Genomic DNA, 144,179 nt, shown 5'->3' on the forward strand with positions numbered 1-144,179 from the left:
CAATTCTTTGGCGATCAGCTTTCTTCTCAGTCCAACTCTCACATCCATACATGACCATGGGAAAGACCATAGCCTTGACTAGACGGACTTTGCTGGCAAAGTAATGTCTCTGCTTTTCAATATATTATCAAGGTTGGTCATAACTTTCCTTCCAAGGAGTAAACGTCTTTTAATTTGATGGCTGCAATCAGCATCTGCAGTGATTTTGAAGCTGGGATATAGAGACCTGAAAATTTTCATTGAGACTTATAAATGAGACAAGCTGTAACTAAGTAGCCTTTTATACCACTGAAGCTGATACAACCCTCAAGGTCTCAGATAAATATTCTAGGTCATGTAGGTGGCCACCTCATTCCTATTAGCTTCATATGTCACTGGAATATGGCCCATTAAGATGGTGAAATTGTTATCTAGAGATTAAATAGTTTATTAAAATTAATAATATTTCAAAGAAATTCAAGCTTTTAAAATAAGGTTCAAATAGTTAAGAAAGATAATGTGTTCCCAGTTAATGGCTGTTTAATTCTATCTTTCCTGTATAAAAAATGTGTAAAATTACATTTTCATTTCCAATGCTACATTAAGGTCAAATGGCACACTCTATGAAAAAAACATTAAGCTACCCTAGAATTGCTATCCCCTGGTAAGGATTTATTTGACTGCAAAAGGCATATTCTAAGACTCAAGATTTACGAATTTAACTAGGACTTTATTCCTAGATCTTTCTTCATTTTTCCATCTACAATCTCCCCAAACACAAGGATGAAAGGTGATGATTTTACCAAATTAACCACCAACATCTTCATCATCCTCCTTTTTATTTGTTGTTATACATGTGTTAGCATGATGGACTCATAAGTAAGAGCACTCAAGTTTTATAGCCTTCAAGAAATCTTCTGGAACCTCCTGGCTCTCACGTTCTTTTTCTTATATAATTTATGAAAACACTTATTCATGGATCTCCTATTGCGGATGGTTTCAATGGACAGATTTCTGGTGTTGTTGCTGCTGCCTTCTTCCTCCTCTTCTCAGTTCTTCTCTAACGCTCATTCTTCTCTTGGAAGCAGCACCCCAAGTTACTTTTTGTAATCCACCTTCTGTGCATGCTCAACCATGTGGAAATGGGAATGACTCCACTTCTAGTCCAGGATGGAGACTAGAATGGATTAAGCCATTCAGGATATATCATCCCCTGGTCATAGCGATAGGTTGATGACTTGGGCACATGACCAATCACAGTGAAACTTAAGACTGTTTTGGGGGTCATCTGGGATAAGAGAGTCTGACGCACACTACATTTTGAGAACCACTGTTATGTGACAATAAAGGAAAATGTATGAAGCTTGGGTGGTAACAGGAAAGTCACCATGGTGAGTAAGATGTTTAATTTTCAAATTTTTATATTTCATAACAAAATATTTCTCAAATTCACAAATAAAGTGGAAGTCTCTTTTGATCTTATCATCAGGTGGAAAAACAGTGGAAACAGTGTCAGACTTTGTTTTTTTGGGCTCCAAAATCACTGCAGATGCTGACTGCAGCCATGAAATTAAAAGACGCTTGCTCCTTGGAAGGAAAGTTATGACCAACCTTGATAGTATATTAAAAAGCAGAGACATTACTTTGCCAACCAAGGTCCGTCTAGTCAAGGCAATGGTTTTTCCCGTGGTCATGTATGGATGTGAGAGTTGGACTGTGAAGAAGGCTGACTGCCGAAGAATCGATGCTTTTGAACTGTGGTGTTGGAGAAGACTCTTGAGAGTCCCTTATACTGCAAGGAGATCCAACCAGTCCATTCTAGAGGAGATCAATCCTGGATGTTCATTGGAGGGACTGATGCTGAAGCTGAAACTCCAATACTTTGGCCACCTCATGTGACGAGTTGACTCACTGGAAAAGACTCTGATGCTGGGAAAGGTTGGGGGCGGGAGGAGAAGGGGACGACGGAGAATGAGATGGCTGGATGGCATCACCGACTCTGTGGACATGAGTTTGAGTGTACTCCGGGAGTTGGTGATGGACAGGGAGGCCTGGCGTGCTGTGATTCATGGTGTCGCGGAGAGTCGGACACGACTGAGCGACTGAACTGAACTGAACTGAACTGATGTTCTTATTCCTGTCTCTTCTGTCAGAGCCAAGCACTCTTATGAACTTAATGTGCATTCTTCCTGTCCATGACTTTATACTTTTACTATATATGCGTGTGTGTGCCCAGTTGCTCAGTCGTGTTCAACTCTTTGGGACTATAGCCCACCAGGCTCCTCTGTTCATGGGTTTTCCAGGCAAGAATACTAGAGTGGGCTGCAATTTCCATGATCATAAATAATACATTGTATTGCTTTGTACTTTAACAGTCTTTAAACATTGTAGCTTAGTTATAATCTTTAGTTACAATCTTAGTTTTAATCTTTCATATGTTTCAGTCATTTTAATTTCTGCATAATATTTCATTATACAAATATATCCAAATTATTTATGTGTTTCTCTATTGATAAACATTTTTCAAACTTGTTTGGGAGAGAAGCTATTGATGTCTTTAGAACTTCCTCAGTACTGTGAGACTGACTGATCTGTCTTTACCAAAGAAAAAATCTAAATCAAAATAATTCTGCTGGTCTCATAGTCCCTTTCTGTCAGCCAAAAGAGTTCCTTCCATGTTTCCAGGTAACTTTTGCGTTGTAACTTGCTACATTTGAAAATCCAAATAATTAAGCCCATCTACTTATTGCCTCTCTGTCCTTATTCATCTCATCAAGATCTGGCCTCACTAAAACTGCTTCTTTGGAAATGGTCTATAAAGAGAATCCTCTGAATCTCAGCAGGCATTCCTCAGTTCCCTTTATCCCAGTTAGAATAAGTTTCCATCGTGTGGTTCTCAGGGAGTCTGGGAGCTGAACCAATCAGACACTAGTTTGAAAATCTGAAACTTGCTATTTCAATCTCTATCTGGAAGAAGCTGAAACAAGACTAACCTGGGGGCTGAGTAATATTTCCTTGTATATATGTACCACCTTTTTTAAAATCCCATACTGCATAGCACAGTGGAGAAGGCAATGGCAACCCTCTCCAGTACTCTTGCCTGGAGAATCCCATGGACGGAGGAGCCTGGTAAGCTGCAGTCCATGGGGTCGCTAAGAGTTGGACATGACCAAGCGACTTCACTTTCACTTTTCACTTTCATGCATTGGAGAAGGAAATGGCAACCCACTCCAGTGTTCTTGCCTGGAGAATCCCAGGGACGGCGGAACCTGGTAGCCTGCCACCTATGGGGTCGCACAGAGTCAGACACGACTGAAGCGACTTAGCAGCAGCAGCAGCATAGCACAGGGAACTCTACTTAAGGCACTGTGGTGACCTGAATGGAAAGGAATTTCAAAAAAGAGGTATGGCTGATTCATTTTGCTGTACAGTAGAAACTAACACAACATTGTAAAGCATCTATACTCCAATAAAATTAATTTTTAAAATATCCAAAAAAATAAAAGAAAGACAATCAGGGGAAAAAAAAAAAAGACTAACCTGGGGGTTAACTGGCAAAGGCTTTATCTGCCTCTGTGGATCAAATCACAAAGGAAATCAGTTGTTCACTGGGGCCAGGCCGGGGGCCATTGTGGCCTAAAGCTGTTTAACCTGTTATAAGCCTCTTTAGGAATCGGGTAAATTTGTTTCTGGTGAATTTCATTACTGTAACAGTTCTGTCCAGTTCCTCCACTCAGAGGTTCACCAAAACCCTTCTGATCCAGGCCTGAGCAACATATGGTTGGACCTAAGAGAAAGAATCGTAGTATTTCCTGGCTCTGCGCTAACCCATGGCTCAGGGCTTGAACCTGGCCTGGAGACTGTGTTCTAATCCCTCATTCGACTCCTGTACTTGTCTACCATATCATTATCTGTCAAGCAGACTTAAATGTCTCTAGTGGTGGAGGACTCATTCCCTCCTGAGGTACTTTGCAGCTAGACAAAGTTTAATCACTCCCTAAGGGGAAGTCCTCCAAATATTTGAAGAGAGCACCCATGCTTTGGCCCCAGACTGCCCCTACATGTTCTCCTCTTCCTCCTGCTGCTGCTAAGTCACTTCAGTCGTGTCCGACTCTGTGTGACCCCATGGACGGCAGCCCACCAGGCTCCCCCATCCCTGGGATTCTCCAGGCAAGAACACTGGAGTGGGTTGCCATTCCTCTTCCTCCTAGCCATCCCCAATTCTGTTATTTTGCAAATGACACATATTTCAATTCTTTCACCCATTTCTGCACACCTTTGAGTATGTGTTCTATCTTTTGTTTTTGTCTCCTGCGAATTAAAAAAAGAAAAGATATTCTAAAGTTTCAAGAAAGAAATATTTCTAAGAAAAGGGTTATACCTACCAACTTTTCTTTTTTGGTGGACTCTGCCTCACGGTACCTTGGCTATATTAATTATGTGTTAGTTGAAAGCTAATTTGTGCTGGCTTTTTTATTTCATTACTGTCACCAAACCATGGGAAAATATTTTCTCAAATATTGAGAACTCCTTTTTTAAATAGATGACAAAGGTGAAGATTAGGTAGGAAAAGTATTATATTCAATGTTACATTTAGGGTAAAACTTAGCTCTCATGATTTTCTTACCAGTGCCTCCTACATCATCTTCCCCAAGACACTTATAGGTATCAACTGGACATAAGTTGCTGTTGTTGCGACTCCATGGACTGCAGCACGCCAGGCTCCTGTCCTCCACTCTCTCCTGGAGTTGGTTCAAATTCATGTCCATTGAGTTGGTAGTGCTATCTAACCATCACATAAGTTAATGGTAGAATTTAAGACAATTTGGTGCTTGGGGAGGTAGAGTTAGGAAGTGGTGCTTAGAAAGGTTGTGTGGTCAACTTCTGCTAACCTAAGACCCAATGAGTAGAACTGGGTAACTGAATTTCCCAATTCTAGCTGGGCTTAGTTTTAAAACCAGTGCAGTGTCATGCAGTCTTCAAGAAGGACTGGTGAATAACATTATCTTTCTATTTAGTTACACAAAATACTGTTGAGTGCTGAGGCACCAACCAGATGCTATGGGCATTCAGAGACTCAGACCTTGACCTTGAGGAGCTCAGTACAGAGTGGAAGGTTGACAAGCTGAAGGGTGTGAAGCAGTTGTTGCCTGAGAGCAGCCAACAGAAAAAATGTTCCCTTGCAGGAAAACTAGAAGAGCTGAGCTGTTACAGTTGGTGGAGAGCTGATGCGTGTGACTGTTACTCCATACTGAGGGGCCAAAGCAAAAATACAGAGTGGGAAAATGCAGGGAGCATTTCAAGAATGACGAATCAGTTTTCCTTTAGACATTAGATAATTATTTACTTATCTGGCCGAGCGGGTCTTAGTTGTGGCACATGGGATCCTTCACTGTGGCAGAGACTGGACTCTCTGGTTGCAGTGTGAGGGCTTAGCTGCTCTGCTCTGAGGCATGTGGGATCTTAGCTCTCCAACCAGGAATTGAATGTGCATCCCCCATATTGTAAGGCAGATTCTTAACTACTGGACCACCAGAGAAGTCCCAAGAATGATGGATCAGCTTTAAGGTGTATTACTCTGATCTGGATTTTCCCTGGCCTTCAAACAACAGTTTGAGCTGTTGCTTGTTCATAGTTGATGCAGAGGGTCAAGTCTTTCCCTGAGACAGATGGGGGAAGAATGAATCTCTTTTGAGATGGGGTGTGAACATTTTTCATTGTCTTTCAGAACCTAAAATGTATTTGCAGGAGTCAAAACAAAGAGGTTTTGCTTTGCTCTGCAGCCCCAGAACAAAAACAAAATGTTAAAATACTTGGTCAAAATGTTTTTTGACAATTCAACCTTAAAGTGACTTTAAATAAAATATGGAGAGCCATTTGGAAGGTCGACCCATTATCATATAGCCTTCTGTTTCTCTAAATTGGTAGCAACTTCAGTATCTGGTTTTCCTCTTGTGTTTGTCTTAATTTTTATGGAAAGCTTATAACTTGATAATATCGACAATACGTTTATATTCAGGACAAAGCATTAATCAGAATTTTAGGACAGAGGGAATCATCTAGTGATTAGAGAATAAGACATTTGTTTTATACATGAAGATCATTGCTTTCTTTAAAGAATTGCATCTAATGGTGCATTGCCCTTAATAGTTTTCTGAGCACTTCTATAAGTATCAATTCATTCACTCAAGATAAATGTACTGAGTGTCTCCTATGTGTGAAGCTCTCCTCTAGTGCTGGAATAGTAATTATGGCCTCATCTCTGCCCTGAAGGAGCTCAAAGTCTTCTGGGAAAATCTGTCTTGTAAATGAAGTCATGATTAAGTATGATAGCAAATGCAGTTGCAGTTCATAGGCAGGAGTAAGTGAATGTGTCTTCAGAGGAGGTCATGCTTGAGCTAGGTCCTGAGGATAACCAGAAGATGAAAAGAGGCGGAAGATAATTCAGTCAGAGGAAAAGCAGATACTAAGCACGTTGATTTGTGACTCAGACTCATTTGTAGGCAAGTATAAGAAACCTATTTCATACTTGCTTGAAAATGAATAGGAATGCATGATTGGGAACCATGGGCATGCCATAGACCCCAAGGGCAAGGTAATATCAGGCCACATAATGGGGCTGAACAAGAACAGAAAAGGAATTCCCAGAACCATAGGTGTCTAGTTTATAGCTCTCAGTCTACATTTTTGGTACTTGACTCAGCTTGGGTCCAAAATCTACTCCAGCCCTACCAATAAAACAAGATTGGGAAGATCATGTAGTACAAACACGGTGTTCAAAGCTCTCCACTATGGGTGAAAGCTTCACAGAAGGGAGCTTGAAAGCTGAAAGGATCATCCAAAGGTTATCTGCTATAAGTAGACTGGATGTTTTAATATGAATTGGGAATTGTGGTAGTGCCAAAGGGTGAAGCGGTCGTGGTGGTAGTGATGGGGGGTGTGTGTGTGCGCTTCCGCATGCATGTTAATGGAAGTAAGGTAATAGATGAAATTGGACGGTTAGATGAAGGACCTCGTGAAAGAGTTTTACTTTTGTTTTTCAGATAATTAGGGACTTTTAAATACACTGAGAGTAAAATGATCAGAACTGTGTTTTGGATAGTTAACTAAGATGGTGATGTGGAAAATAAATTGGAAAGGAATAAACCAGAAAAAAAGAAGGTAGGTTAGGGGTAGTTGAAATAGTCTAGGTAAGAAACAAACAGAGCCTTAACTAGACAATGAGGGTAGGTAAAATGAGGTGAAATGGAAAAAAAGACTTCAGGAGAAAGACATAATCGAATATTATAGCATATACACTGCGGCTGGGCATTTAGGTGGAAACTCTTGGTTTCCACTTTTTTTTAAATTGAAGTATAGTTGATTTACAATGTTTCAGGTGTACAGCAAAATGATTCATAATATATGTGTGTGTGTATATATATATATTCTTTATCCAGATTCTTTTCCCTTATAGGTTATTACAAGATATATAGTTTTCTGTGCTATACAGTAGGTCCTGTCATTTAGTTTCCACTTTCTAAATGTAAGCGACAGAGTAGCATGGATGGCCATTCACAAAGCTAATAGAGGAAGAGAAGGCTTAGGTGTATGGCTAGTATGTTGACTCTAGGTACTGAGGATGACCAAAGGGGAATGGTGAAGAGAGATGTTACAGGAGTGAGGTCTGGGCTGAAGATGAGATTTGGGAATCATAATTCATGGTGGTAATTGAAGCTGAGGGGTGAAATTTTCCAGGAGTAGTATGCAGAGTCAATGGAGAAATGGAGGGAAGATGGAAACCTGAGGGGAGCCCCTAGTGGGAGGCAGCAGAAGAGAATAACATCGGAGAGGAGGTTGAATGGACTAGACCAGAAAAGAAAGGTGTGCTGGAAGCAAAGGATGCAGAAACTTTAAAAACAGGAAAGTTATTAATCATCGTCCTGTGCTGTAGGCTGGGTAGATATTATTTCCATTCATGGGGAGAAAATGGTAATTTGGAGACTTAAATGACTCATTCAATCATATAGGGTTGATTAGCGTCAAAGGTGACTAGAACTGGGGTGTTTTGACTTTCAGCCCTAGGATCTTTCAACTCCAGAACATGGCCACAGTGCCTGGGAAAAGAAATGCTGGAGCACCACCCAGCTCTCCTGGGGAGAAGGGATGGGAGCTGGGGAAGTGATGGAACTGAAGAACAGGTCCTGTAATTGCTTCCTTGTTGCATCCTTCAGAGACCAGTTCAGAGCAGGTGGGTGGCCTGGTGCAAGCACCAGCCTGGAGGCCAGCTTGGTCTTTAACTGAGGCAGTAATTTCAGCCAGGCTGGACCTCAGTTTCCTTCCCTATAGAATTAGAGAAACATTAAAATGTACAGTCTCCCACCTCGAATTCTATGAGTCATTTTTTATGATACAGCTTATTGGGTTTTTCTTCATTACAGAGGGAACATATCCTCATAAACTTTCAATTCTGTTTCTAAGCATGAGGGTGAGAGGGCTATGAGAGGTCTGAGAAAGAACCACAGACATTTATCTCTATAGACAGAGATAATTCAGAATTTTACCAGTTTCTATAAAACCCTGGGTGAATATGATGGGGGATACAGAAGAGTTAGGTGAAGAGGAAGAGACTGATGGAGTGTGAAGATTGAAAACAAATCAACTAGAGTGATAACAGTAAAAAAAAAAGAAAAAAAGAAAAAACAAAACCTTAAAACCACACTAATTAAAAATAGCTGAAGCCCCAGAGATGCATTTAAAGACAATCATACTGGATTGTTCATATTAAGAACAATAAAGAAATGGCTATGCCAATTCACTTCATATTTGGAGTGCCTTTTAAAAAAATAGTAATAATCTGGTATTAGAAAAAAGTTCCTCTTGCAAATTCTCCCCCGTTTCAGAAAGGAAAAGAAAAAAAAGAAAATTCTCACATCATTTTCCTCTAGTCTTTGCATGCTGAAAGGAAAGTAGAATGAAATTAAATTCTCTTTAAATGTTTTCCTTCCAGGCTGTAAAGCTGCTGGCATCATTTATCCCAGCCCTGGCACTTATATAATCTGGGTGCCACGGGAGCTCTTGCAAGTCATTAAATAAAAAGAAGACATCAAATAATAGGAAAAGAAGGCAATTAAAATGCTGGACCCAATAAGATAGTCAGAAGACTTGATTTAAATACAAGTCCAAGACCCAGAATATTGGACATTCAGGAGGGAGGGGATTCAACTGAGAAGGATAAAGGGAGTTAAAAGAGTGCCTTTAGAAGTAGAAAGGGGGCCATGACTCGTTGATGTCCAGGTCATCTTTCTTTGTATAGAGTAAGAATGGACAAGTCAACCCATGAACTCTGGTATTTCTAAGGCTGCCTGAAGCTTGGAAGGGAACTGGGTATTGGGCAGGGTGAATACAAAGGGTATAGATCTCTAATGTGCAGATTCATTGGGATGGGATCTGTTACATAAGAGGAAGCCATCTTGGCCTGGGACCTAAGGCTTAGAGGTTTGCCTTCCTTTGTTTCTGTTCTGTCTGTCTCTGGGAATGAGCCCTGGGGTCTTGTGACTAAGGCTTTCTACTGGAAGGTGCACTAGTTCAGACAAATGGCTCTGCAGGCTCCAAGATCCCAGATTGAGGCCTTTTCAGCCCAGATAGGGTCTGAAGTTACCCTGGGAAGCACAGGATTCCCAGACACACTTTCCAGGGGGTCATCTTCATGGCCCCAGCACTGAGATAGTCCCCACTTATTTCAGAATCTCATGAAGCCTCTGGAACTGCTTGTCACTCTGGTATCTGCCCTTGGTTGTTCCTGAGACATTGGCTTAAAACTGGGTGCAAGAGTGGAGGGTCCAGCACGTGTTACAACAAGCTTGTTCTTTCCCACTTTTTCCAGGGCAGGAACTGAAATTGTCAATGGGCTTAGGATGGGTTGAAAATCTAGCCAGAGTCTTCCAGGAAGGTCATAACCCTTATAAAACGAAGGTGAGAGGTTCTAGTGCACAGACCTTCCGGGTATCACAGAGAGGATAACAGGGAGGAAGGCAGAGGTCCCCTAGTGCCAGGAGGAAATAATCTGCAAGTGCCAGGCTTTTTGTGTGTGTTTTCTCCCTTCTCTGTTGATGAAACCAGTTCTGCCTAAGACTAACCTTTTTTTCTTTTCTCAAACCTTGGGCTGATAATGGTTCAGCAAACCAGTATTCATGTCAATTGTTTTATGGCCAGGGATGACACACCTTGTGCCATCCTATCTCAGAAATGCATAGTGTGGGAGTGGGGCCTGGTGAAACTCCCTCAGCCTTGAGTTGTTTCTCTTATCTGATTAGAAGCTCACCAACAGACAATGCCTTGCTAAAAACTAGCAAGGGACACTTTTTCTGTTCCCTTCTGATGTCTATGTCAGAAGCTTTCCCTCTATCTGTTATACTTTAATAGAATTTTGCTACTTTACAAAAGGCTCCAAGTAGCCAAGCCTCGTCTCTGACCTCAGATCAAAATCCTATCTTCTGGAGGTCACCAATCCCAGAGTAACACACGGCTCACAGCAGCAACCTTTTACCACCACCGGCTTGAGGTCATGGCTCAAGGAATGTGTCTGTCTGCCAACAGGCCATGCTGGGTCTCCATCTGAGTCTTACTCCTACTGGAATAACCTTTGGAGATGTTACAAGAGATTGTGTCTGCAAACGTCCTGACCTTGAGTCACACTGCTGAGCCCTCAGGTTAATTTTACTTTGGGAGGTGACAGATTCATCACTTTTTCTTGCTTCCTTGAATCCTCCACCCACTTCCACATCTGACAAAGTCAAGGGCACTTGTTGTAGGTTGAATGAGGCCTCCTAAAGAGACCCACATCCTAACCCTTGGAATCTGTGAATGTTACCTCATATGGCAAAAGGGACTTTGCAGACATGATTAAGGATCTTGAGATTGAAAGGTTATCCTGAATAGTCTGGGTGGACCCTAAATGTATTCACAAGCATCCTTATATAAGAGAAAGGCAGAGAACGATTTGAGACAGAATAAGGTAAGGAGCTAAGTAAGACATGAAGATGCTGGAGGAAGGAGGTTTAGCCAAGGAATGCAGCTCTAGAAACTGGAAAAAGCCAGGACCCGGATTCTCCCCTAGACCTTCTGAAAGGAGCACTCACTTTCTGAGGTCTGGGCTCTGATCCAGTGAAATTGATCTTGGACTTCTCACCTCCAGAACTGTAAGAGAATAAATGCATGTTGTTTTAAAATTCTGAGTTTTGATAATTTGGAACAGCAGACCTAGGAACAGGATAGACAGAAAAAATTCTTTTTAGCCCTGGGAGTTAGGCATGCAGCTTTTATTGTCTCAGTCTTTGTTCTATGCTTTTGAACTGTGGTGCTGGAGAAGACTCTTGAGAGTCCCTTGGACTGCAAGGAGATCCAACCAGTCCATTCTAAAGGAGATCAATCCTGGTGTTCATTGGAAGGACTGATGCTAAAGCTGAAACTCCAATACTTTGGCCACCTCATGCGAAGAGTTGACTCACTGGAAAAGACTCTGATGCTAGGAGGGATTGGGGGCAGGAGGAGATGGGGACGAGAGAGAATGAGATGGCTGGATGGCATCACCAACTCGATGGACATGAGTTTGAGTGAACTCCGGGAGTTGGTGATGGACAGGGAGGCCTGGCGTGCTGTGGTTCATGGTGTTGCAAAGAGTCGGACATGACTGAGTGACTGAACTGAACTGAACTGAACTTATGGCAGGCAGACAGTTCCTCTTTGCTTAACACAGGCCAACATATTCCCCGACATCCATACCAGCTTGATTCAGGATGAATTTCATTGTAATAATGTCCTGGTGCTTTTCATTAGCCTCAATGATAGCATTAAAGAGGAAGGCCTATCATGAACTCTTCTCTTCTTCCTGCCCATGGCTCCCATTCTCTGAGCTCACATGGGCTGTCAGTTCCTTTGGCTGTCTGTATCTTCTCCTGGGAGGACCAGAGTTCTGGAGGTCAGGAAGGCGAGATTCTACCTTAAACTTTAAAAAATGGGTTCCAAGGATTCTTATGTCATCAAGCACATCTGTCAACAAGGGAAGAAAGTGGACAGTGAAGGGAAGAACGCTGTCGGACAGGATGAAAACCTTCAACCTGAGCACTTCCTATAATTCGGTAGGAATTCTAGCCTCTGGGCGTTCTGGGAGGCTTTGGCTTATTGCCTCTCATTTCAAGTAGGCAGACTGGCCCAAAGTTGGAGTGAGCCAGGATGCCTGCCTGAAACTTGATGTCTTGGCATTTGAAAGACATCCTAGAGCTTGGAACTTTCCAAAGCTAGTCCTTTTTATGAGGCAACCCTGAGCGCAGAGTTTCTGAATTCGATGAGGCTGGTGGTCATGAAAGATAGACATCATGGTTGGTAATGTTGACTTAGAACAGCTCTAAGATAACCAGGTAGACTTAGAGCAGCTCTAAGAAAAGTCAGTTATAATCTTCATTATCCTTACTAATAAGATTTACTCTTCAATTTTTTGAAGGTTTCAACTCTAAGCTAAACTCTCTTTCTCCCTTTCCATTTCTCCTTACTTCCCTTGTTCCTTTTCTTTTTCTCTCTTATAGTTCTTGCAGCATTGCGAACCTGGAGAAGACAAAATAGAAGAACGTGTTGGGTGGAGGGTCTTAGGTCCTATTTCTATGCACAGATCTTGAAACTGAGGTCAAAGCCCAGTTAGTTACACAATCAACTGCTTAGACTTTAGTATAAAATAATCTTTCTTTTGTACTATGTGGTGACCCACTGCAGAGATTACCACTGAAGAGACTTGTATTTTGTCATCAAAATGACCCTTTTGTGCTCCAAGAGTTTGCTGGTATGGAAATCACTGGCTGGTCTAGTTTGCTCTCATTCAGCTCACAGAATAACCAGCCATCCTTTGGTTCTGTTTACTCTAGCACCGCATGGGTGGCAGAACAAGATATCTCATTGGCTCTAGGGTGGACTGCTGTTCATAGGGTTGCACAGAGTCGGACACAACTGAAGCGACTTAGCATGCATGCATGCTAGGGTAATCAGTAAGGAATTAATGTTTCCTGAGTCTGAAAGGCCCTTTGCCTCAGTTGCTTGGGTAAATCTGAGAGTCCTGAGAGGTTTCGTTGCTGCTTATTTTTCTGTTTGAGAACCCAAACGACTGAATTAAAAGAGCACTGGACTTCACACAATGGCAATAGCACTCACATTTAACCCTTCCAACCCAGGGAAATAAGTGTTACTGTTGTCCCTACTTTACAGGGAGGCTTAGGGAGGAGGTGACAGAGCCAGCCTGGAACCTTGCTGTGGTTCTCACATTAGGTAAGAGTCATAACCCCTGGGCATCTCCTCCTGTTAGACCTGGGTGGGTCTAGGAGTGAGATCCAATCCAGGCAACTTTTTGGAAGGTCTTGTTGGATAGGATCTGTCGGCATAATTATTAAATAAGTAGTGAAAAGTAAAATGTTTTAGGTGGAGAACAGATTGCAAGCCAGTTGGATACACTGGACTTGGCATAGAAATTTGTGTCAGCTCTTCAAGGGTCATAGATAGAGGTGTAAGTGCCTAGGTCTGAGGCCAGGAAAAGGTCAATAGACAGACAGGCCACTTCTGAAGTCCATCCTGGCATTCACTGGTTGAATTCAATATTACTTGGTGGCAGGGAGATCCAATATGATTATCAGATGGTGTGGGAGTTGGAGGGCTGACCCAGTGAGGGAATAAACCCAGAGACATTTTGGAAGAAAAAAACATGACAGAATTTGATGACCAATTAGACTCAAGACCTTAAAGATAGTAATGAGTCAAGAGTGACTCTGCAATTTCTCACTGAAAAAAGTGAATACACACAGATTTCTTTTACATCTCAAAACTGTACTAAGGCAAGGAGTCTGCAGGAACCAAGTAGGGCATAGCTCAAGGTTTTGAGGAGAATGTCAGAAAATATTGTTCTCAGGAATGGAATTTAAGAGAAATGTATGACATCCATCAAGTATGGAATGCTTCCAGGAAATAACTCACTTGGAGATGACTTCTGAATGCTGTTAGTGAAACTATAGCTTAAAGCTGAAACTCCAATACTTTGGCCACCTCATGCGAAGAGTTGACTCACTGGAAAAGACTCTGATGCTGGGAAAGGTTGGGGGCGGGAGGAGAAGGGGACGACAGAGAATGAGATGGTTGGATGGCATCACCGACTCTATGGACATGAGTTTGAGTGAACTCCGGGAGTTGGTGATGGACAGGGAGGCCTGGCGTGCTGTGATTCATGGGGTCGCAAAGAGTCGGTCATGACTGAGCAACTGAACTGAACTGAAGATATTCAAAGATATCAATTTCAGATTAATTAATACAAGATGTGTGCTAATTCTGAGACTTCCAATTGATCTTGTCTATTAGGAAAATGTGTTTAGGTGTGCCCTGACTGATAAAAGATGAGAGGTGTTTTTATGACTTGTTAGAACAAATAATAAGGGAGAACCAGAGCAAGAAAACTACCTAATGATTATAGACCTTCCTGTGAGAGAGAATCTGTACTTCCGATTGAGCAGCAGGAGCATATAGTAACAGGCCAGGGATAATTTATATTTAATAAAAATATGTGAAAAGAGAGTATAATTTCTTCCACTCTGATTTTTATACTACTAAGCAAATATCATTTTCACTCTTAGGTATCCTGATCCTAGAAATGGGGTATTCTGGATAAAATAACGTTAATAATTATTAAAATTACTGTCAGTTTGGGTTCTTAGATTTTGTGAATTTGGGTAGCTTGAGTCAGTCCCTACCCCTAGGTGAACTCACCCAATTCAATTCAGGCTTAAATTTATTCTATTATTACTAGTGACTCAGCTTCTTTGAGTGAAGAAAGTGACTCTTCTTTGCTGCTATGGTAACAAATTAGCACAATGCATTGGCTAAAAGGTAATGTTAGTGGTAAAGAACCCACCTGCCAATGCAGGAGATGCAGGTTTAATCCCTGAGCTGGGAAGAGCCCTGGAGGAGGAAGTGGCAGCCCACTTCAGTGTTCTTGCCTGGATAGAGGAGCCTGGCAAGCTACAGTCCACTGGGTCACAAAAGAGCAGGACAAGACTGAGCACACATGGGCCTTTTATTCTATTGGCTAAAAGTAATACAAATTTATTGTCTTATAGTTCTGAAAGTCAGAAGCCTGAAGTCAGTCTCATGGTGTCAATAGGGCTGTGTTCCCTCTAGAAGCTTTAGGGGAGAATCCATTTCCTTGACTTTTTTCAGCTTTTAGAGACTTGCTTGGGGTCTTGGTTCATGACCCCTTGTCACTTCAACTTCCTCTTCCATTGTCACATCTCCTTGTCCTTCATGCCTTTCTCTTACGAGGACCCTTATCTTCGGGTCCGTCTGGATAATCTCCTCAATACAAGATCCTTAACACAATCGCATCAGGAAAACCCCCTTTGCCACATCAGGTAACACATTCATAGGTTCAGTAATTAGGATATAAATTTATTTGAGGAGAGCTGTTATTCTGCCAACCATGACTACTATTTCACATTTTACACAAAAGACTAAGGGCCAATCCTCAGCTGTATAATGAATGTTCTTAACCAAGTTACATTCCATGGTCTGGCTCTCTGAGATGGAAATTGACAGAGCAGATGGAGGATGATCTTAAGATGGGCCACTGGAAATTCATTGTTCATGGCTAAATAGGAACCATGAATGTAAATAAGACTGCACCCAAAGAAGGGTAAGCAGAATGGTGACATGTTTTGGATGTTTGTCACATGATGAGCACTTGAAAGATGTTGACTTCCAGCCTTTGGCTCCATTCAAGCCAAGGCTGAACTACTCCTTGATAAGGACATTAAAAGGAGGTTTAAATGATGGCAGGACTCAATGACCTCTGTGATTCTTCTAACCTTGAACATCTATTGGTTTATTAAATTAATTGGATGGGGAAGTTTCATTTTGTTCAGGAACCACTGTTCCTTAGTAGTCATTACCCAATGTATATTTATAATGAATCAAATAAAGCTCCAAAATTCACCAAACAAGAAGCAAAAGTCCCAGAGGACAAAATGGACTTCAGGCCCACAGCTTCCATTAAAGTTAATGAAAAGTTAATCATGTCAGTTGAAGTGACATGGAAGAATCTTAAGAAACTTGGGCCACAGAAGGGCTCCAAACGGTATTGGCTGAATGCTAATTCAGATAATTCAACTCTACATGGAGTGCGGAGGATGAAGGACAGTGAGAGACTGTGTTAATGCTTTGCAAAACACTTCAATTCTAGCTGCAGCAACAGTGCCTCTTAGCTTGAAGTGTTTGTCCCGATAAACCACTTCATTAGAAAGGAGTGGTTTGAGCTACTTAATAACTTCACCATCAAGTCATGAAGGCCCTGAAAAAGGTGGCCTTGCCATTAAATAGTTCTCATCCTGTCTGCAGAAATGCCTGGCCTCTGACCTCAATCTCTTCCTTCGCTTTTTGTACTTTTAACCCTTTCCTAATATTTTCACTTTGGGGTGAGTTCTTGTCATTTTGTTGTTTGAGTAATTTCTGCTTGTGTCTAAAAGAAGGAGTACCAGGGGTTGGAAATGTGTGTGAGCAGGCAGTTGGTGGAGGGAGGGTTGGTTCAGAGAGGGGAGTACCCTGGCTTTTGGCAAAGTCTTAGACTCCGAGAATGCCAAAGCTGGAAGGGTTTTTGGAGATTACCTACCCCCATTCTCTTATTTCATAGCTGAGGCAAATGCGCCCAGAGAAGGACGGGGAATCACCCACAGTCTCACTCGGACTAGTGAAAGACGAATGGGGAGAGACCTCATCCCCTTTCACTCTGTTTGGCTTGTTCGTTCTGCTGATGACGTATTCCATCTTCTGGCGGTGGTCCATGGCTTCCCACCCCTTTGGTTTTGGGGAGCATTTCCTGGCACCATTCCTCATTGTAAACTGAAGAAGAGCCATTCTTACACCCACTGCATGTATGTGCTCAGTCACTCGGGGATGAACCAAGAAACGTGACTTCTCGAAAAGCTGAAAAAAATCAAGGAAATGGATTTTCCCTGAGAGCTTCTAGAAGAAACACAGCCCTGTGGATGCCATGAGACTGACTTCAGGCTTTTAACTTTGAGAACTTAAGATAATAAATTTGTGTTACTTTTAGCCAATAGAATAGAAAGGTCCATGTGTGCTCAGTCGTGTCTGGCGCTTTGCGACCGCATGCACTGTAACCTACCAGGCTCCTCTGTTCATGGGATTCTTTAAGCAAGAATACTGGAATGGGTTGCCGTTTCCTACTCCAGGGCCTCCTCCCAATCGGGGATCAAACCTGAGTCTCTTGCATTGGCAGGTGGATTCTCTACCACTGAGCTACCTGGGAAGCCCACTCACCCACTTTCACCCCTCAAATTGACTTCTCTCTCCCTACTTGATGCTGAAAATTAATTGACTAGCACTTTGCGTTGCTTCTCCTGGTGGGAACCATTAATTCTTTCCTTCTGTGCACATGCTTTCCTCCACGTAGCGTGGCCTCTCACTCTGGGAAACATCCCTTGTTTTCCCTGTTGGAAAGTGTTCTCATTCCCTCTGAATCTTTACAGCTTTTATTTTGTTTCTCTGCAAGGTCCTTACTGTTTATGAAATTGTATTTGCTATTTGTGCAAAAGTCTTAATGCACATAGTTGATGAATTTCCCAAGGACAAGGCCTGAATCTGAGTCACCTTTATATTCCCCATAATGAGATTTGGCACACAGAGGAAATAATGATTACAGTAACAAGCAAATACCAACAAAACACTTATGCCAGAAGCTGTTTAAGCCATTTTACATTTATTCAATCATTTATCCTCACAACAACTACACTGAGGCCATTTTTTAAAATCTTTATGGATGAGGAAACTGAGGTATAGGAGGCTTAGGTATATTGTTTAAGGTTTCCCAGTAGTAAGTAATCTACTTACTAGTGAATCCCAGAATCAGAAGCAGGGAATCTAATTCCAGAGGCCAATCCTTAACTGCTACACAAAATAGCCTGCATGTGTTTGCTGAGATATCTATTCACCTGTATCTACATCTGTGCTGACACCTGTGTCTGTCTATCTACTTACAGTTGTACCTGCTTATACATCTATAACTATAAAGCTGTTGGAGATTGGGACTGATATATATATATATACTGCTATATATAAAATAGATAACTAATAAGAACCTACTGTATATATGTGTATGTGTGTATATATGGACTTCTCTCTTGGCTCAGACGGTAAAGTGTCTGCCTATAATGCGGAAGACTGGGGTTCAATCCCTGGGTCGGGAAGATCCTCTGGAGAAGGAAATGGCAACCCACTCCAGTTCTCTTGCCTGGAAAATCCCATGGATGGAGGAGTGTGGTAGGCTACAGTCCATGGGGTCGCAAAGAGTTGGACATGACTGATTGATGTCACTCACTCATGTATGTATATGTGTGTGTGTGTGCATATGTACGTATATGTATGCATGTCTATAGCACTTTATCTAGTACTCTGTAACGACCTACACAGGAGAAGAATCCAAAAAAATTAGTGGATATATGTATGTGTATAATTGATTCACTTTGCTATGCACCTGAAACTAACCCAGCATTGTAAATCAATTATACTCCAATAAAAATGTTAAAAAATATGTAACTGTAAAGGTGTTAATAAATGGCATTCACTCAGATGACCACCCATTTAGTCATTTAAAGCTTGTGTTTTTATTATGAACCAAAGCAGTGAGTATTGTGGTTGTTAAGGCATCAGAGCAGGCTGAGAAAGAATAGTACAGGGCCAAAAGCAGAGTCTTTCTCTTCAAATCATCTCAACTAAGATATTAATATATCTAGGATATACATCTCGGGAGTGAAAGTGAGAATAGTACTGTGTTTTTAATTATCTTTAGGTACTCCTGGATTTTCTATTTACCTTGGGAGAATCAAGAACAAATACTAAAAGGTGCAGGTACATGTAGGCTATAAGCAAGCTGTGTTTTCAGATGAATAAATATTAACATTATCTTGTTTTCCTGTCACCCCATCAAGATAGGTTCTGGGAGCTTTAATAATTAATCAAATTAAGACCTAAAAAATCATTCCCCTTTTAGGAAGTTTGTTTCTGTTAGCTATCAATTAACACTGATGACTTCAGCTCTCCTCTCAGCATGCTTCACAAAATGGGAAATGGAAAAGCGCCACAGTATGTTAATGGAGACGTAATACACATCGCCTAATGAAGCATGAAGGCCTTGTTTATTCTGAACGCCGTAATAATTTAAGAGCTTTTAAAGTCCATTGTCAAACCTTGACTTTCGCCTACCTCTTTATCACAACTGGAGTGATGCACTTAAGGTTTTATCTCAACTGGGTGCAGGTAATCTGAAAATAGACAGCTAATTAAACATTTCTATTTACCTAATTCTTTCACTACCATGAAAAGCTTTTAAACCAGTCTGAGCTCTGTCACTGAGAGATGCTTCTCAGCAACATTCAGAGCTGTGATTTACTGAGGGCCTACTATGTACAGGGCCTCGCAGGACGTGTCTTGCATCTTTTACCCTGTGCATTCTCCCCATCATCCCATGAATCACAGATGCATCCTAGCTGTGTCTGAGGACTCATGTGTGTGTGCGTGTGTGCTTAGTCACTTCACTTGTGTCCAACTCTGCAACCCCATGGACTGCAGCTAGCCAGGCTCCTCTGTCCATGGGATTCTCTACGCAACACTGGAGTGGGTTGCCATACCTTCCTCCAGGGATCTTCCCAATCCAAAGATCAAAGCCACATCTTCTGTGTCTCCCACACTGCAGGTGGGTTCTTTACCACTGAGTCACCAGGGAAGCCCCTGAGGACACATGTTGCTGCTGCTAAGTCGCTTCAGTCGTGTCCGACTCTGTGTGACCCCATAGACGGCAGCCGACGAGGCTCCGCCATCCCTGGGATTCTCCAGGCAAGAACACTGGAGCGGGTTGCCGTTTCCTTCTCCAATGTGTGAAAGTGAAAAGTGAAAGTGAAGTCGCTCAGTCGTGTCCGACTAGTAGCGACCCCATGGACTGCAGCCCACCAGGCTCCTCTGTCCATGCAATTTTCTAGGCAAGAGTACTGGAGTGGCTTGCCATTGCCTTCTCTGCTGAGGACACACAGGAATCAGCAATAAGACCTATTGCCTTTTGAGCCAGCAAAGCAGAGTGTCTATGTGTGTGGGTCTGAGTTGGACTCTCTGGATTCAAATCCTGGCTGTGTGACCTTGGGCAAGTTACTGAGCCTCTCTGTGACTCGTTTATCATGTATAAAATGAAGGTGATGACAAACATGAACCTCACCCACAGGCTTATTGCTTGGACCAAATGATATGCCTGAGCCAGGCACTGTGCCAGGCACGTTCAGAACTATGCCAGCCATGCAATAAGGGTTCCAGAAATGTTAGCTATTGTTATGACTTACCTCTTTGTACTGCAGTATGTGGTCTCTGAAAAATGTTAACACTCACTGCGTTTGTGGAAGAAGTTGAGGCCAAACACTGATGGAGAAGAAAGATCAGGGAGCTAGGAATGGGGATTTTGTCATCTGTCTTGTGTCTGCACTTACCTTGCTGGCTGGTGTCTGTATGTATGTGCTCAGTTGCTAAGATATGCCTGACTTTTTGTGACCCCATGGACTGTAGTCTGCTAGGGTACTCTGTCTGTGGGATTCCATGGACTGCAGCCCACCCGTCTCCTCTATCTTCAGGATTTCCCAGGCAAGAATACTGGAGTGGGTTGCCATTTACTTCTCCAAGGGATCTTCCCGACCCAGGGATTGAACCCATGTTTTCTGCCTTGGCAGGCAGGTTCTTTACCACTGAACCATCAGGGAATCCCATTCCCTGGCTGGCTGTGAGCATATGTGTTCTCTCTGTGGACTTTAGAGCCCTCATCTGTACAAGGAGGTGGGTCGGCTATTGCTCCAGCTTGGAAGATTACAAGCCATGTCACCCTGAGAGAGGGAGTTGAAAGCTGCTGGTGCCTGGTATCCTGGTGGCAGGGAGTGAGTGAAGGATGTGCTCGTGTGTGTTCTAGGAGGTGACAGTCAAATAAGACTTGTCCCTGTCCTCAAAGAACTTGTGACCTAGTGGAGGATCCAGGCACATAGAATACCTCCTAGACAGGCACCAGGAGCTAAGCAAGAAGGAGAGGCAGAGTCATTTGAGGTCAGCAGGAGGGTTTCCTGCAATAAGTCATACTAGGGCCTCAAAGGATCTCTACCTGAGAGATCCTGACAGGTAGAGAGTAAGTGTGCCAGAGGAAGATGACAGCATTAATAAAGGCACAGCCAGTCAGTCAGTCAGTCAGTCAGTTCAGTCATGTCCGATTCTGCGACCCCATGAATCACAGCACGCCAGGCCTCCCTGTCCATCACCAACTCCCGGAGTTCACTCAAACTCATGTCCATCGAGTCGGTGATGCCATCCAGCCATCTCATCCTCTGTCGTCCCCGTCTCCTCCTGCCCCCATCCCTCCCAGCATCAGAGTCTTTTCCAGTGAGTCAACTCATCACATGAGGTGGCCAAAGTATTGGAGTTTCAGCTTTAGCATCAGTCCTTCCAATGAACACCCAGGACTGATCTCTTTTAGAATGGACTGGTTGGATCTCCTTGCAGTTCAAGGGACTCTCAAGAGTCTTCTCCAGCACCACAGTCCAAAAGCATCAATTCTTCGGCGCTCAGCTTTCTTCACAAAAGTGTGAATTGGGTAGGACTCTGATTCCTACTTTCTTATGTGGAAAATGAGTTTGAGAAAGGCAAGAGGCTTGTTTATGAATCTCATGATCATTAAGGTAAAGCTGAGATTCAAACCAAAGAGAAATCTTTTGCACTAGATGACATTTTTTCTAGATAGTCCCTGGTTTAGAACCACACTGTGCAACATACCATTTCTGGTCCAGAGCTCTGTGCTCCGATATGGGATATGGGATATGGGATAAGCTGGGGGGGCAGGGAAAGATTCCCATGTCAAAGAGAGAGTTTTTGGCTTTGTTAGCACCTAGTCAAGGCTAGGAGAAGGAAATGGCAACCCACTCCAGTGTTCTTGCCTGGAGAATCCCAGGGACGGGGGAGCCTGAAGGGCTGCCGTCTATGGGGTCGCACAGAGTTGGACACGACTGAAGTGACTTAGCAGTAGCAGCAGTTAGCAGTCAAGGCTATGGTTTTTTCCGTGGTCATGTATGGATGTGAGAGTTGGACTGTGAAGAAAGCTGATCGCTGAAGAGTTGATGCTTTTGAACTGTGGTGCTGGAGAAGACTCTTGAGAGTCCCTTGGACTGCAAGGAGATCCAACCAGTCCATTCTAAAGGAGATCAATCCTGGGTGTTCATTGGAGGGACTGACGCTAAAGCTGAAACTGCAATACTTTGGCCACCTCATATGATGAGTTGACTCACTGGAAAAGACTCTGATGCTGGGAGGGATTGGGGGCAGGAGGAGAAGGGGATGACAGAGAATTAGATGGCTGGATGGCATCACCGACTCGATGGACATGAGTTTGAGTGAACTCTGGGAGTTGGTTATGGACAGGGAGGCCTGGCGTGCTGTGATTCATGGGGTCGCAAAAAGTTGGACACAACTGAGCGACTGAACTGAACTGAACTGAAAAGGAGCTACTCCTAAGCATTTAATCTTCGTCAGAATGCAAATACATGCAGGGTGTGGAGGAAGGGTCATTTTAGCCATACATCAGAGTACATGGAGGAAAGAGCCTGAAGACTCTGCCACTCAACACGGTATGAAGTGGCCAGTGGGCAAGTAGACATGGAGAGAAAGTCAACTGTGTGCAGTTTGCTTGGGTCCCTGCACCCTGCAGGGTTCTCACCTGCATGTTGGCATCAGGGCAGTGAGTTCTGTTCAGGATCTTTGATTCAGTGTTCCTCCTGTCCTCCTCAGCAAGGACATTGGCAGACCGCACCCTAGTGGGTTTACAGAGTCTGCCCAGCCTGTGCTGGCTGCCCAAGGGAAGGGCTGAGTTCTCCACAAGTGCAACACAGAACATCCCTGAAGGCAGATTCCTTCTTCTGCCCTGACTTCCAGCTCAGACTTCACAGACTGAGTGCTGTGAAGGCCCCGACACTCACAGGCTCAAACACCATCAAGCCCCTGGCCAGGGATCCAGGCAGTGAGAACAGAGAGGTAGACTGCCTTTCGGTTCCTTGAAACTTGTTGGGACAGTGAAATTCCACCAGGTGATGTTTCTGTCTTGTAAACAAGTGTTCTAGATACATCCCCGAGTTGAAGAGGTTTACACAGCACCTCCTGACAGGCCCTCCGGATCTCTCCATACTGTGAGCACAAATTCACAGGGCTTCGCTCAGCTGCGGGGTGAGGAATGTGATGACGTTTTGGAAAATATTTTATTGTGCTTTGAATTGTATAATTCTTGTCATTTTTTTTTTTTCCATCTAAAACTTAGAGCTGAATGCTAGAATTTGGGGCTGTCTGTCAGTGTCCGAAGTAAATTCTGAGATTTCTATTTGTTGTTGCTGCCTGTCCTTCCTGCACCCTCGGGGTCACTTCTCATCCTCTCAAGCACAACTGGTGATTTTTCATTGTTTCCAAGGTCTCAAGCCCCTTCACCTTGTGGCCTCGATCTTTCTCCTGCTGCATCTCACATTCTTGCCCCCAGTATGCCTTAAGCTTCATATATATACGCTCAGTCTCATTTTCACAGTCCATCAGCCTTGTCTACCTCTTTGCCTTTCTCTCACCTCTTCTGCCTGGTAAGCCCTTTGGCAACATTGGCTACCTATGAAAATCTCCCTTACCAAAGGCTGCATCCTGCTTGAAGTTTCTCAGATCACTTCTCCAATTAAAATGATGCTCCATGCTCTCAGAGCCACTATTTTGCACTCAGGCTATTGGCTTCTTTAGAAATTCATTTATTTAATCAATCATTCTATTTTCCCCAAAGCTAGCCACTCCAGTACTATTGCCTAGAAAATCCCATGGATGGAGGAGCCTGGTAGGCTGCAGTCCGTGGGGTCGCTAAGGGTCGGACACGACTGAGCGACTTCACTTTCACTTTTCACTTTCCACTTTCACACATTGGAGAAGGAAATGGCAACCCACTCCAGTGTTCTTGCCTGGAGAATCCCAGGGACGGGGGAGCCTGGTGGGCTTCCGTCTATGGGGTCACACAGAGTTGGACACGACTGAAGTGACTTAGCAGCAGCAGCAGCAGTATGTTTAGAGCTCTGTGTTGGCCCTTGTGCAGGGGTATGGTGATGAATATTAAAGAGAGGCAGGCAAAATGTTAAGAGAGAAGAGTGTGATGATACAGTAGCTAATTGCACAAGGGGTCATACTTTCCTTCAGCAGATGGTATATTTGCGAGAGGTAGAGTAGTATAAAGAAAAAGTGCTTGGTCATTGTTCAAAAAATCTGGATATTATTCACACTAACTAGTTGTGGAATTGAATGTCAGGTTCTTCTTCTATAAACAGGGGTAATAATATCTCCTGGGAAGGATGTTGTGGGATTGAATTGAATAGTAATATAATGTGCTTAGCTCAAGTAACAAAGCTTCATGCCTAACTTTGCTAAATGGTAAATGTTTGAGTAATCAGAATTTAGTCTACAGAAAATTATCAGAAGTTGTTTGTGAATCTGAAATTAACATGATAAAAATCCACTCACAATGAGAATACAGGCAAGAAAAGCATCTTGTAGAAGATGAATTTTTCAGGGGATAGTCTTAATCATTATTATTTCAGTTCAGTTCAGTTCAGTTGCTCAGTCGTGTCTGACTCTCCGCGACCCCATGAATCACAGCACGCCAGCCCTCCCTGTCCGTCACCAACTCCCGGAGTTCACTCAAACTCATGTCCACAGAGTCGGTGATGCCATCCAGCCATCTCATTCTCTGTCGTCCCCTTCTCCTCCCACCCCCGACCTTTCCTAGCATCAGAGTCTTTTCCAGTGATTCAACTCATCGCATGAGGTGGCCAAAGTATTGCAGTTTCAGCTTTAGCATCAGTCCCTCCAATGAACACCCAGGATTGATCTCCTTTAGAATGGACTGGTTGGATCTCCTTGCAGTCCAAGGGACTCTCAAGAGTCTTCTCCAGCACCACAGTTCAAAAGCATCAACTCTTCGGCGATCAGCTTTCTTCACAGTCCAACTCTCACATCCATACATGACCACGGGAAAAACCATAGCCTTGACTAGACGGACCTTTGTTGGCATTATTATTTACTACTGTCTAAAAGATGTTAATCAACCAGTATTTACTAGCCTATCCTGTGACTAAGTTGGGCACAAATAAACAAATACATAAAGTTGAAATAGTCTGATAGGAAGAAATATTGACCTAGAAAAGCAGGTTCTGGGGATAGAAGGGAATTGGATTTCTAAGATGAAAAAACAAGGTGAGTATGGATTGGTAGGAAATTATTAAAGAAAAGAGTAAACAAACCTTTAAGATGAAAAATATAACAAAACTTAAGCCAAACAGAGAAAGACAAATACTGCTTGGTATCACTTTTGTGTGGAATAAAAGAAAAAATCAAACTCAGAGAAGCATAAAGTAGAAAGAAAGTGGTTGCTGGGGCTGCAGGCTTATGAAAAGGTACAAACTTTCAGTTATACAGTGAATAAGATTTGAGGATCTAATGTCAAACTGTAGATAGCATTGTACTGTATAATTGAATATTGCTAAGGAAATAGAGCTTAAATGCTCTCACCAAAATGGATGTGCTAAATAACTAGATGGCGGGAATTCTTCCACAATGTGTAAGCATATCAAATCACTAGGATATACACTTTAAATGTCTTATCATTTTGTCAATTATACCTCAATAAAGCTGAAAAAGTACAACAAAACTCTTCAGCTTAGTTCCTTTGATCATCAACATTTAGAGGATAGCAGTTAAGGGGAAGAAGCCCAACACAAGGTGGCAATCACTTTCTTTACCCCGTAAGTGGAGGAAGTGACATCCTAGCTTATTTCTGCTTTGTATTACCTCCAAATGTAATTTACTGTTTCCTCTCTCTTGTGGGACTGTGAGATCCTTGGGGGCAAAGGACAAGATTTTATTTCTTTTTTTAAAAAAAAATTTTATTGAAGTGCAGTTGTTTTACAATGTTGTGTTAGTTTCTGATGTATAGCAAAATGAATTAGCTATATGCATACCTATATTTCCTCTTTTTAAGATTTCTTTCCCATTTAGGTCATCCCAGAATACCAAGTAGAGTTCCCTCTGCTATACAGTAGGATCTCATTAGCTATCTGTTTTATACATAGCAGTGTATATATGTCAACCCCAATCTTCCAATTCATCTCACCCCCCTTTCTCCCCTGGGTGTCCATACGTTTGTTCTTTATGTCTCTGTCTCTCTCCTGCTTTGCAAGTAGGTTCATCTGTACCATTTTTATAGATTCTACATTTATGCATTTATATAAATGAAATCCCTGGAGAAGGCAATGGCACCCCACTCCAGTACTCTTGCCTGGAAAATCTCATGGATGGAGGAGCCTGGTAGGCTGCAAGTCCATGGGGTCGTTAAGAGTCGGACACAACTGAGCGACTTCACTTTCACTTTTCCTTTCATGCATTGGAGAAGGGAATGGCAACCCACTCCAGTGTTCTTGCCTGGAGAATCCCAGGGACGGCAGAGCCTGGTGGGCTGCCGTCTATGGGGTCACACAGAGTCGGACACGACTGAAGCGACTTAGCAGCAGCAGCAGCATAAATGAAATCCTGTATATAGAATTTCATTTCTGTCTGCTGTCCCGGGTCTTGCCCTGAGCCAACGCCTATAAATGACAGTGGGGAGACAACGGGGGAACTGATGGGAGAGGAGAAAAGGGGGAGAGAAGGTAGAGAGAGTGAGATGATTAAATTAGGTAAAGTGTGGGAGAAACAAGACCATTTCCTCTGCCTTCTTCATTTTGGAACTTCACCTGAAGTTAGCTTAAGTTGTTAACTTTGAACAGAATTTGCAGACCTTTGCAGAGCGATAACCTCAGCGGTTCTCAAACATGAATGAGTAGAAAAGCCACTTTGAGCCAGGAATCTGCATTTACACAAGCTCCCCACCCAATCCAATCCTGGAGCAGGGAGTCCCAGAACTGTACTTTAAGAAAGGTTGTGTTGGACTGTGAGAGTCCTGAGAGCAGCGGCAGCATGAAGCACTATTGAATTACTCGCGTGGGCATATCTACGGCAGAGAAGGGACAACTTATTGCATGTTTGGGCTTTTAATGGCCAAAATACACTGATAGTCAACAAGAAAGGGTAGACATTTGCAACAAGGGTCTATCTTCCTAGTCAAATATATATGTATAATAAATGCATACTAACTTATTCAAAACAGAATAAAGAAGAAGTACTCATTACAATAAAAAAGAAAAAGAAATGCTGCATTACTTTCAGCAGCCTGGTCTACCATTTGTGCAGTCAAATAATATGTATTGAGGCCTATTATGTGCCTAGTGCTGTGTTAGAGGCTTTTAACTTATAACTGACAGGAGAACAGTGCAGAGTTCTAAGAACAGTTCAGTTCAGTTCAGTTGCTCAGTCGTGTGCAGCTCTTTGCAACCCCATGGACGGCAGCACACCTACGATAACTTAGGACGGGCAAAAGCCCTTCTTACTCATGAGGAAACGCGATCCAGAGAAGCACTGTTTTCACTCCACGTCAGAACATTTCTGACATAAATAAATAAAATGTGTGACTATGTAAACATAAAAGACACATCAAGAATCTGCTTTTTTGTCTTCTCATTCTGGCCATTTGCCTTTGAGGAAAGAAGAGGAACCAGCCAGGGGGCTTTTCACTGTTACTCACAGAAAGTGCCTTGACTGTGTTTTTTATTATGCTGCATATTCTATTTTTCTTTACCACTGCACCACCTGGGAAGCCCTGCCCTCTGGGTGGATAACTTCAAGTATGAAACTGTTGGGCTTCCCTGGTGGCTCAAATGGTAAAGAACCTGCCTGCCAATGCAGGAGATGTAAGAGATGCTGGTTTGATTCCTGGGTCAGGAAGATCCCCTGGAGGAGGGCATGGCAACCCACTCCAGTATTCTTGCCTGGGAAATCTCATGGACAAAGGAGGCTCGAGGGTTACAGTCCGTGGGGTCGCAAAGAGTTGGACACAACTGAGTGACTAATGCTTTCATTTTCACTTTTTGAGACTTACCAGTCTTCCCTGCACTGATGATTTAGTCTTAAGAGCAGAGATCTGAGGCCCAGATTCTGGCTCCAATACCCTGGCTCTAGCACTAAGATCACACTAGCTGCGTAATCTTAAATAGGTCACATAATCTCCAAGACAAGGGCTTCTCATCTGTAAAATGGCAGTAAAAGTGGTGCCTGCCTAATAGGATTTGATCAGTGAATTCATATAGAATATTAAATACAGATTCTGATATGTGTTCAGCAAGTTTTCATGTTGGTTTTTGCTGCTGCTATTATGTCACTCTCTGCTGCTGCTGCTGCTGCTAAGTCACTTCAGTCGTGTCCGACTCTGTGTGACCCCATAGACGGAAGCTCACCAGGCTCCCCCGTCCCTGGGATTCTCCAGGCAAGAACACTGGAGTGGGTTGCCATTTCCTTCTCCAATGTGTGAAAGTGAAAAGTGAAAGTGAAGTCACTCAGTCGTGTCCAACCCTTAGCGACCTCACAGACTGCAGCCTACCAGGCTCCTCCATCCATGGGATTTTCTAGGCAAGAATACTGGAGTGGCTTGCCATTGCCTTCTCGGATGTCACTCTCTACATCCTTTCAAATAATGAGTCCCTTATGGAAGTCTCCCCTTGTGTGTGATGCCTCTCCCAGGGGCTTATTCTCAAGAGAAATATTCCTTGCTTCCTTTCAACACACTTGCACTGACATGTGCTTGGTATCCAGCAAGTTTCCAGGTGCTATGGAGTTCACTGTTTTTAGGAAGCTCACAATCTGATGGTGGAGGTAGGCACCTACACTGCAGACCATGGCTCACAGCAGAATAAAGGCAGTGCTAAGAAAAGAAATCAATGTGGTGCTGTGAGGGGATAGGAAAGCTTGGGTGGGTCAGGGACGTGACCTCACAGCAGAGGTGGCATGTGCCCTGGAACGGGATGGCAGAACTGAGAACAAAGAGAGAAGCAGGCAAGAGACATTTCATGCCTAGGATTTAGGACTTGGAACTTTAAGACAGAGACCATGGGAGGTTTGTAAGAAGGGCCACAGGAGATTAAGACTGCTTTCAGACAAGAATGCCAGCAGCATTGAGGGATGGGGTGAAGTGTGTTTCTGTTCTCTGTACTATCTTACCTTTATTGATCACAAGTGTCACAAAGGCAGTGAGAAGTGAAAGAACATGGCATCTTTGGGAAATGACTCAGAGTCTATCGCACTGTCAAGGTTGGGCTGTGTGAAGAGGTGAGCGGAAGTAAGGCTGGAGGGCTAGGCTGGGACCCATAGACAGCTGGGCTAGGAAGTCCACTTCCGTCTGAAAACAGGGGAGGCTTTTGGCAGTGTGAGAGGGAATGTCCTATGACCACCCTGGAATGGTACATTAAACACACACACAGACATTTGGACAGATCTATCAGTAGGCTGAGATTTTTAGAAAATCTATTTCGGAATCAAGAGGTTTAGGCCAGAATGCAAAAGGTTCAAATCCATGTTGAGGGACTTCCCTGGCAGTCCATTGGTTAAAACTTCATGCTTCCAATGCAAGGGCCACGGGTTCAATTCCTGATTGGAGAACTAAGATCCCACATGCCATGTGGGCATAAAGAATGAAAAAAAGGAATCAAACCCATGATGAAAAGTTTGCACATTATTCTGAAGAATGAGAAGTTTCATAAGGACCATGACAAGTCCTACCATGGCTGACTTGGTGCCCCACTAGATGCCTTTGCAACTCATGCATGAGTCCCAACTTCTGTGTGTGGGTCATAATATTCACAGCTGTGTCACATCACAGAAGAAGGGGAGTCTTTCCAGGGATAGACCTCAGCCCATGACTAGTTGACACAGAGTACAGAAGCCTAGTTAGTTCCCTTGTTTTGGGATTGGGGTGGGGATTAACTCTGTGGGTGATCTGTGCTACTGTGGGGTTGGATATTCTGAGTTTTCCCCCTGCCCTACCCTGCTTTCCTTACTCTGTTTACCCAGAGAGCCTCCAATAAATCACTGGAACAAGAACCCCAGCCTCAGGCTCAGCTTCTAGGGAAGTTGAACTCATTAAGATATATGCTAACCTGCCTTGAAAAAGTGAAAGTGGCCAGTCGTGTCTAACTCTTTGCAATCCCATGGACTGTAGTCCTTCAGGTTCCTCTGTCCATGGGGATTCTCCAGGCAAGAATATTGGAGTGGGTTGTCATTCACTTCTTCAAGTACCTTCCTGACCTAGGGATCAAATCCAGGTAGGCTGCATTGCAAGCAGATTCTTTACCATCTGAGCCACCAGGGAAGCCTGCTAACCTGTCTTAGGAGGTGTTAACTCTCACAGCAGAGTTCAGGCAAATCGAAGAAAGAGATTAAAAACTGCATTTTCTTTAAATTTTAGTAGGAGTTTATAACAATGACTTATCCATCAGCATTGGCTATCCTGATCTGCCAATTTTTGTCTCTTCCATTAGTTAGTCTTTCATTTGTTTTATCATAGGCAGCACCTTTCCCAATGCCTGCAAAGAGCTAAGAAACAAAATTTTCCTGGCTATTTCTGGTCAACACTGCTAAGATTTTGAACATTTTTCTGAGAAGTAAAACAACAGAAGTAAGTCATCTTGTACTCATTGAAAATCTGAGTCTAATTATGTACACACACGCACACCCACCAACACCCAACTTTGTCAGTCTAACATTCTAGCACAGTGCTGATAAATATTTGTGTTTAATGGCACTTAGGGGAAGCATTTTGATTTCTAAACATTGGCTGGTGAGTAATGATTTTGCCAAGAGCACAGCAAGAATTTTGCAATCTTGACTATTCCTAGGTTTGTGATGACATACAATTATTCCAAACTGCAGAAAGAAGTAGAGAGGAAATTCTTTAAAGAGCTTGTCACCAGGGTATCATTTCCTCAGGAATAGGGGTGGGAGCACCAAATGAATTACAGGGAAGTACAGCTTTGCATTTTAACAACCACTATTCTTGCTTTTGCATAAGCATGTGAGCCTTTTGAAGAACTCAGCTTCTGCACTGGAGCAAAACAATAGTGGGCTTTGCCCCAGTTCACCTCTGCCAGGGTTTTGCTTTGTTTTTTGTTTTCTTAAAGAGAGTCTACTTTGTATAGATCAGGAGATGGAGTCTTAGTTGTTGTGTGAACTTGAACAAGTTGCCAGCCTGCAAAAGGGGGCAGATGTGTGAACTGGGATGAGTGTCGGAGGCTGGAGAGGTCAGTACACCAGGTTCTGTTGGCTGTGTCACTTTGGATGAAAGAGTTCCCATCCAAGGGTCTCAATATTCATAGATCTAAAATGAGAACTATTGTACGTCTGTGACAGGGTTGTGGTGAGGATAACTGAGGTGACCCGTGTACTCTAGCATTGAATCCTTCACAGAAAGAGCACTTGATTCATGTAGACTCTTCTCCAAGGGCCAGGTTCTCAGTCAAGCTCTCCAACTCCATGTCTCTTGGGGTCACAGAGCTTCTAGGAAAGCCTGCAGTGTAGTTGAAGGGTCCTGGCTGGGGACATTGTGAGCTGTGGTCCCCTCTCTCTGCCACTCCTGTGCTATGGCTATTTGAGAGATATGGTGCCTTCTGTGAAATGTCCTTCATAGCTTCCTTCCCCCTCTGTGTGTTTAGCCTTCAACGCCTCTGCCTTTGGAACCCTTATTTGTCCCTAAGTATTGGTGGCATTGTTTCAGTTATGTTTTCAGATGCGTATGTCTTAACTCCCTAACCAGGGTATAAACTTCCTGAGCTTAGGGACTAGCCATATTAATCTCTGTAGCCACATCCAACCTCAAGTTCACACAATGAGCCCAGCATACAGCGAATGACGACTGAGTATTGATGGATTGATAGGGTTGGGCCACTTTCTGTAAATTAGACTCTTGACAGAATATGAGTTACTCAGGGATTTTATTTGCTTTAGACAGTTATTTCCTGTGGACCTGTTATATGCAAGGCCCAGTTCTAAGCCCAAGGAAAATAGTGTAAAGATAATAGAGTAGACAAGATCCCTGTTCTTACTGGGGCTTCCCAGGTGACACAGTAAATGGCACTACTACATCTAAAATGAGGATAATGGTAGCCCTTTGTGACAGGGCTGTTGACTGCATCAATGGCATCCATAAGTTGAGAACACTGATTCTGAGCAAAAGTAAATGTTCAGGAAATGGGAATGACTACTTATTGTCACTGCTATCGTTCAGCAACTGGAAACTTTCAGAGAAGGGAACAGCACTGTTCCCCTCCATCTTCACACCCAGAGAGTGACTCTGGTGAAGGTTTCAGGACAACAGCATTAGACCAGATAACAGCCTGGACACTACTTCCCAGATGTGACACACGAGTGAGCAGAGTAATCAATAATAGCTGCTTTTGTGAACTGAGCATTCACTGTGTGCCATGTGCTGTGATGGATTCCAGACCTGCCTTTTCATATCATTCTGTCAACAGCTTGTGGGGCAGGTGAGGACACTGAGGTTCAGTGCAATAGGTCCCCAGTGGAGCTAAAACCATTATATGTCATTTGGAGAAAGAAATGGCAACCCACTCCAGTACCCTTGCCTGGAAAATCCCATGGACAGAGAAGCCTGGTAGGCTACAGTCCATGGGGTCGCAAAGAGTCGGACACGACTGAGCAATTTCACTTTGTCATTTAGGGGGCTCCAAAGGTCTCTGGTCCACTCCACTACTCTTGCCTGAAAAATCCCATGGATGGAGGAGTCTGGTAGGCTGCAGTCCATGGGGTCGCTAAGGGTCGGACACGACTGAGTGACTTCACTTTCACGCATTGGAGAAGGAAATGGCAACCCACTCCAGTGTTCTTGCCTGGAGAATCCCAGGGACGGCGGAGCCTGGTGGGCTGCCGTCTATGGGGTCGCACAGAGTCGGACATGACTGAAGCGACTTAGCAGCAGCAGCAGCAGCAGAAGGGCTCTGGTACCATAGTGCTTTATGTCTCAGCACAGAGGAGAATTCAGCGAGAGTAAAGTGATAGGTAAGAAGTGACTTATTAGAATAGGACGTGTGTGAGGTTTGCAAGCTGGTGGGTGAGAATGCTGTGCCTTAGAGCTTAGTGGACTACAGTTTTAGAATCAAAGGAAAAGTGGGGAGAGGGAGAGGACCTTCTTTGTCTTCCCTGAGTAGACGTCATGTTTCCATCATCAGTTCTTCCTCCAGGTTGTGCAGGGGAGTTTGTTTGTTTTTTTTGTCTCTATCTGGTCAAGCTAGGTTCACAAATTACTAGTTTTTATGTGTGTACAGAGCACACATGAAACTAATTTATTGGGCTCACTGAGCAGGATGTGGGTAGCATGCCACTACTGTTTTAGTGTTTGGGGCTATGTCTTATGCTTCCACTACATGGTTTTGTGCTAAGCAAGCCTGCTTGGTTATGTGGTTAAGCAAACCTGCTTTCTTGAGTAATCATTAACTCACAGGGGTTTCCCATACTTTTTCTACTTATAATCCCCTAGTGGGATAATCTGTTTAATCATCTACTTTGTCCTTTTACTGTGTCCCTATCAGATTCTGACCCCAAAGCCCATGCTCTTGAGGCAAGTCAAATACTTGTGGAATTAGAAAGTCTTACCTCTGACCACCTCTCTGGAGACAACCAGTCTGAGGACATCAGTCAGAGTGCCTACCCTCTGAGTATGGGAATACTAGATGGAGACTAGAGTTAGGTGAAGAGTGTGAGCGAAAGACTGTTTGGAAGGTGTGGAATTAGTGAAGGGAAAAGTGACCATCTCTCTTTCTCTGCACATGTACCTCCTGCCTACGCACACACACACACACGCACACACCCCACATCAGTGACACACAGCATATCACTTAGGGCCATTAAGCCTGGATTCAAGTACTTGAACTTTAACCAACTGAAGTGTGACCTTGGGCCAGTCATGTACCTCTGAGTTCTCTCTTCTATAAAATGGAGAGTCAGATGTTTCCCAGCTTCCTCATAGGCAGTGTGAGGCTCATATCTCACAGATAATGTACATGAGTGTTCTGTGTAAGCAGCAGAGCAGTGCAAATGATATTTGATGTTTTAAAATCATTTCATAACCCACACTACCAAGATTTTGGATTATCTCCCTCCCATGAGACTTCCCTCCCTTCCCAGGAAGGCATAATCATCCTCTTACCACTGATTCTGTCTCTTGGGTGTGGAGCCCTGGAAGGACAAATTGCATTAATTTAGCTCCAAAAATATTTGAGCAGATCCATTTCCCGTGTGTTGTCAAGTGTCAAACACGTGGACAATGAATTTTAGTGAAGAGTAATGGTCCACTTCTATCAAGAGGCAACGAGGCAGGCGGTAGGGGTGGGAGAACCGCTGGCCTCCATGAGCTGCTCTGCAGTTCACAGGCAGGGAGACATCCATCAAAAAGAGAAGAGATGGTGGAAAGCCTTAGTCACCACACTTTTCTTTGTTGGAGCAGAGTAATCACTGTGTTGACCTTATTCTGGCCAGCTGTTCAGGTTGTTGACTTGGCAATTATTTTATCCGTCTCTTTGTTTGCTCTCACCTTAATGGGGTGATTAGGGCTGCAGGCATTCATCAAATGCCCTAGGTACCTAGGAACTCAGCCTCCCTGGAGGACTGGTGAGGCGACATGCAAGAGGGGCCTAACACAGGGGTGGGGGCATGGGGCTGAGTGATAAGGATCTTAGTGCTTCTTCCGGAGAGGTTCATGCATGACTGCATCTGTTCCTGCTATGTTTCTCTGGAGAACACACCACAAGGCAGCATGAGGAGAGCCAGGTCTGCTGCCCAAGCCACTTGGGCGGACTCATTGACCTCTCTGAGCCTCCTTCACCTCATCCACAAAATAGCGATGATAATGATGTCTACTCCTCAAGGCTGTGTGCTGTGCTGTGCTTATCACAGATACACCCATTTATTCCTTGAGTCCTTCAGCATATGTTAACTGAGCAACTACTTTGTGTCAGAGAGCATGCTGGGACTTGGGACTATAGCAGTGAAAATGGTGAAGATGCTGGTCCCCAGGGAGCTCACATTATCTATCTATCTATCTATCTATATAATGTGTGATAAGTCAGCTGGTGAAGAGTGCCATGGAGGAAAAGCATATGATGGAAGTGCCAGGTGGAGTGGAGGCACCTATGTCACCAGGAAAGATAAGGTTAAAAAGCATGACACAGGTAAGGAGCAAGTCAAGCAAAAAACTGAGGAAAGGGTGTACCCAGTAGAGGAAACCGCAAGTGCCAAGTGAGGTAGTGTTTGCAAATACTTTATAAATAGTAAAGGATTGTCTCCAGATGCGCTGTTATAACTCTTAAATCCAGTTAGTCTGATAGCAGAGACAGAACTCTTCCCCAAGTGTGTTCCTGCCTTAGTGTGGTACAAACCTCTCTGAAGGCTCATGACAAGTCTCAGCACCTCAGCAGTTCATGGAACTCCTTGGAGAAAGAGACAAGTGGTCTCCCTGTGGTTTGGATCTGTATATCATTGTTTCTATCATTAACCATTTCTGAGCCCGTGTCTAAAAGAGCTACAGGCAATTAACAAGTCAATAAATTTTTCAAAAGTCAGATCACTTTTGCATTTCTCAAAGAAAAAATAAGAAAAAAAAACTAGTTACTCACTCTTTACTTTTCACTTTTCATCTGGTTGTGGTGGAATGGCAAAGTGTGCCTCCTTGGTAGAAAATGTACGTTTCTACTGACATTTAGAAATGGCTCTGAGAGCTTCGGAGAAAAGGTTCCCTAGATGTGTAAGAACTTTCAATTATTCTGCTTGGAAAAATCATTTTTTAGAGATGCTTTTTGGTGTCAAGAGGCCTCAGCTGAGGTAAGTGGGAGACTTAATGAGCAGAATTGATAATGACAGGTAGGAAAATTGGCTGCCAGTCAGGAAATGTCAGGAATGTCAGCAGGGAGAGGAGGGAGGACGGGTTAGAGATGAGAAAGAAAGATGGGCTGCCGTTGGGAGCGGAGAAGGCAATGGCACCATACTCCAGCACTCTTGCCTGGAAAATCCCATGGACGGAGGAGCCTGGTGGGCTGCAGTCCATGGGGTCCCTTAGAGTCGGACACGACTGGGTGACTTCATTTTCACTTTTCACTTTCGTGCATTGGAGAAGGAAATGGCAACCCACTCCAGTGTTCTTGCCTGGAGAATCCCAGCGACAGGGGAGCCTGGTGGGCTGCCGTCTATGGGGTCACACAGGGTCAGACATGACTGAAGCAACTTAGCAGCAGCAGCAGCAGCAGTTGGCAAAATACTCTAGCTACTGACATCAGACAGTGCCTGCTCGAGACTGGGGGACAGAGCTCAGACACACATCATCATTTAGGACTTAAGAGACCACCAGGACTTTCTGATTTTATCATTTTTATGTTAGTTCTTACTTTACAACCTTAAAAGAATTTAGGGCTGGTAAAGAGTGTCAGCCAACATGGTTAAGTCTGATATTCTCTGCTGAGCCCCAAGGTGAGCTGATTATTCCCAGCTCGTTTTCTTTCAGCCTTTCTGTGGTTAGTAACAAAGATAAGCCTGTCCTCCAGCCTTGTGCTAGTGAGCTAGAAAAAATCTCTGGCCCAGTAGTTACATTATACCAGGGAGAAAGCTCATTGCCATGAGAACAGAAGTGACTTTGCCCAGGACTCTCAGGAACTTGGTGGAAAAGTCAGGACTATGGCTCACGTTAGGGAATTTTTCTATCATTTATAGTGCTCAAGAAGTCTATCCCATGTTCAGTATTTGTGATTTGTTGAATGGCCAGTTCATCAATATTTCACCCAGGAAACTTATAGAGACATATTTGCCCTCTGGCTAATAGTCAAATGACAACTATACCTACACCTAGGAAAACTGGATTCTGAAATCTTTGGAGAAGCACATCAATCAAAGTTGGTGGGATGGGTAAAGTTGGAAGACATGGGTTCACATCCTGACTGATCACATCCTGGCTGTGGGGCTTGGGATAAGATGTAGAATCATGGACACATGAGGCCAGGAAGGAGACTAATGGATATCCAAGTCAATTTTTCTTCCTTTCATAGACCCCTGTATCATATCTCTGAGAGGTCCTCTGGTCCTGTGATGGGGCAGGATGTTGGAAAGTTCATTCTTACACCAATCCAAACTCATAAACTCCTCTTAAAAAATTCCTCCAATATTATTGATATTTCTCTGGACCTCAGTTTTCTCTTATTAAAAACTGGAGATTGTTACCAGCCTACTCTGCCTCCCCAATGGGGTATCAGTAAGGTTACATAACAAAATACAGTTAAACAATAAAAAAAAGCAGTAGCGATAATAATCAAAAGTACACTGGAAATCATTCCTATTAGTATTGACTGTGAGACTGAAAAGTCACTTTGAGCTTCAATTTCCTGCTCTATGAAATAGAAATGGAAACACTTGACCTTTTTCCTTGTCAGAAATTTTGTTAGGGTCCAACAAAGAAGGTAAGAAAGAGAAGCGACATGATGTAGCCAAAGGAACATTACATTGGGACCAGAAAACGTCAGATTGCTGCCTTTTAATCACTGTACATTTACACAGAAATCCTCCAATCTCTCTAAGCCTTAATTTCCCAACTAGCAAGGTAGAATTAGTTCATATGTGTGCTTTTTTGTTCACTTTTTTCCTGTGGTTTATTGTAAAGTTGTGAAAAATCAGTTGAAATAAGTGATTTGTGATTTGCACCATCACTCTGGGGCACATGCAGGGTTCCTGAGCACATGCCTTCCCGCTGAATTCCCTAACTTGCCCTACTCCTCCAGGGACACAGTCCCTGATACACCATGTGATCAAGAGGGAGATTTTTGCTGGTGTCTGACTACCAAGATGAGCATCTCAGGCAAGCCCTGGGGGTGCTTAAGGCTGAATACTTGACTTTCAAAGAACAAAAGGCCATACTCATGATGAATTAAAAAATACAGTATAGTCAAGTCACTTTTCCCTCTGGACTTCAGCCACCATCTCGCCTATCACTATGAAGATCTTTCATTCAGCAATAGGCCAAGATTCAGACTCCAGCATAGAAACCCTCTTTGGTTAAAAATGTCAGAGCTAGACACAACCTTAGATCATCTGGTCTACCCTCTTTGATTGTGTAGGTGGGGGAATCTAAGGCTCAAGGGAATTCCTGCCCTTGACTAAGTAGTAGTTACTGTCATAGCCAGGCCTGGAACTCAAGGCTTCTAACTTCAAATACAGTGCTTTTTGATTCACATTGTACTGTTGTACCTCAACAAATATTGAGGTCAAATTACCTGTTAGATACTGGGTCAGACTTTATTAGGGTCCAACAGTAAACAAAGCCAATCCTTGTCCCCCAAAGCTTAGAGAGTAATTGAGATGATTAACATTAAAATAATAATAACTAGTCCAAGAAAAGTTCCATCCCATTCCCCTTTGTATTTCATCTCCTCAAAAGTCTTCTGTGTACAACTGGAGCCAAATTTTCAACTCTTCGAACTCATTTCTAAAATGGACACATTCATATATTCATTGATGCACTCATCATTAAATATGTTAACACCTACCCCTACCACAGTATTTTAACAAGGTCTGTACACTATCAATGGCACTTGAACAAAACACAGAAATCGAGGCTCCACCCCTGGCAGACACATAGATTTAATAGGTCCAAAGTAAGGTTAGAGAATCTGCACTGTGAACAAACTCACCCAGGTGACTGTGACAAGTGGCCACATTGAGAACTCATAGCTTCCTATGTATGAAATTCCATACAAGACACTAGAAAGCAGAGATACTTAAAGCCTACCTTTATTCTCAGGGAACTCCAAATTCAGCTGGAGATGGGAGTTCACACAGATAAACCAACTGGCTGAGAAGTCTACAGTCTGAGAAACGCTATCCCAGAAGCAAGCACTAGAGCCAGGGAATATGGCACGGGGGCACATAAGCCATCTTGAGGCAGCTGGGGGAGGTTTCTTGGAGGGGGAGATGCTTGAGCTGGATTTTAAAGGATGTATATGAGTTAGCTCCATGGGCAGGGTGTTGTGGGTAATTTAGGGACAGGGAAGAACAGGAAGAAGAAGTAGATGGATGAACTCAGGGAATTGCCAGAGAGAATGGGACAGGAGGAGGAGTGGTGAGAGGTAAGACTGATGAGGAGGATGGGGATCAGCCCTTGGAGGGCTTTATCCTCTGGACAATGTGAAGGAGCCAGGGATTTATTATAAGCAGAATGACAGATCCGACTTGATCTTCAGAAGGTAACTTTGGCAGCTTTGTCAGGAACGGATTAGGACTCAGGGAAAGACAAAGGGAGATGGGAAGCAGAGGCGGTGATAAATGCTGCTTGCCGACCTGCACAGGGCTGTGGGAGATCATGTTTGACCAAGGGAGATCACTTGATAAACAGCATCGCTCTTCAGAAAGAAGACAAGTGCCATTATTTTCATTACCTGTCATGACTTTCAGAGCAGGGTCGTGGTGGAAGAAGGAGATGACTGAAAAGTGTTTGGTTTAAGAGTTAGAGGAGACGGAGGGAGGGAGGTGGGAAGAGAACGGAGGAGTACTTGGTGTCAAACAGTGTTTAAAATATCCTTTTTGCATCACACTAGCTCTTAATTGGCACCAACTACTGAGGGGCTGATTGATCCCAGCAAGGGTCCGGCAAAACAGATAATTTCTTACAAGCTTCTGAAATTCATGAACCCTGCGGGGTCCCTACACACTAAGCTTTGTTGTTGTTGAGGTCTTGGGCTTCCTTGAAGGGATAAGTATCCAGGGGTGGCAGGTTTGGGTGTTTTTTTTTTTTTTCCCCCTTTCAAAATACAGAATATATTCTTGTAGTTAATGCCTGTGGTCTTGCTGAGCAGATGAAAAGAGGGTAGAGCAGAGAGCTGGGGTACTAAGCTACTTGTTATAAATTAACTCTTAATGTAATGGGCTCATTAAAGAGATGTTGGCTCTGAAGGATGTGTGCAGGAAATCTAATTTTGGATTAAGGGCTTGATTCATTTAAGATCTGTCCACTCTACACTCAGGATTTGGATCAGAGAAAGTTATTGTCTACAGCAGCTTCTCATTTAGGATCAGAGCTACATGGGATTTGCTGGGCTTCACACAGGGAGAAGGGAGCCTATATTTACTACTATTTGCTACTATTGAATCTACTATTTGCTAGGTACTTTGAAGTATTCCCCCAGAAACCCTATCAGGGTAAATAATATTCTTCTTTCTCAGATGTGAAAATTCAAACTTAAAAAGAAAAAGATTATGCAGTATGTCCAAGGACTCACAGCTTGTAAGAGTTTTGGAGAGTTAGATCTCAGGGCTACAGATTCTGGTTTAAAGTACGCTTTCTACCGCTCATGGAATCACTTCTCCTGACGTTGGTGGGGTACAGTCAAGGCATTTTATATATAGGAAATTTGTGGACATTGTTCCCAGCGATATGCCCTTTATGAGAGTCCTCAGGAGAAAATATTTCTGTACTGGAATACTCTGTGCTGCTTCTGAAAGTTGGTGTGCGTTTGTCTCCCAGATGTGGATTCTGTTCCTCCAGCTTTCTTCCCAGCCCTTTTGCACATCAGAAGCATGCTAGCATCATTTCAGTTCAGTTGCTCAGTCATGTACGACTCTTTGTGACCCCGTGGACAAATGGCAGCACGCCATACTAGCATAGGAAAGCTCTTAGCCTGTTAAACCCTGGACCCTGGTACCCATTCCAGATTACATAGCACCCAAGGGAATGCTCTCTGGGTTAATCCTACTGTGAATTTCTTCTTCTTGTGGTACTGTTAGGGGAAGCACACTGATTGAAACCACCCACCCTGGCCAGGCACCATGGTAACTATTTGCATGAGTTGTTTTATGACAGGAGATCCTGATAAGGAATACGGAACTAATAAGCCACCACCAACTGGAAGAGTTCGGGAAAGGTCAAAAGGAGACACTGGGTGTCCGTCCACTTCCCAGAATCTCCCTCCCTCGCTACAATCCATTTTGGCTTAGCGATGCATGCTCCACCAGGAAAGACTCTGAATTAGAATGATTGGCCAAAGACCACCCGGAAACTAATCCCATCACCATAAAACCCAAGACTGTGAGCCACGCGGCAGAGCAGTTCTCCTGGGTTCTCTTACCCTACTGCTCTCCACCCGGGTGCCCTATTCCAGTAAAATCTCTTGCTTTGTCAGCACATATGTCTCCTCGGACAATTCATTTCTGAGTGTTAGACAAGAGCCCAGTTTCGGGCCCTGGAAGGGGTCCCCCTTCCTGCAACAGTACTAACATTTTCCCTTCTTTTTGCTTTCCTGATCGATTTTACAACAACACTAACAACTGAAACTGCAATACTTTGGCCACCTCATGCGATGAATTGACTCCCTGGAAAAGACTCTGATGCTGGGAAAGGTTGGGGGCAGGAGGAGAAGGGGACGACCGAGAATGAGATGGCTGGATGGCATCACCGACTCTGTGGACATGAGTTTGAGTGAACTCTGGGAGTTGGTGATGGACAGGGAGGCCTGGCGTGCTGTGATTCATGGGGTCACAGAGAGTCGGACACGACTGAGCGACTGAACTGAACAACAACAAAAAGCCCTCTTCTGGTTCTTACTGTTTCTATCTCTCTGCCTTATTTTCTCCTTGGTTTGTTTAACCTTCAGTGGGCGCACACACACAAATGCCCACACACTCCTCTTTCTGAGCTGCTTTTTCACATTCTACCCTGGGGCTGGCTCTGTGTCTGTGTATATGTGTGCACTGTTTCCTTGTTGCTTTCAAGAAAATCCATGATGAAGGCTGACAAATCCCTCTCAGGTTAGTTAGTGACTATTTGTCTATCTGACAAATATTTGTATACTGTCAAAAAAGTGAAATAACGAATAAACTATTTGTAGGTTTGTTCTCCATGATGTGAACCTGAGTAACTGATTTTTTCTTTGTACATCATGCGGTGCCATGTAGACCAATGCCTTTTAAAGAGACTAACAGAAATGCCGTGTTAATTTGGTGTGGAGACTGATAAGCCTTGGCCTCACAGTCCTTAGGAAGACAGGCATGTAACAGATAAATTATGATTCTGAAGGGTAGCAGAATATGTCACCTCAAAATATGCCTCTTTAGTATATGAATTATTTTGAGCTGAAGGCAATTGAGAGCCAGCAGATGCAGAAAAAATCTTCACCTCCCCTCCCCCCACAGCCTAAAAATAAGAGTATAAATTCCTCGCTTTGCAAATGAAATTTACATTTATAAAGGAAATTTCCATTTGTAAAGATGTCTCCCTAGTTACACTGGGTGACAACTCTTATCAGCTGAGAGACTTATCTGTATAACAAGACAACCTTAATTATTAATTTTGTTTGTTTAAAGAAAGAATTTTTACCAGGATTATAGGTTTGGAGAACATTCTTGTAAATAAGCAATACATTTGCTTTTGAACTTCTTTGTGTCCAGGAAAAAGAGAAATACAACAAAGTATATTGTTCTTGCTAACTAAAAAAAAAGGACACTATTCCCTTTAAACTGTATTAGCATTGTATTTTAATAAATTTATCAATTTATTACGTAACAATTTTATTTACCACACATTTCTCCCCTCACCTCCCTGTAACTTTTGGAGGGAGGTTCTCACCCTCCAAAAGTCCCCAACTCCTTCTTCTTTTGTTTAAACTAAGATGGCACATAAGTGTCAGTCTTCTAGCCAGACATCTCCTGGAGTCACATTTGTGTGTGTGTGTGAGAGAGAGATCTCTGGTGTATATGTAATCAAAACTGTTTTATTTCTCTTTCTAATATTTATCAGTTTGATTCGAGGACCCTAGCCTTAGAGTCTAGGAGGGTAGAATGAAGATTTATCCTCTCCTACAAAACCAAGAGATGCTATCAAAGTGTAATTTCAGTAACAAGGGAGCAGAGCACTTCTAGTCTGTTTTACTTTTTCTTACCTTTTTATTTTGTTTGATCCTCAGATTAACACAGTGAGGTGAGGATGCTGGTAATAAGAATCCTATTTCACAGCTGGGGAAATTGAGGCACAGAAACTGGTTAGGTTACATGTCCTAACAAGCTTACATCACGCCTGAGAATTGAACCAGCACATTTTTCTCTCTAACATAGTGTCCACTGGTTCCTGGGTTGGAAGAAAGATTCTTTTACCTTTGAATGTAGGAAAACAAGAGGTGAAAAATTTAGTACAAAAATAGCCAACAAAACAATTTGGTTTAATAAGAGATTTATTTCAAGTGTCAGGTGTTCTGCTATTTTCACAGTGCAGATCAATTTCTAAGAGAATCTCAGCAAAAAGACCATCTATCCTGATCTCTGTGAAATAGATTTGATCTTTTGCAACTTGTGTTCTCTCCAGAGCTTTCTCACAGAGTGGACACCAATTATGGCTGTCCCTCATTACTTTAACAGATGACTTGTTCAGTCTTAGTGACATTGTTATTATAAATAGCAAAAGAGCAATTAATACTCTCCTCAACTTTTATGAGGTAGAACCCTCTCAGGAACATCCATCTCAGGAACTTTGATTTCAAAGGAAATGCCATCAATAGAAAATAATTATTTAATTTCCAAGCAGGCCGAGAGCTTTTCTATGCAAGTATGAGTAAATTATTATATTGATCATTTCTAAATAAAGCAATTGAGGTAGGGAACTGCCAAAGGATAAAAAAAAAATCCAAACCCCAAATACTACGTATTGAAAAAAAGTACACTTCAAGCAGTTCTTAACAAATGAGCATTTTAGTTTTGGAGCCCCCTGTATGACAAGGATATTTACTAAGAAACCTTGAGACCTCATGTACTCATCCTCCTATCTTGTCCTGTAATAGAAGAGGCATGAACCTGAAGTGGTAGAAATTTTGTAACGTTCAGAGCAAGATTCTGAGGCAGATTCTGGTAGTCAGTAAGTAATCCTGTGGAAATGAAGATAATGTTACTAATCTCATCAGACCAGGGCAAAACATGCCTCTCCCTGGATGATTTAGTTTGCGTCTAGCAAAATTCTCTCTGCTGAAGAACACCGCTGGTTTTACATCCAGTTTCTGTGAGAACACAGTTTGCAAAGCTTACTAAAGCAGCTAGCTGCCTTGGGAGGTGTTATTCCCTCCAGCAAGTCCAAGAAGAATTCAATTTTAAAGTTGTTGGTTGGGTTAGTAAGGCTATTTGTTTGAACTCCATTATTAGTGATTCTAGAATTGGGGTAATATTTTTACTGACTTTCAAGGAGTTTGAACTGAGACAGCTTTGGTCTGTATTATCAGACTTCCTTCCCAAACTCTGTGCTGTGATCCCAGGTAGAGTGACCCTGGTTTGATGGGCAATCTTGTCTTCTAGGAATGTCATAAGGAGATGCTGCTCATCACTCACAGCCATATTGCCAGGAGGACGTAAATCTGTAGTAATTAATGCATGGAGACTGTTTCACATAATTGATTGGAGCAGGTGCTCATGAACCTTCCAACCCAATTCCCTTAGAAGACAACCAAACACTGAAGGAAGAGCCACTGAGAGTGTACAACTCCCCTCCATGAGCTACTCATTAGGTTTTTAATGAGCTGAAATCCTCTCTTGCAAAAATTTCACCAAGTGTCTGAAATGGTTTGTTTTTAGAGGACTTCAATCTGACATTGAATGACATCTAGGGACACTGGCTGCAGGTCCAACTCTAAGTGCCCTTTCACCACTGAGGTCTTATTATTATAACATTATCCTGTGATTTCTTGGTCTGACTCTGCTCCTAACTGAGGTAATCTGAATAAATAAATCAGAAGGGCCTATCCAACTTGAGAATCGTGTGGTTGTTCTGTTCTTTTAAATTCACGGAAACTATTGCTTAGCTGATGAGTTCCTTGCAGACATGTCACACTCACCTTGGTACAGTTGATTGTCTCTCCCTCAACATCTTCTTCAGCGGAAACTATTAATATGATATCTTTTCTAAGAACTCGAAAATTCAAGAAATAAAAGATTTGTGTGCATTCAGTGTATGAAAGGACCTCTTAAGCCTTATAGGATTTTAATGATCAAGATAAGCCTAGTCCAGATAATGTGGAATATAGAAAATAAACAAATTTCAGTCCAATTTCATCACCATGACCATGAGCCATGAGAGCTCATCTATCTTATTCATATAATATCCATAGGACCTAGAACAGTGCTAGTGCAGAGTAGAGCCTTAATACTGTCTGGTAAAGAAGTGAATGGATTATAATTTTTATGTATTTTCTTCTGTGTTTTTCCCTGCCATACATATTTTTCAGGGGTGTGTTCACGATGCCTGTGTTGGCTTTTTCACCTTGCTTTCTCTTTATTTGTCCTTATAGAACATGTTCCTTTGGGCCATAGAAAACTCCCGGTCATTGTTTATAAAGACTGATTAATATAGGAGGAGCATTTTAATACGGGTGCCTAAAAGTTGAATCTGTGCTTAAAGAACTAGTGTTTTCTTATCCCTACAGGTGCTCAGAGGTAGGCTGGATGTTCAACTACCAGATGTAAGTTGAACTAGACACATTGCTCTAAGACCACTTCCCAGCCTATGACTTATGAAGTTCAGAGACTAGTCTTTGGCAAAGCTAATGACTTTAATAAAACATGACTATCGTGAATCAAAACTTTTCCCAGAACCATTCTTCCCACTCATACATTGTACTCCTCGATACCCATTACTATCTGAGTTTATAACGTAAACTTGAAAAACAGGAGAGATTTATTTCCTTGGAAATAGCCACTAATTCAGAATTTCCATTCAATTAACAAGTAATGAGCAAGTTCCTAAGTGCTGATGACTAAATCTCAATCTGACCTCACTGAATTCAGTTCGCAATTAATAACACTATATGAGGCAATGGGGGTACAAGGAAGAACTAACACCTTCTCTGTTCTGGTGGAACTCATCACCCCCCTGGTGATGGCAGGGGGTGTGGGAAATGGGCCTAAGCAAATAACCATGAGGAAATGAGGTGAAGACTACAGAAGAGGCATGTAGAAGGGGCTGCCTCGGCACCCGTGAGAGCAGAGTTAATCCTGCACTGGAGTGATGCTTGAGGTCAGGAAGAGACTGACAACTTTTAATACGGCAGAAGAACTAAGTGTCTCAAAACAGGATAGAGAAAACGTGGGAGTTCATTCATACAGAAGAGAGAGGTTTTTTTGCCGGGAGGTGGTCAGAAAGGACTACTGAAGGACATCCAGCCTTGCCTTGACCAGTAGATATGAGAATGGAGAAGGGGTTCTATTGTGTTTGAATAAATCCAGCAACTAGAGTCTGTGTTCAAATCCTTAGGACTTGGTGGTTGCTTTTTATTTAATAGCTTAAGCTTTTTGTTTGTTTTTGACCTTCTAATAATCTGGGGAAGGATTTATCGCATAGCCAGCACACTGCGCTGTTGTGGTTGTGGGCTGAGAACATATGAGCCACGCTGACTCTCCGTCAGCGAAGCTCTTTTCCTCCTGGAACAGGCCAGCTGTCCTGGCATCAGCATGAAGACTGTGGCAGGGTCTCCTCTCTACTGCAGTGTACTTATCTGCCCGCCAACCACTTGGTGTAACTACCTCTCTGATCGAGGGCTTGCAGTAGCATTTCTGCTCATGTGGGCCATTACCTGTCCCATATCCAGGTGGAGGGCAGATGACCATTTAGAAGAATTCAGGAGGGCTGAAGTTCCAAGGGGCAAAAGGCCTTCTTCTCTCTTCTGTTGAAAAGAAGAGATGAACCCTGGAGGAAAAAGAGAAGCTTCTCAGGAAGAGAAGAATATTTATCTTCATGAAAGCAGCCATAGATGGCCATGGCAGGCAGTGTCCTTGGAGAAGGTCTACTTCAAATACCTGTGACATAAATGAGGCCATGGAAAGATCCAGCAGAAAGTGGTTTTCACAGACCTGGTTCATGCTGTGTCAGAGGCCTGGAGGTGCTGAAAGGGACCCTGGATTCAGAAAAGGAAAATCTAGGTCCTAGTCTTCTGATTCCAGATTAAATAAGAAACTAATGAGAAAAAGTAATAACAGCAAGTGTGTATAGCTTTTCCTAAGTGCCAGGCTTTGTTGTGTGTGCCTTTACATACATTAATTCTTTGACTGCTTTTAGTATCTGTATCTGGTTTATGAGATAGGGGCTATTATAATCCCTGTTTTAGTGCTGACCCATGAAAATGATGCCTATAGAAGATAAAGCATTTTTATCTAAAGAAGAATATAATATTCCCAGTGAACTTCCTGGAGTTTTTGGAGGTTCCAATGAGATCAAGTCTGTGAAGCCATTTTGGAAACTGTTAAGAGCTGTACACCCATGAGTAACTCCCTTTATACTACAGTTTACCCACATTTTCCTTCTCCATCTGCACTGAGCACCTACGAGTTGAGTGGCATGAAGCCATCACTGCAAGAAAAATAGATGGAAGAGACCTAGCCCTTCCCTCAAAGACTGGCCATCCATTAGGGGAGGTAAGACATTCAGGAGAAGGACTGCAAAGTAAGGAAAACGGAGTAAGTGTCAGAATGCTAAATCAAATAAGACACATAAAATCACGTCATCTGCAAACAGAGATTGACTTTACTTCTTTCAAATTTGGATGCATTTTTTTTCTTACGTAATTGCTCTAGCTAGAACTTACAGAATTATGTTAGACATTTGACAAGAGTGGGCATCCTTGCTTTGTTCCAGAGCTTAGAGGAAAAGCTTTCAGTTTTTTAACATTGAATATAATATTGATTGTGAGTTTTTCATATATAGCCTTATTGTGCTGTGATAAATTCTTTCTGCTCATAATTCTTTCTCTTTCATAAATCATGAAAGAGTATTGGATTTTGTCAAATGCTTTTTTTTTTTCATCTATTGAGAAGATTTTGCCATTTTTTCCTTCATTCTGTTAATTTGGTTTATCCTTGCATCCCAGGGATAAATCCCACTGAGTCATGGTGCATGATACTTGAAATAACGCTACTGAATTTGGTTTGTTAGCATTTCACCGAGGATTTTTACATAAATTTTCAATGGAGATCATGATTTTCTTCTCTGTGGTGTCTTGTTTAGCTTTGTTATCAGGTTGATGCAGACCTCAGAAAATAAGTTTGGAAGTGTTCCCTGTGCTTCTAGTTTTTGGAAGCGTTTAAGAAGGATTGTTATTAAATCTTTAAATGTTTGGTGGAATTTACCTGTGAGCAATTTGACCCTGGGTTTCCACTTCTTGGGACTATTTTAACTACTGATTCAGTTTCGTTATTTGTTACTGACATGTTCAGGCTTTCTACTTCTTGATTCAGTCTTGGTACATGGTGTGTTTTTAGGAATTTATCCATTTCTTCTAAGTTATCCAGTTTGTTGATATACAGTTGTTCATTATAGTCCCTTATTTTATTTCTATGGCACTGGTTATAATATCCCACTCCATTTCTGACTGTAATTACTTGCATCTTCTCTCTCTTTTCTAGTCTAGCTAAGATTTGCCAATTTTGATATTTCTTTCAAAAAACCAACTCTAAGTTTTGTTGATTAAAATTTTTTTATTTCATTTATTTTACTTTACTCTTCACATCACTTCCTTTCTTCTGCCAACTTGGGCTTAGTGTTTTCTTCTCTTTCTAGTTCCTTGAGACAACCCCCATGGAAAGCAGTACAGAGGTTTTTCAAAATATTAAAAATAGAACTACCACATGATCCAGCAAATTTTACCTCTGGGTGTATATGCAAAGGAATTAAGGTCAGAATCTTGAAGACACACTTTCATGTTTATTGCAGCATTATTTACAGTAGCTGACATAGGGAAGCAATGTAAATGTCCAATGATAAATGAATGGATAAAGCAAATGAAGTATATACATATAATGGAATATTCAGTTCAGTTCAGTTCAGTTCAGTCGCTCAGTCGTGTCCGACTCTCTGCAACCCCATGAGTCACAGCACGCCAGGCCTCCCTGTCCATCACCAACTCCCGCAGTTCACTCAAACTCATGTCCATTGAGTCGGTGATGCCATCCAGCCATCTCACTCTCTGTCGTCCCCTTCTCCTCCTGCCCCCAATCCCTCCCAGCATAAGAGTCTTTTTTCCAGTGTGTCAACTCTTTGCATGAGGTGGCCAAGGTATATTCAGTTCAGTAGCTCAGTCGTGCCTACTCTCCACGACCCCATGAATCACAGCACGCCAGGCCTTCTAAAAGAAGGAAATCTTGCCTTCGTGACAGCATGAATGAACTAGAGGTTATCATGCTAAGTGAAATTAGCCAGATACAGAAGGACAAATGCTACATAATACAGCCTATATAAGGAATCTAAAAATTGTCAAACTCATAGAGAGAGTAGAGGGTGGTTTGTAGGGTCTAGGGGACTGGGGTAAAGGGAGGCATTAGCCAAAGGGTACAAACTTTCTGTTATACAGATGAGTATGTCCTAGAGAATTGCAGTTAACAATACTGTACGTATACTTAAAATTTTGCTAAGACTGTATATCTTGTGTTCTTATTGCAGAATAAACATAAAACAAATATATAGAGTAACATATATAGGAAACTTTTAGAGGTGATGGATGTGTTTATGGCACAGAGTATGAGGATGTCTTCGTGGGTGTATACCTACCCAAGCTCATCAAGTTGTATGCATTAAATACGTACAGGCTTTTGTATGTTAGTCATACCTCAATAAATTTTTTTTTTAAGATATAGGAATTTAGAGCTTGCATCCTGATTGTGAACTGGGAGGGAGGTTTCACCAAAGTCCCTTTGGAAAGATTGTTTCAAAACTGAACTATAAAAGGTCAGTAACTCTGAGTTGGTTTGTCTTCTCAATTCTGATTTCCCCCTGGATGTACTATGACTTCCTCATATTATTAAAAAAATTTTTTTTCTGTATTTTACATTAGTCTAGGGATGTGTTTGAAATCCAAATGAAAGCAATTCTGCTGGTCCTATTTGGTCATCACAAAGAGACTTAAGCTACACAAGCTTTCAGAGGTTCCATTATCTGTTTATGAATAGCAGGCCATCAGGCCAACGAACCAGGTTATTGTCATCCCATTTGCGTCTCTCAAGTCATTTTTCATCTCAGCTAATCAGAGGATAAAGGTGATCCTTCTACCCTTCTGCCTCTGTCCTCATTTCAGTTCCCTGTGGTTTCATGCTGGCCTGGGCTATTTGAAATCGGTTATAAAACACCCAAGAAGAGATATAAATTTCAAATTTTCCAAAAGGGAAGTGGGTCTAATAAATGTAAAGGACTAGCAATTTGGCTGTTTAAGATGTAATGATTTTTACATCAGTGTGCAGGGTCTGAGGTAGGCACAAGTTCCCAAGAGTAACAAGTATCACTGGTGGCTAAATCCAAGATTGTGCACAGAGGTTTCCCAAACAAGCAGGGAAGAGGTGAGCAAGAAAGAGCTTTCTTGTGTGGAACTCAAGCTCTCCTCAGGGCTTAGCCTGTGTCAGTTTTAACGCAAGACTATGGAGAAGGACCCCCAGGGGAACCACTTGCTCTTTACTTCCCAAGAGTTCTGAAAGGATATATTCCTTCCCTTAGGGAATTGGTCATCTTCTGGCCCTCAGTCTGGCAGACTCACACCTGATTTTATGAGCACCAAAGTTTCATTATTCTCTCGTGGAAGATCTAGACTAGCCAAGTTCATGTGTGCATGCTCACTCAGTCATGTCCAACTCTTCATGACCCCATGGACTGTAGCCTGCCAGGCTTTCCGTCCATGGGATTTCCCAGGCAAGAATACTGGAGTAGGTTGGCATTTCCTACTCCAGGGCATCTTCCTGACCCAGAGATCTAACTCGCATCTCCTGTGACTCCTGCATTGGCAGGCAGATTCTTTATCATTGAGCCATCTGGGAAGCCCAACCAAGCTCATATTGCTGCTGCTGCTGCTGCTGCTAAGTCGCTTCAGTCGTGTCCGATTCTGTGTGACCCCATAGATGGCAGCCCACCAGGCTCCCCCGTCCCTGGGATTCTCCAGACAAGAACACTGGAGTGGGTTGCCTTTCCCTCTCCAACGCATAAAAATGAAAAATGTAAGTGAAGTCACTCAGTCGTGTCCGACTCTTAGTGACCCTATGGACTGCAGCTTACCAGGCTCCTCCGTCCATGGGATTTTCCAGGCAAGAGTACTGGAGTGGGTTGCCATTGCCTTCTCCACCAAGCTCATGAGGTTGATGTAAAAATTATAGATTCCCAATGAAGGACTGTGGCCACAAGGACCAGAATTCATAAATCATATGGCAGACCTGGTGTGTCCCAGAGAAATGCTTCCCTAGGAAGCTGAACCTTACGCAAAATTTGCTTTTTCAGAATGGAGTCAAATCAGAGGACTCACTTGCATCAGATGGTAAGAGAGGCAGGCTGTCCATCCCAGGTCTAGATTCTAATGACTTTCCATCTCCAGCATATGGTGCCTAGATGGCACCACGGTTCTCCTTTCTGTGATGGCTTTTACTGACACATTTCTGACTCACCATCCCTCTGTACTCTTCCTAATGTAGCCTTCTTATTGCAGTGGTTGTCCACATTGGCTGGACACCAGGTTCTGAAAACAACCTCAGTCTCTGGTGTCTTGACCTACTCAATGTTTACAGACTTTAGGGGAGAGTTGTCCCTCAGCTTGTTGCCCTCCCTGTAAGGAGCTGTCATTGGGCTCATTAGGGGTCACACTCCAGTGTTCTTGCCTGGAGAATCCCAGGGACGGGGGAGCCTGGTGGGCTTCCGTCTATGGGGTCACACAGAGTCGGACACGACTGAAGTGACTTAGCAGCAGCAGCAGCAGCACAGGAAAAGAGTGGGAGGGTCCCAGTTCTGCCCCTAAATTTCCTGGTTATCTTGGCTACAAATTTGCTGTGTGACTTTTAGGAAGCTAGTGGCTCTGAAACTGACTGACTTTTTGCCTTCACAATTATGAAGTTCCTAATCAAATATCTGGATATTCACAAAATAGAAATAGACTCACAGACATACAGAACAAACTGTGGTTGCCCAGGAGGAGATGGAGGGCGGGATCAATGAATAGTTTGGGATTAGCAGATGCAAGGAGAAGGCAATGGCACCCCACACCAGTACTCTTGCCTGGAAAATCCCATGGACGGAGGAACCCGGTAGGCTGGAGTCCATGGGGTCGCTAAGACACGACTGAGCAACTTCACTTTCACTTTTCACTTTCACGCATTGGAGAAGGAAATGGCAATCCATTCCAGTGTTCTTGCCTGGAGAATCCCAGGGACAGGGGAGCCTGGTGGGCTGCCATCTATGGGGTCGCACAGAGTTGGACACAACTGAAGTGACTTAGCAGCAGCAGCAGATGCAAACTGGTACACATACAATGGATAAACAACAAGGTCCTACTGAATAGTGCAGGGAACTATATTCGATATCTTGTAATAAATCATAATAGAAAAGAACATGAAAAATAGTATATGTTTATGTATATATAATTGAATCACTTTGATGTATAGCAGAAATTAATGCAACATTGTTATCAATCATACTTCAATAAAATAATTTTTTAAAAAAAGATCACCTTCATTTAGTGGCCAAGTCAAGGTAGAGTCCTGATGATTTTTTCTCCAGCACAGCTCTTTTTCCTCAGTTCCAGATCTGACATTTTGAGCTGGGTCTAGTTTACTCCCTCTTTACCCCTGCATTATGAGTATATCTCTGTCCTTTCCTCTCCTTAATACCACATCCTCAAGAAGAGACCTTGATGGTCATAAATTTTGGAGACAGTAAGACATCTTCAAGAAATATTTTTCTATGTTTCATGTGTTTCAGTTAGGAAATGAGTTCAACTGCAAGTAAGAGAAAAACAAATTAAAGTGTCATTAAATAATAAACAGAGATCTATTTTTCTGCTACTGCTAAGTCACTTCAGTCGTGTCCGACTCTGTGCGACCCCATAGACGGAAGCCCACCAGGCTTCCCCCGTCCCTGGGATTCTCCAGGCAAGAACACTGGAGTGGGTTGTCATTTCCTTCTCCAATGTGTGAAAGTGAAAAGTGAAAGTGAAGTCGCGCAGTCCTGTCCGACCCTTAGCGACCCCACGGACTGCAGCCTACCAGGCTCCTCCATCCATGGGATTTTCTAGGCAATAGTACTGGAGTGGCTTGCCTTTGCCTTCTCCGTCTATTTTTCTATCAAGCATTAAAAAATCCAGAGGTGGGCAGTCCATCGCTGGCATATCACCCATAAATGTAAGTGATGACTGTAGGTTCTCCTGTGCTGCTCAGAAATCCTGTGTGTGTGTGTTTTCTTGATCTCAAGATAGCTGCAAGAGTTCCAGCCATCACAATCTTCTTCTAATTAGGAGACATGGAGAAGGGCAAGGGGCACAGCATATGCCATGCATACAGGGATTAGGCACCAATGCACTCCAAGCCCCTATGTCACATAACCAACCTAGTTGTTGAGAGGATTAAATGATACCACGTATATTAAGTGCCTTAAATAGATCTTGGCACATTATGAGTCCCTCAATAAATGGTAATTCTCTTTTTTCATAGAAATGTTAGATAAAGTCAAAAGACAGAAAGGGGATGGTGGTGGGCACTAGGCTTCCTGCAGCAGTTACATTAATTTGTCTGGCTCAATCATTTTTGTAAAGAGCTATTTGAGTTTGAAACTTTGGAAATGGAAAGCAAGCAGTCAGAAAGCTTTTTGAATTGACAGGAGACAAGCTAATAGATAATCCATCATCGTAAATTGCCTCCCTTTGATCATGCTCTGGTACTTTTTCCTGATGATTTCACCAATAATGACTTCTATTAACTTTCTATATGCCTTTTAAAGCAAGAGATGATTTATAAGTAAAAATTTCCTCCCAGACTCTGTTTGTGACCTTGAAATATATGCGAAATCGGATTTACTGTTCTAACAGTTTACACTTCTTCAACATATGTTCAAAACATTAAAAACTGAATGTGTGGTGAGGTGGAAGGGGAATTTGAAATTGTGTGATTCAGTCTCTTGTTTTTCAGATGAGGAAACAGGAACAGAGAAGCAGGGAGAATTTCCTGAAGTTACCTGACATGGCAGATCTTAGACTAGAACCTGGGCATTCCGCCTCCTAGTCTTTATAACTTCTCTCCCTTTACGCTCCAGTCTGATTAGTGTTTTAAGCAACTTCCTTGGGTTTCATCCTCAAGTAGGAGACGGACTGCACCAGCAGTCTGCTTGGGCATTTCTTCACAAAGCCACAGTCAGACTGCTTGCTCCTGCTCCCTCTGCTCCCTTTCAGACCACTATTCTAGTGTCTGAGACCTATGGCCATAGGCAGGACAAGGAGGCAAAATACTGATCCAGTTTGTGGTGGCAAACAGACTGAGCAGTGATCTTCGACTCCATGTGCGCTCCAGTGGCCCTAGGGAGGGATCACTGTGAGGAGCAACATTATACAAAGTTTAGAGGAAAAACATGTTGAGGCTTGCTATTGTGTGGTGGAAAGTGTACACTTTAGACTGTAGCAAACTAGAATCCTGCTCTGTCTTACCAGCTGAACTTCCCAGTCAAGTTGAGCCAAGTTACTTTGTCCAAATTGCTTCATTATATTAATAACAAAAATACCTAGATTGGAAGGTTGTTCAATGAATACATGGTAGGTGTTCAGTATAGTGGTAAGAGTAGCAGCACATTAGCAAAAATACTTCAAATGAAACAGTTGGAATGGATTGGTGATTCTTACCCTGTTCTAGATCTGGAAATGACCACCATCACAAATACACACACACATATGAACGGGCAAACAATTTGGGGGGTTTATAGCATTCCTGAAATCCATACATGGGCCTTATGGGATCCATTGATTCTAAATTAGGAATCTCCAGAGAATATCTCTCTATCACGTTCCTTCCTGCTTGATCAGTGACTCAGTAAAATTTTGTAAGCTTCCCTAACAACTACAGAAGCATATCTAGATGTTCTGTAAACCAACTGAATTAAACTTTGCAACAAAAAGACTCTTTGCAGGAGCCTGAAAGAGAGTAAGACTAGGAAATTTGATGGGAGAAATTAAAAGTCTCAAATTTTACATTACTTCAGAATCCACTTAGTAGCTATTCGAAATTAAGGAATTAAATGCTCATTATAATTCTACAAAATGAGAAAATGCCAAATGTGAGATGCTCACAATTTTTAGAGCCTGAAGCCCAGAGAAGAAGGAGTGTCTCTTGGTCTTTCGGTCAGGCTGACCATGATCACGGGGACTCCATTTGCACAGGGATAAGGCTGCCAGGAGCTGCTGGAGCCCTTTGCAGATAAAGCACTGGGTCCTATTAGTCCCCAAGGTCCTCTGTGAAGTCAGGGAGAGTGCGGTTATCTGGTTCACTCATTTGTTCGTTTTCAAGGACCGTTAATGAACCCTGCCCTGAAGCTTCAGGGGTTTCTGTCCGAGTGAGGATGTTGCTCTTGGACACCCCTTGTTCATTCCCCAGATCCTTCCTGAGACCCTCTCTGTGCAGGGCTCTGGGGTGAGAAGGCAAACAGTTCTTTGTTTTAATATGGACAGATTTTCCTAGCATATACTCTCCCTGGCTATATTTTCTGGCATGTTCTTTCTGACTATACTTTCACTCTAATTATTTTATTTGCAACTTCCAGAAAGCCTGTAAGAGCTGTTTGACAGGAAGTTTTGTTCCTATTATGTAGAAGAGCCTGAACACAGAGAGGGTGAAGCTTGTTCTGGGTCATAGTGAGAAGAACACTTTTGTCCCCTGATTTGAATTCAGCCACTTTCCACTGTGCAGGACTGTCTGTGACTTGCTTGCTTTAATATGAGAGAGACTATACAAGGGTATTGCCATGTACTCAGTCATTCATGTCAGAGTCTTTTGCAGCTCTGTGGACTGTAGCCTGCCAGGCTCCTCTGCCCATGGGATTTCCCAGGCAAGAATACTGGAACAGGCTGCCATTTCCTTCTTCAGGGTATCTTCTCGACCCAGGGGTCAAATCCATATTTCCTGTGTCTCTTGCATTGCAGGTGGATTCTTTACCCGCTGAGCCATCTGGGATATATAATTTTGTATATAATATATATGTTATATGCATACTGACTGTGATGCAAGGCAATAAAAGGAAACTATGAAGTCAGAGATAAAGGGAATCCCTTTCAACTGACCAAGGGAAGGGAGTAAGGGAGTCTTTGGGGAGGGGAGCTTGTTAGTTTTTTTCTTCTTGATGTTCCCCAGACAGACTGGGGAAAAAAACAGAACTCAGCAATCTCTTTAAGTCTCCCAATCTTGGGAAGATTTTAGCTGATCCATATCCACACAGAGTGCACACTGCTAGTTTTCTGATAAAGTACTTCATTCATTCCTGGAACAAGTATTTGCTGAACACTCCTCTCAACTGTCACTCTCATGATGGAATAGGAGGCTTTATGTTGACAGTATTGATTCGTATAGACATGTAGATACACATAATGTGCGGTATACACACATATACTTTCCTTTTCCCACTGAGCCAAAAATTTCTGTTGAGGTACCCACTACTGAGTCTGTGTAAGTTTCCTGAGCCTGCCATAACAGGGTACCACAGACTTATTCCCCGACAGTTTTGGAAGCCAGATGTCTGAAATCAAGACATTGGTAGGGTTGGTTCCTACTGAAGGCCCTGAGGAAGAGGCAATTTCTTGAATCTCTTCTAGCTTCTGGTGGTTGCTGGCAATCCTTGACATTCCTTGGTTTGTAGCAGCACCTCTCCAGTTTCTGTATTCATCTTCACATTGCCTCGTCCCCTACATCTGAGTATCTCAAATCTTCCTCTCTTTTCTCTTATAAAGACATTAACCACTCAATTTATGGTTCATTCTAAGTTGAAGATGATCTCATCCTGAGATCCTCGACTCTGTTTTATTTACAAAGAACCTATTTCCAAATAAGGTCACATTCACAGGTACAGTGGTTAGGATTCAGGTATATTTCTCGATGACATGATTCAGCCCATTATAATATCCAAATGGGACTTTGCTTGTCTTTATTTTGAGCAGATTTATGCTTTCCAGTGGACATTTATCTCACTTGTAGCAGTGATATATTTCAAAGAGGCTGACATTCCGTATAAATGAAGGGAAAATGTCTTAGTTGAATGAACAAGGAGGCTAGATGAGAAATCTACCACAAGTGCTACACCTGCAGCAGCAGTTGAAAGGATATTCTTGTGGATGCATTCCTCAGCAATAAAGCACTCTGAACCCCTAGAAGAGTGGTGTGATTACAAGTGTCTAGGTATTATCTATTATGCCGATAGACTCAAGATTACTCTCATGTCAAGTATCTGGACTCATTTTACTTAAGAAGTCTTAGATAATTTTTTTTGTTGTTACACTGTACAGATGAATGGGTATTTCAGACAGTATGTTCCTTCAAGTTTCAATTTTCTGAATAGAATGGGGTACTTGAATTACATTGGGCAATAGAGATCTCGTGTAAGTGGGTTGTGTATAACAAGGAAGACAGGTGACTAGAACAAGAGCTAGTTTGGGCATTGTGAAGAGTAGGGATTCAGACAATCCAGTTTTGATTGGTAGCATGTTAAAGTACAGTTGCTACAGACGTTTTCCTTGACTCAGAATATAAAAGGAAAAATTAAACTCAACTGGGGAAACAGTGGAAACAGTGTCAGACTTTATTTTTTTTACTCCAAAATCACTGCAGATGGTGATTGCAGCCATGAAATTAACAGACGTTTACTCCTTGGAAGGAAAGTTATGACCAACCTAGACAGCATATTAAAAAGCAGAGATATTACTTTGCCAACAAAAGTCCATCCAGTCAAGGCTATGGTTTTTCCAGTGGTCATGTATGGATGTGAGAGTTGGACTGTGAAGAAAGCTGATCGCCGAAGAATTGATGCTTTTGAACTGTGGTGCTGGAGAAGACTCTTGAGAGTCCCTTGGACTGCAAGGAGATCCAACCAGTCCATCCTAAAGGAGATCAGTCCTGGGTGTTCACTGGAAGGACTGATGTTAAAGCTGAAACTCCAATACTTTGGCCACCTCATGCAAAGAGTTGACTCACTGGAAAAGACCCTGATGCTGAGAGGGATTGGGGGTGGGAGGAGATGGGGACGACAGAGAATGAGATGGCTGGATGGCATCACCGACTCTGTGGACATGAGTTTGAGTGAACTCTGGGAGTTGGTGATGGACAGGGAGGCCTGGCGTGCTGTGATTCATGGGGCTGCAGAGAGTCGGACATGACTGAGCGACTGAACTGAACTGAAACTGTCTTCACTGGTTCCCATTACATTTTAGTTTATGGATCATTATTTATTACCCTTTCAGGATGAAATAAGAAATGAAACACAACAACAATGTAGATTGGGATTATAGTTTCAATATTTTAAATGATTCAGACTTTTCTTGGTTAAAACACGATTATTTATAATAAATCAAAGCTGAGCATTTTTTTTTTAATTTAATCTGTCCAGGAAGACATGCTTATTAAATGTTAGCCTCTCAGTTTTTAATTTCTTAAATCACCTCTTAAATCAGAAAGTACGCATGGCAAGTCTAACGCTTTCTGAAGATATTTTTAAACTGTAAACCACTTTTAGAAAACAGTTTCTTTCCTTCACCTGAGGACAATAGGTGAAAAAGTAGGTAGCAGCCATGACACTTCACCAAACATCTCTGTCCTTTCTTTAAGGGATGTTGAATGTGTCTAATGAAGTCTGACATGTTTTCACTACCTATGAAATATCAAAATGGCAGATTCTAACGTTTGCTTTATCTAAGGACACTTTCATACCTTATGCTTCACCTTGTCAGCTTGAATTGATATCAGTCTGGGACAAGTCACCAATGTTCGCTTGACTCCCTGTCATAGTTCAAAATGCTCAGATCAGCTCCTTAAATGTGTGGTGTAATGTGTGAGGCCATGGGTGTGATGGAGAATAAACTGAGCCACAGTAAAAAAAGCCTGGGTTCTAGTCTCAACTTAACATTTACCATCTATGTAAGACTTGCCAAATCAATAGAACTCAATAGATATTTGTTGAGCACCTACAATTTGCCAGGCTTTATGGAACAGGAGAGCAGAGAGAGGAAATGGGCATGGATGTGAAAGAATGGCCAGATGTTGAAGCACATGCATAAACAACTCCAGTGTGATGTACATAGAGACTTGAGCTGAAAGGCGGGACAAGATAAAGAGACATAGCAAGCAGCTGCTGCTGGTGCTGCTAAGTCACTTCAGTCGTGTCCGACTCTGTGCGACCCCATAGACGGCAGCCCACCAGGCTCCCCTGTCCCTGGGATTTTCCAGGCAAGAACACTAGAGTGGGTTGCCATTTCCTTCTCCAATGCATGAAAGTGAAAAGTGAAAGTGAAGACGCTCAGTCGTGTCTGACTTAGTGACCCCATTGACTGCAGCCTACCAGGCTCCTCCGTCCATGGGATTTTCTAGGCAAAAGTATTGGAGTGGCCTGCCATTGCCTTCTCCGACATAACAAGCAGAGGGTGGAGCAATTGCTTAAGTTTAGGGGGCAGATAAAGGAAAGTTTAATGGAGGAGGCTGACCCATGGGCTAAGACTTAAATGTAGAGTAAGATTTGGGCACAATGGATGGGGAAGATGGTATAGGTGGAGTGAACCATACATGGAGGTGGTGAAGTTCAAGGTTCTGTAAAGCCTGATAAAGGGTCTGTTCACCTGGCACCTGCAGTGGCGTAGGTGCAGTGCAGTGAGTAGAGAAAGCTGGAGCTAGGAAGGTGCTGAGCTGAGGACAAAGAAGGTTTGAAAAGCTAAGGTCTCTGTTGAGATTAGTCTAGTTATAAGAAGGAAAAGGAGAAGAAGGAAGAGAAGGAGCAGGGGTGAAGAGAAGGAGGAAGGGGAGGAAAACGAGGAAGGAAGGAAGAAGGAAAGAAAAGAAAGGAAGAAAAGCTAGTTTAGGGCATGCATATGTTCCTACTCAGCACCTCTGCATGGTCAGTGAACAAAGAGGAAAGGCCCTTTCAGTGGTCCATGACCTGTCACAGAATTAAAGACCTAGTGGGTCATAGAGGCCTGACATTTCTGCCCAAGTCACTTTGATAGGCTTTGTGAGAGAAAACAGAATATATTTGCTTATGTGTAAATCTATCCTAAGTCTATAAAGCACAAAAATAGCATCAATAACATTGATCTGAGGTTTGGTGATTTACAGCTCTTGGAAATCCATTGCTTAGTAAAGAAGGCATTGAAATTATCCAATTTTATACTTAAGTACCATAAGAGATGTATGACTCACTGGAAAAGACTCTGATGCTGGGAAGGATTGGGGGCGGGAGGAGAAGGGGATGACAGAGAATGAGATGGCTGGATGGCATCACCGACTCGATGGACATGAGTTTGAGTGAACTCCAGGAGTTGGTGATGGACAGGGAGGCCTGGGGTGCTGTGATCCATGGGGTTGCAGAGAGTCGGACATGATTGAGCAACTGAACTGAACCATAAGAGATAAAAGGGTCTCATTTTGAAAAGGTTGATTGACAGGGTGGTTAACTGTGCCAGAAGTTACCAGATTTTGACCATGACTGTGCTTCCACATTGGGACAATGTTGGTTACTTAAAAAAATTCAAGTCAGTTCTTGGTTAGAATATGAATCTAAGTTTTACAGTCAGCACTGGAAAGTCTCTTTGAAAGAATCACCTCCTCTTGGTTCATGATACTTCATATTTAGAATAAAAGAGATGAAACTGATTTTTTCAGTCTTTCTTTTCTTTGTATTGATTGATATGCCAGCATCATGTCAAGCCTTCATCCAGATGTGGTTTTCATCCTCATATTATAAGATATTCAAATAGACTGAATTTTCTTTTGTTTAAATATAAAATTAATGCACGTATAGAATTTTAAAGTATTCAAATAGTGCAGAAGAACAAAATAAAACATAAAGTTACCCTTCATTTTATTACCAACCCTCTCCCCAGAGATAACCACTGTCAGTATTTCCTCTTTTTAGTTTTACTAGTAACTATTGTTATAACTTTATATAACATACTTAGATCCATACTTTTTGATGTGTTAACTCTAGATAGGCCTATTACTTTCTAGATATGAGGTCTAAGGAGTTTACTCACTGATATTACCATCCACTTTTACTTTCTCTTCCACTTCCTAATTTTTATTAGCTTGATTATTATTTTTGGATATTCTCTTAGTTGTCTTCATGAATTTGAGTAATACAAGTAAACTCTATTACATGATTTGTCAAACTTTAGACAGCTAAAAACTCCACTATAAAGAAAATGACAATGATATACCTGGTTCAGTTCAGTCACTCAGCCGTGTCTGACTCTTCACGACCCCATGGGCTGCAGCACACCAGGCTTCCCTGTCCATCACCAACTCCTGGAGCTTACTCAAACTCATGTCCATCGAGTCGGTGATGCCATCCAACCATCTCATCCTCTGTCATCCCCTTCTCCTCCTGCCTTCAATCTTTCCCAGGAAAGGGTCTTTTCCAGTGAGTCAGTTCTTCCCATCAGGTGGTCAAAGTATTGGAATTTCAGCTTCAGCATCAGTCCTTCCAATGAATATTCAGGACTGATTTCCTTTAGGATGGACTGGTTGGATCTCCTTGCAGTCCAAGGGACCCTCAAGGGTCTTCTCCGACACCACAGTTCACCCACCTCCAAATTTTTCTTTCCTCTGTAATTATTTTTATTTTATAAAATTTCTTACATCTATATTCTCTCCTATAATTGTACATACATCTTATTATATAACAGATGAATTATAAAAAAGAAAATGAATGGCCAGAATTACCATATTACTGTTATGTAAATATTCTATATAGAACCAGGAAGTATGGATTAAGCCATATAAAAGGAAATATTCTATTCCATTTACATATTTCAGGTTAAAGGAGAATCTTCCAAATGTCCCATCTAATTCTATCTTATTTGATTTCTAGCCCCTCTTACTTCTCAGTTATTCTCTGCTGTCCCATTTCATCCTCTTTGTCAAATTTCTGTTATATTTTGGTGGAGAATCACATTTCAAGTAGTATTTTTTAATCAGAGTATAAGGGCATCCAAAAGTATCTCACATGTCTTTACTTTTAGATTTGATTGATTTTTTTTTGGGGGGGGGTATAGAGTTCTATGTTGAAATTCTTTTCCCTCTGAAGTTTGAAGAGTTTTCATTGTCTCCTAGCATCTGAGAAGTGTTGATGGGAAGTCTGATAGTAAGTGACTGCCTCATTGTTCTGACAGCCAGATTTTCACTTTGTCATTAGAATGACCAGCTTTCAACATGATGTCCTTTTCATGGTGATGTCCTTTTCCACTAGTCCTTCTTGGCATTTAGCACCACTGTGGGAGTCAAGTTGATGACAGCAAGGAGCAATATGATGTACCAGACTGAATAAAGGATCTGGAGTCAGATGACTTGAATTCAGGTTCTAAAATTTGCCACTCTTTCCATCTTTAACTGTGTGAAATTCTATATCTTCACTTAGGCTCAATTTTTTTCTCCAAGGCAAAATAATAATAGTCTCAGATCTGCTCTTTCCTGCCATGCTTCATTATCTTACAAGATTATTGTTGTTGTAAACTACTGGGAATCAAACTGTTTTGCAAATTGTAGAACTGTATATTAGGGTCAATATTATTGTAATGGGTATGGACAGGAGAAACGGTACGATGTTACAGAAAAACTGGGTTCTTATTTTTCCCTTTATCATATGTCACTTTGCCTGGAGGTACAGATATTACCATGGGGCAACCTTGTGAGGCAAGCTTGCTAGTTAGCAGACTTGGTCCCTGATACCTACCAGACAGTTTTATAGGGCATCCCTCTTTCTTAGCAACTCTTAACGAAGGCACTGGATATGCTCAGGGAACCTGAGTGATACATGACCTGTTCATTTATCCTTCTTAGTATAACTCCTCACTGTCTGAAAAGTAGAAATGACACACATATTAACTTACTGTGTAGTTTCTAAGTTCTTTGATTCATAAATAGAGTAACAGACATTTAAGTTACTGTTTGGGACATTAGCTTGAATGCTTCTGGGAACTCTCTTCTTTCTTATTCAACATAGTTTTGGAGTTAAAACAAAAGTTAGCTTCTGAAGTATATTACCAGTACGTATCAAACCATGATGTAGGCTGGAAGGGGAGAGAGTAAATTATAATATGAAAATATTAGATTTGAGAAGAATCTTCCCATCATAATTAGAATTCCCATCTACAAATAAGGAAACTGAGACCCTCGCTAAGGCAGGAACTTGCCCAACATCACATGAGCTGGGTGGGAAATACATTCCAGGACTCCTAACTCCATCCATAGTTATTTTACTCATAGAGGTCTCTTAACAGTCTTAAAGTTTTAATAGATTGCTGTGAAATAAAGAGCCGAGAGTCCTTGCAACATGTATACTCTTGAATCTGTATTTAGTGGAAACCAGTAGGTGGCAGTACCTCTGAGTATTTCCTGTGACATCTTGTGTGGAATGTGTTCACAAGCATTGATCCAGGAACATCTCACTGTAGTCATGGGAAGTAGGGATTTTGGGTTCACCTTGAATATTTAAGGGAACAAAATTCAGGAACATAAACAAGTTACACAACTTATAACATTTGCTTTTGATAAATGAGACTGAATTTGAACTTGGATCTAATTTATTCACAGGGCTGGTTCTCAAAGTGAATTGAAAAGTGAATTTAGGAACCCCAGTTTCCTCAGTCCTCCAGATTGTTTCAAGTTTCTCAACACATGTTGAGATAAACAAAGGTGCACAGGCGGCCACATTAAAAGCAGTCAGCAGTTGGCACAATTCAAAGGAGTTTTAGTGATCCCACATTTATTTATGGTAGAGTTCAGGTTTGTTTTTTTTTTTTTGTTTGTTTGTTTGTTTTTCAGTCTGGTTTATGGATCCCTTTCATATGGCCTTTTAGAAATATTCATGGAGCTCAGGAGATTTACAAGAAATTGAGAAAAGCATGGATTGCCTTGGTGAGAGCGTCCCTGCCATCGTGCCTTCAGCCCTGGGTACCACTCATGATGAGATACCACTCATAGTAATGGAGAAAACTTTCTAGGATGGAGAGGGGCCTGGGTCCAAGGCATGCAGAAACCCTGGGAGGAAATGAACATGTCCACCTCAGGGCCTCAGCTAAGAAAAAACTCACACAGTACTGATAGTTGTGTCCAAGTTTTAGACTTGTATCGTGTGTCCTTCTGGACGTGACTGAGGCAACTTAGCATGCTTAGCATGCATGTGCCCTCAGTGGGCTGCTCCACCAACACATGGAAATGATCGGGAGTCAGTTTTGCTTTCAATACAAATAGTTTACTAACAGTTGAGCTTTCTGAAGATGATACAGGCCACGTTTGGACACAGAGTGACCTCCCCTCTTAAGGAATTATAGACAAGTTCTGACAGGTGCGGGACTGAAGCCATCAGAAACATCAATCCAGCAGAGTTGCAATATTCCTTGACGTAGGTCTTGTCAACCTCTGCAATATTACACACTAATGTGCCTCTCCCTTCTGGCTTGCAGTTGTTGCTGTTTAGTCACTAAGTTGTGTCTGACTCTTCGTGACCCCAGGGACTGCAGCATGCCAGGCTCCTCTGTCCTCCACTATCTCCTGGAGTTTGCTCAAATTCATGTCCATTGAGTACGTGCTGCTCCCTAACCATCTCATCCTCTGTCATCCCCTTCTCATTTTTCTTTCAATCTTCCCCACCGTCAGTCTTGTCCAATGAGTCAACTCTTCACATCAGGTGGCCAAAGTATTGGAGCTTCAACTTCAGCATCAGTCCTTCCAATGAATATTCAGGACCGATTTCCTTTAGGATGGACTGGTTTGATCTCCTTGCAGCCCAATAGACTCTTGAGAGTCTTCTTCAGTACCACAATTTAAAAGCATCAATTATTTGGTGCTCAGGCTTCTTTATGTTCCAACTCTCACATCTGTACATGATTCCTGGAAAAAACCATAGCTTTGACTAGATGCACCTTTGTCAGCAGTGATGTCTCTTCTTTTTAATATGCTGTCTTGGTTTGTCATAGCTTTTCTTCCAAGGACCAAGTGTCTTTTAATTTCAAGGCTGCAGTCACTGTCTGCAGTGATTTTGGAGCTCAAGAAAATAAAGTCCGTCACTGCTTCTACTTTTTTGCTTTCAATTTGCCACGAAGTGTGGGTCTTTAGTCTTTAGGCAGCATGTCTGCTGATGGGTGGTCATGTCTCTGCCACAGTTAGCTGTCTGGCCTCAGACCCTCAGTGCAGGTCCACAGGCAGGTGGCCAGTACCAGGTGTTTGAGGTAACTAAGTCCTGTGTGACTTTCACACAGTAGAAGGAGCTCCCCAATAAGGCTGCTGCCAACTTTCATGCCCTGAAGATGAGGACCCGCACACCTTCTGGAGATTCTTCTAGACTAGCAAATAGGTCTGGCCCAGACTCCTATCAAATCACTACTTTTGCCAAGCATCCCTGTGTGTGTGTGTTAGTAATTTTAATGTGCTTTAAGACCAAAGTCTCTACTTCCCCGAGTCCTGTGGAGACTCCCGAAGCCCCACTGGCCTTCAAAATCAAATGCTCTTGGGTTCTCTGTATCTTTAGAAGATCTTTTCTGGTAGGTTCTGGGCTTTTTCATCCAGTGTTGTTCTGCAGATAGTTGTGGTTTTGGTGTGTTCTTAAGAGGAGATGAGGTGGGGTTGGGGTGGTCTCCCTATTCAACCATCTTGGCTGCTCCCTCACACACTATCTGAGCCACACACACACACACACACACACTATTTTCATCTCAATACCAATAATAATTTAAATTTATTGAGCATTTACTGTATGCTAATCTGTATATTCAAATCTTTCTGTACATTTTGTTCGGTTTAATCTTCCACAGAGTCCTATTGAAAACATAGTATAATTATGTATTTCATAGATATTTATAGTAATTACAGGCTAAGTAACATGTTCAATATGCCATGTGAAGTGAAGTGAAAGTCACTCAGTCATCTCTGATTCTTTGTGACCCCATGGACCGTGTCCATGGAATTCTCCAGGCCAGAATACTGGAGTGGGTAGTCTTTCCCTTCTCCAAGGGATCTTCCCAACTCAGGGATTGAACCCAGGTCTCCCGCATTGTGGGTGGATTATTAACCAGCTAAGCCACAAGGGAAGCCCTACCTAATATGCCATACCTAGTTAATAATGAGGGAGCCTCGGTTTCAATAAGTGTGGCTGACACTGAGATCCTAAGCATTCTGCTATTCTGTCTCTTCCTCATGAAGATCAATACAGAGCCAAAAATAACCTGGTTTTCACCCAAAATAACTCAGTAAGAGTGGGAGGGGTGCTGAAGATAACCTAAAATAATATTATGATTTCTCTGTCATTGGATAACTGACAGCTGCGCTCCATTTTGCCCAAGGAAGTAAAATTCTCTGATTAATGAGAGAAAAGCAGAGATTCACAACCCCACAGGAGAAAAGCTTCCTTGCATCAGTGGTTCCTGTCAGTGTTAGATGGAGAAGCTTCTTGATGTCAACCCAGGAATGTCCTTGACGTTTCTGTGCAGAAATGGAGGTTGGGGCAGGGGCTGGTGGGGAGAGGAGGAAAAAGTTAGCTTTCAACAGGAAAAGCTTGTTTGAATTGAACCTTTGAAAGTTTAAAGTATTAAAAGTGTGCATAGGAGTGCATGGCAGTGTTTATTCACATGGAAGATTTTCTGGCCCTGACTTCTGAGCGTCAGAGTAGTTTCAGCACCTCCTGCAGGAGGAGCCAGATGGCTGCACTTCAAATCTAATTAGGCCTTAAAAGATGGAACCAGAAAACAGAAAAACTCTCCTACAACTCCTCCAGACAATAAGAAAAACAACACAGTATTCCCTGGATGAGAGATGTTTGAGAGGCCTTTCTACCAGTTTGAGGTTTACAACCACTTGAAGATGATTTTTCAAACTTTGGATTTCTCAAACAATCGGCTGTCTGCCTTTCAAGAGAAGTTTCTCATTTTCTTTACTTCTCTACTGAGGCCACTTTTCTGTACAGGATTCTTGAGGCTTGTAGTGGTTTTTGATTCCACAAAGACTCGGAAGACTGTGGACGCAGCCTCTACTAAGAAATGCAGACATGTCCAACAATTTCCAAAACAAGGTTCCAGAGGGCAATTAGAGTTTCAAATATAGCCTTAAAAATAATCTGGATTTCTCTTAAAACTAATGAATTGCTCACAGATGTACCTTGTCCTGAGGACACAGAGAGTGGAAAAAGAGTTCAAAGACATTACGTGACACTGACATGGATTGGGAGGCTTGAAAGCAGGTTAAAGACAGTTATAAGCTAAGGGCCTTGGAATGGGATGCTGTAAGGGGTGAGCCAACCTGAACCTGACCTACAGAATCCCTAAGAGGCTCAGCCCTGGGTGAGAAAGCAGGAGGCAAGTTTTCTGGGGGTGAAAGTGAGAAAGTGAATTCCTAGCTAGGTTGATAAGAAGTTTGGGGTCCTCAAGCAGGAGAGAGGGGTCTGGGGCTCTCAAGAAGAAGATAGGAGTCTGGAGTTCTCAAGGAGGAGAAAAGGACAAACATTTTTCTTTAAGTCCAGAACTGATGATTGCACAACAAAACAACTCATTTTTTTGAGTTCAGTTCAGTTCAATCGCTCAGTCGAGTCCAACTTTTTGTGACCCATGGACTGCAGCATGCCAGGCCTCCCCGTCCATCACCAACTCTCAGAGTTTACTCAAACTCATGTCCATTGAGTTGGTGACGCCATCCAACCATATCATCCTCTGTCATCCCCTTCTCCTCCTGCCTTCAGTCTTTCCCAGAATCATGAGTCAGCTCTTCACATCAGGTGACCAAAGTATTGGAGTTTCAGCTTCAACATTAGTCCTTCCAATGAACACCCAGGACTGAACTCCTTTAGGATGGACTGGTTGGATCTCCTTGCATCCAAGGGACTCTCAAGAGTCTTCTCCAATACCACAGTTCAAAAGCATCAATTCTTCAGTGATCAGCTTTCTTCACAGTCCAACTCTCACATTCATACATGACCACTGGAAAAACCATAGCCCTGACTAGACGGACCTTTGTTGGCAAAGTAATGTCTCTGCTTTTTAATATACTATCTAAGTTGGTCATAACTTTCCTTCCAAGGAGTAAGCATCTTTTTATTTCATGGCTCCATACCACAGGCAGCAATTTTGGAGCCCAAAAAATAAAGTCTGTCACTGTTTCCATTGTTTCTCCATCTATTTCCCATGAAGTGATGGGACCAGATGCCATGATCTTTGTTTTCTGAAAGTTGAGCTTTAAGCCAACATTTTCACTCTTCTCTTTCACTTTCATCAAGAAGCTCTTTAGTTCTTCTACACTTTCTGCTATAAGGGTGATGTCATCTGCATATCTGAGGTTATTGATATTTCTCTTGCAATCTTGATTCCAGCTTGTGCTTCCTCCAGCCTGACATTTTGCCTAATACACTCTGCATATAAATTAAATAAGCAGAGTGACAATATAGAGCCTTGATGTACTCCTTTTCCTATTTGGAACCAGTCTGTTGTTCCATGTACAGTTCTAACTGTTGCTTCCTGACCTCCATACAGATTTCTCAGGAGGCAGGTCAGGTGGTCTGGTATCTCTGTCTCTTTCAGAATTTTCCACAGTTTATTGTGATCCACACAGTCAAAGGCTTTGGCATAGTCAATAAAGCAGAGATAGATGTTTTTCTGGAACTCTCTTGCTTTTTCCATGATCCAGTGGATGTTGGCAATTTGATCTCTGGTGCCTCTGCCTTTTCTAAATCCAGCTTGAACCTCTGGAAGTTCATAGTTCACATATTGTTGACACCTAGGTTGGAGAATTTTGAGCATTACTTTACTAGCGTGTGAGATAAGTGAAATTGTGCGGTAGTTTGAGCATTCTTTGGCATTGCCCGTCTTTGGGATTGGAATGAAAACTGACCTTTTCCAGTCCTGTGGCCACTGCTGAGTTTTCCAAATTTGCTGGCATATTGAGTTCAGCACTTTCACAGCGTCATCTTAGGTCCATACCATTTCTTTCCTTTATTGAGCCCATTTTTGCATGAAATGTTCCCTTGGTATCTCTAATTTTCTTGAAGAGATTTCGAGTCTTTCTCATTCTATCGTTTTCCTCTATTTATTTGCAGTGATCACTGAGGAAGGCTTTCTTATCTCTCCTTGCTATTCTTTGGAATTCTGCATTCAAATGGGTATATCTTTCCTTTCTCCTTTGCTTTTCGCTTCTCTTCTTTTCACAGCTATTTGTAAGGCCTCCTCAGACAGCCATTTTGCTTTTTCGCATTTCTTTTTCTTGCAGATAATCTTGAACCTTGTCTCCTGTACAATGTCAGGAACCTCCATCCATCTTACTGAAGCATATGCTTTTCCTTAAACTCTCTCAGTTCAGTTCAGTTCAGTTCAGTCGCTCAGTCGTGTCCGACTCTCCGCAACCCCATGAACCACAGCACGCCAGGCCTCCCTGTCCATCACTAACTCCCGGAGTTCACTCAAACTCATGTCCACCAAATTGGTGATGCCATCCAGCCACCTCATTCTCTGTCGTCCCCGCCTCCTCCTACCCCCAATCGCTCCCAGCATCAGAGTCTTTTCCAGTGAGTCAACTTGTCGCATGAGGTGGCCAAAGCATTGGAGTTTCAGCTTTAGCATAAGTCCTTCCAATGGACACCCAGGATTGATCACCTCTAGAAGGGACTGGTTGGATCTCCTTGCAGTCCAAGGGACTCTCAAGAGTTTTCTCCAGCACCACAGTTCAAAAGCATCAATTCTTCGGCGATCAGCTTTCTTCACAGTCCAACTCTCACATCCATACATGACCACGGGAAAAACCATATCCTTGACTAGACGGACCTTGGTTGTCAAAGTACTGTCTCTGCTTTTTAGTATGCTATCTAGGCTGGTCATAACTTTCCTTCCAAGGAGTAAGCGTCTTTTAATTCTTGGGGCTTCCCTGGTGGCTCAGAGGTTAAAGCATCTGCCTCCAATGCGGGAGACCCGGGTTCGATCCCTGGGTTGGGAAGATCCCCTGGAGAAGGAAACGGTAACCCACTCCAGTATTCTTGCCTGGAGAATCCCATGGAAGGAGAAGCCTGGTAGGCTACAGTCCACGGGGTCGCAAAGAGTCGGACACGTCTGTGTGACGGAATGGAACAGACGGAATTTCATGGCTGCAATCAGCATCTGCAGTAATTTTGGAGCCCCCAAAAATAAAGTCTGACACGGTTTCCACTGTTTCCTCGTCTATTTCCCAAGAAGTGATGGGACCAGATGCCATGATCTTCGTTTTCTGAATGTTGAGCTTCAAGCCAACCTTTTCACTCTCCTCTTTCACTTTCATCAAGAGGCCTTTGAGTTCCTCTTCACTTTCTGCCATAAGGGTGGTGTCATCTGTATATCTGAGGTTATTGATATTTCTCCCGGCAATCTTGATTCCAGCTTGTGCTTCTTCCAGCCCAGGATTCCTCATGATGTACTCTGCATAGAAGTTAAATAAGCAGGGTGACAATATACAACCTTGACGTACTCCTTTTCCTATTTGGAACCAGTCTGTTGTTCCATGTCCAGTTCTAACTAATGCTTCCTGACTTGCATACAGGTTTCTCAAGAGGCAGGTCAGGTGGTCTGGGATTCCCATCTCTTTCAGAATGTTCCACAGTTTATTGTGATCCACACAGTCAAAGGCCTTGGCATAGTCAATGAAGCAGAAATAGATGTTTTTCTGGAACTCTCTTGCTTTCTCCATGATCTAGCGGATGTTGGCAATTTGATCTCTGGTGCCTCTGCCTTTTCTAAAACCTGCTTGAACATCTGGAAGTTCATGATTCACATATTGCTGAAGCCTAGCTTGGAGAATTTTGAGCATGACTTTACTAGCGTGTGAGATGAGTGGAATTGTGTGGTAGTTTGAGCATTCTTTGGCATTGCCTTTCTTTGGGATTGGAATGAAGACTGAGTGCCTTAAACTCTCTACCAATGACTATATAACAACAATGTATCCTGCTGGAGGACATGTTTCTCTTTCTTAAGAACCTTCTGAATAATCCTGTCATCTTAAAGTGTAGGGAGTGGGTCTGGTAAAATCTCTCTGTTGTTAGTTCTAATCTATTATCTTAAAATGTAAATTGTGAGAGTGGGTCTAGTAAGGTTTTTGCAAACTTGAGACATTCTTTTGATTTACTGTAATAACCAATTTAAAAAAGTATAAAGCTCCCAGGCTTTCCTAATGACACAGCTGCTAAAGAATCTGCCTGCAATGTGGGAGACCTGGATTTGATCCCTGGGTTGGGAAGATCCCCTGGAGAAGGGGAAGGCTACATACTCCAGTATTCTAGCCTGGAGAATTCCATGGACTTTGTAGTCCATGGGGTCACAAAGAGTTGAACACGACTGAGCAACTTTCACTTCACTTCACTTTCAGCAGTGTAAGGGCTTTACCTCTCAGTTTCTCCACATCCTGTACAACCCTTGCTGTTTGCTGACTTTTGGGGCTTCCCTGGTGGCTCAGCTGCTAAAAAATCTGCCTGCGATGCAGGAGACCAGGGTTTGATCCCTGGGTTGAAAAGATCCCCTGGAGAAGGGGAAGGCTACCCACTCATTATTCTGGTCTGAAGAATTCCATGGATTCTATAGTCCATGGGGTTGCAAAGAGTTGGACACGACTGAGTGACTTCCACTTTTAGTTTCCTTTTGCGCTTCCCAACCTCAGCTTCTTCAACATTCCTGGTCGGGGCATAGACTTGGATTACTGTGATATTGAATGGTTTGCCTTGGAAACGAACAGAGATCATTCTGTCATGTTTGAGATTGCATCCAAGTACTGCATTTTGGACTCTTTTGTGGACTATGATGGCTACTCCATTTCTTCTAAGGGATTCCTGCCCACAGTAGTAGATACAATGGTCATCTGAGTTCAATTCACCCATTTCAGTCCATTTTAGTTCGCTGATTCCTAGAATGTTGATGTTCACTCTTGTCATCTCCTGTTTGACCACTTCTAATTTGCCTTGATTCATGGACCTAACATTCCAGATTCCTATGCAATATTGCTCTTTGCAGCATCGGACCTTGCTTCTATCACCAGTCACATCAACAACTGGGTATTGTTTTTGCTTTGGCTCCATCCCTTCATTTTTCTGGAGTTATTTCTCCACTGATTTCCAGCAGCATATTGGGCACTTACCGACCTGGGAGTTCCCCTTTCAGTGTGTTATCTTTTTGCCTTTTCATGCTGTTCATGGGGTTCTCAAGCCAAGAATACTGAAGTGGTTAGCCATTCCCTTCTCCAGTGGACCACATTCTGTCAGACCTCTCCACCATGACCCGCCCATCTTGGGTGGCCCCACACGGCATGGCAATGCCAAAGAATGCTCACACTACCGCACAGTTGCACTCATCTCACACGCTAGTAAAGTCATGCTCAAAATTCTCCAAGCTAGGCTTCAGCAATACGTGAACCGTGAACTCCCAGATGTTCAAGCTGGTTTTAGAAAAGGCAGAGGCACCAGAGATCAAATTGCCAACATCCGCTGGATCATGGAGAAAGCAAGAGAGTTCCAGAAGAACATCTATTTCTGCTTCATTGACTATGCCAAAGCCTTTGACTGTGTTGATCACAATAAACTGTGGAACATTCTGAAAGAGATGGGAATCCCAGACCACCTGACCTGCCTCTTGAGAAACCTGTATGCAGGTCAGGAAGCAACAGTTAGAACTGGACATGAAACAACAGACTGGTTCCAAGAAAAGGAGTGCGTCAAGGTTGTATATTGTCACCTGTTTATTTAACTTATATGCAAAGTACATTATGAGAAATTCTGGGCTGGACGAAGCACAAGCTGGAATCAAGATTGCTGGGAGAAATATCAATAACCTCAGATATGCAGATGACACCACCCTTATGGCAGAAGGTGATGAAGAGCTAAAGAGCCTCTTGATAAAAATAAAAGAGGAAAGTAAAAAAGTTGGTTTAAAGCTCAGCATTCAGAAAACGAAGATCATGGTATCTGGTCCCATCACTTCATAGCAAATAGATGGGGCAACAATGGGAACAGTGTCAGACTTTATTTTGGGGGGCTCCAAAATCACTGCAGATGGTGATTGCAGCCATGAAATTAAAAGACACTTACTCCTTGGAAGGGAAGTTATGACCAACCTAGATAACATATTCAAAAGCAGAGACATTATTTTGCCAACAAATGTCCATCTAGTCAAGGCTATGGTTTCTCCAGTAGTCATGTATGGATGTGAGAGTTGGACTATAAAGAAAACTGAGCGCCGAAGAATTGATGCTTTTGAACTGTGGTGTTGGAGAAGACTCTTGAGAGTCCCTTGGGCTGCCAGGAGATCCAACCAGTCCATCCTAAAGGAGATCAGTCCTGGGTGTTCATTGGAAGGACTAATGTTGAAGCTGAAACTCCAATACTTTGGCTACCTGATGCGAAGAGCTGACTCACTTGACAAGACCCTGATGCTGGGAAAGATTGAAGGCAGGAGAAGGGGATGACAGAGGATGAGATGGTTGGATGGCATCACCGACTCAATGGACATGGGTTTGGGTGAACAATGGGAGTTGATGAAGGACAGGGAGGCCTGGCGTGCTGCGGTTCATGGGGTCGCAAAGAGTCAGACATGACTGAGTGACTGAACTGACTGACTGTGCTTCCCAGGTGGCACAGTAGGAAAAGAATCAGCCTGCCAATGCAGGATATGCAAGAGAAGTGGGTTCAGTCCCCGGGTCAAGAGGATCCCCTGGAGGAGGAAATGGCAACCCACTCCAGTATTCTTGCCTGGAGAATCCCATGGAAAGAGGAGCCTGGCAGGCTACTGTCCACGGGGTCACAGAGTCAGACACGGCTGAAGTGACTGAGCCTGTGATGTACACATAGCTCCCTTGCTAAGACTAGCAAGTGGGGAACTCTTCATCCCCCTTATGATGTCTATGTCAGAAGCTTTCTCTGTCCGTTTTTTATACTTTAATAAAACCCTGCTACACTAGTGATCAAGCCCGGTTCCTGGTCCCGAAGCTAAATCTTCTTCGGTGAGCATGAATCCAGCATCGTTCACCGTAAGCTATCAAATTCAAGATTAATTAGAATTTGAAAAGAGAATTATTTCAGTTCTAGTTCCTTCCTTACTCCAGACCACCAGGAAATCCTCTGTGCCCCACAACAGTGGAGCTCTGAGATTCATCCCTTCCGAAAACAGAACCACTAAATTCTGAGTTAGGGACAGCACAGGGCTGGTATGAGAAGTATGGCCTGAAAAAAGGATATAGTGAAACTCTGAATACTGAACCTAAGGATTCCCACTCACCTTTCCAAGACCCACTCCCTGGATCCAGAGGCTGAGGTCCTAACCTCCAGGCAGAATGTTTCCTCCTATGAGACAATTGAAGGGATTCATAGCAAAGACCTATAGATAATGATGTCTGGGATCCTTCAAGTTCAGTCTCTCTTCCCCAGCACACCCCAAAAGTTCACATGAGGATAGCCATGAGTCATGCTGACTGAATCTCCTCACCATTCTCTCATTCTGATCACAATGTCTCTTCAAGTGTGGTGTCCACCTTAATAATCTCTCTGTACTTCGTTGGAGGAAGATATAATGCTATACCCTAGGTGTTGTTGAAGGTCCATGTAGTTCCTGGGGCCACATTAGCCTTAGTGAGGGCCCCCAAATGCCACTGTGGTGGTGGACAGAGTAGATTAGCTCATAAGATTAATGTAGTTGGTATGCTTGCCTCTGCACAGAAATTACATATTATGAAAGTCTTGTATTAAAGAAGAACCAAGGCTGGTCTATTATTTCCCAAGAGAGGTCATTCAGATGAAAATTAAAGATGAGCTTTGCTAACAGAGTTTAGCAGAAAAATGATTCTCACATAATGGCAGGAGAACCTCAAGTGGTAAGTTTTTGTTATCCTCAGTTCTAGTCCCAAAGTCCCCTCACGATGCCTTTGAAGATTTGTTTCTCCAGGATATCAAGGCCTAAGGCAATGAATCATTGATCAGTCCATGCAATATTGTATCAGAACAGGAAACAGTGTACATCTTAAGAACCAGCTGTTATTGCCCTACCTCCTTCTAGAAAAAAGGTGTTTAGATCCAGCAATGTGAAGTAACTAGCTCAAGAGAAGTGATAGAGGAACCAAGCTAAAAGCTAGCCTTCCTGATTGCCAGGATGCCATTCTTTGCAGCGAACAGTTAAGGAAAGGAGACTTTTGCGTTAGCTGGAGGGTAAGAAAGGAACTCAGGAAGGAAACTACAGATAACATTTTCCTTCTTTATAATTTAACTGTGAACTCACCTTTATCACGGAAATATTGCCATCTCCATGGAATAACTTTCTACACATTTTCTCTTCTGAAAATAGAAGCGCCTTTATTGTCTTTGTGCGGGGACATGACCAGTTGGAAATTATTTGTCATTCTGTGCTTGAATCCTTCACCTTCTTGCCCCTAATGTGTATCCTCATGCTTTGCAATCCTTCCTTCTGTTCTAACTGCCTAAATTTAGTGTAGAAGTATTTGCCTTAAGTCTCCCAAGAGCCATAAAGGAGAATTTTAATAGGATAAGCTTGCTCTTGTGGTATTTTCAATTTACCTAAAGTTTAGATAATATTACTTTGAAGGCTAAATGCAGTAACAGGTAGATGCTAATGTGCCTAATGGCTCAAATGCAATAGGAAAGTATTTTTGACTTAGGGAATAGTACCAGTGGGTAAAAACTTTATCAGATGGCTTCTTCTGTGCAGTCATTCTTAGACTTAAGCTGGTGGAAAATCTACCGTCTTTAACACAGGGCTCCCATGATTGCCCTGAGCATCTGCTGTATTCCTGTCAGATGTGGAAAAGAGCTGGGAGGAGTACTGCATGGAGAGGTTCTCAGGGCCCTTGGAACAGATCTCTCTACTCACTAGCTAGAACTCATCAAAATGGTGCACTAAACTGCACTCTTGAGGAGGGGTGGATGAGAGAGGACTGGGAAACACAGTTCTAAGTTGGACAGTTAAGTTCCACTGTTAATCCTATTAATATAATAAGGAAGGGGAGTCATAAATTTGGATGGATAACCAGCCATCTTTGTCAAATGGCTGCTTTGCTAATATTTTTGGACATGAGAAAATAAAATAGGGTGTACTCAACTGATATGTGACTTTACTTAAACAGGATTTCCTTAAATCTAATTCATTCTATTCTTGTAAGCAAAAATTACCATTCTGCACTCCAGCTAACCTTTATTTAGTCTCTTGCTCTAAAAATATTGTATCAGTTGTATTTACTACCCACTTCCTGGAATGTTAGGTCCATGAATCAAGGCAAATTAGAAGTGGTCAAACAGGAGATGACAAGAGTGAACGTAGACATTCTAGGAATCAGTGAACTAAAATAGACTGGAATGGGTGAACTTAACTCAGATGACCATTATATCTACTACTGTGGGCAGGAATCCCTTAGAAGAAATGGAGTAGCCATCATGGTCCACAAAAGAGTCCAAAATGCAGTAGTTGGATGCAATCTCAAAAACGATAGAATGATTTCTCTTCGTTTCCAAGGCAAACCATTCAATATTACAGTAATCCAAGCCTACACCCCAACCAGTAACGCTGAAGAAGCCGAAGTTGAACGGTTCTATGAAAACCTACAAGACCTTTTAGAACGAACACCCAAAAAAGATGTCCTTTTCATTATAGGGCACTGGAATGCAAAAGTAGGAAGTCAAGAAACACCCGGAGTAACAGGCAAATTTGGCCTTGGAGCACGGAATGAAGCAGGGCCAAGTCTAATAGAGTTTTGTCAGGAGAACGCACTGGTCATAGCAAACACCCTCTTCCAACAACACAAGAGAAGACTCTACACGTGGACATCACCAGATGGTCAACACCGAAATCAGATTGATTATATTCTTTGCAGCCAAAGATGGAGAAGCTGTATACAGTTAGCAAAAACAAGACCAGGAGCTGACTGTGGCTCAGATCATGAACTCCTTATTGCCAAGTTCAGACTTAAATTGAAGAAACTAGGGAAAACAACTAGACCATTCAGATATGACCTAAATCAAATCCCTTATGATTATACAGTGGAAGTTTGAAATAGATTTAAGGGACTAGATCTGATAGATAGAGTGCCTGATGAACTCTGGACGGAGGTTTGTGACATTGTACAGGAGACAGGGACCAAGACCATCCCCATGGAAAAGAAATGCAAAAAAGCAAAATGACTGTCTGAGGAGGCCTTACAAATAGCTGTGAAGAGAAGAGAAGCGAAAAGCAAAGGAGAAAAGGAAAGATATAAGCATCTGAACGCAGAGTTCCAAGAATAGCAAGGAGAGAAAAGAAAGCCTTCCTCAGAAATCAATGCGAAGAAATAGAGGAAAACAACAGAATAGGAAAGACCAGCGATCTCTTCAAGAAAATTAGAGATACCAAGAGAATATTTCATGCAAAGATGGGCTCAATAAAGGAGAGAAATGTGAGGGACCTAACAGAAGCAGAAGATATTAAGAAGAGGTGGCAAGAATACACAGAAGAACTGTACAAAAAAGATTTTTATGACCAAGATAATCACGATGGTGTGATCACTGACCTAGAGCCAGACATCTTGGAATGTGAAGTCAAGTGGGTCTAAGGAAGCATCACTATGAACAAAGCTAGTGGAGGTGATGGAATTCCAGTTGAGCTATTTCAAATCCTGAAAGATGATGCTGTGAAAGTGCTGCACTCAATATGCCAGCAGCAGTGGCCACAGGACTGGGAAAGGTCAGTCTTCATTCCAATCCCAAAGAAAGGCAATGCCAAAGAATGCTCAAACTACCATGCAATTGCACTCATCTCACACGCTATTAAAGTCATGCTCAAAATTCTCCAAGCCAGGCTTCAGCAATACGTGAACGGTGAACTTCCAGATGTTCAAGCTGGTTTTCGAAAAGGCAGAGGCACCAGAAATCAAATTGCCAACATCTGCTGGATCATTGAAAAAGCAAGAGAGTTCCAGAAAAACATCTATTTCTGCTTCATTGACTGTGCCAAAGCCTTTGACTATGTGGATCACAACAAACTGGAAAATTCTGAAAGAGACGGAAATACCAGACCAGCTGACCTGCCTCTTGAGAAACCTGTATGCAGGTCAGGAAGCAACAGTTAAAACTGGACGTGGAACTACAGACTGGTTCCAAATAGGAAAAGGAGTATGTCAAGGTTGTATATTGTCACCCTGCTTATTTAACTTCTATGCAGAGTACATCATGAGGAATCCTGGGCTGGAAGAAGCAAAAGCTGGAATCAAGATTGCCGGGAGAAATATTAATAACCTCAGATATGCAGATGACACTACCCTTATGGCAGAAAGTGAAGAGGAACTAAAAGCTTCTTGATGAAAGTGAAAGAGGAGAGTGAAAAGGTTGGCTTGAAGCTCAGCATTAAGAAAACTAAGATCATGGCATCTGGTCCCATCACTTCATGGGAAATAGATGGGGAAACAATGGAAACAGTGTCAGACTTTATTTTGGGGGGCTCCAAAATCACTGCCGATGCTGATTGCAGCCAGGAAATTGAAAGACACTTACTCCTTGGAAGGAAAGTTATGACCAACCTAGAAAGCATATTAAAAAGCAGAGACATTACTTTGCCAACCAAGGTCCATCTAGTCAAGGCTATGGTTTTTCCCATGGTCATGTATGGATGTGAGAGTTGGACTGTGAAGAAAGCTGATCGCCGAGGAATTGATGCTTTTGAACTGTGGTGTTGGAGAAGACTCTTGAGAGTCCCTTGGACTGCAAGGAGATCCAACAAGTCCATTCTAAAGGAGATCAGTCCTGGGTGTTCATTGGAAGGACTGATGCTAAACCTGAAGCTCCAATACTTTGGCTACCTCATGCGAAGAGTTGACTCACTGGAAAAGACTCTGATGCTGGGAGGGATTGGGGCAGGAGGAGAAGGGGAAGACAGAGAATGAGATGGCTGGATGGCATTACTGACTCAATGGAGGTGAGTTTGAGTGAAGTCCAGGAGTTGGTGATGGATAGGGAGGCCTGGCGTGCTATGATTCATAGGGTCGCAAAGAGTCGGACATGACTGAGCGACTGAACTGAACTGAACTCATGTGTTTAGTATTAGAACAGATGTTGGGAATATATTAATCAGCAAAATGGACAAATTTACTGCTTACATAGAACTAAGGTTCTAATGGAAGAGAGGTGAGGAATAGAAAATAAATAGATTTTTAAAATGTATTTAATAAGGACAAATACTAAAAGTAAAGTAAAGCAAAGTGGTGAAAAAAGAATGGCTGGAACAATTTTTAGAGAGGTTATCAGGTCCTCTTTGAGAAGATGGCATTTAAACTGAAACCAGAAAGACAAAGCTGGAGGGGGGCAGATTTTTTCGGGCTGAAAGAAAGATTAATTGGAATTTGAAGGAGCCAGCCTCTTGAGATCTAAGGTATGAACATTTCAGGCTCAGAGAATGGTCAGTGCAAAGGCCCTGAGGTAGCAATGGTCTTGACTATGAGACAGAAACAAAACAAGTATGGATGGCAGGTTGTGAATGAGTGGAGGGTTGGACAGGAGCTGAGGTCAGAATTGTTGGCACAAACTCAGATCATATAGCATCACAGAGGCTGTACTAAGATTTACTCTTACTCCAAGTGCGAGGGGAAGTAAGTGGAGGATTTGAAGCAGAAGAGTGAATCTTGCCTTCAGTTTTTTTATTTAGCACACTCTGACTCTTATGATCACTGACTCTTATGACCAAAATCAACTGAAGCCTGGCAGGAGAGACAAAGGTGGTATTTAGGCTCTGTCATGGTCCAAGATTGGAAGATAGTTAAGTCTGGACTATAGAGAAAGTAACGGAGATGAAAGGAGGCTGGAACTGGTGAAAGTTTGAAAGTTTCGAAAGTTCTGTGATATAGACTTGCTGAAAGATTTGTTCTGGAGGGAACGAGAAAGTGAAGAATTCCAACTGCCTCTTACATTTGATACATTCATTTACTTTGATTCTTTTATTTAATCTTAGATATCCCCAGAAGAAAGCTTCTTAGGATCTAAACACAGGGTCAGGAAAACTGGTTCCTGTTTCCTTTCTTGTTGTTTTATGTGCCTACACAAACTCCTTCTTGCTCTTTAATTTTTGTAAGAAAATGAAAATAGCTTCTACCTCTTACCTAAGAAAACTGATGAAGGGTGATAAATGTGAAAAATATTGCCTGTAACAAAATTCTAATAAGAACACAAGATTCTCTTCTGGTTGAGCAATACATCCTGAGCATTTGAATTTAATCAGATTGTAGCATATTTCTTTGCCCTTTTATAATGATGATGACTAAATGGCTCCCATGAGAGTGGGTTATAATTTTAGACAAAGGAAAAATAAAATAATTCTTGACTTGGGGCGGTTGATGCCATTTAATTGAGTCATGGCTGCATAGATGACAACTGAACGTGCAGAAGATTCTAAGGAGAGGTTTTCACATCAAAAGGAGGCTTCCGGTCTTCCTTCCCTTTGCTCTCTTATCCTTTTGTTAAGAAAGGGTCTTCTCCCTCCTTCTGATTTGACTAACGGTAACTCCAATACTTTGGCCCCCTCATGCGACGAGTTGACTCACTGGAAAAGACTCTGATGCTAGGAGGGATTGGGGGCGGGAGGAGATGGGGATGACAGAGAATGAGATGGCTGGATGGCATCACTGACTTGATGGACATGAGTTTGAGTGAACTCCGGGAGTTGGTGATGGACAGGGAGGCCTGGCGTGCTGTGATTCATGGGGTCGCGGAGAGTCGGACACGACTGAGCGACTGAACTGAACTGAACTGATAGACAAGAAGCTCAAAAATGTATGTGAAATCAGCTCTCATTCTGTACAAGTGAGCAGACACTTCTAGGCCTCAGAGATTGTGAAATTAAAGCAAAATAGAATTATAGTTCTACTTTGGGCTTCCCTTGTGGCTCAGCTGGTGAAGAATCTGCCTGTAATGTGGGAGACCTGGGTTTGATCCCTGGGTTGGGAAGATCCCCTAGAAAAGGGAAAGGCTATCCACTCCAGTATTCTGGCCTGGAGAATTCCATGGACTCTATAGTCCATGGGGCCACAGAGAGTTGGACAGGACTGAGCAAATTTCACTTTCAGATGTGATAGTTTTGAGTCTGCAAAACCACTCAAGAACTCGAGACAAACTTAAGTGATTTTATGTACTCTTTGTTAAATAACTCAGAGTTAAAATTTTATTCTTAGAAAGTAAATTTCTCCTTTGATGAGGAGGGAACTCAAAGAAAATGAAAGTTCTGTATGTAGCTGGAAAATCTTATCTTCTATTGCCTCTGTTCCTAAATCTGCATGTGATAATTCAGTAGCAGTGCTCTCATACATTTCCTTAAGGCTGCTCAGAATCTTGCTACCTTGCCAGTCTGGGGACATGTATTTCTAAAGCTAGTACTTAAGCCCTTATGTCTTTGATAATGACCATTCAATATTAGAGCAAGATGCGTGGCTGATTATACTACTGAGAGAGAAAATTCTTCTGATTATTTGTCTGCTAAAGAAGGTAATTTCTATGTCTATTTGGTCTCATAACTGTTTCTTTAAATGAAGAAAATGTATAGTGCAACCACTATTTCTATTTCCCCACATTTTAAATTCTTCTTTCATACATTTAGTGATTTAAAATAATTGTTTTTCTCTATAGCAGATAATTCTATTATCTCAAATTCTTCAGTTCAGTTCAGTTCAGTCGCTCAGTCGTGTCCGACTCTCCGCGACCCCATGAATCACAGCACGCCAGGCCTCCCTGTCCGTCACCAACTCCTGGAGTTCACTCAAACTCATGTCCACAGAATCGGTGATGCCATCCAGCCATCTCATTCTCCGTCGTCCCCTTCTCCTCCCGCCCCCAACCTTTCCCAGCATCAGAGTCTTTTCCAGTGAGTCAACCCGTCTCATGAGGTGGCCAAAGTATTGGAGCTTCAGCTTCAGCATCAGTCCCTCCAATGAACATCCAGGATTGATCTCCTTTAGAATGGACTGGTTGGATCTCCTTGCAGTATAAGGGACTCTCAAGAGTCTTCTCCAACACCACAGCTCAAAAGCATCGATTCTTCGGCGATCAGCTTTCTTCACAGTCCAACTCTCACATCCATACATGACCACAGGAAAAACCATTGCCTTGACTAGACGGACCTTGGTCGGCAAAGTAATGTCTCTGCTTTTTAATATACTATCAAGGTTGGTCATAACTTTCCTTCCAAGGAGCAAGCGTCTTTTAATTTCATGGCTGCAATCAGCATCTGCAGTGATTTTGGAGCCCAAAAAAACAAAGTCTGACCTAGAGCCAGACATCTTGGAATGTGAAGTCAAGTGGGCCTTAGAAAGCATCACTAGGAACAAAGCTAGTGGAGGTGATGGAATTCCAGTTGAGCTATTTCAAGTCTTGAAAGATGATGCTGTGAAAGTGCTGCACTCAATATGCCAGCAGATTTGGAAAACTCAGCAGTGGCCACAGGACTGGAAGAGGTCAGTCTTCATTCCAATCCCAAAGAAAGGGAATGCCAAAGAATGCTCAAACTACCGCACAATTGCACTCATCTCACACGCTAGTAAAGTCATGCTCAAAATTCTCCAAGCCAGGCTTCAGCAGTATGTAAACCGTGAACTCCCAGATGTTCAAGCAGGTTTTAGAAAAGGTAGAGGCACCAGAGATCAAATTGCCAACATCCGCTGGATCATGGAGAAAGCAAGAGAGTTCCAGAAAAACATCTATTTCTGCTTCATTGACTATGCCAAAGCCTTTGACTGTGTGGATCACAATAAACTGTGGAACATTCTGAAAGAGATGGGAATCCCAGACCACCTGACCTGCCTCTTGAGAAACCTGTATGCAGGTCAGGAAGCAACAGTTAGAACCAGTCATGGAACAACAGACTGGTTCCAAATAGGAAAAGGTGTACGTCAAGGTTGTATATTGTCACCCTGCTTATTTAACTTATATGCAGAGTACATCATGAGGAACGCTGGGCTGGAAGAAGCACAAGCTGGAATCAAGATTGCTGGGAGAAATATCAATAACCTCAGATATGCAGATGACACTACCCTTATGGCAGAAAGTGAAGAGGAACTCAAAAGCCTCTTGGTGAAAGTGAAAGAGGAGAGTGAAAAGGTTGGCTTGAAGCTCAACATTCAGAAAACAAAGATCATGGCATCTGGTCCCATCACTTCATGGGAAATAGATGGAAAAACAGTGGAAACAGTGTCAGACTTTGTTTTTTTGGGCTCCAAAATCACTGCAGATGCTGATTGCCTTAGGAGACTTTAATTTGCTGTTTTAATGTATTGTCTGTCTGTGTGTATCTCTCTCTGTCTCACTGTGTAATTTCCTTTGTTTCTGTAACTTTCGATTTGAGAACCTCTGCAAGGCTCTACCTGTGGAAATATTGTAAATCTTGGGTTAGGGTTTACATTTCCTCTGGCAGGTGTCACCAACCTTGCATAACTTTCATTTAAAAAACATGAAATTTAAGAACAGTTTAGACTCACAGAAAAGTAGATATGATAGTACAGAGGTTTCCATGTATCCTGCTCTCCCATTATTAACATCTTCTAGTATGGTGTTTTTGTTATAACTAATTAACCAGTGAAAGTGAAGTCACTCAGTCGTGTCCGACTCTTTTCGACCTCGTGGACTGTAGCTCTCCAGGCTCCTCTGTCCATAGGATTCTCCAGGCAAGAATACTGGAGTGGGTTGCCATGCCCTTCTCCGGGGATCTTCCCAACCCAGGGATCCCACCTGTCTCCTGCTTCTCCCGCATGGCAAGTGGATTCTTTGCCTCCGAGCCACTGTGGAATCCCTAGCTAAAGTCTAAGCTTAATTCAGTTTCCTTAGTTTTTAACCTACTGCCCCTTTCTGTCCCAGGATCCCATAGGACACTATTTACATTTCCTCTTCATGTCTCCCTAGTCTCCTCTAGATTGTGACAATTTTTCCTTTTCCTTATTTTTGATGACCTTGGTCCTATACCTCCCTGCATCTAAAAATAATTTCTCAGATATGCATATATATTTGAGAATATATATGTATACAGGGGTTTTCCAGGTGGCACAATGATAAAGAATCTACCTGCCAAGCAGGAGATATGGGTTCAATCCCTGGGTTAGGAAGATCTCCTGGAAAAAAATTGCTAACCCACTCTAGTGGGTTGTACTCCATTCTTGGCTTGAGAAACTCCATGGACAGAGGAGCCTGGTGGGTTACAGTCCATGGGGTCACAAAGAGTCAAACACAGCTGAGTGACTGAGGACACATGTCAAATAGTCCAAATTACAAGCAGAAACTGGCAAAACCACAATTATAGTGGAATATTTTAACATTCCTTCCTCTAATAGACCAAGTAAGCAGAAACTTAGTAAGGATATAAAACATTTGAGTAATACAATTACCAACTTTGATCTAATAAAGATACGTAGTAGACACAGTCCCGCATTTCCAAATCAGGGAAAAGCCACTTTTTACAAGCACATACCAAATATGCACAAAGATTAGCCACATACTTTTCCACAAACATAAAAATCAGGTTTCAAGAAAAATAAAAATCAGACCACAGTGCATATGTTTGATTATTTTCCAAATTTAATTAAATATTCACATGTATTTTAAAAAATTTAAAACACATGAATTATTCATAGATCAAATAAAACAGTAAAATAGAAAATTAAGTACTAAATTAGGGGCATTAAAAGCACTAAATTAGAAGATATTTAGAAGCGATTGAATGAAAATGTGTCAAGACTTGGAAGGTACAGCTAAAACAGAAATGAAAAGGGAAATTTTTTCTGTCCCACCATCTGCGATGTTAGGTTTGATTGCTTGGTGAAATGTATTGACCATCAGTTCTTCTTTCAGTGATATGCTTTTTTATTTGAATTAGGAATTTGTGTGGTGATATTTTGGTACCAGGGTAAATATTCCCCATACATTTTACCTAATTGTTTGAACTCCTTTTGATGATCCTTGGTGGAATCAGTTATTATTTTGGAGCTTACAAAAGGATGATTTTCTGTTTCTATCATCTTCTCTGTATTTATTCATCTGGGGACTTTAGATATGATTCAAGGAGTCATTCAAGGAGTTCTTCTTCTGTATGCAAAGTGCAGTCAGTGGAGACTTCATACAAAGAAATTTGGAGAACAGGAAGAGAGTAAAAGTCTTCTGTGGCATTTGTACCAAGATTGCAGAGTTTCAGTACTATTTTCTTGTCTCTGAGACTCCCCATGGAGACAGCCACTTTAGTCTGAATTTGTTCCTGTGTACTAAGGGCTTCCCTCATAGCTCAGTCTGTAGAGAATCTGCCTGCAATGCAGGAGACCAGGGTTCGATTTCTGGGTCAGGAAGATCCCCTGGAGAAGGGAATGGCAACTCACTCCAGTATTCTTGCCTAGAGAATCCCATGGACAGAGGAGCCTGGCAGGCTACAATCCATGGGGTCACAAGAGTTGGAACTGACTTGAAACAATTACTCAGTTACTAAACCATCATCACCACCACTAAGTTGCTTCAGTTGTGTCCTACTCTTTGCGACCCCGTGGTATAGCCCGCCACAGTTCTCTGTCCATCGGATTCTCCAGGCAAGAATACTGGAGTGGGTTACCATGCCTTCTTCCAAGGGCTCTTCCGGACCTAGGGATCAAACCCGAGTCTCTTACGTCTCCTGCATTGCAGGCAGATTCTTTGCCTCTAGCGCCACCTGGTAAATCCCTTAGTCTGCATGCTCATCCTAATCAGGTGAGACAAGGAGACCTCTAGCATCCTAGTTTTCAGGCTTTCCCAGCAGTAAAAGGGATTTCCTAGTCCTCTACCCAACAGCATCTGCATCCAAGTTCCTTTTCAGCCCAAATGCCTGATAGGCATGACCTAAGCTTGCTGCTCAGTCCTGTCCCCACATTTCTCTCTCTTTTTTTTTTCTTTTCACACTCTCTCCAGATTAACTTCACTCATGAGGAAAAATGAGCGATGTGGAGCACTGTCAAATTCGTGGTGGGAGGCAAATGAGGACAACATTTCACAGTGCACAGGAGTTCCCACGCAGCTCCCCCAGACCAGCATCTTCATTCACACCTGTTTCCTTACACAGCTTGGCTTTGCACCAGTCTTGTTTGCTGTCTCCTTCCTCCAGGGAACAGTTACTCTGGGAGACACCTTAGTCTCTTCTCTTCTTAGAAACAATTACTCAGTTACTCTTCTTAGACATCAGTCTCTTCTCTTCTACTTGCACGCTCTTTCCCACTCTGTAATATCATCTTTTAAATAAGTCTGAGGCCAGTACACTGAAGATGAAGACTTTTTTCTACTATCAGCAAACAAATAAAATCCTCTAGTTACCTGGATCCATACTTCTTATGGAAAGAGAGGCCATAGACAATAAATATTTTTCTCCAATCAGCCATATGTTAAATTACCATTCTATTATTAATATCTATTTTTTAAATGTAATACATGTGAAGCAAAAAGAGAGAAAAAAAAAGGTAGTCTTTTTTTGTTTAGTCTGAAGCAGCTACTTGTGAATTTCCAGGCTCCATCTCTGTGTCTTTCACATCCAGGACAGTGCCTGGCAAGTATGAGGTATCCGTATGTTAGCGTTTCCCTCCCTTTTCAGGTACTTCAAGTGAGGTGACCCCTGCTGTAACCCACGGTAGGATTATCCCAGGGTTCCTAGCCTGTGGCCACTCCCTGCAGCTCTTGGGCAGCTATGAGTCTGACAAGTCTGGATATGGTCAGAGCCTAGTGAGCATTTCAAGTGCTGACAATGAAAGAGAAGGGGCCGCTAGAAAGCCACCTTTCTCTACTGTTGCTTGAGGTCGTGTGGTGTAAGGGAAGGAGTGCTGGGTTTTGAGACTTGACCTAATGGAGGTGAGTCCTGGACTAATGACTTTCAACTTATATGGAAATAGACCCCTTTTCTGAGTGTGATTTTTTTCATGTATGATTTAGACATCATTGTCCCACATTGGTGAGGGCAGGGGCCATGCATGCCAGTCTGACTCCCATTGCAGGTCCTGGATTAGCAGGAAACCTGGCACTGGAAAACAGGTTCTCAGTTGAGGCCAGAGCACCTAGGGAGCTTCCATCTCCCACCGGTACTATGCACCACCCAGACCAGTTAGAGAAAGGGTCCCTGGGGGTGTGTCTGGCATCAGGCTTTTATTTAGTATTCCTTAGGCTCCCCAGGCGCTTCTGACACTCATCCAGGACTGAGAGCCAGTGTTGCAGAGTGTTCAATAAATATTTGCTGACTGACTGACTGAAGTTGTTGCTGCAGGCTTTTTTCTCCCCTGTGCGTTCAGACACTGACTGAAGTCAGGATGTTCTGCATCCAGGGCAAAAATTGTGCTGCTCATCACCCCTAATCGAATTGCTTTTTCCAGTTCAGGGAGGTCTGCTTGCTGCCTTCTTCACCTTCTCTGGCTTCGCGGCTGGTGATTCTCTTGTTATTTATCTGCCCCCGTGGCTCCTGCCTCTATTCTTGTGGGTTTCTCATCGGTCTTCCCCTCCTCCTCTGTAATCTTCTTGGCCTTTATTCTTCTTACTGCTGCTAAGTTCACGAGTAGCACTCGCTTACCACCGATAACACCATGTACTTTCAACTATTCCCATTTTTTATTTTCTGCTAAATTAGTTTTGCCTTGTGCTTCACATTGGAAAATACATCCCCAGACTCTCCTTCACTGTTAAATTGCTGTCTCTGGGAATAAGATTTTCTCTGAAGCTTTGAGCTGGCTGACAAATCAGAAAATTCATCCCCCAGGTTACAGAAAAGGACATCAAGGCCCAGCAAGAAGGAATAGCTACTCAGGGTCACAGAGTGGGCTCACAGCAGGTGGGGGCTGGATCACAGGTTTCTTTATGTCCACTCCACGCTCCCTTCAGGCCACCACACGGCCTTTCTAGTGAGGCCTGGGGCTTTTTTGACAACTCATTGCTTCTCTTTCATAGAGGATTTGCTCCTCTTTAAATCTGAACCTTGCCAGAATCTATTAATTTCATCACTCAGAGGAGAAGGAAGGATTGCTGGTGGCAGCCACATGTAGGTGTGGGGAGGGTCTGACTGTTGGTTCAGTGACACTTCAAAGGACCCAGCCTTATGTGTCTCCGCTTCTTGACGTTCACTCCAGGACAACAAGATGATGACAGCTGTCCTGAAGGAGCAGTGGGGCAATGGGAGAGCTCTTCCCCAGACCCATCTCCAGCTGCCCCCCTAAAAACTGACATGGTCACGAAGAGCTGTCCACTTTCTTGTCTGTACTTCTGTGCTGTCCACATGGTAGCCACTCACTACAATCAGCATTGATTGAAATGAAATAAAATTAAAAACTTCTTTTCCTTGGTTGCCCTAGCCACATTCTAAGTGCTCAGAAGTCAAGCGTGGCTCATGGTAACTGCTGAGGACAGCATGCTGGGCTGTGCTGTACTTAGTCACTCAGTTGTGTCCAGCTCTTTGTGACCCCATGGACTGTAGCCCACCAGTCTCGTCTGTCCATGGGGATTCTCCAGGTAAAAATACTGGAGTGGTTTACCATGCTCTCTTCCAGGGGATCTTCCCAACCCAGGGATGGAACCCAGGTATCCCACATTGTTGGCAGATTCTTTTATAGTCTGAGTCACCAGGGAAGCCCAAGAATACTGGAGTGGGTAACTTATCCCTTCTCCAGGGGATCTTCCCAACTCAGGAATTGAACTGGGGTCTCCTGCATTGCAGGTGGATTCTTTACCAGTTGAGCTACTAGCAAAGCCCGTGGACAGTGTAGGTATAGGATATTTCTACCATACAGTGTAGCTCCAGACACCTAGGATGGATGCCTCGGTCTACAGAAGGAACGTGCTGGTGGAGAAAGATCAAATAGTGGCTAGCCCCCTCAGGGTCTGGACTGGGGTTCTGAAGCTGCTGGCTGCAGCCATTTAGAACTCTCCCCCTCCCTGCTGCCCACCGTATGTCTTATCTCCCTCGTTAGACCATGAGTTCCTTGGAAACAGTGTGTATCTGATTGATGTTATGTTCCCGCAAAATTCCCTGACATATGATAGGCCTCTGTGAATGTGTGACTAAATAAAATTATGTTCATATTTTTACTGAACATAAAAATATGTTCAGTATTACCAAGAAAACAGCTGTATTCAATACATGGGTAAAAATCTAAAGAAGTTAAAACTAGCTACTGGCTAAGTGAGAATCCATGTTAAGTTTTTCTCCTCCTAGGGAAGGAGGCTCTGATTCTTTGGGGAGGTGGGTGATGAGGGAGCGGGTAGGAAAAGTAAGGGACAAAGCCCCAGCACACAGGGTCACAGATATGAGCTCTGCCTCAGCTTGGGGATTAGCTCTGCCTCTTGCCAGAATTCTGGGATGGAGCTTGGATTGATAACTCCAGGCCAGAAGGCAATGTGGTGTGGTTGCCTGGGATGCCTGAAGCTCAGGTTTAAGTCCTGGCTCCAATACCAGTTAGCTGCTCTGTGACTCAGTGTATTCATGACAGAAGAAGCAGGTAATAACTACTTGTGTCCTCTCCAGTGTACAGACAGGCTAAATGAGGCTTAAAGAAGTAAAGCCCTGAAAAGCCTTTATAGCCTGAACAGTCCATGTCAATGTGGGGATGATGGTCCACACAGTTACTACTGGCATGCTTTGTTAGATTACCAAGACATATCTGCTAGAAATACTATCTGGAAATGCCATTTTTCTTTGCATTTTCCAACTGATGTTTGTGCTTGCCAACCAGGTGCCTGGTTCAACCTCAGATCTATTGAAATTATGCAACAGCCTAAAAAATCTCAGGCAAGTCAACAACAACAAAGGTTCAAGAAGAGGGTTTTATTTACTTAAAAAAAAATGCTTCCTTAGGATGCCTCCAAGAGATAATCATTTTTGTTTTCTTTAATTATGATTCTAATAGCTGTGTGAAGGTAGATAGGGTGGAATCAGAGAGACAGAAGAGGAAAAACAGCTCACATTAAGAGCTCTTATGTGGCAGGCATTTATATACATTATCTTGCTTAATTCTAATGACTTTTATACCCATTTTACAAATTAAGAAACCAAGGTTCAGAGAACTCAAGTTCCTGCCCTTGGTGACATAGCTAGTGAGTGAAACACATAACACAAACTCAGGTCTGTCTGACCTGAAAACCCCAACAAGTCCCACTGTCCAAGTTGCCCCCCATCTAATCAGAAAGTGATGAAGCAAGGCAAGATGGGAATCCATGGCTTCCACTCGCAACCATAGGCTTTCTCTACTGCTCTACAGACAGCAGAGCATTCACTGATGCTCCATAACTCATCTGAAAGGCCTTGCCTTAAGTTATGATTCAAATCAGTTCTTTACCAGGCAGGCTGTAATTTGTATGTCTTTGTTGAGACCAAAGAGTTGACTCACTGGAAGAGACTCTGATGCTGAGAGGGATTGGGGGCAGGAGGAGAAGGGGACAACAGAGAATGAGATGGCTGGATGGCATCACCAACTTGATGGACATGAGTTTGAGTAAACTCCGGGAGTTGGTGATGGACAGGGAGGCCTGGCGTGCTGTGATTCATGGGGTCGCAAAGAGTTGGACACGACTGAGTGACTGAACTGAACTGAACTGAAAGATTCCTTGCTCCCTTCAAAAAAATCTAGGAAATTCTGAAAAGTTTTCTAGTCTAAGATAATTTCATTCAAATATCTTGATCCTATTTGTGACTCACTGGAAAAGACTCTGATGCTGGGAAAGGTTGGGGGCGGGAGGAGAAGGGGACGACCAAGAATGAGATGGCTGGATGGCATCACCGACTCTGTAGACATGAGTTTGAGTGAACTCCGGGAGTTGGTGATGGACAGGGAGGCCTGGCGTGCTGTGATTCATGGGGTCGCGGAGAGTCGGACACAACTGAGCGACTGAACTGAACTGAACTGATTTGTGATTCCAAAAATTTTGTTGACATAGTTATGGCAATGAAGGAATGTTAATATTCCTAAAGAGTAGAGCTAATCTTTTCATTATCTTGTTAACCTTGTATGCCCTCTGTCTGATTCCATTTCCTTGGTACAGTATTTGGAGATGGACTACACGCAGACCCAACACTATTTTTCTTTCGTTTTCAACTGAAAATCCCTTCCAAGTGTACTTCACAGTCTAAGAATTTCATTAGGTCATTCATTTTTCTCTCAGTCAGCAATTTATCAAGGATCACGTGAGCTGTTGCTCTACCCTCACTAAACCCCACAGGTAGGACATCAGGGGGATTCTATGTGCCATAGCATAGCTTGAAGGCCCTGCTTTTAAAGCTAGTAGTGAGGCAGAGTGAGGGCAGGGGCAGCTTTGCCACCCAGGGGTCTTGGCAACTTACCTTACCTTGAAGATTCTCACCTTCATCCATTATGTGGGAATAATAATCTCAGTTTTACCACTTCACAGGGTGGTAAGATGATGGATTTAAGGAACACAATTTTAATGGATTTAATAGTGTCATGTCCCTCCCAAGTTCCTATGTTAGAGTCCTCCGCTTCTCCCAGTGCTTCAAAATGTGACTTTATTTGGAAACGGAATTGTTGCAGATGTTGTTAGTTAAGATGCAGTCCTGTATGGAGTAGGTTGAGCCCCTAATCCAATGTGCCTATCTAGCGTCCTTACGAAAAGAGAGTATTTGGACACAGAAATGCACACAGGGAGAAGGACATGGAAACTTCAAGGTGAGATTACAGTGATGTGCCTTCAAGCCATAGAATTCCAGAAAATACCAACAAACCACCAGAGGTTAGGAGAGAAGCCTGGAACAGGTTATTCCTCACAGCCTTCAGAACTTGACCTTGAACTTCTTCTAGTCTCTAGACTGAGAGACAATAAGCCATCTGGTATGTGGTGCTTTGCTACAGCAGCCCTAAACTATAGTACTGATGTTTGATTTCGGTGACTGAGTAGTAAGAGCTAGGTGACATACTCTTAGGTCTAATGCCTTCAAAAATATTGGCCTGGAGACCTTGGTTAAGTCATTTCATCTCTCTGGACCTCAGTTTCTTCTGTGAAATGGAAATTTCATAGTGTTCCTATTGCATTTTTTCCAGGTATTATGTGGGATAATATATTTGAAAGCATTTGTAAACTGTGAAATCCTACACAACAAATATTGTTTGGAGAGCGTCCATTTCCGATCTGGTGATGGTAGGAGGGAAGGGATGCCTAGATACAGGATGAAGGCACATATTCTGCATTTGCAGAAAGCTACATAAAATACTTTTGATTTCATGACCTAAATAAAATGTCTTCATCAGCCAGATAGGTAACTTTGAATCATTCTTCCCCACACAATTTAGCACACAGAGGCCAGGAGCAGACCAGGGACCAGGGTAGGGGGTTTGTTGCTTGGCCAGCCTGCCCGGAGCTTCCAGTCTACTTCTGCCCCATGTTGGTTCCACCTGCCTCCCATCCAGCAGCCCCTCTCACACCAAAGGTGAAAACCAAGGCACTTTCCTGGCTGTTAACTTGTTCCCTTTCCTCCACAGACGTGGGGCTCAGACTCTTCTAAAGTAAACTGACACTGAATTTATTTAGCTTGTCTCTGTCTTTGAAAAAACGGCTGCGTTTTCCAAACAGTCTTCTGAGTCTTATGCTTCTCTATTTTGGATGACAATTCCTGCTTCTTCCAGAAGTCATCGGTAATTTCAGAGAAGCTTTTTAAACCTTGTGAGCATCTCTGTGTGCACATATGTATGTGTGTGTGTGTGTCTTTAGTGCCTTTGTCGGTGTGTCTGTCTTTAGTATCTTTGTGTGCATCTCTCTCAGCAGAGGTTCATCTTTGTCATGCCAGGACTCCATGTCCATCCTGTTCAAGTCAGTGCCTGGCATGTAGTGGGGACCGAATGCCTAACTATTTGAATGAATGAATGAACATTGTGTGAGAAAAGCAGTAACATCTCATGTTAAGAACTTAAGACTGATTCCAGAAATTGTGGTTTAATTTTAACATTAATATTCAACAGGGAAGCCTGGCGTGCTGCAGTCCATGGGGTCACAAAGAGTTGGACACAACTTAGCTACTGCACAACAAAGCTGTGTGAAAGTAAACAGGACACGACTAGAAAAGCTGCAGTTTTTGTATGGAGATAATGCTAACTTTTCTGCTTAGCTTAAAGAAATACTGGGAAGTTCAAATGTCATAAAGACAGTGTGATGGTTAGTTTTGTGTGTCATCTCAGTTTAGGCTGTAACCCTCAGTTATTAATCAAACTCTAAGTGTTGCTGACTGGAGAAGGAAATGGCAACCCACTCCCGTGTTCTTGCCTGGAGAATCCCAGGGACGGCAGAGTCTGGTGGGCTGCCGTCTATGGGGTCACACAGAGTCGGACACGACTGAAGTGACTTAGCAGCAGCAGCAAGTGTTGCTGTGAAGGTAATTTGCAAATGGGGTTAGCATCTACAATTCCGTTCCGTTCCATTCTGTCACTCAGTCATGTCTGACTCTTTGCGACCCCGTGGACTGTAGCCTACCAGTCTTCTCCATCCATGGGATTCTCCAGGCAAGAGTACTGGAATGGGTTACCATCTCCTTCTCCAGGGGATCTAATTAGTCGACTGTAAATAGAGGAAGATTACCCTTAATCTTGTGAGGGTTGGCCTCATCCAATCTTCTGAAAGGCTATAGGAACAAAACCCAAAAGTTTTCTGGAGAAGAAAAAATTGTGTCAAGACTGCAGCCTGAGTTTCCAGCCTGCTGGCTTGCTCTCCAAATTTTGGATGTGTCATTCCCTACAGTTGCAGGTGACACAGTGGTAAAGAATCTGCCTGCCAATGTAGGAGACATACGAGACGTGGGTTCAATCCCTGGGTTGGGAAGATCCCCTGGAGAAGAATGGCAACCCCCTCTAGTATTCTTGCCTGGAGAATCCCCATGGACAAACGAGCCTAGCAGGCTACAGTCCATAGGGTCACCAGAGAGTCAGATACGACTGAAGCGACTTAGCATGCATGCACAGTTGCATTAGACAATGCCTACAAATCAATCAGCCAGTGTTTTTCATATGCACATATGTTTGTATGTATCTATATATTCTCTGGAAAACATTGACTGATACAGATGGGATAGTCGATCATTTTGGAAGGTTATAAAATAAAGGACTCATCTGCAGATGAATGGATAAGAAAGCTTTGGTACATATACACAATGGAGTATTTTTCAGCCATCAAAAAGAATGCATTTGAATCAGTTCTAATGAGGTGGATGAAATTGGAGCCTATTATACAGAGTGAAGTCAGCCTGAAAGAAAAGCATCAATACAGTATACTAACGCATATATACAGAATTTAGAAAGATGGTAACCTGAACCCTGTATACGAGACAGCAAAAGAGACATAGATGTATAGAACAGTCTTTGGGACTCTGTGGGAGAGGGTGAAGGTGGGATGATTTGGGAGAATGGCATTGTAGCATGTATATTATCATATGTGAAATGAATCACCAGTCCAGGTTCGACGCATGATACAGGATGCTTGGGGTTGGTGCACGGGGATGACCTGGAGGGAGGATGTGGGGAGGAGGGGGGTTCAGGAGGGGAAACGCATGTACACCCGCGGTGGATTCGTGTCAATGTATGGCAAAACCAACCAATGTATTAATGTAAAGTAATTTGCCTCCAATAAAAAAATAAATAAATAAAAGTAGATGAAGAAAAATAAATAAAGGACAGAGTGAAGGGAGGAAAGCAAAACTTCTCTACTCAGCTGAGGGAACTGGGAGGCGGGAAGTTCTCATATTGCCCTCTCTCCATCTTCCCTGGAAACATACACAGCTGCAATGCTTTCTGTAAGGATAGTGGTATCCCAGAAGGTTTAACAAAACCACCTCCCCAGGTTCTGGCTGGGGCGGGGCAGGCCCACACATTCTCAGGGGGCTGACTCTGTAGGAAGCAGATTTTAACAAACAGGCCCCAGGTGGGGAGGAGAGGGCAGGGGGGCAGCAACAACCGGTAGCTCCCTGCACCCCTGCCGTGGAGAAGACCCAGAGCTGTCTGTGTGGGTGTTCTCCTGACTGGCACCATCCTAATTAGTGCAGGACCCCTCTGGCACTGGAGCTTCTTTTATTAATGCTTCATTAAAAGGTTTCCCCTAATCAATCAGCCACGGAATGTGCTCATAGGAAAAAGGTTCTTTGGGCTTGCAGACCTGCCTTGTATAGGAGAAAGAAGCTGATCTCTGGCTGTGCACACCCGTCGGCAGGTCTTCCTGAAACCTTTTTGCAGACACTGGTTGTCCTTAACCAGTCCCTCCCACCCTCCCCGCAAACCTCCTCTCCAACCACAGAGGCATTTTATGTTACAAATTAAAATTAAACCCTAAGTGCCACTTTGGACTCACATTTTATTCCAAAAAGAAATAAAATTTGCAGAAGCTTTAAAAGCCAACTCAATAATTAGCTCATTTGGGACAAGAACTGTTACATCTGCCACTCCTTCACCATAATCATAATAGCAACATTAATTATTCATCACATTTATACATCAGTTTTTTATTCAAAATGTTTATTCACACCCATTATTTGCCTAGCACCTACTATATGCCAGTTACTGGGCTTAACACCAGGAAGTCCAACATAGATAAAATATGGTTTCATTTGAAACTGAGGTCTTTTATACATCAGTCAAGATTGCCATTTAAAACACTATACACAAAGAGGTATTGTGGGAAGATCTAGAAGGGAAGAGCCAACTGCCTGTGGGAACTGGGAAAGGTTTTCCAGAGGAAATGTGATTGGGCTAGGTCCTGTGGGATAGAAGAAATCTTAGGCCTTTTTGCAATGGGGCTGGAACTGTAGGTAAAGAGGTGCAGTAGAGACACCCTGGACCGGAGGCAGGAGGCCTGGGTGCTGGATCTTGCTCTACTGACAATTCAGCATTTGGCCTTGGGTGAGTCATTTCCCCTTCTGAACATCAGTTTCCTCATCTGTAAAGTTATCTCAGGTTTCTGTCTCGATACTGAAATCTTCTTTTGACGTATAGGCAGAAGTCTACCAAATATGTGAAACTGATCAACGCAGAGCTGTTCTTATGGCAGCAGGGGGATGGACTGGGGCCATAGAAGTTCCTCCCCCTCATTTTCCCAGAAGCATCTCTTATTCACCCTTGGGCTCTGAAGAGCACAGTTTGAAAATCAAGTAGTCTCAGAAGTTCCCCACTCTGAGAGTCAGGGCTCCTAGGAAGTTCACTAAGCAATCTGATTTTTTTTTTAATGATAATAGCTAATTAATATTTATTGAAAACTGTATTGTTATTGTGCTAAGGGCTTTTTGCAACAACCCCATGAGGCAGGTACTGTTGTCATCACTTTTTTAGAGATGGGAAAAAAAAAAAGAAAGAAACATGAAAGGGCAGTAACTAACCCAGAGTCACGCAACCATAAGCAGCACAGGCAAGATTCAGATCCAGACAGCACGGCTCCAAAGCCTGCGATAATAACCATTACGCCATCCGGCTTTTTAACAGCCCCACAAATGTGTTCTTTGACATTTTCTTAAATAGCTCAAGCTGAAGTTTAAGCTCATTTAGTCTTAAGCACATAAAAGAAATAGCCGATTGAGGAATTAAATATGTCATTCTGTAACCTAATTGTTGTCCCACAGAACAAAGTTATTGTAGGGAAGGAATTTGTTTTCTTGAGTCTAACTGGACAATATTTCTTCTGTTCTATTGAATCCCCTTTCTTAAGCCTTACTCTTTGTCTTTAGTGAAGAGGAAACATGTCTGGTCCCCATCTTTATAATGTCCGTTTGGCCACCATTAACTAATTTCTCAGCTCCCCAGTTCTAAGCGAAAGCAGCAGTAAAGTTCTAGGTACCCCCAAGATCCCACAGGGCTGGGCTGGGATGCTGGTTTCTAGGCAGTCAGAGAAGTCCTGGGACGTGGACTCACATAAGTAAGCCTGCTGCAAAGTCCCATTGTCCGACCTCAACCGAGACCTCACCTCTCCTCCCCAGCCTTTTGTTTCCTGTTCCTTTATGCCCAGTTGCTTCCCCACAGCACCTGCGCAAGTTCTCCTCACGCTCTTGAGTCTCAAAGTCTGCCCCATTTCCCTCAATCTCCCCTGGAGTCTGCTTGTCTCAGCCTGTGCAGAGTGAGCCTCCCCTCTGAGGCTCCTCATCTCCTTGTGCCTCCCCAGCAGCGCCGCTCTGAGCTCTTCTCCACTCCTCTCTCCTCTTCTTTACCTTTTGATGAAGACGTGCCCCATGTCTCCTTCCATATGGTGCCTGCCCCCCACCTTTCCAGCTCTCTCCATGCACATGGTTTCATCCACTCTTTCTGGCTTACTGCTCCCTCAAATATTAAATTCCCTTCCCATCTGGTCCCTCACCCAGAAAATGCTGTAGGTCTCATTCATTCCAAACAGATCTTCACCTTGACCCAGCTTGCCAGTCTCGGCATCATCATCCCATTATTTCTCTCTAAAAAAGTCAGGAGCACTTCATCCTCCCCATTCTTCCTTTTAAACCCCAATTACATGACTTCAACTGTCCTCCTTGAAAACCACTCCTAAGGCCCTAGGCATCATCTCTAGGCACCAGCATAAAATAGTGATATTCTGCTAACCCTACCTTCTGCCCTGCTCTGCCACTAACCTGCTCTGTGATCCTGGATAAAAGTTTTGCCTCTTTTGGTGCCTCAATTTCATCACGTATAAGTTTTCAAAGCTTCATTCAAACAAAAGTGTTTTCAAAATCCTAATATATACAGCAGATACAAAGCAGGGAGGTCAGGGATGTGTGTGTGAGTTTAGGGGCCAGTGAGAGCCCCCATTCAATTGCGATGAGCAATTCAGCCCCTTTTCCCTGAAAGCTTCCCCCTCTGCTGATTGGGTTTTCAGCAGGTATATTTTAAAATAGGACTCTGACCCAGCTAAATCAGCCAGGATACCTGAAGTTATAAAATAATAGATGCTTATTGTTTTAAACCACTAAGTATTGAGGTAATTTGCTATATGGCAATAAACCAGAAAAAAATGTAAGCCTGGGAGCTCCAGGTGACCATGTTTTACTGTGTGGTCTGGGAACCAGACAAGGTCAGTCTGCAGTGAGAGAGAAGTTATAAAATAATAAATGCTTATTGTTTTAAACCACTAAGTATTGAGGTAATTTGTTATATGGCAATAAACCAGAAAAAAATGTAAGCCTGGGAGCTCCAGGTGACCATGTTTTACTGAGTGGTCTGGGAACCAGACAAGGTCAGTCTGCAGCGAGAGAGAAGGTAAAGTCAGTGTGAAAAGACTCCTGTGGCCTCCAGTGCCTTGGTTCTAGTTCATTTCTGAGACCCAGTTTATTTTGTCTTTGAAAATTTTGTTCCTCATTGTAAAAATCGCCCTTTCTCTGCTATTTGTATTTATAACCTAACAGGAGGGCTCCAATAGACACGCCTGATTTCTGCCTCCAATACCTGTGTCCCCTTCACCCTCCACCCCGCACGGTGGGCCCAGGCCCTGTCTACCCTGAGGAGACTTTCCCGACCAGATCTCCAGCTCCCCTCCAGATGGTCAGGCACAGTCCTCTGTATGCTTCCTTAGCCCACCGAGCTTGTCTGAAGCATTTATTATTCCAATACCATTTGTGTTCCTGCGTGGCTTCCCAGTCTTACAATTAATATAAGGCAGAGTGAGACTGCCTCATTCATCTCTGTGTACCCAACACCGTATGAATGAGTATTTTAAACTAATGAAATAGAGCAGTGTTCAGGACAAGATAGCTTTACTCCTGTAAAGCAGATTTTCTGGAATGAGTTCTCAAGGTTAGTCAGAGATTTAGGGTGGCATTTCAGTAAACACACAAAAACCTAGTACAACACTGCTATGTTTAAAATGGATAACCAGCAATGTATCTGCTCTACAGCACTTGGAACTCTGCTCAGTGTTGCGTGGCAGTCTGAACGGGAGGGGAGTCTGGGGGAGAACGGATGCGTGTATATGTAGAGGCTTCCCAGGTGGCCCTAATGGTAAAGAATCCACCTGACAGTTCAGGAGATGCAAGAAACTTGGATTTGATCCCTGGGTTGGGAAGGTGCCCTGGAGAAGGAAATGGCACCCCGCTCCAGTATTCTTACATGGCAAATTCCACGGACAGAGGAGCCTGGTGGGCTTCAGCCCATGGGGCAACAAAAAATCAAACACAACTGAGCACACACCCGCATATATATGGTTGAGCCCCTCTCTTGTTCACCTGAAACTATTACAGCATTGTTAATTGGCTACCCCAAAACAAAATAAAAAGCTTAAAAAGAAGCAGCAGCACATGTTGTAACTTGATATATTTTGAAAATCTGATACTGAAGAAATGTGTGTACATATGTAAATTCCAATGGAGAGGAGGAATACATTCTGAGAAGTTCTCACGCAAATGTTATTTGCACTAGACTTTGGCTCATAAAAATTTTTTTACAGGTACAATCTTTTTTAGAGGATATGTAAGGTCCTCCAATAGACAGAACCACTTGAGCAAAGGCACTGATACATAAAAGTGCCTGGAGGATTAGAGAAATAACAAGCGGTGTGTGAACTAAAAAGTTTCTAGTATATATAATAGAAAATAAGGCCACAAAGTTAGACTGCAACCAGGTAGCAGAGGGTGTTGAATGCCTTTCTTTTTGTTTAGTCTGTGTTCTAGTGTTAATTGTAATTTCATGAAGTGCAGGATGGTATCATGAGAGTTGGGCTTTAGGAAGAGAACTCTGAAGAACAGATTACGCCAGAGGGCTGGAGGAAGATTGAGGTAGGGAGAATAACTCGGTGACAGGCTGGCATTGACAGCAGGAATGGAGGCAAGAAGACTGAAGTGATTTGGGAAACAAGTGTGCAGGGTGATCGGGAAGTGACTGGGAACTATGTCCCGGTCTTCCCTTAATCTGGAGCTTAGAGTCTAGGGTGATGATTTTATAGTTCCAACAGAGCTGCCCGGAGAATTACTCACGAGCTAGTGTGGAGAGCAGGCCAAAGAGGACGTTATCCTTCTTTCCAGAAATCTATGTAGGGCCCCTTTGTAGGCTACAAATTGTGAGGGAGTGGGTGATGGGAGAATGAAGTGGGAGACACATTGGACAGAGTGATCGGATGATAAATCGGAAAGATGCTTTCCTTTGTTGTTTGCATTGGATAATCTCTGTTGATCTGTCTTAAAGTTCAAAGACCTTTCCTCTGACAACTCTATTCTGTTATTTGAACACATTCACTGTATTTTTTAATTGAGTTTGGTTATTGTATTTTTTAGTCTAAAATTTTTCATTTGATCTATAGAAATATCTTCTATTTCTCTCCTGCTGCTCTCTCGCTTTCCATTTATTTCAAGAGTCAGCAACCTCACTTCTTTGAGCATGGTTAAAATAGCTTCTTTAATATCTGATAATCCCAACATTTGTGTCATTTCAGGTTTTCATCTGTTGTATATAAGCCACTGAAATTTTCCTGATCCTTTATATGTTGAGTAATTTTATATTGTGTCCTGAAACACGAGTATTACATTGGAAGACTCTTGCTCTTATGGTCTATGGAAAATATAGCATGTGGCCTTTTTTTAAGCTGGCAATTGACTGGATTAGGTTCAAACCATAAGTTCAAGATGGCTTTCTGAGGTCTGTGGTTCAAGTGGCAATTCAGTTTTCAAAGCCATTGCAAAGCCATTGTCTCTGCCCTGCTGTATGCCCCTCAGTGACCAGTATAGGACCTGGGCTGTACTTTCCTGTATAGACTAGTTTGAAAGCCTGTGGTTTACTGTTTAAATTCAGATGTGTGCAACTCTCAGGAGTTTACACATAACTTTATGGGATATTTCCCCCTTGCTTCTCCTGCTGTACATCTTCTGGGAACTTTCTAGCTCTGAGGATCCCTCTTCTTTGTCTTCTGGCTAGAAAGCTGAAGCTTTGAATTGCCTACCCTGCTGTGTACTTTTTGCTGTGTACTCCCAGGTCAAGTGGTAAGAGGAATGAGAGGAAGGAAGAAAAGCAATGAGATTTCCTTCCATACTCTTGGCCCAGAATTTTAGACATTTGCTTTACGGGCACTGCTATCATTTCTGCTCTATGGAAGAGTTATTACTGCCACTGCCACCACCATGGGTTTGCCTTAGGGCTGGAGCAGGAGAGTGGAAAACAACATAGCAAACAGCAACAACACCAAAGGGAATTTACTTGTTCTCTCTGTCTTGCGGGGGCTCCTGGGACCAAACAGAGAGGGCTTCACTGAAAGCTATTTCTATTTGCACCTGGTATGCTCTTCTGGGTTTGGAGCTATAAAGGCACCGTCAGCTTGATAGTACTTCTGGTTTCCCAAAGTGCCAGCTAGCATTTACTTTTAAGAGTCCTCAGACAGATGCTGCATGCATATTGTCTAGCATTGTTAGTTACTTCCAGTGGGAGAGATAGAGATGTTTGCTTACTTCATCTTATGCAAAACTGGAATTTATTTCTTTAAAGCTATTTCTAACTATGCATCACTGCTGTTTATGAATACCCTACTGCCAAATTCTGAATTTATATGTTTATCCCTAGCACCCCAGCACCAACTTTGGCACATAATAAATGTTTTAAAAAGCTCAAATCAAACTTCTTTCCAACTTTCCTACCCTTGTCCTTAATGGGTATATGTTTTCAGTTACTTTTAATATCACATCTTTAAGAAATCATTTGGCCTATCATACTTCTCTGGCTGTAGCCAACCATTACCGGAACACCCAAACACACTACACAGGAGAATAGTTTAAACAGAGAATGCAACCCTTCTGCTCAGTGTCTTTAGAGTCCTAGGAAGGCAAAAGTGCTATCAATTTACCAGTATTACTGGTTTGCTCAGAGTAGGAGCTTTCTCTTATGATAATTAAATATGGCCTTCAGTGTTAAGTGGTCTCCATGCTTAAATAGATGGAATGTTTTAAAAGCATCTCTGCATCCCCAAACATCAAAATAAGTAAGTGTGAGTCATGTGTTAACTCATCCATTAGTGGAAGTTAGAAAGAAGCCAAACTAATAAAATCAAAATAATATGATCATTAAAAGAAGCAGTGAAACGTAGCATCTTCAGTGAGAGTTTTACAAGGAGGAGGTTGGCGTGAAGACACCCACTCCCGGAGATTTTTCCTTTGCTGTAGAGAACATTAAGGAGAACTTAGTGGAAGAAGGATGCTAAAGTTAGTTTCTCTGTTTTCCTTTTCCTTAACACCCTGTCCTCCAAATAAAGAAAATAAATAAAAGATACCCAATTAATGGCCAACCTGTAGGCTGTTTGCCGTGAGTTCAGAAATATGATGTAAAATAAAAATTAAGACTTTTCTAGCTGTTTACAAGTCTAGCAGGCAATCTTCAGGAAACTAATTAAATGTTTAGGTAGCAGGATGTGAAGTTTTTGGAGATTCCTCCACCCCTCTTTTGCTTCTGGGTATGATTTGTGTTATGGCAATGAGAAGACTTTTTATTTATTTTTTTTAATTGTGTTACCACTCTGCTTTCTCAGCAAGACACTGAATGAACCTAATACAAGGACCTAAGGATGCCTCATTAGCAGGAGTATTAAAAGGCCTTGCAGAATTGTTCCAACAGCTAATGGAGATCAGACTGGTGGGGGGGCAATCATTTCTCCCTGAAAACAAAACAAAACATAAAGCCATAGGATTTTTTCTCAGCATTTTTGAGCCCGAAGAGTCCTTTGAGATAGATCTAGGCTAGTTTTCTACTAAGTTTTTAGACCCTTACAAGACCATGAAGGCTGTAATAGGGTTCCCAGGCTATTGTCCTTTTTGATTATTATTCGCTTAATTAATTCTTTAAATTTCAAAACCATAAAATATAATTATATCAATAAGCCTACGTAAAATATATGAAAAAGATTTAAGATATCCTTCAACCCATTCTCACCATAACTTCAAACTACTTTCTGTATTTTAAATAGCCCCAGAGAAGCTGGTCTATTACCTGAAATGAAAAGGCAAAAGCCTTTGAAATGTCAGATTTCTTTGCTTATGACTGGAGTTACATCAAATTAACAGTTACAGTATCTAGGCAGATGCTTGTCTCAAGTTCTAACTGGCAGTTCTTGTCTCAGTTCTAACTGGCCATCGATGAAAACAAAATCTGATTTTTACTTAATTAATAGTTTGGTAGCAAAGTGTGAGCCCATTGAGATATTTTTGACAGTAAAAAGATTCAAACTTTACCATCATTTGCTGCCTGGCCCAGTGTCCAGGGGTGTATCTAATTCATTTAAAGTGTCTGCCTATAATGAGGGAGACATGTTCAATCCCTGGGTCGGCAAGATCTCCTGGAGAAGGAAATGGTGACCCTCTCCAGTATTCCTGCCTGGAAAATCAGGGGGGAATCATGGGGTCGCAAAGAGTCTGACGCGACTGAGTGACTTCACTTTATTTATGTAGGTCCTGACTCACACCTAGCAGGTAACTTATCAGCCTCTGCTTTAGAAGGTGGCCCAATCTGGGGATATAGCTGACAGAAGTAATGGGTTATTGATCTTCATACTGCCTATGAGTAATGGTCATATTTGCTTGCATTCTCATTTTTCTGGCAACTATGAAAAAACAAATTTCTGGATTTAATGGGTACCAGTAGTTATTATCAAGGTGACACTTATGCTTCTGGAGACTGTTCATTCTCAAATAATGAAATCAAGAATCATTGACCATGAAGTTAATCATAGCCTTGGCAGTCTCTTAGTTGAATTCCTCCATTTCTGACCTCCCAGCTCAACCCCAGCTGAGTTCAGAAAAGGAATATCACAGATTTTGGAATCCTGCATCTGTTTCCCCCTATGTAAAAAGAATACTAACATCTTTCTTAAAGGGTGGGATCATTTTTAAATGAGAAAAGGCATGTGAATTTGGTAAATACCTTTTTTTTCCCTTGGGGGGTAAGAATCCCCTACTATGCCTACAGCCTTCTTGTATATTTTAGACTTGTATGATTTGAAATCATACAAAGCAGAAAATGCTGTATCTGCCTCTCTCCAGAGCAAGACGTTTTTATCCAGGTGAAAGCAGAATTAGATAGAACTCTTCCATGAAATATTCGTAGGTATGTTGCTCAGTCGCCCAGTCATGTCCAACTCTTCACAACCCCATGGACTGCAGCACGCCAGGCCTCCCTGTCCCTCACAGTCTCCCGGAGTTTGCCCAAGATGCCATCCAACCATCTCATCCTCTGTTGCCCTCTTTTCCTTCTGCCTTCAATCTTTCCCATCATCAGAGTCTTTTCTAATGAGTCAGCTGTTTGCATCAAGTGACCAAACTATTGGAGCTTCAACTTCAGCATCAGTCTTTCCAGTGAATATTCAGGAATGATTTCTTTGAGAATTGACTGGCAGGATTTCCTTGCTGTTGAAGGGACTCTTGAGAGTCTTCTCCAGCACCACAATTTTTGAAAGCATCAATTCTTTAGTGCTCTACCGTTTTTATGGTCCAGCTCTCACAACCGTTATGTTACTACTGGGAAGACCATACCCTTGACTGTATGGAGCTTTGTTGACAAAGTAGATGTCTTTGCTTTTTAACACACTGTCTAGGTTTGTCATAGCTTTCCTGCCAAGAAGCAATCATCTTCTAATTTCAAGGCTGTCGTCACCATCTGCAGTGATTTTAGAGCCCAAGAAGAGGAAATCTGTCACCTTTTCCCCTTCTATTCACAGGCATATTACACAATAAAAAATTTTGTGAACAGAACTTTTGGGAAATTCTGAGATAAGCCAAGTGGCGTGGCTCCCTTATTTCAGGAATTCTCAAGTTTTGTTTTGTTTTTTTTATCAATAGGGTGATATATGAAGTAGTTTCCAAATATATTTGACTTCAGAATTTTTAAAATCTAGAATATCTTATTATACTAGAAATATGAAGAAAAACTTTAGAAAGAAGGATCATAAAATTCCACATAGCTTGACCTTTGATTGTTCATCTTGTGCGAGCCTTCCCCAAGCAAGGTGGGCCCTGACTTGATCTGCACCAAGGAGAATCCCACACAGTACCACATGGGTCCTGCAGGCTGTGTGAATTTATGTAGCAATTTTCCCACACAAACCATCTGGCCTCTGCTTGAATGCCTTCAGTAATGAGGTTCACTGCCTTCCAAGGTAACCTCTTCCATTTTTCACATCTCTGATGGCTACAAAGGCCTTTCTTAATCTGGAGTGCCTGTCTGTCTCCTTGTGACTTTTGTCTATTGGTTATAGTTCTGCTTTCTGAGACCATTTAAAACATATCTAAGATACTCAATGTATTGTGAATTTCTAAAACTTTACACTATTTTTCCCTTTTCTTTTCTATTGCCTCAACATCCTTGCAAATAGACTGTGAATACCCTGCCCAGGTGACCAGATGTGCCAATGTGCCACAAGTTCCACTTCCTGCCCTCCGTTGACTGTGACCTAGTGACTTTCAGATGCTCAGTGATGTCCCCTTCTTCTTGTGTATTCCTCCCCAATCCCCAGTAAGGGTGTTTGCCCACAGGTCCTCACTTTTCTTTGGCCCCACACCTGCTTTGTTGAGTCAGCTCCCTTGGCATTCTGTCCATGTGGCCTCTCATGGTGTGTGGTGACTGTCTCTCTAGGACCTGTGAGTACAAAAAGTTTTGGTTCCTTGTGTCCCCTTTTATGGCCACACTTGATTGACCATCACCTCAAAAGGCACAGAACTCACAGCCAGGTTAAGTTTATAATTTGTTGTTACAAAACAGAGTCAATCTTATTGCCCCATACAAAGATAGGCTCCTTTCTTTACTTCAGTTCCACTTGCCCTGGGTCCTGTTGTCTGACTCTTTGCGAAACCATGGACTGTAGCAAGCCAGGCTTCCAGGTCCTTCACCAACTCCCAGAGTTTGCTCAAACTCAGTTGAGCTGGAGATGCCATGGGTCCTGAGGTGCTAATAATACTTAGGATGCTTGAGCCATTCCTCCAAGGAGCAGACACAGTTGCCTGCTTTCCTGACTTAAAGAACTGCTTGTGCGAGGCATAGTTCCTAGTGCTGAAAATAAAGAAAGTCATCAGACACAGTCCTTCCCTCAGAAACGCTAACAGTCCAGGAGGTAGAAAGGCCCACAAGTGAATGAATGAATGCTCAGTTACTCGGTCGTGTCTGACTCTTTGCGGCCACATGGACTGAAGCCCTCTAGGCTCCTCTGACCATGGAATTTTCCAGGCAAGAATACTGGCGAGAGGCGCCACTTCCTACTTCAGGGGATCTTACTGACTCAGGTCTCCTGCACTGCAGGTGGATTCTCCACCACTCGCACGACCTGATAATGCAATGAGATATAATATAGTCATAGCTGAGGTGCTAGGGGAGACAGAGGAGGAGCCACTATTTTTGCTTGGGAATATCAGAGAAGACTTCATAAAGGGGATTATATTTGACTTGCTCTTTGAAAGACAAGAGTTTTCCAGATTGGGAACTGGGGAATGGGCACTTCAGAAGAAAGATAACATCATATAAAAGTATATGAGCTGTATTTGGGAAACCAAGAATTTTGGTATGTGTGAAATGCAGGCTGTCTTGAAGCATAATGATAAAAGAGGCATGATGAGTGATAAGACAGAATTTTTGACCGTATGGCCTTCTAAGAGAAATGAGAGAGGAAAAAATAGTTACTGGAAGATCAAGTACAAATGGGAGGGATTGACTGTGGAAATAAAGGGTGAAGTTTTTGAGGAGAGTAGGAAAATAAAGTGGATGAAGAGCTATGAAGTGTGAAAGAAGCTGATCTGAAAAGCCTGCTTACTCTATGATTCTAACCATATGACATTCTGGAAAAGGTACAACTGTAGAGACAGTGGTTGCCAGGGGCTAGGGAGAGGAGATGAATAGGCAGAATAAAGAGGATTTTTAGGGCAGGAAAATATTATGCATGATAGTATAATGAAGGATACATGTCACTATACATTTATGCAAACCCGTAAGAGGTACAGCACCCAAGAGTGAACCCTAAGGTAAACTCTGAACTTCAAGTGATTATAATGCATCAGTTGTAACAAATGTATCCCTCTGGAAGGGGATATTGATAATGGGGGAAGCGATGCACATGTAGGGGCAGGGGGAAAGTGGGAAATCTCTGTACTTTCAGTTTTGCTAAGAAGCTACAACTGCTTTTAAAAAATAAAGTCTTAATAAACACTTTTAAGAAGCTGTATATGGAGACTTAAACAACGAGTGAAAGAGATGACTAAGTGTTATGCTCACTAGCAGTGAGGAAATAGCACTAACTTGTGTGAGAGCCAGAGTAGATCGTTGTGACTTTCTCTGTGGCATCGGCTCAGATTCAGGAATGGATATAGCAGGAAGGAAGCACTTTGAGGTAAGACAGAAGCAATGAGAGACCAAGATCAAAGGAAGATAATGAAAGTAAAAATATTTAATCTGCAAAGCATTATGTGCTCCTCAAGAATATCAACAACCACTACTGCTCCTACTATTATAAGTACAACTAGTACTAGTTGTAGTTTATAAAGGAAGACATGAGAAGAAAATTCTAAGGTGATGGTAATAACATTACTAAATGGTTGACCAAGGGATTCAGTCTGATGGAAGAGAAGTGATGGCAGAACTGGATCAGGTAGACCCAGAGGAGTGGACAACTCTAGGTTCAAATGGGAATGAAGGCATCATAAAGGCATCATAAGACACAACTTTATTCAGAGTAAGGAAGGCTGGTTGCTGCAACACCCCTAATCCTAGTGTCTTAACACTGTAAAGGTCTGCTTGCACGGAAATCTGGTGCCAGTGTTCAGTGAGATGGATTTCCTCCAGCTGGTGACTCAGACCCAGAACCCTTCAACCCAGCAGCTTCTTGGAATCTTCAACTTGGAGCTGAGCAATTGGCAAGAGAAAAAAAAAAAAAAAGCAAATCATGAATTAAATGTTAGGGGTCAGTGGTTTACATCACTTTTGTCCCCATTGCATTGACCATAGTTTGCTTCAAGCCACATCTGGGCATATTGTAATTGGGAGGTATGGTCCTTCTATGTGCTCAGAAGGGAAATAAAATGTTTTGCTGAAAACATCTCATTGCCTCTGAAACACATAGTCTCTGCCCTCACAGTCTAACATAAATGAAGAGACAGACAGCCACTGTTTTTTCAATGAGACAGTCACATAGTATGAACTCGGTTTTGTACACACAGGAAGGAGTGATTAATTCTGGCTGAGTGAGTCCAATGAAGCTTTACTGAAACTCTGACTTTTAAACACTATTTTAGTGATGTACAACACTGTGACTCAGTTATACATACGTGTGTGTCTTCTTTTTCATATTCTTTTCATTTATGGCTTGTCACATGATATTGAATAGAGTTCCCTGTGCTATACAGTAGGACCTTGCTATTTACCCATACTATATATTATAGTTTGCCTCTGCTAATCCAAAACACCCATTCCTTCCTTTTGTTCCTTGTCCCACCTTGGCAACCCCAGTTCTTTTCTCTATATCTGTGATCTGTTTTTGTTTCATAGATATGTGGATTTGCAATGATGCGAACAGACCTAAAGATTGTCATACTAAGGGAAGTAAGTCAGAAACAGAAAGACAAATATCACATGATATCACTTATATGTGATAATCTAAAATATGATGCAAATCAACATATCTCCAAAAAAGTAACTTTTAATCTCATCCCTGAAAAATGCTTGGGAGACCACCTAGCAGAAAAGACAGAGAAGAAAATTCCTTTTGGAAAGAGGCACAAAGGCCAAAACTCAGAACTTTGGGAAGAAGTGGTATGTTTAGATACATGGGGTTTATGGGGAGGTGGCCTGGAGGGTGAAGCTTTTAAGACAGGAAATTTGAGCTCAACTAATGTGGGGCTAATTTAAGGGTGAAGTGTGAGTCCATGAAAAATTTTAGATCAGGTAGGTGATTGACACGATCAGGCAAAATTTTAGAAGAAATGTAGACATTTGTGTGGAGGGTGTTGTAGTAGTCTTGGAGAAAAATGATGAAAGCTCAGTAGCCGGAGCAGCAGGCAGGAAGTGATCAGTCAGTTGGTCAGCTTTTTGTTGGCTGAATGGACAGAGTTGTCTTTCCACCTCTGTCTCCCAGTCATCAAAGCAAGGCTGTTGACCTGAGCTGAGAGAACTCCATTGTCTCCATTTTCTAAAACCCACAACCCCATTCTCATACCTTTTCTAACCTGGTCTCTTCTACCTAACAATTTTATTTTTTAAAACTTGCCCAGTTCCTGATTAGTTGATAATTACCATTTTTGGTCAGAAAAGCTCGACAGGTTGAAAATAATGGTGGAATTTCAAGCATTGGAAAAGCAAAAAAAACTATTCATTTTGAACAGAATTTTCTTTTATGTTTTCATGAATTGTTGTTGTTTAGTCGCTAAGTTAGATCTGACTCTTTGTGACCCCATGAACTGTAGCACACCGGGCTCATCTGTCTGTGAGATTTTCCAGGCAGGGATACTGGAGTGGGTTGCTATTTCCTTCTCCGTTTTAATGAATAAGGCCACCTATGTGATATGTCTCTTTAATTTCTACATATGCTGTTAATCACATACCAGGTGTACCAATTAATTCAGTTAAACTGATGAAATCCATCAGCTTAGAAAAATCAAAGCAGTAATAATTCCCTCTTTTGAACACTACCATTTGTGTGTCCAGCTTTGCCTTATAAACAACAATGACTTGTTTTATGGACTGTATTATTCTTTGTTCTCAATTAAGAGCCTGGTTTTCAATTGTCTTTTTTTTGAACTATGTCAGTCTTGACAATAATGTTATGTCCTACCCTCCCAAAATGTCTCTCATAGGAGTTTGAGCAGTTTACATTGTCAGTAATGAAGCTGGCAAATTACTGGCATCAGAAAAAGGAGATCAAATAGCAAGATCAGTGAGACTTAACTGGGTAACAATATGGTGTTTTTCATCAGTTGTCAATTAAACTGCCAGACTTAATTGGTACTGTGTTTGAAAATGTGATAAGCAATGACACAAATACGTACACTCACATATTTGAAGCTGAGAGTTTTATTTTGTGGCTTTGGTTTTTTCTTTCCAGTTCTCAGTCCCTTACCCTGTTCTGTCCCCTGTAGACAAATATTGCTATGTGTTGTCTAAGAAGAATGTCAAACAAAATTACTAGTTAGACTTTTCTGTAGGAAGCGTTTTCAGGCTTCAGTCTCCATGTTTTCTTGAAGTCCTTGGGTGGGTGACTGGACTGACGGAGTTACTGAGCCATTTGTTCTGCATCAAATGTCCACAAGGAATTATCACAGCCCTTCAGAACCTTGAGGTTATTAGCGTCATTTCTTTTATCTATTATACCAAGTACAGGGAGAAAATCAAGTTCTGCAGAGTCTATTCAACAAATACTTGCTGAATATTTATTATGAACATTTGACGTAAGGTGAGAAGATGGTATGGCACAGAAAACATGGTGACAAGTGACAAGAGGGCATCCAGGCAAAAACTCCCTGCCTCTGCTAAGGAGTTCATAGTCTAGTCGGGAGATATACATGCAAATTCCTGACAGAGAATCGAGGGTGTGTGGAAGGAAGAAGCAGAGGGGACAGAGTTAGGAGACATTTGAGAAGATAGATTCAACTGGATTACGATCTATGGTTTTAGGCTAAAAAGGTTTTAAACATTTACTGTGGGTGGTCACTGTGTTAAGTCCTTTGGATGAAAAATCTCATCTAATCCTCACAACAATTCTGTGATGTGGGTATTGTTATCCTCACATACAAATGAGAAAACGAAAGCTCAGAAAGGATAGGCATCTTTGCCTACTTAAAAAGGGGAAGAATTGACCCATTTTAATCCAGCTATGCCTAACTCTACAGCCTGTCCTCTTAACTGTCATACTATGCTGCCTCCTGGGGTCAGAGCAAGAGGTGGGGAGACAAAGGTGAGGCTGATGTTTCAAGTAACAGTGATGAAAACAATGTTGGTGTATTTCCCAAGATGTGAGCACAGATAGAGCAATCTTCATACCCAAGTTTTATTGTGTTGGTTCAATTTGAGACCAAGTTTTCATGGTCTAAGCTTGATGAATGAAAATAGATCATTTGCCCTGAAAAACTAATGACTCTTAGCTGTAGTTCAGTTTATTTGGGTAAACAGAAGGAACTTAAACATTCTTTTGGTTGAAAATATGTGAATATGGAGAAAAGTTATCTTGTTCATTCATTTATTTATAACAAATGCTATGTTCCAGGCTCTATTCTAATCCTTTCGTACATAAAGAGTCATTTAATTCTCTTAATAACATCTTGTATTGATGTTGTTTCCCTCCACTTTAAAGATAAGAAACTGAGGCAAAGAGAGGTTAAAGTAGTTTCCCAAGTACTCACCTCCTAAGTCAGATACTTGGCATTCAAACCCAGGCAAATCTGGCAGTCATCTATAATCATAACCACTAAGAACACTGCTTCTACTTCTAGAAGACATTTGATGTCTTCCATTGATGATGGAATGACCCAATTCAGTTCAGTTCAGTTCAGTCGCTAGTCGTGTCCAACTCTCTGCAACCCCATGAATCACAGCACGCCAGGCCTCCCTGTCTATCACCAATTCCCGGAGTTCACTCAAACTCATGTCCACAGACGGTGATGCCATCCAGCCATCTCATTCTCTGTCGTCACCTTCTCCTCCTGCCCCCAATCCTTCCCAGCATCAGAGTCTTTTCCAGTGAGTCAACTCGTCGCATGAGGTGGCCAAAGTATTGCAGTTTCAGCTTTAGCATCAGTCCTTCCAATGAACACCCAGGATTGATCTCCTTTAGAATGGACTGGTTGGATCTCCTTGCAGTCCAAGGGACTCTCAAGAGTCTTCTCCAACACCACAGTTCAAAAGCATCAATTCTTCGGCGATCAGCTTTCTTCACAGTCCAACTCTCACATCCATACATGACCACGGGAAAAACCATAGCCTTGACTAGATGGACCTTGGTTGGCAAAGTAATATCTCTGCCATTTTAATATACTATCTAGGTTGGTCATAACTTTCCTTCCAAGGAGTAAGCATCTTTTAATTTCATGGCTGCAATCAGCATCCGCAGTGATTTTGGAGCCCAAAAAAATAAACTCTGACACTGTCTCCACTGTTTTTCCATTTGTTTCCCATGAAGTGATGGGACCAGATGCCATGATCTTTGTTTTCTGAATGTTGAGCTTCAAGCCAACCTTTTCACTCTCCTCTTTCACTTTCATCAAGAGGCTTTTGAGTTCCTCTTCACTTTCTGCCATAAGGGTGGTGTCATCTGCATATCTGAGGTTATTGATATTTCTCCTGGCAATCTTGATTCCAGCTTGTGCTTCTTCCAGCCCAGCGTTCCTCATGATGTACTCTGCATATTAGTTAAATAAGCAAAGTGACAATATACAGCCTTGACGTACTCCTTTTCCTATTTGGAACCAGTCTGTTGTTCCATGTACAGTTCTAACTGATGCTTCCTGACCTGCATACAGGTTTCTCAAGAGGCAGGTCAGGTGGTCTGGTATTCCCATCTCTTTCAGAATTTTCCACAGTTTATTGTGATCCACACAGTCAAAGGCTTTGGCATAGTCAATGAAGCAGAAATAGATGTTTTTCTGGAACTCTCTTGCTTTCTCCATGATCCAGCGGATGTTGGCAATTTGATCTCTGGTGCCTCTGCCTTTTCGAAAACCTGCTTGAACATCTGGGAGTTCACGGTTCACATATTGCTGAAGCCTGGCTTGGAGAATTTTGAGCATGACTTTACTAGCGTGTGAGATGAGTGCAATTGTACGGTAGTTTGAGCATTCTTTGGCATTGCCTCTCTTTGGAATTGGAATGAAGACTGACCTTTCCCAGTCCTGTGTCCACTGCTGCTGGCGTATTGAGTGCAGCACTTTCACAGCATCATCTTTCAAGATTTGAAATAGCTCAACTGGAATTCCATCACCTCCATTAGCTTTGTTTGTAGTGATGCTTTCTAAGGCCCACTTGACTTCACATTCCAAGATGTCTGGCTCTAGGTCAGTGATCACATTATCGTGACTATCTTGGTTGTGAAGATCTTTCTTGTACAGTTCTTCTGTGTATTCTTGCCACCTCTTCTTAATATCTTCTGCTTCTGTTAGGTCCGTACCATTTCTGTCCTTTATCAAGCCCATCTTTGCATGAAATGTTCCCTTGGAATCTCTAATTTTCTTGAAGAGATCTCTTGTTTTTCTTATTCTGTTGTTTTCCTCTATTTCTTTGCATTGATCACTGAGGAAGGCTTTCTTATCTCTCCTTGCTATTCTTTGGAACTCTGCATTCAGATGCTTATATCTTTCCTTTTCTCCTTTGGTTTTTGCTTCTCTTCTCTTCACAGCTATTTGTAAGGCCTCCTCAGACAGCCATTTTGCTTTTTTGCATTTCTTTTCCATGTGGATGGTCTTGGTCCCTGTCTCCTGTACAATGTCACGAACCTCCGTCCAGACTTCATCAGGCACTCTACCTATCAGATCTAGTCCCTTAAATCTATTTCTCACTTCCACTGTATAATCATAAGGGATTTGATTTAGGTCATATCTGAATGGTCTAGTGGTTTTCCCTACTTTCTTCAATTTAAGTCTGAACTTGGCAATAAGGAGTTCATGATCTGAGCCACAGTCAGCTCCTGGTCTTTTTTTTTGCTAACTGCATAGAGCTTCTCCATCTTTGGCTGCAAAGAATATAATCAATCTGATTTCAGTGTTGACCATCTGGTGATGTCCATGTGTAGAGTCTTCTCTTGTGTTGTTGGAAGAGGGTGTTTGAATGACCGAGTTACTGCACCCTTATTTGGAGGCTGGAAAAGCCAACTCATTGGAAAAGATCCTGATGCTGACGCTGGGTAAGATTGAAGGCAAAAGGAGAAGAGGGCCGCAGAGGATGAGATGGTTAGATAGCATCACGGACTCAGTGGACATGAATTTGAACAAACTCTGGTAGATAGTGGAGGACAAAGAAGCCTGGTGTTCTATAGTCCATGGGGTTGCAAAGAGTCAGGCATGCCCTAGTGACTCAACAAGAACAACCATCCCTTCTCTAGTTTCTAGAACCAACCCTGTTCCTTTTTGAGTTATTTTAAAGATGTACTGGGTCAGCAACCCAGGCTTGTCCTGCTCTGCCTGAGTGGACTGCTTTGGGAATTTGACTCTTTCCTTGCTCCTGTAACCAAGATATTTTATTGATTTCTTTTTAGGGCAATTTCTCTTCCAATGTTCTGTTCCCTTTTGTCAGAGAAAGGCTCTACCTGGGTTATTTCCCCAGACTTGCAAGTCTAGAGTTCTGATTGCTTTTGTCAATTAAGCCGCAGTAAATATGGCAAACCCTAGACAAATAAATGGCTTAGGCTCTACCTCCCTCCTTAAAACTGCCTCCCCGAGTTCAGACCCCTTCCAGGTCTCCAGTCATTGACTGCCCCAATTTGGCCATCTTGCCCAGCCAGCTTTGGGCGCAATCCACAATCTCATGTTAGATCTCTCTGATGCCTGTTTTTGCCTGGATGCCCTCTTGTCACTTGTCACCACGCTTTCTGTGCCACACCACCTGAACTGACTCCACGTTCTGGAGCTGACTCCCTCCCTCTCTCTCAACTTTCTGTTCCACCCGCTGGAAGGATCTAAGTTCAGGCTTCAGACTCATACAGCTAACTTCTTGATGTACATTTAAAAATAAATGACGGGGGAGAGAGAAGGTGTAGTGGGAGGAAGGGGAGAATGGGTAGATGGAAGAGGGAAGAAGAAGATACAGAGGAAGGGAATGAAAGAGAAGAGGAAAGGAGGAAGGAAGGGATTTAGGGGAGATGGGACAAGAGAGGGGGAGAGAGGAGGAACTTAGGAAAGAGAAAGAGATTGCAGTAAAATTAAAAATATAAAGCCATGCCTGTCATTCCCAGTTCGCAGATATTGTTTCTCACCAAACACCCAACAGAAGCAAAATAGTCACCACAACCTCAAAAGTTCCACAATTAACCTTGAACAAGTTATGAAATTGTCAGCTATACTGTTAACAAGATTGGCTTCACTTTGAGTGTTCTCTCCACACACTAGATTTCCTGGACTGTCTCCTGCCGAAAGAGCTTTTCTACTTTTGCTTGGATTTTAGTGGCTTACTGGGGGAAATCGGTTTACTTCCAACTAGTCTCACAAATTTTACTGTAGCAAATATTTGGGGAAATAAAGGGTATAAAAACAGCCTAGGCAATGCCTATGCAGTGCCAATACTAACAGTCAATTTGACAAAACATTTAAATTAATCAAACCTATTTTTTTATTCTTCAATTCATTTATTTGCAAAGTACCTGCTAGGTGTAAGACAATGTACAGACATGATGAGATACTTTCCTTGGACTCAGATATGACTCTTGGCCTCACAGAAGTTTTGAGCTATTTCAGGATAGGAGACATTTATACAAATAACTATGACATAGGACAAGAAGTGATAAAATGAGAAAGTGATATGTGTTGTAGAAAAGGGACATTGTTTGGGGCTAAAGGAATTGAAATTAAAAGACACTTGCTCCTTGGAAGAAAAGCTATGACCAATCTAGAAAGCATTTTAAAAGCAGAGACATTACTTTGCCAACAAAGGTCCATCTAGTCAAGGCTATGGTTTTTCCAGTAGTCATGCATGGATGTAAGAGTTGGACTATAAAGAAAGCTGAGCACCAAAGAATTGATGCTTTTGAACGGTGGTGTTGGAGAAGACTCTTGAGAGTCACTTGGACTGCAAGGAGATCCAACCAGTCCATCCTAAAGGAGATCAGTCCTGAATATTCATTGGAAGGATTGATGCTGAAGCTGAAACTCCAATACTTTGGCCACCTGATGTGAAGAACTGACTCGTTTGAAAAGACCCTGCTGCTGGGAAAAGATTGAGTGTGGGAGAAGAAGGGGACAACAGAGGATGAAATAATTGGATGACATCACTGATTCAATGGACATGAGTTTGAGCAAACTCCGGGAGGTGGTGAAGGACAGGGAAGCCTGGAGTGTTGCAGTCCATGGAGTCACAAAGAGTTGGATACAACTGAGCGACTGAACTGAACTGACTGAAAGAAATTGAGGCAACACTTGAGTGAACCTTCAAGTTCACTGTAACTGAACAGAAGACTGAACTCCACCAGTGAAGAAGAATAAGTGAGAATAAACGTTGAACAAGGGAAAGAGAAGAACAGGCTTGAGCACTAGGGAGCAGAGCAGTTTGGGAAGACTAGCATTTTATAAACTTTATTGATGAAAGAAATGCAGTGATGAAAAGGGACAATTTCACTTTTCAGAGAATGGTGGAAGAGAGAATTCAGAGGAGAGAGTCTCATTCTTAAGGATACTTGTCAACTTAAAGTAAAACTGTTTAGGGAATGTTTTTTGTATAGTTTGTTATAGTTCCACATTTTTCTACCTGTTTATACACTCTCGAGTGTCCTGTTCTAGCATATCTGAGAAATCTCCTGGGCTCCACTACTATGAGACGAAAGAGTCATACTGTTTCCTACACAGAGGTATGGTAAACAAGATAGGTACTCTTTTGCCAAGAGCCAAGGTAATTCTGAAGTGACAGTCTTGCAGGGGTTGGAAAGACTTATACAAATTCTTGACTCTGAGAAATCTGACTCATTCCCACAAATGAGGAAGACAAAGAGATTCATTCCACAAATGTTGATTTAGCAACCATTAGTTCTGTCCTAGAGATTCAGAGATGAGTTATGCATGTGAGGGGCTTACAGCAGGGTCAAGAATTCAGGAATCATTATAAATTAACCCAGGAAACCTAGGGAAACATTCTGTGGTCAAGGCACATTAGAAGGAATAATCATTCTTTCAGCTGGACGCAGTGGTGCAGCCAGGAGGATTTCCCATAGGAAGTGACACTTGGATCGTGGAGAAGATGCTCTGGCATGATCTGGAGTATATGATGTAATGGTGATGCTCAGGTGGTTCAGAGGAGGGTGCTGTGCACTGCCTGACTTTGCCTGGGGACCCTTGTTGGAAAGGCTCTGGAGATGTCACCAAGAGGTGATGTCTCTGAATTAGCTTGCTTTTCGCATTGTAAAGATTGATTGCTTTATCAAAACTATTTGGTCAGCTTACCTGTTAAAATCTTTCATTATGGGGAATTTAAGACATACAAAAGCATCAATTCTTCGGCAATCAGCTTTCTTCACAGTCCAACTCACATCCATACATGACCACGGGAAAAACCATAGCCTTGACTAGATGGACCTTGGTTGGCAAAGTAATGTCTCTGCTTTTTAATATATTATCAATGTTGGTCATAACTTTCCTTCCAAGGAGTAAGCGTCTTTCAATTTCATGGCTGCAATCAGCATCTGCAGTGATTTTGGAGCCCAAAAAAATAAAGTCTGACATTGTCTCCACTGTTTCTCCATCTATTTCCCATGAAGTGATGGGACCAGATGCCATGATCTTTGTTTTCTGAATGTTGAGCTTCAAGCCAACCTTTTCACTCTCCTCTTTCACTTTCATCAAGAGGCTTTTGAGTTCCTCTTCACTTTCTGCCATAAGCGTAGTGTCATCTGCATATCTGAGGTTATTGATATTTCTCCCAGCAATCTTGATTCCAGCTTGTGCTTCTTCCAGCCCAGCGTTCCTCATGATGTACTCTGCATATAAGTTAAATAAGCAAGGTGACAATATATAGCCTTGACGTACTCCTTTTCCTATTTGGAACCAGTCTGTTGTTCCATGTACAGTTCTGACTGTTGCTTCCTGACCTGCATACAGGTTTCTCAAGAGGCAGGTCAGGTGGTCTAGTATTCCCATCTCTTTCAGAATGTTCCACAGTTTATTGTGATCCACACAGAATTGATGCTTTTGAACTGTGGTGTTGGAGAAGACTCTTGAGAGTCCCTTGTACCGTAAAGAGATCCAACCAGTCCATTCTAAGGGAGATCGATCCTGGGTGTTCATTGGAGGGACTGATGCTGAAGCTGAAACTACAATAATTTGGCCACCTCATGCGACGAGTTGACTCACTGGAAAAGACTCTGATGCTGGGAAAGGTTGGGGGCGGGAGGAGAAGGGGACAACCGAGAATGAGATGGCTGGATGGCATCACCGACTCTGTGGACATGAGTTTGAGTGAACTCCAGGAGTTGGTGATGGACAGGGAGGCCTGGCGTGCTGTGATTCATGGGGTCACGGAGAGTCGGACACGACTGAGCAACTGAACTGAACTGAACTGGACTGAAGACATACAAAAGAAGACAGAAGAGTACAATAAACCTTCATGTACCCATCATCCAGCTTCAGCAACTATTAAGTCCATATGACTTCTCCATAAGCTAAGGGATATATTGGAGACTTAGCCACTTAACTGGAGATCAGGTTAGTTAATAAACCCGAGTCTGAGTGTTCTTGTATTTTTAGTTCTGCAGGTACACAGAAACCTCTGAGAGGCCATCTTGACTGTCAGCTTGTTTAGCCCTATCTCATAGGTCACTTCTCTTGTCTACATATGGTCCTCTTTTTGTTCTATTTTTGCTGTCATTTAGTCCCTAAGCTGTGTCCGACTCTTTTGTGACCCCATGGACTGTAGTCCCCCAGGTTCCTCTTTCCGTGGGATTTCCCAGGCAAGAATACTGGAGTAGGTTACCATTTCCTTCTCCATTTAAAGAAGTATTTCTATACTTTATAGAAAAAGGTTTTCAGCTATTGCTGCCTGCTTTCAGATTTAAAGTCTGGGTATCACAGTTTTTTTTCCACCTACCCCACCCCACACCAGCTTCTCTTCCTGGGTCCCTTGCTAAGTGAATGGCACCTGTGTTCATCGGGACACTCAAGTCAGTTTGATGCTTCCAGCTTCGCTCAGTCACTAGATATTTTCAAACTTCTTTCAAGTCTATCATCTTCTATCCTTCTTTATTGCCAGCTAACCTATTGGCAATGGACTATGGATTCAACAGACATGAGTTTGAGAAAACTCTGGGAGATAGTGAAGGACAAAGAAGCCTGGCACGCTGCAGTTCATGGAGTCACAAATAGTTGGACACAACAGTGATTGAACAACAACAAACCTAGTCTAAGCTTCTACCAGTCCTTACCTGGACCTGGGCAGCATTTCCTTGTCCTCCTGTGTTCACTCAATCCATTGTCCAGACTGAAGCCAGACTGACCATCAAAAGCTCAAATCCGATAACGCCACTACCCTGGTTGACGTCTCTTTGTTCCCTTTATGTTGAAGTCTAAGTCTCCTAAACTTCCTATGATCTTTAATAACCCAGGCTTTTTATATTGCTACAGCATCATCTCTCATTACTTGCTACCTCCAACTTTTATTTTACATTAGACAACAAGCAATCCTTGAATGTTCTGTGTTTTCTTTTGCTTGCAGGACTTTGGGGAAATTGTTATGTCTTCCTCAAAAGCTATCTCCCCTTCATCCGCTTCATGTGTCATCACCTCCTTAGTGAAGCCCTCCCTGACATCTCCATCCTGGATTAGCTACTCCTCCCCCGTTCTCAAGTTTTTAGTAGTGCTGATCACACTGTATCATAAACTGCCTGTTTGCTTCTGCCTCCTCAAACGAGACAATGAGCAACTTGAGGACAGGGACTGCCTACAGTCCAGCACAATGCCTGCTACGTTATTGGGTGCTCAGTGAGATTTATTGACTAAATGGCAGATATTAATATTAATTACTGATTTAATGTCATTATTAATTCTTTTAACAATTCTACATTTTCCACAGTGGCTGACACATATTAGTCACTCAGCACATTTTACTACGTTAAGCAGCCATTTACCGTTTATTATGTATCTGATATATTGCAGTGCCCTTTTGTAAATATGATTTAATTTAATTCTATCAACCTTCTCACCTTGAACTATGTTTTATTATCCTCAACTAAAAGACTAAAAAGAAAACTAAGACTCAGAAACCTTAAATAGCTTTCTCAGGGGCAAATTAACAATGGAAAGGGGTTCAAGATGAACTTTTCTTTCCAGTTGAAGAAAATAGTCTGAGAATAAGGAAAGAATAATATGCAGCTTCTATATCTCTGCCCAGCCTTCTCTGTATCAGGTTTATTTAAAGAAAAATAACTTAACGTCTTTGCTACGTGTTTTCTCAGTGAAAAGTAAGAGAAAAGGGAAGGCCGCTGACACTATGGAAAGAGAAGAACACTTATTTCCAATGTGTATCTGTGAAGTCTATCGAAATGGATTGGAACTCAGAGAAGAAAATTACAATTTTTGTATGATCCAATTGTTATCTGCAGATATCTGATGGGCCTGAGGGTAGGCAAAGCAAATTGTTGTAACATTACAGAATCTTTAGTTAGTGCATCTGATGGGAAAGAAGGTGAAATGGATGATGATGGTGACTTTGTTTCCTGCCTGGGATATAGAATGCTTTATGTTTTCGCAGCCAAGTTAGAGAGATTAGGATGTGTAGATGGATTAAGTGGCTGTCTATCTGATGTTAAAAAGGGGAAGTGAACGCTTTTGGAATAAATATATCTCACCTAAAACATCATCTGAAATTCCACTGTGAGCAAACCCAGTCAAATATTCCTTTGGGCAGAGAGTTTATATGAGAAATACTAACATCCGCATGAGCCTATGTGATAGAAGGAAAGGCATTCTGGTTTTTGAGGTCTGCTTTCTTCCTCTGCTGATTAGTCATCCTGTGAACTGGCCAAGTGACTCTCACAACACAACCAACAGGGCTGTTTTCTCATCTGTAAAATGAGGAGGAGGAGCACAGAACCACTACATACCATCAGTTTTACCATTGCTGTTGGTCTAGGGGTGCTTAGTGATCCTATCACTGCAGTAGGCTGGCGTGTCTCTAATCCTCCTTGATTCCTGTGTTCTGTCCAGCTATCATCAGTGATGTGTGGACCCCTGGATTGTCAGGACTTAGCAGTAGATTTGTGGAAACTATACGAATCGGGGAAGTGAAAGTGTTAGTTGCTCAGTTGTCCATGGGAAAGTGACAGTGTTAGTTGCTCCTCTGTCCATGGGATTCTCCAGGCAGGAATACTGGAGTGGGTTGTCATGCCCTCCTCCAGGGGATCTTCCCGACCCAGGGGTCGGACCTGGGTCTCCTCCCTAGATCTTCTGTATTGCAGGCAGATTTTTTACCATCTGAGCCACCAGGAAAAGCCCATGAATCAGGGAAATATCAAATATTCTTATTTATTTCCCTCCAACTTTTTTTTTTTTTTGACATTTGACATGTATTTCTAGAGTATAGTTTCCAGCTAGAAAGCATTCTTGCTTTTTGCTGAGCCACAGATGCATCTTCTTTAAAATAAAAATGCATAATATGTCCTTAGTCTCCACTGAGGACTTCTTTTGCCTCGCCTTAAATTGTAGGCGAGGTTGCAATGCGTAGTGCATTTGTGACAGTTTAACAAGACGCCTGGCACAATGTAGGCAGGGCAGGAAGTTAGTTTCCCATTTCTACTTCTGCTTTTCCAGCTGCAGATCAAGTAAAATCAACTTACATGTATCCTTATACAAAACTTGGCCTATACAAACATGTAGCATCTGACTTTTAATGATCCCTTAGGCCTAGAGACGGAGAAGGCAATGGCAAGCCACTCTAGTACTCTTGCCTAGAAACTCCCATGGATGGAGGAGCCTGGTAGGCTGCAGTCCATGGTATCGCTATGAGTCGGACATGACTGAGCAACTTCACTTTCACTCTCACACATTGGAGAAGGAAATGGCAACCCATTCCAGTGTTCTTGCCTGGAGAATCTCAGAGACAGGAGAGCCTGGTAGGCTGCCGTCTATGGGGTCACACAGAGTCGGACACGACTGAAGTGACTTAGCAGCAGCAGCAGGCCTAGAGAAATAAACCAATTATATTCTCTTGAGTCAACCACCTCTCAATAAACATGACTTATTTTGCAGAGTCTTATTTCTCTTATATGCTTGAAAGTGAGGCAGCATCTAATTAGAGTTAGGTTGCCTTAATGAGAAGTTTCTTGAACCTGGAGACACTCACTAGGCCAAGGCTCCTCTTGGTACTTCCTGCCACCAAGAAATCTTAAATGGCTTGGGTTAGAGGGTCTGAAAAGGATGTCAGCTGCTGTATCTGATTTAATGTGACAGCTAATTATAACATTCCTTTAGAAAAAAAGTAAAGAAGTTGTTGTTATAGTAATGGATGACTCCCCAAGCAGGATGCATACCCCCAGTTGGAGCATGTGCCAAATATCAATTTGTTGTGTGCAATGTAGGAATAATTGAGCCAGTACTTCTGGGAGAAAAAATTTGATATGGACAGAGTTTCCTGTGCTTGTGCCGTATTGCCTCCCCTCTGTACAACCATGATTTTCTTCTGATCTCTATTTCCTCTTCCAAGAATGTCACTCTTCAGGGATTTGTACCCTTATTAAGTGAATCCTGTGAAACTGATGTTATGGGGAGCACACACATACAGCAGCGTCAATGGTAGTGGGGCTGTAGCGATGGTACAGCCAAGTAATTGCAGCCAAAGAATCTGCCTGCAATGCAAGTAGCCTTCATCAACTGAGGCAGAAAAAACTGCACAAAGCAGAAAACCTCACAATAAAGCAACTACCAGCTGGACAGACCCACATTTGAATCCTCATTCCTCCAAGTTATAGCTTTATGACCTTGGACAAGATATTTTATCTCTCCAAGCATTATTTTCCTCATTTTAAAAATGAGAATAATAAAACTACCTGTGGTATGCAGTCAGTTGGTGTGAGAATTAAACGAGATGGTTTGTAATGTACTTGGCTCAGCAGTGGCATGGAGTGACCGCTCAGTGAATCGTTGCTACTGTCATCTTATTTTGATAGGACTCAGAGTGGTAATAATGTGATGATAATTACACAAAGTGAGAACGCAAATTGGAATGAGAACTTGCCCTAAGAATTCAATCCCTTTAAGCCTGAGGAAATATTGTGATATGAGTTTTTCTACTCTAACCTCTGATCTTACCAATTGAAGGCATCATCCTCAGGGAACATTTGATAAAGATGGTGGGTTGAAAAAAATGTACATTGTTTTACTCTATTCCCAAAACTCTATTGAAACCACAGTGAAGAGAGGTATCTTAAAAGGTAAAAATGCATAGGAGTAGAGAAAGTGAAAAGAGATAAAGTTGCAAGCAACATTTTAGGAAGTGAAATGCAAATGAATGGTTACTAATTAGCAGCCCAGAAAAAGCTGAATCTTAAACCAGTACTGGTAAAAGTTGACAAAGAACCTATTTACATGCAGAATCCCTCAAAAACTTATGAATTCACACCAAGTCCCTTAGGTCTTGGGAAGGAATAAAAGTCTGCTTAAAAGTCTGTTGATGACACAGATCTCTAGATTCCTTCCCTCACACATTGCAGCCAGGTATACACCCTCCCCCACTCTGATGGAAGACTTGAAATGTGTCCTCTGGATGGGATAAAACAATGCACCCTGGGCTAGAGGATTCTAGGTGCAGTTGACAGTATGGCACCATTATGAAAACAGGGACAAGAAAATTTTGTGTCCTAAATATTCAGGTCTCCAGCCAGCTCTGCCAACACAGCTCTAAGAATGCCAGCTACCAGACTGTGTCCTCCAACATAAGACTGGAGAATGGAGGATTCTTCCCCAGAAAAGGAAAGATTTACAAATTTGATATAAAGTGGCCCAAACTCACCATTAGAGTCCTCACTCAGTAAGTCCACTCCCCTTTAAGTCCAGAGTTTCTAATAAACTTTTCTTGTGACTTGTACTAGTAGGAAATGAGAGGAGAAGAGAGGTAAAGTTGCAATAATATTTAAAATATCAAGAGTTAGATTCATTTCAGATTTATTTCAGCAGTCATATAAGAAGCTAGAAGATGGTGTAGGGGAGCATTCAAAATTCTGAATAAAATTGTTGCAGGAAGGGGGGACCCCTTCCAGGGCCCGATACTGGGCTCTTGTCTAACACTCAGAAGTGAATTGTCCGAGGAGATACGTGTGCTGACAAAGCCAGAGATTTTATTGGGAAAGGGCACCCAGATGGAGAGCAGTAGGGTAAGGGAACCCAGGAGAACAGCTCTGCCACGTGGCTCACAGTCTCGGGTCTTATGGTGATGAAATTAGTTTCCATGTTGTCTTTAGCCAATCATTCTGACTCAGGGTCCTTCCTGGTGTTAGGAGCCCTAACATCTGAGTAGCCAGGATAGGCCTGAGACCTTGCTTAGGCCTAAGTTTTGATTTCCTGGAGAGAGGGTGGAGGCTAAGTCCACAGAAACTCCTCCCTAAGAAGATCCCTCCGGCGCCAAAATTAAGAAACTCCTCCCTAGAAAAGTCCCGCCGGCGCCAAAAGTCGGGCCAATCAGAGTAAAAAGGGAAATCCCCCAGAAAAACCCCGCGCGCGTATAAACTGGCCAATGAGCTTCCGCGCGTGCATGAACTGGCCAATGAGCTTCTGCCAGCTTGATCTTTTGAACAGAAATAGGTGCTTATGTAACCTGAGACTATAAAAACCGCTGTGACCTGGGCTTGGGGCTCTTGTCCCACTCCACTGCGTTGGAGGAGGCATGAGCCCTAGCTCGAGCTAGAAATAAACCCCATTCTTGCTTTTGCATTGCTGCGACTGTCTTATTCTACCAGTATGGGGGAACCGGACTCAGGGCATAACACTGGTGGCGCATGCCTTGTTCAGCCAAGATGGATGCCAGAGAGAAGGATTCTGGGATGTGGTCGGACATGTGGTATCTCCTTTTGACCTTTCCTGAACTCTTCTGGTTGGTGATGACTTATTAGTTCCATGTTCCTTACCAGTACCTCCCATCGTAAAACAACTCATGCAAATGGTTACTATGGTACCTGGCCAGGGTGGGCAGTTTCAGTCAGTGTGCCCCCCCCCAATAAAATGATTCATAAGTTAGACATAATACCCAATCATATTATCAATCAGATGTGAGAACAAGATAAAGACATCTTCAGAAATGCAAGTTCTCAAAATTTTACCTTCATTATATTCTTTTTCAGAGAGCTCTGCTCTGCCAAAGAATGTACTTTCTTTAAACAAGGGGGAGAACAACAAATGCAAGAATTCCTCAAATATATATATAACTGATTGAATAACTGATGTTTCTGAGTATTTTGAAATGACAGCTGAATAGCTGACAGAGATTTGGATGAATTTGTGTTACCTACGTAGAAAGAGAAGTAAATTAAACAACAGTAGTAAGACAATCATTAGCTCTAAGAAAAATATAATTATTTAGAAAGGAAAAGTGATCAGTGAACACCACAGGATTCAGCTGGGAAGAGTGTTTACATAATTGTAAAAAACAAAACAAAAAAAAGAACATTGACCTAGCCCAGATTAAGATGTAACTTCATGAGAATATTTGGGTAGCCTGGAAGGATACGTATATGAGATAATGGAGGAGGGAGAAAAAAAAATCAAGAAGTAGCAATATCTGGAATAAATACCAAACTAAACTAAAACCTAGCTGAGATAATAGAAAGCAACTGTCTGGGGAGGGGACTTTTCAGGGGAGGAGACTTTTCAGGAGAGGGGACTTACTCCTTTCTGAAACAAATCTATGGAATAGTCGACTTTAAATGTAAATATGTAACCGATTAAAGCAAGTATGCAAACTAAAACGCAGGAGTAAACTTTCTCATTTGGGACATGAGCTCTCTGCCTGTGGACTGCTCTAATTCTAATGGGTTACCAGGCAAGCCCCAAACATTGCATATTTCCCATACCCATCACGGTAAGGGTATGAAAGAGGATGCGTTTGGGAGTGTAGTTGTATCTACCTACCACATTACAGTTGTTTTTGTTCAATTACTAAGTTGTGTCTGACTCTTTTGTGACCCCGTGGACTGTAGCCCACCAGGCTCCTCTGTCCATAGGATTTCCCAGGCGAAAATACTGGAGTGGGTTGCTATTTCCTTCTCCAGGGGATCTTCTGAACCCAGGGATCAAACCTGTGTTTCCTGCATTGCAGGCAGATTATTTACCACTGAGCCACCTGGGAAGCCCACCATATTACAGTTACTGTTGTTTAAAAACAATCGCAGATTTTATAAATGAAAATCCCACACAATTTTTCCTAAGTATTTCCCTCTTGCTACTTATTCTGGAATTCCTAGGTGGCTACACTTCCAGTGAGTGACTAGGAACTCAAAGACAGCTAGGAGAGAGAGGGAGTAGTCAGAAGAAGCATCCAGACACCAACAGGATGGCAGTTAGCAAGGTGGTAACAGCCAATGGCCAGAAGAATGTAAATAACAGCAATAATAATAGTCTTCATATAAGCATGGGACATCTAATTTATTAAAGATATCCTTTAAAAGAATGCATGCCATAACTGAGGAGAGCATGATCGTGCTTATTTAATAAGATATTAAAATATAGATGTTATGGCTCAACAGCCCCATCTGGGCTACCAGCCAAAAGCCAGGATGAACTGTAAGGCGTGTACACCAGTCACCTTGGATGTCCAGCCCATTTGAGCCAGGTAATGCCAAGTCTAACTTTTATCTCACTGTCGCCCCATCAGAGTTCCCCAAGGGAGAATCTCAGGTGGGCTAAGTTGGTCCAAAAAAACAATGAAAAATAATCATTGCTTTTTGTTTTAAGTCACTAAGATTTGGGGTGGTTTGCCATGCATCAATAAACTTTACAGGGATAATCTACTCCAGCTGCCCCATTTTCCTGATAAGAAATCTGGAACAAGGGTGGTCAAGGCTTCAGAGCAGAGCAGTGGTTGAGTCAGGAACAGACTCCGGCCTCCAGACCTTCAGGCTAACCTTTAGGTTCATCACCAAAGCCATTTAATTTACATGAAATCCTGCCAATGTTTTCTTCTCCCCTTCCTGCTCCACCTTTTCCTCCTCTCCTTCTTATGGCTTTTTATTCTGATATTTCAAACTTATAGAAAATTTCAAGTATAGAACCAGAGATCCCCATATACTCTTCACCCAGATGCACCAACTGTTTGCATTTTACCTTGTTTGTCAGTGTTCTTTCAAAGAGAACATTTCCCCACAGGGACGCTGCCCACAAAACCGATTCCCGTCAAGTGGTTAGTCACTACTCAGATAATCCCAGCAGGAATGGGAGCAGGAACGGGCATTTGGGAATAAAAGGGGTGTAGGAGGAAATGCTCTGGAGAAAAGGGAGCTGTTACTCAAGGAGGAAGGGCATTGAAAGGGGAGAGCAGAATCACTCAAGGTCAGATTCTCTACTGAGACAGGATCTGGAAGCAGGTCCTGAACTGGTCTGCTGTACTGAATACAAGTTACGCTTGAAGTCTGGAGGCAAAGGTTTGAACCTTGTAATTAGCTGTAATGACCTAGAATGAGGTTCCTTCTCATCTCTGAGCTTTGGTTTTAGCTTGCTTTATAAACCAGATTAAGGCTTTCCTGGTGACTCAGTGGTAAAGAATCTGCCTTTAATGCAGGAGACACAGGAGAGTCGGAAAGATCCCCTGGAGGAGGGAATGGCAACCCACTCCGGTGTTATTGCCTGGAGAATCCCACGGACAGAGGAGCCTGGCAGGCTACAGTCCATAGTGTCACAAAGAGTCAGACACAACTAAAGTGACTTAGTATGCACACATAAACTAGATTAAATAAAGCAGTGCATGTGAACCAGCTTAGTGAATGGTGCTAAGTAAATAAGTTGTAATCACTTGGATCTGAGTGCGGCAAGCTTTTTAGAAACATTGATGCTACTGCCCCATCTCCAGAAATCTTATTTAGGTGGTCTGGGGTACTTCACTGTTATTTAATCATCTCATTTCTCTATTGTTCATTTCTGTGTCCCTAATAATTCACAGTAGAAAGACTGCTTCCTGGGAGTGCCTCGCAGATTCTCAATCTCTCTGTAACTAGTCAGGGATGAGCCCTTGTGCACAGATTTTCTGTTTCCATCACAGATTTCAACAGCTGTCATTCTTCCCTGCTAGTTCCTTATACGCCTAATTGCTGCCATACTGATCTATGTAATTTGGGATTGGTAGGAATTGTGACTCATATGCAAATACCTTTGAAAAGAAGTGTGGGAGGGATTTTATATTGGTCTTAGCAGGGCAAAAGAATAATTTTCCAAGTGAATATGACTTTCCTTGCAAAAATATTTTTTTCTGGTGCATTTATTTCCCTTTTTTAAAAAACTGCCAATAATTAAACTGCCAGAATTAAACCAGTTTGCTTCATTCTGCAATTTAAACTCTTCCTTTCTTCTTTTCTTCCTTTCCACTTTCCCTCCTTCCATCCTTTCTTGCTCTTTCTTTTCCTTCTTTATTTCTTCCCTTCCTCTCCTTCCCCACTCCCTTCCTCCTTCTGTTAAAAAAAAATTATTCATGACACTTGTGAAAGATGGTAAGGCAGATTTTATTCAAAGGGGACTATAGGACAGTTGTAGGAACCACTGCAATAAAGTTTTGTAGAAGAGACAGATTGTGCTCAACTCAATACAATAAAGAAAAGTGGGAACTTACAGCCAAAGAGCAAGTTGGGAATCAGCGATGGAAAATTACTAAGAGAAAGCATCAGAGATAAAGGGGGATTCTGATGGCAGACCTGAGTGACCAGACTTCATCTATGGGATGGTGAAGGGTGAGGAACCTGAATGAATATTGAGGGAGGTCAGACATGGAAGATGCGGGGTTCTAGCTAAACCGGCTTCACAGGATTCTTGCTAAAATTGGACAACATAAAGACAAACACAGAAGCCTAAAAGTGAGGGTCTACTTGGGAAAAGAATTCAGAATTCGGATCTGATCAGAGATTGGTCAAGGAGAGAATCTTTGTCACCTCTCCCTCTCTGCTCTCGTCTTTCCTTTCCCTCCTGCCTCTATTCCTTCCTGAAAAGCATTTACTGAATGCTAGATCAGTTCAGTTCAGTTCAGTTCAGTTCAGTCGCTCAGTCGTGTCCGACTCTCCGCGACCCCATGAATCACAGCACGCCAGGCCTCCCTGTCCGTCACCAACTCCCGGAGTACACTCAAACTCATGTCCATTGAGTCGGTGATGCCATCAAGCCATCTCATTCTCCGTCGTCCCCTTCTCCTCCTGCCCCCAACCTTTCCCAGCATCAGAGTCTTTTCCAGTGAGTCAACTCGTCGCATGAGGTGGCCAAAGTATTGCAGTTTCAGCTTTAGCATCAGTCCCTCCAATGAATATCCAGGATTGATCTCCTTTAGAATGGACTGGTTGGATCTCCTTGCAGTATAAGGGACTCTCAAGAGTCTTCTCCAACACCACAGTTCAAAAGCATCGATTCTTCGGCGATCAGCTTTCTTCACAGTCCAACTCTCACATCCATACATGACCACGGGAAAAACCATTGCCTTGACTAGACGGACCTTGGTTGGCAGAGTAATGTCTCTGCTTTTTAATATACTATCAAGGTTGGTCATAACTTTCCTTCCAAGGAGCAAGCGTCTTTTAATTTCATGGCTGCAATCAGCATCTGCAGTGATTTTGGAGCCCCAAAAATAAAGTGTGACACTGTTTCCACTGTTTTTCCATCTATTTCCCATGAAGTGATGGGACCAGATGCCATGATCTTTGTTTTCTGAATGTTGAGCTTCAAGCCAACCTTTTCACTCTCCTCTTTCACTTTCATCAAGACGCTTTTGAGTTCCTCTTCACTTTCTGCCATAAGGGTAGTGTCATCTGCATATCTGAGGTTATTGATATTTCTCCCAGCAATCTTGATTCCAGCTTGTGCTTCTTCCAGCCCAGCGTTCCTCTTGATGTACTCTGCATATAAGTTAAATAAGCAAGGTGAATGCTAGATAGTAAATGCATTACTATCTATCTAGTGCCCCATTGAGTACGGAAACTGGAAAGATGTATAAGAAAGTGTTCTGTCCTTTTTGGAACTCCTGGTCTTGGATTAGAGAGCAATAAACACAATACAGTTAGAAAGATGTTATAATGGAGTTCTGCAAACTTCTGCAGGAGCATTCACCTTTGTTTGGTATAGGTACAGGGAGGATACTTCAGCTGAATTTGGAAGAGTGGGAACAAGATGTCTTCATGCAGAGACTGGAGGAAAGGCATTCTGAACAAAGGGACAGTAGGTGTGAAATCCCATAGTGTGAACTACAGGTGTGTTAGGAGAATTGCCTTGGTAGTTCCAAGAAAAGAAGGGTTTTCTTGAGGGAGAAAAGATAATGAAGAAGGGTTACTGTTTAGCACTGGCTGGTGGAAAAAATTCTTCGGGGAAAAGTCAGGTAGCACGTTATCCGTCTTAATTCACTTTGGTCCAAGGTCTGTTTGGTTTCCCATTTCTGAGTTTCTCAAGGTCTATTTTCTTAGCATTTATAGATGCATTCAGCTTCAGACTTTTCCAAGCCCATTCTTCCTGCTCACCCTTGAGTTTACTGTGTTCCAGACACACAGCCCTCCTTCTTTTTCTTGTCTGTAGACTCATGCCTGTCTCAGAGCCTTTGCTCTTGCTATTCCCTTTGCTTAGAACTCCCAGATCTTGACATGGTTGCCTCTTTCTTTTCACCCAGGTCTCTAGTCAAAGAGCGCCACCTCACAGAGGCCTTCCCAACCACTCCATCTGCAGTACCCTCCCCCCATCCAGTTACCCTCCCAAAACTCACCTTATAAAACTTTCTCTATGACCTTCACTATTGTATCAATTGATCCTGTTTGCTTGTTCATGTTTATTGTCCATCTTCCTCTTCTAGAATGGAAACTCCGTGAGGGCAGGCTTTTCTTACCTCCCTGCCAAACCCCCACTGCTCAGCCAGTGCAAGGCCCTCAGTAAGTGTTCAACAATATTTTTGATTGCACCCATCCCTTCCAGGGACCAGAACATTCACACCCTTCACCCCCATTCCCAGAGTCAAGGTATCTCAAAAGGAAGATCAGAATTGTTATTGATGAGCATGGGAAGAAGACAAAAAGAAATTGAGAGCCCTAAGGAGTACCCTGGCTCAGCGAGGTCTGATGAAATGCCCCTGCTCTACAATAGAGCTTGTCCACCTACACCCAGCATGCAGGCATCTCCCAGATCCTACGTGTTCCTCCCTCCAGGCAACGCTGGAGGCTCCGCTGCCTCTCTGCCCTGGTTTACCAGTTTGCCACATCCTGCTTCCTGATAGATTTTCTCTTTGGCATTGTCAGTTCTAGAGTCATACTGCTGCAGCTGTGGAAGCAGAAGATGCCTCATCTTCACACTCTCAGGATTCAGGTCAAGTGCACAAGGTCATCTCTACAGTGAGAGGAAAACATGTTTCCTGGCCCCAGGGGTATCAGGAGGTTAGAGGAGGTGCAAGGCTGGAGTGCTGAGGAAAATCCAAGAGCAACTATAACCCTGAGCCATTTGGCAGCTTTGTTAGTTTTTTTCCTAACTAAACTTGAGGGTTTTAGAAGTGTCTTTTTTGTATATTTCAAAGCTAAATAAATTCTACTAATGAAAGCATCTTCCAAACACTATTTTCTTTGGTTCCAAAGGAAATCGATTCAAAAAAAAAATCTTTAAAAAAGGAAAAAAGCAAGTAATCTGAGGAATGTGTTTATTTTATCTTGGTTCCAAGGTAAGAAGACTTTGCATCCACTAAGAACAGTCATCTTTCTGGGCCTGGAGTGTTCATGAGCAAATCCTGTAGCTAAAGGCAAATTTCCATTTCAGCCTCCTAGGCGGCCTTAATTACCTGGCAGAAATTGCGGAAGGTGATGCCAAGTGGTATTTGAACCTGTCATTTTCTTTTACTGTTTTGGGGATTCAGATATTTTCCACTCTAATGTGGCAAAATATTCAATCAGCTTAAATTATGCATGCACTCCAGATCAAGCCAGCTAGATGTCAGGAGCAATTCAATATTTTTTTGAATTTGGGAGACTGAAAGCCAGCAAGATAAAAGTTTAGAAGAGCTAGATGCAAATTAACTTTGCAATACGGGGGAAAACAAGCACAGAAGTGAGAAAACTTTTTCTCCTTGGCTAGACCGATTTCTGGGCTCACTAGACAACTTTCATTAGTAACATTTTAGTATTTTATATTTGTCACCTGCTTTGTGATTGTGACAATATTACCACTTCTCTGTGTCATTGCATTCATTTTTCAGGGGAGGAAACTTTGGCAGGGTCAAATTGTCTCTCTAGATGGATCTGGCACTTCTGGTTACCCTAACTGGTATAATTGATTAATTCTGGGAATTCAAAAATCATCTTCTATGTGACAGAAACTTAGCAAAGATGAAATGTTGGTACTGCCTGCAAGCCATTCCTAAACTCTTGATTTGTAGTGAAGTCACTCTGATTCAAAGTAGACCGCGATAATGGTCAGGGAGACATGCAAACCAAAGGCTCACCGTAGGAGTCTGGGGAAAGTCGATTAATTACAAGTTAAGGATCCAAAGAGAAGTCAGAGATTGTTAACAAAGTGTTAGATAAATATAGATAGGCAGGCATTTTAGACAGAATAAACAGCTTGAGCAAAGACATTTTTGTTGCTGCTATTCAGTTGCTCAGTCATGTCCGACTCTTTTGGGACCCCGTGGGCTGTAGCACACTAGGTTCCTCCATAGATGGGATTTTCCAAGAAAGAATACTGGAGTGGGTTGCCATTTCTTACTTCAGGAGATTTTCTCAACCAAGGGATCGAACTCACGTCTCCTGCATTGCAGGCAAATTCTTTACTGCTGAGCCACCAGGGAGCAAAGATATGGCACTGTACAAAATCAGTGGCACCAGGGGGTAAGCCAATGTGGCGAGACCAGCGGAGGAGGTGCTGAACGAAAGAAGGAGAGATGAGCAGAAGACAATAAACCTTAGAAAGGACTAGGGCAGACTTGGGGAGACAACAGAGAGAGTCGATCAATGTCTAACAAGTGACAGAGAGCCACCCAAAGCTTCTAGAAAGGTGTGACAGAACTATTTTTGCAAGATAACCTTAGCTTCAGTGTCACTAGGGCCTGGGCCATGGGAAGTGGCTATCAGAATGGCATGGAGTACTGACATTCTCTACCTAGGACCGTATGTTTGGCTATCCTGTTAAGTGGGGGTTGCTAGGGACAGAGATGCGAATCACACTGTCTTGTTTCAAGGAATTCACAGTTGGACAGGGAGGCCTGGCGTGCTGTGATTCATGGGGTCGCGGAGAGTTGGACACGACTGAGCGACTGAACTGAACTGAACTGAAGGCCATGTATAATCTGTCTTTTTTCAGGGACTTCTGCTCACATTGCCAATGATTGTGTCCTGGCAGCTAATAACTAATCCTTAGAGAAAAAATGAAAAATTCTGATGGTCATCCAGAATTGGAATTTCTGGATAGTTTGATATTTTGGAAAGCACCCAAAGGAAAAAATGATTATTCTTCTTATTCAAATATTTGCTAAAAACAAACACCAAAACCCATTTTTAAAAAAGAGGATACCACTTTTATCTCCACTAATTTGGATTCAGAGGATCTAGGTTCTGATCCTGTGGTTTATTTGCTCTGGACTTCATTTTCCTTATTTGTAAGTGATAATCTACAGTCTTTCCTCTTCAAATGAGATGATGAATATTAAAGTATTGTGTGGAAAAAAGTGAATATCAATTGCTAAAAGAGTCTTTAGTGTCTGAGCTAACACGGAGAACTGAATTTTTAAAATTCAGTCTGTTTTTAGTATTAAATAATGTCAAACAACCAAAGAGTGAGCGTGTACTTGCATGCACATGGGTGTGCAACACGACACTGGAGAACCAATTTATAGACTGTTCATGCTTCAACCAAATATTTTGTACATTAAAGAAAATTTCTGGAGAATTCCAGAAAACAAGATATGAGTTTATCAAAATTCATATTCATATCAATCAGCAAGCCTAAAAAAACATTAAAAAAAGCTGACATATAGTTGGTTTACAATGTTTTACATGTACAGCAAAGTACATATATTTAACTGAATCCATATATTCTTTTTCAGATTCTTTTCTATTATCGGTTGTTACAAGATATTGAATATAGTTCCCTGTGCTACAGAGTAGGTCCTTGCTTCCTATTTTATATATAGTACTGAGTATATGTTAACTGTAGTACCTAATTTATCCCTCCCCTACTTCCTCTTTGGTAACCATAAGTTTGTTTTATATTTCTGTGAGTCTATTTATATTTTGTAAATAAGTTCACTTGTATCATTTGTTTAGATTCCACATATAAGTGATATAGTATAACTCTGTCTTCCTCTGTCTGACTTAACTCCTTTAGTATGATAATCTCTAGGTCCATCCATGTTGCTGTCAATGGTATTATTGCATTGCTTTTTATGGCTGAGTAGTATTCCACTCTGTGTACATACTACACCTTCTTTATCCATTCATCTGTTGATGGGCATTTAGTTTTCTTCCATGTCTTGACTATTTAAGTGCTTCTATGAATATTAGAGTGCATGTATCTTTTTAAATTAGAATTTTCATCTTTTCTGGGTATATATCCAGGAGTGAGATTGTTGGATCATTTGTTGTTGTTCAGTTGCCAAGTCGTGTCTGACTCTTTGTGACCCCATGGACTGCAGCATGCCAGGTTTCCCTGTCCCTTGCCATCTCCCAAAGTTTGTTCATTGTACATTCAGTCCTTTAAGTTTCTAAAAGAGAAACTTGAGATAAACCTGTCATTGAAATAATTCTTGCCACCACTGATATGCATTTCTCTCTCTTTCTTTGGTATTTATACTGTGTTTGCCTTAAAATTTATTGGAAATTTTCTGGTCTAACTTGAGGCCATTTTTATGCAAAGATTCCATGTGGACTCAAAAATAATATTCATTGTCCTATTTCTAAATGCTGTATGTATGTATTTAGGTGCTTACAAGTTTAGAATTATTTCCTTAGAGAATTACAGTTTTATCAATGTTTATTAACTAACTTTCTTTATCTCTAGTAACACTTTTAACACCAAGTCTACCCTGTTTGACTTTTCCCTAGAATTTCTTTGTCCACCAGTTTCTCTTAACATCTCTCTGCCTTTATGCTTTAGTTTTATCTTTTACCATATAGGCTGAGTTTTCTAAAATCTATCTAAAAACCCCTTATTAAGAACAGGTGGCAAGAATACATAGAAGAACTGTACAAAAAAGATCTTCACGACCCAGATAATCACGATGGTGTTATCACTTACCTAGAGCCAGACATCCTGGAATGCAAAGTCAAGTGGGCCTTGGGGAAGAATCACTATGAACAAAGTTAGTTGAGGTGATGGAATTCAAGTTAAACTATCTCAAATCCCAAAAGATGATGCTGTGAAAGTGCTGGACTCAATATATCAGCAAATTTGGAAAACTCAGCAGTGGCCACAGGACTGGAAAAGGTCAGTATTCACTCCAATCCCAAAGAAAGGCAATGCCAAAGAATGCTCAAGCTACTGCACAGTTGCACTCATCTCACACGCCAGTAAAGTAACGCTTAAAATTCTCCAAGCCAGGCTTCAACAATACGTGAACCGTGAACTTTCAGATATTCAAGCTGGCTTTCGAAAAGGCAGAGGCACCAGAGATCAAATTGCCAATATCCGCTGGATCATGGAGAAAGTAGGAGTGTTCCAGAAAAACATCTATTTCTGCTTCATTGACTATGCCAAAGCCTTTGACTGTGTGGATCACAGTAAACTGTGGAAAATTTTGAAAGAGATGGGAATACCAGGCCACCTGACCTGCCTCTTGAGAAACCTGTATGCAGGTCAGGAAGCAACAGTTAGAACTGGACATGGAACAACAGACTGGTTCCAAATAGGAAAAGGAGTACGTCAAGGCTGTATATTGTCACCCTGCTTATTTAATGTATATGCAGAGTACATCATGAAGAACGCTGGGCTGGATGAAGCACAAGCTGGAATCAAGATTGCTGGGAGAAATATCAATAACCTCAGATATGCAGATGACACCACCCTTATGACAGAAATTGAAGAGGAACTAAAAAGCCTCTTGATGAAAGTGAAAGAGGAGAGTGAAAAAGTTGGTTTAAAGCTCAACATTCAGAAAACTGACATCATGGCATCTGGTCCCATCACTTCATGGCAAATAGATGGGGAAACAGTAGAAACAGTGACAGACTTTATTTTACCTAGACAGCATATTCAAAAGCAGAGACATTACTTTGCCAACAAAGGTCTGTCTGGTCAAGTCTATGGTTTTTCCAGTGGTCATGCATGGATGTGAGATTTGGACTATAAGGAAAGCTTCTTACAGAAGAACTGAATCTGAGTGTTGGTATCTTTCATCAGCTGCATAAGCTCCTCAAGTGTTTTGCTCTTGCATTCTCTCCTGAAATCCTGATGAGCAAATTAGAGATTTGTACTCTATCATTTTTGTGTCTAAATTTTTTTGAACATGTCCATCTTTTTTTGTCATTCTATTCTTTTTTTCCATATGGTTTCTTCTACTATATCTTAGAGTTCAATAACTGTTCTTTCTGCTGTGCCTAATATACTGTTTAACCCATTCATTAATCTTCTAATGTTATTCTATATGTTTTTTTTAAAATAAATAAACATTCCATAGTTAGATTTTCCTTCAATTCTGCCTGGTCAAAGTTTACTGTCTTTGTTTATCTGGGCTGGTTTTGTAGATCAGAGGAGGCTCTGGCAAAGCCGGATTGTGATGAGGGATGGTAGAATCATGAGTACAGAAAAAAGTCACTTGAGTACAGAATCATGAGTACAGAAAAATAAGCAGAGCCTAGCATAGAGGCCCATATTCAGTAGCAAGCACTAAAGGGGAGAAATGAACTGACAAAATTCACAGTGCTGTACTTTATAGTCTAGTTGCTCAAAGTGTGGTGATGCCCCAGACCCACTGACTCAAAATCTGCATGTTAACAAGATCCCCAGGGAATCTGCTACTGCTGCTGAAAAGTGCTCAGTCATGTCTCTTTGTGACCCCATGCACTATAGCCCACCAGGCTCCTCTGTCCATGGCAAGAATACTGAAACGGGTTACTATTTCCTTCTCTAGGGGATCTTCCCAACCCAGAGATGGAACCTGGGTCTCTTGCATCTGCTTCATTGGCAGGTGGATTCTTTACCACGAGCGCCACCTGGGAAGCCCATGCCTGCTATTGAGATGCTCCCATAGAGCAACCAGCTATCTTGATTTACTCTAGACTGAGGTGGGGTGCAGGGAGATTGTCCCCATCAGTGCTAAAACTAGATTGTCTCATGCAAAGAGGAGTTCTGGTCACCCTAGAACCATGTTAAATGGTCCCAGCTAGATTCCTCAGGGGTCCAATGAATGGGTTAAGGGAGAACTATATGTGAAAATGTAAAGGATTCTATTCCTGGAGGTCCAAGTGGGGAGTCAAGAAGGAGAAACTGTTTCCCTATTTATAGAAGAGAGTTTTGGATATGGAAGGTGAGCAGGGAGGCAATGGCAGAGCCCCAGGTGGTAGCCCTGGAGAGAGCAGCTTTTTCAAGCACGTGTGTCACCAGGGTGTTACCCCAGCTGCACCGTGGAAAGCCCGAGTGGCACCAGGACATGGTGGACCCAGAACCACAACAGGCAACCGGCAGGGGTGTAGGGCTTCAGTCCCTGGTCTGGAGAACAATAGGAACACCTCTGTGAAGCAGAGGGGTCAGAGGTTCAGAGGTAGTCAGCAAGGATGCAATTTATACAGACCAAAGGATGACCCAGAGAGGGTAGAGAGTAGCATTCAGAGCAGAAATGTTCGGAGGAACGGAGGGCATGTGATTGATAGGTGAAAGCTGACATCCCACCTCTGGTTACTGCTGCTGCTGCTAAGTCACTTCAGTAATATCAGAGAAGGGCTGACTACTTGCCACAGGAAAGGTAGGATTTCAGGACTTCACTTGGGCTGCAAAGTCAGCCGTGAAGGAGGGGATTATTACCCAGATTTTCTCCCACCCAGAAGTCACCACTGAGAATAAGATGTGGGCAGGTCAGGAAGCAACAGTCAGAACTGTACATGGAACAACAGACTGGTTCCAAATAGGAAAAGGAGTACATCAAGGCTGTATATTGTCAACTTGCTTATTTAACTTATATGCAGAGTACATCATGAGGAACGCTGGGCTGGAAGAAGCACAAGCTGGAATCAAGATTGCTGGGAGAAATATCAATAACCTCAGAAATGCAGATGACACCACCCTTATGGCAGAAAGTGAAGAGGAACTCAAAAGCCTCTTGAGGAAAGTGAAAGAGGAGAGTGAAAATGTTGGCTTGAAGCTCAACATTCAGAAAACAAAGATCATGGCATCTGGTCCCATCACTTCATGGGAAATAGATGGAAAAACAGTGGAAACAGTGTCAGACTTTATTATTTTGGGCTCCAAAATCACTGCAGATGCTGATTGCAGCCATGAAATTAAAAGACACTTACTCCTTGGAAGGAAAGTTATGACCAACCTTGATAGTATATTAAAAAGCAGAGACATTACTCTGCCAACCAAGGTCCGTCTAGTCAAGGCTATAGTTTTTCCCGTGGTCATGTATGGATGTGAGAGTTGGACTGTGAAGAAAGCTGAGCGCTGAAGAATTGATGCTTTTGAACTGTGGTGTTGGAGAAGACTCTTGAGAGTCCCTTGTACTGCAAGGAGATCCATCCAGTCCATTCTAAAGGAGATCAATCCTGGGTGTTCATTGGAAGGACTGATGCTAAAGCTGAAACTGCAATACTTTGGCCAGCTCATGTGACATGTTGACTCACTGGAAAAGACTCTGATGCTGGGAAAGGTTGGGGGCGGGAGGAGAAGGGGATGACAGACAATGAGATGGCTTGATGGCATCACCGACTCAATGGACATGAATTTGAGTGAATTCCAGGAGTTGGTGATGGACAGGGAGGCCTGGCATGCTGTGATTCATGGGGTCTCGGAGAGTCGGACACGACTGAGCGACTGAACTGATACCTTCCCTCTGTTCTCTCAAATGTAATTTTTCTGCTGAAAAAGCTGGGTGGTTTTGTAAGCGTAAATACAAATTAAAAATTAAAGTCTTTGTTCTCCCTGTTGAAAATAAAAATTTCCCTCCCTTGCTTTTTTTCAGAGCATTGACCTTAGAAAACTTGTGAGTACATTTTCATCTCTCTGACATGCACCTTTCATCAGTTTTATGACCCAGGGATATCTTTCTGGAAACCATCTTTTTGAAATGCAAACATCAAGGGAGGGAGCGTGTTGGTTACCCAGTTCCCATGGGAGGGTAAGAGCCTAATTTCAGTAGGTGCTTAGATCCAATTTGCAAAACCACCTCTTGTCATAAAGAGATGAGAAGTTGGTTTCTCTTCCAGATAAACCAGTTAGCTAATATGGGTGGTCTCCCCAATTCCCATGGTAAAGTTAGGATGAACTATGTATGACAAAGGTGCTGTTAGGAACTCTTACTTGAGGATTAGTGATTGTTTATCCCTGTGTCTAATAACTTGTATCTGCCTGGCTCTATAAGGGAGTGTGAATCCTTTCTGCCTTTGAAATCACAGGGCAAACTGCCTGTGATACACATCACATGATTTAATGCTTTTTCAACAATGAAAATGTTTTCCTTCTTTTTTACTTTTGTGGAAAGGTTTTCTGGGCTAGGAAGAAGATTTGTTTTTAATTCTATTTTCCCAACAGTTTTCTGTAGAATGATACTTAACTAAAACTCTTAAACAGGTCTGGGTCTGTTGGTTTCCTCCGCTGAGCTCCAATGTTCTGGGACTACTTCCTCAACAATAATAATGCCCTGTGTTATCAACTCACCCACCCTGCAGGGGCATAAGCATTCTTCCTGAGATGCCATGGGGACGACAGAGAATGAGATGGTTGGATGGCATCACCAACTCAATGGACATTGAGTTTGAGTAAGTTCTGGGAGTTGGTGATGGACAGGGAAGCCTGACGTGCTGCAGTCCATGGGGTTGCAGAGTCAGACATGACTGAGCGATGGAACTAAACTGAACTGAACTGAGAATCCATTCACAGGCTACAGCCGAGTTGGAGTTAGAGCTGATATATGGATTACATTCCATCACTTATGTACACAATTTTATTCAACAAAAGATGCATTGTCTCATGTGTGCTAAAACGGTTCATCCAGTCTGCAGTCTACAGGTTTGCTAATTCTTAATCCTAAGGTATTTTTTTTCTTTTGCTGTTTAACAAAGACAGCGTTTCTAAATATTTGTATCCATGTGGTCTATGTAAGTAATATGAGTTAAATATTGCCATCACCTCTATTTATTTTTTTACATTTATATGGTGATTTTTCCTTTTATCAAGTTTATTTCCATGAATTATCTGAGTTTTGCAGACATCCTATAGTCAGAGGGGGTGCTATTTTTCCCTATATGCATGTGCTCAGTTGTGTCCAACTCTTTGAGACCCGATGGACTGTAACCCGCCAGACTCCTGTGTTCATCGAATTTCTGAGCAAGAACACTGGAGTGGGTTGCTAGTTCGTCCTCCAGGGGATCTTCCCACCCCAAGGATTGAACCTAAGTCTCTTGTATCTCCTGCATTGGTAGGTGGATTCTTTACTGTGCCACCTGAAGCCCATTATCCCTATATGCCAAATAGATAAACAGTTTCAAGGAGAATTGCTTTCTCACAGATAAGCAGTGAGTTCAAAAGTCCATCGTGCAAGTCTTCTGACTTTGATTTCAGGGCTCATTCCACATAGGCAACAACACCTAAGTTTTCAAGCGTGTTTCAGGAGCAACTCTTTAAAAGTTGGAAGCAGCTCACTAATGAATGTGTGTGTGTCTGGATAATGACAGATCAGAAGAATGGAAAATCCCAGGGCACTTGAGCTGTTGACAAGATGAAGCTTTGCTATGCTGGCAAGTAGTGATAGGTTTCTCAGGCTTTTCACCAGCAGTGAGATAGGATCCAAGGTGACACTTCTATGTTTCTTTTATCTTGGCTGAGACCTTGGGAAGAAGTTAAAAAGCTGAAAGATTTGTTATTTGAAGCAGAGACTTCTCTCAAGAATTTGGCATCCAACTTTGTTTCGATAAGCTTTCAGGAAATTAATAGGCTGCATTGCAGCCTTGGGAGCTGAGCTGGTAGCAGCTATTGGATATTTAGTCTGTTGATTAAAAACACTACTGTTTGAAACCTTTTGTAAATTAAGACAAAACCATGTTTGTTTCTGTTCTGCCGAAGGAAACGTATTTGCCTTTTCAGCTAGAAATAATTAACCACACCTGAGAAAATTGCCATCCATGATGATGATCTGCCCGCCTCTGTGAACTGTCTTTTAGAACTTTCTGTTTTTAGTTAACTTTATACCTGGGAAAACTCAAAGAACTTTTACATTGCATGGAAGACCAAGATGTGCAAGAACACCTTTCCTCTTTTTGTGTGTGTCGTAATTCATACATTGGGCTGTTGTATTGTGTTCTGCGGATCATCTATCCCAGAGCTTTGGTAAAATTGCTTCTCTAGAGAGATGAGGGGTTGGGGGTCTCACTGCACTGGACAGATACAGTGGGCAGAACTGATCCTCTGAATCAAGGAGGTTTGTTTTTCCTCACTAAAAACTGTCCTAGAACTGAACCTTAAAATGAAAACTGACAGAGTTGAATGGTCCAAGGTTGTCATAAAAATTTAAACAAGAAAAAAATGAACTGAATTAAAAAAAAGGAAAGGGAAAACTGATGTACATCCTAAAAATAAAGGCTGTTTTGGCTCGCTGAGTACTTTCTGACTATAGGATCTGGGTTCTATTTATCTATGTATGCCCAGTCCTGTTCCTGGCACATGGTAGACCTCAATATGTATTCCCTGTTGAATGTTTACTGACCTGGGAATGTGTTCATAGAAGCTGTTGGATGACCAAGCAGAGAGAGGAGAGAGAGCCCCTTTGCAAGATTAGAACCACTGTAAGCTTCTTAGAAAAATGCACTGGAATTCCATTCACATTTTGACTGTGACTTTACAGAGTGAGTGGTTTGATGGTAAATGGAGGATCAGAATGAGGGAACACACAATGCAGCAGATCTTAGGGGTGGGATTGCTAAGTCACTTCAGTCGTGTCCGACTCTGTGTGACCCCATAGACGGCAGCCCATCAGGCTCCCCCATCTCTGGGATTCTCCAGGCAAGAACACTGGAGTGGGTTGCCATTTCCTTCTCCAATGTGTGAAAGTGAAAAGGGAAAGTGAAGTCGCTCAGTCATGTCTGACTCATAGTGACCCCATGGACTGCAGCCTACCAGGCTCCTCAGTCCATGGGATTTTCTAGGCAAGAGTACTGGAGTGGCTTGCCATTGCCTTATCGATGGTCCCACCAACTTGCAATAATTTCTAAGAACTTTTGTTCAGAGACCCTAGAGGTAAGGCAGTCTAGTTTAGAAATGATGGCTATTCATATCCTCATGTGAAAACTTGGAGACCTTCTGCTTATTTATTCTTTTAGTCAGTTTTCACCAGGTAACTGTACTAACAATGCAAGACTCCCTGGATTGCACAAAAGGCTTTGCTCAGGGAAATACTTGGTATCCTGGCAAAGCTGCCTAGACCCCTCTCCGGCAGCCCTGACAGTTTGTGACTTTGGGTCTCAAAGAGGTAGCCCATGAGAATGCACAGAATGCAAAGGAACCCATGAGTACCTCTGAAAACAATGTACTTATTCATAACTAAGGGCTTGAACAGCCCTTTAGGTGGCAGGTCCAGGGGGAGGGGAGGGATCAGAGAGATGGGCAAGAAGCCTAGCCGAGGGTATAAGAGAGGGAATATAATAAACACAAGACATGGCAGCAAGCAAAGAGTGCCATGAGAAATACACAAGCAAAATTACTGTGAAATGGTAGTAGAGGGAGCGAGTACTTTCTGAGGATTCTCAGAGGATGTCATATTTTAGATATGCTTTAAATGATGGGTAAAATTTGGACAAGCAGCTTTGGGAGTGAGAAGCAAGGAGATTCCAGATGGAGGAAAGAGACAGTGAAATTGTTGAAGTGGGAAAGCACCGACTGTGCTGCGGATAACCAAGTGGTTCCATTTGACTGGAACATATGTATGATGAGAGAGGTTATTTGAGAGAAAGACTATAGAGGATTTTAAACACCAGATGAAGGCAGTCAGGCCTTATTTGAAGTCAAAATGAAAGGAATATATGGGAACAGTATTGTGTCAGCATTTTTATCCTTAGGTAGATTATTGGCATTTCTTAGGCGCTCATAGGACTTTACCAATCAGATTTTCACCAGCCTCCCTGATTCGTAGCAAAGAGCAGAGACTGTGATTAAACATTTCTCATTTCAGATATAAAAGAAGCAAGAAATATTTGAGCATGGAATATTAGATCCCAGTTAATTATCAGAGCAGACCTCAGCAATCAAACTTATCAGCCCCCTTTCAAATTATATCCTGTTCTTAAGGGAAGTGTAGCCCTGTTTATCAGATATCCAGGCCGTATAAGCAACTAGTCTGTTCCTAGAGTAACATTAGCATTAAAATTCAAATCTGATGTCTGACCATTTTTAGGGCAAGGTTTTGGACAATGGAACTGAGGCAGCCTGTTCTAGGACTGTGGCAGTGAAACTGGAGAAGAAGAAGTAACTTCAAAAGAGAGTTTGAGGATAGACTCAATAAAACTTGGGGACTAAAGTGATAGGAACGGAGTGTCAGGGGTACGTGTCAGTTCAAGTCCTCCATGAAGCAAATGCAAGGAAGAGAAGTGCAAGAGGTGTATTGAGGGGAACGCCTATAAAAATGAAGAGGAGAGCAGAAGTGGGCAGGGGAAGACTTCAAACCTTGATGCGTGTCTGATATCCATGAAAGACAAGAGAAAAGAAGGATAATTATAAAGAAGGGCCTCAGATTTTGGTGAAACTTGGAGAACATTTTGGCCAAGCCATGGACAGGTCTATTGCCAGGATTGGCAGGCGAAAATCCCTCATTGGGAAGAAATGGCGAGGCTCATTCATTGACTGGGAGCTGCCAGAGAATGGATTTAGCTCAGATGCTGTGAGGGATCTAAAAGCAGTGCAGCTACCTCTAATTCTTGCAGCAGGCTGTCTCTTCAGGGGAGATCCGAAAGTCTTTCTTCCATGGCTGTCACAGGGAATAAGGGAGGAGAGGAGTCAAATATGAATCTAAGGCTCCTGGATGGGTGGCTAGACATTTCCGATATTATGAACACAGTTTAGAGAAATGGACTGTGGAACAGTTGTCTTCTCCAAATATCTCTAAACTCTGCTTGGAGGCAGAGCGTGTGACAAGGTGACACATTTAAGCCTATAATTTAATATTCTTTCTTCTAATACTCTGCTCAAGAATCATGTGTCATATTGCAGCCTACATTCTAAAACCACTGCTTTAAGCCTCTTTGCAGATTATCTCTTCCATAAAGCCAATCTGAA

Source organism: Moschus berezovskii, chromosome 1 (genome assembly GCF_049115385.1).
Source record: "Moschus berezovskii isolate FMDL1 chromosome 1, NW_MosBer_1.0, whole genome shotgun sequence".
In the NCBI taxonomy this organism is placed as follows: domain Eukaryota; kingdom Metazoa; phylum Chordata; class Mammalia; order Artiodactyla; family Moschidae; genus Moschus; species Moschus berezovskii.